We start from the raw sequence: 144179 nt of genomic DNA on the forward strand, positions 1-144179 counted from the left end.
GGAGGGGGAACCAAGGTATCAGCACTTTACTCAGAAGTTCTGGAGGAGTAGGACTGAAAGCTAGACAACCTACCTGCCTTGCCCTCTCCCTCAACCAACCAACATCAGTCCCTTAGTACTGAAGATGCAGTCTGTCCCCTCCTTAACTGTTTTGCCTTTGTTGAAAGCCATAATGGACTAACACAGTTTTAGTGATCTTGAGCTGTCCTGGGATTAGCTTGTCAATGACAGAAACTGCCCTGTCCCTGGTTCTAATTGAACAGTTTGCTGTGAACAGCTTCCCTTTTCTCCAGTACCCATGCTTGTCAGCCACATGGAGGTAAGTGAAGGATGCCTCAAGCAGGACTTAGGAGCAGAAATGTACTGTTTCAGCAGTGATTGCAGAAGCTGCTGAACAAAGTAAGAACACCTTCAGATTTCAAGTCTTTGTATTTGCCATCCTCTTGAAGGCACAAATAGTCTTTCAGAAACAAGACTGCAGGCACTATTGGTAAGATTTTCAATTAGGAATGTTCCCACAATTGATGATAGGGCTCCTTCCTCCCTGCTGGCTTTCTACAATGTTATTCCTACTTTTATCTTTCTACCCTACTCCCTCCAACCTTATCACTGCTCTTAAACTCTTAATCCCAATATGCCCAGGGATTCCTCAGAACATTATTCCCATTCATTTTGAGAGAGGAGTTTTCACTATTCTAAACCCTTGGCTTGGGTTTTTTCCATTACTACTTGAAGAGGATTTGGCATTAAGATTGCTGAAGGTACAGGGGCTTTCCTGGGATCCAGGATTCAGTGAAGAGGAGATGGATTGTCTATCAGGGAACATTTTCTATATCACTAAACTTTTCTAGCTAGAGGGATACTGCACATGTTTATGTTATTTATTCATTTGATGAATTTAGCTAGCTAATTAGCTATTATCACTGAAAGTAAGATGAATCTCTGTTCTTTCTCCCTTCATGCACAGCTAAGCAACAGAAGTAAATGTGTACACATGTGAGCTGCACTCATGTCACCTTCCACTTGCCCAATATTTACTTCTTCATGTTTACTTGGAAACTGAAGACCATATCAGGTGTGGTAAGTGTGGAGTAGACTTGGGAAAGAAAGAGAATGAGATCATTATTGGGACCCTGATTTAGGTAAAAACACATTGGATGGACTGGGTCTGTGCAAGCTAAAAACGGGGAAAAACATGGAAATGAGAATCACTTGTGAGTACTTAGGAATGGGATGGACTTTAGGGACTTCTGTGTGGGGATAGTATGCTGTGAGATATAGAAAAACCCCAAACTCGCACCCTCTATGCGCACTGAAGAAATCAAAGACACTGTATGATGACTCAGCTGTTTTCAGCTGTAGCTGAGTAGCTAAGATTACAGGCATGAGCCACTGGCACCTTAGCATACACACCCTATAATTCTTAAAGAATATTTTCATTGACATTAAAGTCTAATTTGACTGTATATTTTTTCTTTCATCATTTGAAAGATGTACAGGCATACCTCAAAGATATCAGAGATTTGGTTCCAGACTATGACCCTAAAAGAATATATTGCAGTAAGTTGAATCATACTTTTTGGAGTTTCCCAGTACAAATAAAAGTCATGTCACTAGGGTAGTGGTTTAATATAATTGTAGCCATTTGAGAGGCAAAGGGAGCAGGCATTTTACTTTGAGGACAGCAGGCATTGTTCTTTGAGGGCAGCCCAGGCAAAAAAGGTCTCAATATCCTATCCTAACCAATGGCTAGGCAAGGTGACATGCATCTGTCATTTCTGCTATTTGGGAAAACAAAAAAAATGAAAGGATCACAGGATGATAGGGTGGGAGGGGGTGAGCATGAGGATAACAGTGCAGGATTAGCGTAGAAAAATGGTGGGTGCTCACAGAGTGGCTCATGTGTTAGAGTACCTGTCTAGCAAGTACAAAGCCTTAAACTCAAACCCTAGTACAACAACAACAACAAAAGTTATTGTAAGGTTTTAGGCGAGGAAAGAACACACAGGAAGAGGTAAAGGTGAAGAAAGAAAAATTAGGGTACGCTGCTAGGAAAACTCCCTGTTCAGGATCAGAGAGATCACAGAGTCTGGTTGTAGCAGGGTTTATATGGCCGGGGTCAGCAGGAACTTTTAGCATGTAACTTGTTTTGCAAGTTTGAACAGTTTCGGACTAGTGTCCCCGAAGAATGATTGGGACAGGTGGTGTATAAGGAAGTGGCTTTTCTCGGCTGCCTCTGCCCTCCAGCGGCCTGTCCTTCTGGCATCTTTGCTAATAGGGAATTGAAAGTCATCTGGCTACTTCCTGCTGGACAGGGGCATTGTGAGGCTGTATGCCTGTTGTCTAGGATGCCGGAGGGGTAGTCAGCAGGCAGTGTATGGGTGGAGAAGAAGAAGCTGATTAACTGTCCCTCTGGTCATTTTCTTGGATGGGGCTCTGGATGAACCTCAAGAGGCATGGGGCAAATAAAAAGAAAAGACAAATTAAAATTAATAGGCCTACTTAGTAGTAACTACCCAGCAAGGGGGCTATGGAACCAATCCAGAATAGGTCCCCTGGACTGCTGATGTTTAAGCTCCTTCTTTAAGTTGTTTAGGATCTCAATGTTTTGTTTTACCAAACCTAACTCATTAATATAATAACATTGTTCCTGCAAGAATAGACAGGTTCCACTTTTTTGGTCATTTATCAGGTCCAAGGCTGGGCAGTTTTAGCAACCTGTGCAATGGAGGTAAGTTAATGCTGGGGTGAGGCTGGAGATACAGCAGTGGATTCTATGGTCACCTGGAGTTTATCTGAAAGTTCCTGAGCTGAGACTAGGCTGTGTCCTCGGGCCAAAGACACCTGTTATACTACTTGGGAAATAAAGACCAGGCCATTATCAAATTGAAGAGAAGAAGGGAGCCAAAAGGAGGAATAATTCTGAACATAAAAATAAGGTTACAACTCCTGCCATCTCTTTGGGAGTTGGAAAGGCCTCAACCCACCCCATGAGAGTATTTACCAGAACAAGAAGGTACTTCATCCTTTTTTTGTTGTTGTTGTTGGTCATGGGACTTGAACTCTGGGCTAGGGCACTGTCCCTCAGCTCTTTATCTCAAGGCCAGGGCTCTACCGCTTGAGCCACAGCACCACTTCTGGTTTTCTAGTGGTTTATTGGAGATAAGAGTCTCACGGACTTTCCTGCCCGGGCTGGCTTTGAACCTCAATCCTCAGATCTCAGCCTCCTGAGTAGCTAGGATTACAGGCGTGAGCCACCAGCACCCGGCTGGTACCTCATCCTTTTGTGGGTGGGCATATTGGGTAATATCAACCTGCCAGTCTTGGCCAAGCAAATAGCCCCACATTTGATGGGTTGTAAAGACTAGCCTAAGTCCCCCTTCAGGGATGGTGGTGGAGCATGTAATACATGCCTGAAATGCAGGCGCAACGATGGTGGAAAGCTGAGGGAGATAAAAGAGAGGCTTTAAAAATTGAAACAGTACCTTGGGACCAATATGAAGTGAGGCATAAACCTGCTGTGTGAGGGTTGTAGTATGGGCCGGTGACAAGGCCAGCTTATTTCCCACAAAGATCCATCCCTGTTCTCCATCCATGCCACCCTTCTCATAGAGAAGAGGGTTTTTTTTGGACAGGGAATACTGTGGGTCAAGTCTGGGACCTGTAAAAACAAAATGGGGACCAGAGCTGCTGATTGTTGAGTGACCTGGCATGCCACCACATTGGCCTTATTGTTAACTTGGGAAAGAAAGGACTCATCTCTCACGTCCCTTACAATGGACAATAGTCACAGCAGATGGGTGGGAAAGGGCCTGAATTAGTTTTAAAGTTAGGTGATCATTAACAATAGGATTCCGTTTTGTGGATAGGAACCCATTCTTTTAGATTGCCATGTGACAATGGGCAATGAGGAAGGCATACTTAGAGTCAGTATAAATGGTTACCTTTTTTCCTCTAGCTAGCTGGAGGGCCTGCGGAAGAGCCACCAATTCAGACTTTTGAAATGTTCCCTCAGGGAGGCACTGGGCCTCTATAGTCTCCCCTTGGCAGGACAATATCATAGGAGGCCTGTCTTTTTCCCTGTGAAACCACGCCCTTACTTTTAAGGCAATTAATAATGGGTAACAGACCCTGGTGGTGTTTTACCAAGAAACTGAGATCGAGCAGGGAAAGGGGAGGATAAGAACAGGCTGATGGTGTGTTGCCACCACAGGGGAAGAGGTGTCCCACACAATGGAATACACCAGATTAGGGGGGAAGTGGGAAGGAGGAGGAGGTGGGCAAGAGGAGGATGGAGGCTCATAGAGGGACAGAACTAATACTAGAGGGGCTTCCAGGACCATATTAGGAGGTCCCCAGGTCAAGCTGGCATGTGTAAAGTCTGCACAGGGACACTTCCCTACCTCTTGGCTAAGTTTCCACCCAGTATCTGTTACCTGGCTGACCTCGAAGCAGTCATCTTCCCCTCCTGCTAGGTCACAGCCTGGGCTACTTCCTTGTCACATGCCTCTGTCTGATCATAGGTGGTTCCCAGACCCTGAGGTCACATCCCGATCCAGTGTGGCCACACCTTTCCCCCACCTGGCCACACCTCTTCCTGTCCCTGGCCTAGATAAGTCCTGGCCCAGAGGTAGGTCGCCCCTTTTCAGCTATGCCTCTCCACCATGCATGGCCAGGGGTAGCAGTTCCAAAAATAAATTTCTCCTGCCTGAATAGCTCGTGGTATTCTCTTCATCGGCTACCTAATGAAACCCACCTATTTAATATATCATACAGCATGTAACTTAACAAGTAGGTCTACCTCATACAGGGAATAGGACAGGAAGGCATAACCAGAAAGAAATGGAACAATGGCCAGTCATGGATTAGGTGCTAGGAGGTAAGTTGGTGCTGGAGTGAGCCTAGAGATCATGGGATAGGAGCCAACTCACCTAGCCCTTCAGTGCACCAATCCTGACTCTGTATATCATAGCCAAGTTAATTTCATACAAGTTTTACTCATAAGCTCTATTTTTAAGACATACCATTTGCTACATACTTAAACTTTCTGAGGTTTGTCTTCTTTCCTTTTGGAACAAACATTTTCAAACCCATTCTTATAGGAAACCAATTTTTTTTTTCCAATTCCTTTCCCAAGACTTTTTTTTACTACCCTCTTTAGTTCCTTGAGCTTCTTTGTATCTATAGAGTTTAAAACTGCACATTTTTCCTTTGGCTTGTGGAACTGGGTTATCTCAGAACTGCACCACTTGGATGGATAAGTTTGCTAGATTTTAAGTCTAAGAGCAGGGCTGAGTCTCATTCCTCTTACTACCTCCATTGCATATATCAGGCACATAAGAGGGCCCGACGCTGGTGGCTGGGGAGGAAGTCTGTCAACTCCCATAAGTGAGACCTGGGAAGGAATTAAGGGGCCCAAGTAGGCAGGGAGGACTGAATAGATAGCCCCCGTATCATCCAAAAAGGAAATGGCCTTACCCACTACCTAGATCATTACCCTAGGCTCTATGAGGGTGATCCGGGTCAGTGAAGCAGGGCATCCTCAGTCTTCAGCAGCCAGGCCTAGGACCAAAGGCAGCAAGTCAGGGGAGGGAAGGACTGTACCTCAGTGGCTAGGCGCAGAGGGGCAGTCAGTCTTTCAGTGTCCCTTTTGATTGCACAGCGGACAAGGTTTCTGGGGAGAATGGGGTTTAGGGCATTTCCTTGCCCAGTGCCCCTCCTAGCTACAGGGCCCAGGTAGTTGGCACTTTTCTCCAGAACCACGCATTGAAGAGGGCCTTAGGGTAGCAACCAGGGCTTGGGCTTGATAGGCCACCTTTTGGCAAGAGCGGGCTTCCCTATTAGCCTTTTCCTATTCCTCATGGGCATGGAAACTTTGAAGGCTATATTTACCAGGTCATGGATAGGGGATTGAGGGCCATCCTCAGCCTTTATGAGTTTTTCTTTATGTCTGGTGCTGACTGAGAAATGAGAGGCCAAAAAAGCTTGCCCCAGCTGGAGAGGTGGGGTCCTTGCAGGTGTACTTAGTCAGGGCCTCAGTAAGTCTAGCTAGAAAGGCAGCAGGGTTCTCATCCCAAAGTTGAGTAATTACCCACAGTTTGTCAAAGTTAATAACCTTAAAGGAGGCCACCTGTATTCCAGCCAAAAGGCACTGAGTCACCTTATCTCTATACAATCAGCCATTGGGACTCTTAGCTGTGTCTGTCTGATATTGCCAATGAGGGGGTACACTCCTGGGCAAACTCCCTGGTCAGGATCAGAGAGGTCACGCAGTGTCTGGTTGTATCTGGGTTTACACGGGTGGGGTCAGCAGGAACTATTTTTTTGCAAGTTTGAACAGTTTCAGGCTAGTGTCTCTAAAGAACAATTAGGACAGGTGGTGTGTAATTGGGACAGGTGGTGTATAAGGAAGTGGCTTTTCTCTGCTGCCTCTGTCCTCCAGCAGCCTGTCAGTTATGTGTAGGGCTTGGAATGTAGTTTAATGGTAAAGCACTTGCCTGGCATATAGAATGTTTTGCTTGTACACACACACACACACACACACACACACACACACACACACACACAGGTGGTGCATATGCATACCTAGAATCTTAGCTACTCTGGGATTTGGAGGTAGAAAGCTTTTGAAGTCAATATCAGCCCACACAGGTAGTAAAACCCTATGTTGAAATAAAATACAAAATTAAGGACTGGGGATATGATTCAAGTGGTAGAATACTTGCTTAGCAAGTGCTAGACTCTATGTTCAACCCCTAGTACTGAAAAAAGTTATAATATTGTTGTTTATTAAGTATGCAATAGAATTATTTTGAAAGAATGCACATATCTTAACATTTATTGCTAAAAAATGTTAGTGATTGGGCTGGAAAGGTGGCTGAGTGGTAGAGTGCTTGCCTTGCATGCAGGAGGCCCTGGGTTCTATTCCTCAGCAACATATAAGCAGAAAAAAGGCTGGAAGTGGCGCTGTGGTTCAAGTGGTGGAGTGCTAGCCTTAAGCTGAAGAGCTCAGGGACAGTGCCCAGGCCCAGAGTTCAGGACATACAACTGGCAAAAAAAAAAAAAAAAAAAAAGTTTGTGATCATCAAAGCTTTGAAAACTCATTGTCTTTTTCTTGGTGACAAATCTTGCTCCCATGTAAGTGACTGTTGTCCCATCAGGGTGGTGATTTTTGAAGGCTGGAGTAGCTGTGACAATTTCTTTTCTTTTTTTTTTTTTTTTGTCGGTCGTGGGGCTTGAACTCTGGGCCTGGGCGCTGTCCCTCAGCTCTTCAGCTCAAGGCGAGCACTCTACCACTTGAGCTACAGCGCCACTTCCGGTTTTCTGGTGGTTTATTGGAGATAGGAGTCTCACGGTCTTTCCTGCCCGGGCTGGCTTTGAACCGCGATCCTCAGGTCTCAGCCTCCTGAGTAGCTAGGATTACAGGCGTGAGCCACCAGCGCCCGGCAGAACAATTTCTTAAAATAAGACAATAACAAGATTTGCAACATTGATTCAGGAAAGATTTCTCTGGTGCCTGTGATTGCTGTTTGATAGCATCTTACCCATGGGAGACCTTTCAGAATTGGAGTTATTCCCCTCAAATTGTGCCACCACTTTATCACTAATATTATTTGCTATTTTAAATCATTTGTTGGCATTTCAATGACATTCATAACACCTTCAACAGGAGTAGGCTCCATTTCAAATAACTTTCCTCATTCATGAGGAACAGCTCAGCTATTAAAGTTTTATCAAAAGATTACAGCAATTTAGTCACAACTTCACATATAATTCTCTTTGCCGATTTTTACCACATTTGCATTTTCTTCTATTGAATTCCTCGAAGTCATTCATGACTTTCAAATCAACTCATTCCATACATTTGGTTATGTTGATATTTTACCTCCTCACATGAATCATGACTTAAATTTTTTTTGTTATTAAGGGGTTGCAGTTACATAACTCAGGTAAGAGTACATTTCTTTATTTTCTTTTTTTTTGGTTGGTCGTGCGGCCTGAACTCAGGGCCTGGGCGTTGTCCCTCAGCTCTTCAGCTCAACGCTAGCACTCTACCACTTGAGCCACAGTCAGGCTTTTTCTGCTTATGTTGTGCTGAGGAATGGAACCCAGGGCCTCATGCATGCAAGGAAAGCACTCTACCACTCAGCCACCTTCCCAGCCCAAGAGTACATTTCTTTTTTGGTAGTGTCACCCCTTCCCTCCCTCTCTCCCAGTTTTTCTTTCTCATCCCATAATGACTGTTATTTTTCTGAAACAATGTCTCAGGGCACTGACCCTGTGCTGTTTATGGACTCAAGGCTAATGCTCTACCACTTGAGACACAGCTTCCAGGGGTGTGTGTGTGTAAGCGCGCACGAACGTGAGTGTGCGTGTGCGCGCTCATGTGTTGAGTTAGAAATAAAAGAACTCCTGGACTTTCCTGCCCAGATAGGCTTCCAACTGTGATCCTCTTATCTCAGTCTCCCGATTAGCTAGGGTTACCCAGGCGTCCTGCTCTCTAAATCTTCAGCTTGGCCAGGACTTGCTCAGTTTCACAGAGATTGACAGGGTCAAGAATTCATCCCTGGCCAGTGATTGGCTGAGCTGTCTAGGCTCCAGCCAATCCTGAAAGGGGCGGGCCGGTAAAGCATCAGGTTTCGGGGAGCCAAATTCTTTGGCGGTTCTGGTCAGTCGGTTACTGGCTCCTCTTCAGTCTTGGTTCCTGCTCTCCTCACGAAGTGTCCGATGGAGCTTTCTTATCAGACCTTGAAACTGACACACCAGGCTCGAGAAGCGGTAAGGAAAACAGACACAAACAACACCACCCACCAAACTATCCCTGGCGCCAGACACTCAAGTCTCAGAGTTGAGGACTGCCCAGGAGCGTGTCCCTCGTAACCATGACGACCCAGGCCCTGGCTTGAGTGGCTCAAGCACAATGGGAAGCTCAGCAGGTCAAGGCGGGGGCTGGGCTTGAGACTGCCACCTGGGGACAAACCCGAGAGGCAGGTTTGTTGAAAGGAACCAGGGACAGCAGAGTCCGTTGTTTTTTTTTGTTTTTTGTTTTAATAAGAATTGAATATTGAAGGGAGTTATTAGGCTGAATCTTGATTAGAGATTAGGGCTCAGTTAAAATGAGACAGCTCTTAAAGGCAGAAAAGCACTGACCTGCAGTTAGAACCCTGGATTCTGGTTATGAATGGCAACTACCCAGGTTAGACACTTGAGACGTCTAAAGTAAGGGAAGTAAGGAAAGGGACTGTAATCCGCTTCCCACGAAGATTACATGAACTTTAAAATACAGTCTGTGGTTTTCGTTTATACGTAGCGTCTTCTATAGGCTAGGAATATTTCCCACAACATGGAATAGGAATTGGAGGCACGTTTTATGCTGGACACTGAGGACACAAAAAGAGTGCTTTAGGGTGGGGGAGGATAAATAAAATTAAAAGTTAAAAAAAATCTATCTGGGGGCCTCCCCTTGGAAATTCTAATAGGATACTTTGGGAAAAAATATGTGCACAAAAATATATGCCTCAGCCCAGGCTGGTTTTGAACTTGGAGAGAGCTGGGATTACAGGAGTGTTATCAGGCCCAATTTATTTTAAAAAAACGCTTAACCGGTGATTACAGTGTATAGCAAAGGTTGTATCTCCTACTATGGGGAGAGTTGGAGGGGTTGGGGCTTGAACTCTGGGCCTGGGCACTGTCCAGCTCAAGGCTAGCACTCTACCACTTGAGCCAGAGTGCCACTATGGGCTTTTTCTGTGTATGTGGTGCTGAGGAATCTAAACAAGGGCCTAACAAACGCGAGGCAAGCACTGTACCACTGAGCCACCTTCCCAGCCCACTCCTACTATTTTGAGAAAAAAAAATAGTAACAAGATAACTCTTTTCTTTAGCTGCCAATTGCTGGTTATTTCCTCCAAGTTCTACAAAGGTTTGGCTATATGTACCATGGCTACTTCTGTAACTATGAATTGCACTTAAATTCATTCTAATCTGAGCCTGAATTACTTGCACTAGATTAAAAAAGGTTGCTTTAATATATTTTTTAATAAGACAGATGCTTGCTTGATCTTCATCAGGTATTCCTGAAACAAACTCTGGATAGGGTCTTGAAATTTGCATTGTGTAACACACACTTCAGGTTTAAAAAGCACAGCCCTAAATGATCACATATAATATTATAAATTCAATACAATCCATATGCCCAAAACACCTCCAGATAAACTGATTCAAATTTTTTGCTCAAACCCAGATCTATACCCCAGAAGATGAAATAGAATCCAATGAATTACCTAATTATTTGATGTATCTAGTGGAATGGCTTAAGTATCTGTGGCTGAAGTTGGCTAGTCCTTCACTTGTAGCCTCCTTTTCCAAAACCTACATTTTTTCCATCTTCCTCAGTGAAACCACCATGCACTCAATTGCTCAAATTGAGCAAGTCATCCTCCATAATAGCTCCTTCCTCTTGGTTCTCCTCTGTCGTTCACAGAAGATTATCATCAGCAGATCTTATTATAATCTACATTTCCATAGCCACCATCCTGGTCCTAAACCTCAGAATCTCTCATCTGAACACATTTTAATAGCCATTTAGATGTTCTCTATTGGTTTGGGGGTGCTTCTTAGTGTCCATTTTTCACTGAAAATATGATGATCATTCATTTATTTGCTTATTTATTAATCCTATCAGTATTGGATTTAAACTGAGGACCCTGTTCTTGCTAGGCAGATATGCTGCTCCTGAGCCACACCTCCAGCCTTTTCTTTCAATGTAGTTTTCAAAAAAAAATTATTTCTTTGTTTGCAAGTACCAGGACATAAACTCAGAGCCTTGCTCAATTGTGATTCTCTACATCTCCAGCCCAGCTTTTTACTGGCTAATTGGAGATGGAGTCTCATGGACTTTTTGCCCAAGCTAGCTTTAAACTTTGATCCTCCATGTCTCAGCTCCTATGGTAGTTAGAATTTACAGGTATGAGTCACAAATACCCAGATTGTACTTTGCCTTTAAGTTAACATATATTTGTAATAGCAGCGGAATTCATTGTATACTTTGAAGGAAATCACTCTTTCATGTGCTGGTTAATTTTAAGAAAGGGTCTCACTTCTTACCTATGTATGCTACTGGACTAAGATTCACCTAGTTTAGACTTATTCTGGTAGTTGGAATGAAAGATCAATCTCTTATCTGAAGAGGTATAATCTTCAAGGTTTTTCTGCTTGTATAGGCCTTTAACTACAATCCTCCAGTTCTCATTCTCCAAGATAGGGAGGATTACAGGTGGGACCACTGGTGCCTGGTAATTTTGTGGGTAAGGTTAAAATTCTGTCTATGTCTCTGCCTTCTCTCCACATCTCCCTACCCCTGTCATCCTCTTAATGGCTTTCAATTATACTTAGGATACACACCAAACTTTGACAGGACCTATAAAACACTCCAGTGGCATATCCTCTGCCTGTAGACATTTTTCATCACTTCCTCTTTGCCTTCCTTAGCCACATTCTTTGTGCTCTGACCTGTCAGTAACTCCATATGGTTTCTACCATACAATTTAGTATTTTTTTGTATGTGCCAATATTTGCACTTGAACTCCACTTCAAGTATTACATCTGTATTGGTGCTTGCTCTCCCCAATTTAGAATTTAATTGTTGCTATTTTACATTTTTATCTGTAGCCTGTAAATAAAAGTCAGCTGAATTTCCTATAACTTAGAAAACCAAACTTATTTTTTATTTTAGTCTCTAGATGGCGCTGAGAGCAATATTTAGATAAGTTCACTGCTGGATCTCTGGGTCAAGTGAAAGGAAAGGTGCTCATTAGGGTTCTAGACAAGGGGAAGAAAGTATGAGGTGATTCTTTAAGTTTTATATAAAGAGAACTGTCTTTAAGAAATTTTAGTCACTACAGTAGCTACTACAGTAGGATTTTTCAGAATATTTCTATTTGGTGGTTTTTTAAATTAGTTTTTCATCTGCCACATTATTCATACATTTATTTTCAATTGGACTGTTTGACACAGGATTTTGCTATGTAACTCAAGCTGAAAATGTGATACTGTGATTTCAACACCATTTTCTAATTAAGTATGGGTTAGAAAGGGCTTAAACTTGCAATTCCACTTGCTCATTCTCCTAAATACTGGGATTAGAAATGTACATCACCGTGGGAATCTACCTATCTATCTACTATTTATTTATTTATAACTCTGAGCCTTGTTGTGCTTGCTTAGCTGGCAGTTTAACACTGCAGTCACACCTCCAGCTTTGTTATTTTATATACATATATTGATTGATTGATTGATTGATTGATTGTTGGTCAAGGGATTTAAATTCTAGGCCTAGTTGCTTTTCCTGAGCTCTTCAGCTCAAGGCTAGTGCTCTACCACTTGAGCCACAACACCACTTCTGGTATTCTGCTGGTTAATTTTAGTTGGGTCTCATGAACTTTTCTGCCCAAGCTGGCTTTGAACCGAGATCCTCAGATGTCAGCCTACTGAGTAGCTGGGATTACAGGTATGAGTCCTGGGTCACTGGAAAGCTCTGTTATTTTAAAAAGAAAGTCTGGAGACTTGTTCTACCCTACTGGACTTAAGACTAACATCCTTCTTCTCTTAACCTCCTGATTCACTAAGATTACAGATGTGAGCCCATAGGTATGAGCACCTGGACTCAAATGGATTTTTTAAACAAAGAAATGCCAGATGTAGTGTGCGATTTTAATAGTTTGATGAAACTTCAAAAAAAAGGGGATGGGAATGTGGCTCAGTGGTAGAGTGCTTGCCTTGCATGCATGAGGCCCTGGGTTCCATTCCTCAGCAATAAGCAGAAAAAGCCAGAAGTGGCGCTGTGGCTCAAGTGGGTACAGTGCTAGCCTTGAGCTGAATCGCTGAGGGACAGCGCCCAGGTCCAGGTCCAGAAGTCAGGCTCCATGATTGCCAAAAAAAAAAAAAAAAAGAAAGGGAGACTCCTGCTTCTCAAGTATTACTCTTCAGAATCATGTTTTTAAATAAAAGAAAAAAAAGCAAAACAAAATTTAAAACTCACCCACATTTATGCTCTTCAAATTGAATCTTTCATTCTCAGATCTTTATGGAAGATGAGCATTTAGCTCTACCCATCATTAGCATATAAATCCCTGTTTTCCCAAGGCAGAAATTCTATCACAAGTTTTGTTACATCAGTTTTTAATATTTGCCAGTGCAACCCTGAAAATAGGGGTATTGTTCAGCCAAATTGCTCTCTTCAAATAATGACCATTATATATATTTTTCTCATACTTAATCTTTGGGACAGTATTCAATCATATGTTAACCAATTCATTAATCTTGGGCTTGGTTTCTAAGCATTTGACACCATTTAATTTGCCAACTTTCTCACAGGACTGTAAAACCCCTTCAATACGGTAAAGCTCATTACATAATTTCTAAAGTCATTCTTTGTATGTGTGACTTGCTTTCTGTAAGGCTTGCTGGAAAGTTCCTTGTCTTAGTCCTATGCCAAAAGTCATGTTTCCTGGGCTGGGAGTGTAGTTCAAGTGGATGAGTGTCCACCAAGCTTGCCCTCATTAATCACTTCAAGGCTTCTGCTGCTTCTCCTTCTTCTCTTTATTTTATTTTATTTTTTTAAAGAATTATTATTATTATTTTTTGCTTATGTGGTGCTGAGGAATCGAACCCAGGGCCTCTTGCATTGCAAGGCAAGCACTCTACCACTGAGCCACCCTCCCAGCCTCTATTTTATTTTATTTTTAAAGCTGGAATCTTCACAGAATACCTATTCTTCACCAGACATATTCCTCCTGACTAACTGATTTCAAACTAGGACAAGGGTCTTTTTTTCCCTGGAATTTAGATTTAAATTGATCACTAGCTTTTCCTGAATCTTGATTCTGCCAACTTTTTGGGTACAACTACATGGTATCTCCAGCTTGCTGACTGAAGTCAGCTATTTTAAAACTCATCAGCCATTATATTTGTGTGAGTTAAATGTTATAGTAAACCTCTACAAATATGTATTACATTAGATTTATATGTAATGTCTATATTGAACAAGCACATTTTAGTCATCATGCCTTAATATAATCACTACTTACTTAATAAGTACTTTGTACTTATTAGTTATTACAAATTATCTAGAGATGACTTTATGTGAGTAGATGTATGTATGTTACATGCAAATACTATGCCATTTAAATGATATTTGAAATGCATAATTTTTTATTGAAAAGAGCTATGGAAACCAAGTCATGACTCTGTGTGTGTGTCTGTGTCTATCTATGTCTGTATCTGTGTGTATTGCTAGTTCAGTCTCTAATGGCAATACAGGTTTGTATCTCAAAACTCTTGTGTAATTGGATGCAATTGATGCCTTTCAGGCAGTAAATATATGAATCAAGAATTTTGTTTTAAAGCTTTGTTTCTCTTGTTTGATCTGGGGATTAAAATCAATGAAGTTGTACTTGCTAGACAAGCATTTTGGAACTGAACTACATCCCAGACCAATTTCCCCATTTTCAATTTAGTGTTTAGGGCTGGAAGGTGGCTCAGTGGTAGAGTGCTTGCCTTGCATGTATAAGGCCCTGGGTTTGATTCCTCAGTACCACATAAGCAGAAAAAGCTGGATGTGGAACTGGGGCTCAAGTGGTAGAGTGCTAGCCTTGAGCTGAAGAGCTCAAGGCCCAGAGTTCAGGCTCAGGAACAAAAAAAAATAAAACAAAAAAAGAATAAATAAATAAACACAGTGTTTAATTAAAATTAGACTATGTCTAATCACACTTCTGTCACTTGTTTTCAACCGGATTGTAAGAATTCTCTAATCCTCTAAGGTCAAATAAGCTTTAGTGCACAATTGCTTATATTTCTATTTTTATTTTTTGCTGTTCTTGGGACTTGAACTCAGGTCCTGGGCACTATCCATAATCTTCTTTGTGCTCAAGGTTAGTCCTCTACCACTTGAGCCACAGTGTCACTCTGGCTTTTTCTAAGTAGTTTATTAGAGGTAAGAGTCTCACAAACTTTTCTGTCCTGGCTGGCTTCCAACTGTGATCCTCAGATCTCAGCCTGCTGTGTATCTAGGATTACAGGTGCTCAGTCACCAACATCCAGCCTCAAATTTTAATTTGATGAAAAATTTAAAACAAATATTGACATATTAATGCAAAAGAATGGTTTTTGGAAAGCTATAATCAAGCCGTGTTTTCCTATGTACCAAATATCACATGTACCATGTATCAATATGTACCAGTCACTTTTACTTATTCTACTTTAATCTGAACTTATTTGATAAGGCCCTCTCACATTAAGGAGGTAAGCTGCTTTTTCTCATGTACTTTTGAAAAGTTATTTCCTATTTTGTAGACTGGACATTATATTTTAAAAGATTTCTACTTCATGTATTTACTAATTGATGAGGTAGTAATTTATTTTTAATATGAACGGAGTTAAATGCCTTTGCTATTAATAATGGTGTGAGCCCCTAAACAAGAGATTAGGTGAAAATTTAATTACACCAGCATTTTTCTTCAAATAATGGAGGCTAATTAAATTTTAAATGTTCAAACATTTAAGCATCTATTGAAATACCAGTAGCTATAAACAATTCACAGTTCTGCAATACTAATTACAACAATCCTAAATCAACATAAAGCTAAGCTGAATTTCAAGTAACTTATGTTTTCATTATTTACCTATGTTCTTGCGCAAAGGAAATTAGCCACTTCACTAATGACCAGTGCCACAGCCTTGTTGGTATCTTTTAAAACCAGTAGCTAGCTGTTGAACAACATTCTTGTAAGTGGATCGCAAGAAAGGCTGATCAGACAACCTGGGACACATTGCTAATGTTACCTTAGTATTTGTGGGATTTTTAAATACTGGTAAAACAATATTTATTAGCTTTCTTTGCTAAGAGTAACATTTTTAGGCTTTACTTAATAGCAAAACCACATATCTCATCAGAGATAAATCTCGTGAATAGTTTTAAAAGTACCCTTCTCCTTGCAACTGGAGTTACTGGTCTCATACTTGCATTCTACTTGTAATAACTAGAAAACAGGACTAGATTAAAAATAATAACGAAAATAAAACCACTGGACTATTGATTTTGAACATGTGAAGGCTTTTAACTTGGAAGCAGTAGGCACAAGCTGGAAAAGAAGGGAAAATCCAAGAACACACTGGTTTTTGCTGAGAGAAAGAAACAGAGATTGGAGTTTGAGAAAACAAGTGCTTACAACTCTGAGTCCCAGAGACACAAAAGCTCTGCAAAGAAAGTGTTTCCTAATTCTTAATTTTTGTTTGAATAGCAAGTGGCACATATACAGAGTAAACAAGGAAGACCAGTAATTAAGTGATATGAACTGAACACCTACCCACACTCATATTTGAGCTCTGAAAAACAGATGTGGAGAATTCTCATGGAACATCAGAGAATAGAGAATCCCAGAGGACTCTAGAAAAAGGAAGCAAGGCTGTATCCACTCTACCCCTCACCACTCCAATAAAAAGCATACTTCATTTCAGTCAGACACTACTTATCTCAGACAGGTGAAAACCAGCTTGGATAGGATAAAACTGAAGTTTAAGTGTCTGACCTATCTGCAAAAGAAATCACAGGACAGGCACCCCTAGCTCACTCCTGTAACCTCAGTTGTTAAGGTAGCTAAGATTTGGAGAATCTTGGCTTGAAGCAAGAAAAGGCTGAGAAGTTCTTGAGGCTCCACATCCAAATACCCACAAAAATCCCAGCTGAACATGTGTCTCAAGGAGTAACACCATGCTAAGTTCAAACTTATTAGAGCAAAAACAAAAGCAATAACAAACCTCAGGAAAAAACTAAAAACAATCACGACATACTTATAAAATGTCATTTTCCTTTTCACTTACAAGTTGCAGAAAAGGTTTTCAATTCCAGAAATCAAGTAATCAATGCTTAACTGATCAATGTTCACTACTTCCATTATTCTCCCTCCTCTTTCTACATCCCATCTCTAATGTGGAGTTATCTAGTTGATTATTATATAATGATTTTATTTGCTCATCTTTTCTACCTGTGTTCATGTAATTCCTTCTTTCTCTCTACATGTTTCAGCATCCTGGTGATCATTTGCTAAATGATTCATTAGGTCCTTAAAAGAGTTACACCATAAGACTCCTCTACTAAGTATAAACAATACATTTTTTTAAAAAAATACACTTTAGGCATTCTCAGGGTCTGCTATTCAATTAAAAAATTGACGATTCCTTAGGAAATGGAAAAATGCATCAAAATCAGGAAGAATAACAGTGAACAGAAATGACAAAAATTAAATTAGTAAGACAAAGGCTTGAAAGAAAGTTAGTCGGCTATATGTAAGGATTTCAAGGAAACTATGACCTTCAGTAAGGAACACAAGATAGGGTAAAAAAGCAACAAGAACAACATCACAAATAACATAGAGCTTGAAAAATACAGTGCCATATTGGAAGAATTCATTTGATGGGCATAAAAGTCCAGCAGACACTGCCAAAGAACAGATACGTGTATTGAAGATACCTCAACTAAAGGAAAAAGTGTTCTGTGAACTGAAGGACCATATGAAGTACTTTCAACAAACAGAATTTCTATTCTATAGCGACATTATACAAGAAAAAATATACACAGAAATAAAAATCCAAATCCAAATGGTGTACCCTCTTATCCCAGTAACTGACAACCTTCCAAGTAGCAAATATACATTTTTGCTTTTTAAAGCAAGCTCTCATGGTATGTGTGGCTATGAGGTGGTGTGGGGTTAGAACTTAGCTTCTTACTCTCTGGCTCTAAGCACACACCCAGCAGCCAGCCTTTATATGCTGAACGGTCCCATAGAAAACCTGCTATGTAAAAACATGAACACTCAAAACAAAAGGGAAAGGGAAAACTCGGATGAGTATGGCACCAAAGGAAGAAAGTATAATACAATTGACAGATTGGAGAGAAGACTTTTTGGAAGTACATCAACTAATTATCAGAGGTAATAAAGAGATTGGGATATTAGTAACAGAAATATCTGATCACTGAAAATGTAAGCCTAATAACATACTAGGTTGTTAAGCCAAACAAAGGAAATAGGAAGGATTCTGTGTGAAAATTTGTTAAGATAAACAACCTAAAAATCCTACAAAAAGGGTGAGTGCGCTTGAGTAGGAAAGGGGGTTAAAATGGACTGGAAATTACCCACTAGGAAAAAGCTTCTGGATGTGTTTGGTTGACCCAAGTGGATGCTCTAGAGATTTAATGGTACAAATGAAGACTTGCTAGGGAGAGGGCGCTGCCAGGCTGGCCTTGAACATTGGAACCCCCGGTGTGTCTGCCTCCTGTAGGCTGGGCCCACAGGTGTGGGCGACCAACACTGATCTCCCACCCTTAGGGTTATGGTGTGTTCCTCTCCAGGCTTGTTCCTTCAAGTATCATAGGAAGCGGGTTGGGCAGAGAGTTCCTCAATGTCCTTCGTCACCTGATGTGGGTGGGAACTTCCCCAGAGGGATAAGTGTTTAGGGATTGGCTGATCATGTTTACATCAAGCCAACTGAAATCAGTGGCCATTTGGCTTCTCAAGGTGTAAGTTTGTGTGTGTGTGTATGTATGTGTATAAGATGTATACATATATACATATATTGTATGTATGCATATATATATATATATATATATATATATATATATATATATATATATATATATATATATGGGCAAGTGTCTTTTCCCAGCCTTTCCTTCCCCTTTCTTGGGGTTGTGGGTGGGCTGGCTCTCTTGGGAACCACTTTATTTGCTTGCTGTGTTTCAGAGACAGGGTGCCACAGGGGAGACCAGGTTTTTCTTAAGCTTTAGAACCTGGTGTCTCTGCCTCCTGTAGTCTGGTCCCACAGGTGTGGACCATCAATACTGCTCTTCCCTAGCCCCACCCTTAGGGTGTGTTCTCAGCAGGGATTCTGGCTTCCAGTAAGGTGGAAAGCAAGCTGTGCTGCTGGGAGGGAGTTCCCTCTGAGTGAGATTTGGACAGCCTACTTGACTTTGTTTCCTGTGTCTAGGTTGGATGCTCTGGCTCACCACCCCAACTACAGCATTCTAGGGAAAATAAAAGAGAACCTGAGGTTTGCAGGGCCAGTGCTGGTGCCTGTAGAACTTGTGCTTTGAGGACCTGTTGAGCTGGGCAGGGTGCCTCAAAACTACACATGCTATGTTGGAGCCTCTCCCTCTTGAAGTAAACAGTGTGGTGGCAAAATGTGTGTTTATCAAGCCCCTAAGAGTAGTGCCAGTGGACACCTGTGCTGGCAGAGGTGGCTTTCTGCTTCCACTTCCCTCTGCCCCTCCCTGAAGTGCTTCCTAGGACATCAAGTGTTGGTTTCCCAGCAGCCTGGCTGTGAACATCTTGGCTCCAGTGTGCCTCTCCAGCTGCTTAACCAGTGGAGCTCAGGTTGAGGGCCACCACGTGTGTACCTTTGCTTTCCCGAGAATCATCTCTCCCCTGTTAACCTTAAAATATCTTCACTATTTTTTTCTTTAATTTTTAAGACTTCTCTTAAAATTTGTAGTTGTTGTCACTATTGATTTGTAAATTTCTTTGTTTGGCTCTAGCTCGGTTGTCCTTGCTGAAGTTTCCTTCCTCAAGCATAGTGCTTTCCCATTTCAGCCAAAGCTCCACTTCCAGCAATGTTCTTTTCGAAGACAGGAGAGGAGGCGGGGCAGGGGGAAGAATTTTGGGAAGAGTAGTTCAGAGGAGATGACAGGATCCTGCACTTTCTAGCCCAATCTTGTTGGAACGTAGTCTTCAGATGCCAATCTCCGGAGTAGCTAGGATTGCAAACTTTAGCCGGAGGTCCTCCAGCTTTTCCTGTGTTTTTAAAACATTTGATTACTTTCCCCTATCCTGCAGCCCACTGAGTGTAGTCTGTGTTTTCATTTGGGTCTGACAAAGATACTTTTTTTTTTCTTGGTGGTGGGGCTTGAACTGTGGGCTTGGGCGCTGTTCCTGCGCTATTCAGCACAAGGCCAGCAATCTACCGCTTGAGCCACTTCCGGTTTCCTAATGGTTTATTGGAGAAGAGTCTCACGGACTTTCCCGTTGGGGCTGGCTTGGAACTGCGCTCCTCATAATCTCAGCCTCCGGAGTAGCTAGGATTACAGGCGGGAGCCACCAGCGCCCGGCTTCAGACACTTTTATGTTTGTGTGTGTCTATAGTCTGTGCCCTATACAGATGTTTCCAGTGTTTTGTAACTTATCCATTTGTATATTGGTATTTAAAATTAACTTCATAGATTTGATCATGCTTGCCGCATTTCCCTATCCGCACGCAGCCCGTCCGCACACTTGGTGCACTAATGGTGTGGGGGGGCCCGGGGTAGATGGTGCAGCCCCACACAGCTGTTGCTCATGTTTTGAAGAGAAACTCCCTCCCTCCCCGACAGTAGTAACACTTTTTCATGCATGTATCATTATAGACCCTACCCCAGGGGGCTACACGTTCCTTCCGCGGAGGAAGGAGTAGCCATGAGGTGTTAGGCTTGTCCCAGGGGTAGGGTCAGGTAAGAGTGGCCACACTGTGAGCCAGGCGCCCCGGCCGAGGCGCAGGAACGCCGGAGGCGCTGTCCTTCGGACACCCCGCCGCCGGTGTTCCGGGCGCCTGGAGCTCAGCGCCAGGGGAACCTGCCCTTGCCTTGGTTGTAATCGCGAATGGTCGTGGCCATGAGCGGGGCAGCTCTCTTGCCTGCTGCGGCCTTTCTGGCCTTTGTGGTGTCGTCCATGGGCATGAGGGTAGCCGCTGTGGTGCCGGAAGGGGCGCGGGCTGTAGTCTGGCCTTGGGGAGGAAACCTCCTGTGCCCTACACCGCCGCCACCGCCGGCGCCACGAGCACCCCCGAAACCAGCGGCGCCCCTTCCTCCTCCTCTACCGCCTGCTCCCCGGGCGGGGGCCGGCCGGAGCTCGGCTCCTTGGGCCGCGGCTGCGCCTGCCGTCAGGGCCCGGGAGCGCGCTCCGCCGCAAGGCCGCCTTTCCGGGGGCGGCTCCAGGAGCACCTGCACCCGTCGGCCTGGGCCCTTCTCGGCCTGCGCAGCCCGGATGGAGGCGCAAACTGCTCGCAGGCGCTGCTCTCGCCCTCGGCGAAGCCGCAGGTACAGCTCCCGCCAGGACTCGCCCTCGGCCGGCTTTTCCTCCTTGAAGTCCTTGCGGCAGCGGGCTCGCCACAGCTGGTCTGTGTCGCTGTGCGCCCCGGGCCGCTGGCCATCGTCCCGTGGGCCGGGCTGCGGAGCCGAGGTGTAAGTCCCGGGAACCGGTGCGAGGAGAACGCAGGGCGGCGTGGGCCCGGCTGGGGCGCTGGGGCGCGAGGGAGCCGAGTCCCCGCGCTTCCGGCCGCAGTACACCGGCATCTTCCGGGACACTCTGACACCAGGCAAGGCCGCCTCTTCCCCTGCCCCTTCCCCTGCCCCTTCCCCCTCTTCCTCTTCCTCTTCCCAGGGCGCCGAGGCTTCAGGCACAGGTGGCGAGAAGGACATCCATTCCAGGTCGGGCAGCCCAGCCGAGTGGGCCTGCCGCCCGGGGAAACTAGGGGTGTCGGCGCCGGGCCACAGCGTGGGCACCACGGCCGCTGGCGTGGAGTCGGCGCGGCTGGCTGGAAGGGCGGCTGGGGCCCGCGCCAGCCCTGCGGCCTGGTCTTCCTCGGCCTGGCTCACCCTCAGGGCTGCGCGGTGGACCGAATCCAGGGGTCTGCTGGGGCCTCTGGGGCCATCCCCTTTCGAGCCTCCTGCGGCCGGGGCAGGGGCACGAGTGCGGCCCTTGGCCTTCTTTCTCGTCGGCCGCAGCTGGCTCTGGTTGAGGGCATCCTCGAAAGACAGGGCAGGCGCCCGGAATTCACGCTGCGCCCGGGACTCGCTCTCGCGATCGCCCCGACCCAGCTTCGCGGCCCGCCTGTCCGGGTCGCCAGAGGTGCGAGGATGGACCTCAGCGGACGGCGGAACTGAGTCTCTCTTCTCCTTCATGGAGGATCGGCGCCCCTCTTTTGGTCTGGCTCTGCCCTGCCCCTGGGGTTCCCCCCGGGGGAGACCCTGCTGCGGGCGCCCCGGCGGGTCCCGGGCCTGCTGCGAGGCAGGAGGCCACCGGTTGCCAGGCTTCCCAGCGGCACCCGTGGGCTCGGGGTCCCGCGGGACTCCGGAGCTGTCCACGGACCAACCACGAAGCCCGCTGCTGCCCTCGGAGGACGCGGGGGCCAATCGGGGACGCTTCTCCCGCCCGCTGCCGGGAGAAGGGCTGGCAGACCGCTTGCCCCCATCCCGCACCTCACGCCTCTCCCCGGGCCGTGCGGGCTCTGGACCGGGGCTGGGGCCTCCCCTCCTGGGCACTGGCGCTTTTCCCCGGGAGCCCCAAACCGCACTTGACTCTTTCAACACGTGCTCCCGCTCCCATGCCGACTCCGACTGCCCAACAGCCTCCTTCCCGGGCTCCTGAGCGCCATCCTGCTCAGGGACCCGGCCCAAAAGCACTGGCAGAAACCCTGGGTGGCGGTCCAGGAGAGCCAAGGTCTTCCAGCGCTTGGCCAGCTCCCTGGCCAAACAGCCCACCAGCGGGTGCTTCCTAAAACCCTTCACTGTCGCTCTGACGCCCGTGGCGGCCAACATTTCTGCCGTAATGGGCAAAACAGAGAGCAGGCTCAAGGCTTTACAGAGTTCTTCCTGGTTGGTGCTGGAGGCCAGGCGCTCCTGGAGCTGCCTCACGGCTCCCCACACCGACTCGGCCTCTGCCTGCGCCCCGATGCCACCCCCGACCACGTCTACAGAGACGCGGGGCCCACTCACCTGGGTGCCCGGATCCACAGGGTCACTCACCTCGCTCTGAGAGAAAGGATCCACAGCTGACTCGTCCAACACGTCCTCCTGCCTCCCCTCCCCCTCCCCTCTGGCCTCCTCCTTCCCATCCTCCTCCTCCTTCCCCTCCCCATTTTCTTCCTCCTCCCTATCCTGCTCCTCCTTCTGTTGCCTAAGAGCATCCTTCCTGGGCTCTCGAGCTCCATCCTGCTCAAGAACGTGGTCTAGAGCTAAGGTCTTCCAGCGCTTGGCCAGCTCCTTGGCCAAACTCCGCACCTGCTGGTGCTTCCTCAAACTCTTCACTAATCGTCTGACACCGGTGGTGGCAAGGATTTCTGGCGTGATGGGCAAGTCTGAGAGAAGCCTCAAACAACTGCGAAGCTCCTCCCAGTCGGTGCTGGAGGCCAGGCGCTCCTGGAGCTGCCTCACGGCCCCCCACACCGACTCGGCCTCCGCCTGGGCGCCGACGCCACCCCCGACCACGTCTACAGAGACGCGGGGCCCACTCACCTGGGTGCCCAGATCCACAGGGTCACTCGCCTCACTCTGAGTGAACAGATCCACAGCTGACTTCAATATGTCCTCCTGCTCCCCTTCCTCCTCCCCCATCGCCTCCTCCATTGTCCCCTCCTCCCCATCCTCCTTTCCCTCCCCATACTCCTCCTCCTCCCCATCCTCCTCTTCCTTCCACTGCCTAAGAGCAGCCTTCCTGGGCTCTGGAGCTCCATCCTGCTCACGAACCTGGTCTAGAGCTAAGGTCTTCCAGCGCTTGGCCAGCTCCTTGGCCAAACTCCGCACCTGCTGGTGCTTCCTCAAACTCTTCACCAATCGTCTGACACCCGTGGTGGCAAGGATTTCTGGCGTGATGGGCAAGTCTGAGAGAAGCCTCAAACAACTGCGAAGCTCCTCCCAGTCGGTGCTGGAGGCCAGGCGCTCCTGGAGCTGCCTCACGGCTCCCCACACCGACTCGGCCTCCGCCTGGGCGCCGACGCCACCCCCGACCACGTCTACAGAGACGCGGGGCCCACTCACCTGGGTGCCCAGATCCACAGGGTCACTCACCTCGCTCTGACAGAAAAGATCCACGTCTGAGGTCCTCAACGTGTCCTCCTGCTCCCCCTCCCCCTGCCCAAGGTCATCCTTCCTGGGCTCTCCAGCGCCATCCTGCTCAGGGACCTGCCCCACAGCCTCTGCCTTGCGGCTCAGCAGAGCCAGGGACTTCCAGCGCTTGGCCAGCTCCTCGGCCAAACTGCCCACCTGCGGGTGCTTCCTAAATCCCTTCACTGTCCCTCTGACACCCGTGGCGGCCAGGATTTCTGGCGTGATGGGGAGCACCGAGAGCAGGCTCAAGGCTTTGCGGAGCTCGCCCGCGTCTGTGCGGGAGGCCAGGCGCTGCTGGAGCTGCCGCACGGCTCCGCACGCCCACTCGGTCGCCCCCATTCGTTTGCCACCCCCGTCCATGTCTCCTGAGATGCCCGGGACACTCACCTGGGCTCCTGGATGCCGTGGGTCACTCACCGTGCTCTGGGCACTCGTCTTCTGGTCGGTCGCTGCGAGGCACGCGGGTTTCCTCCTGCTCCTCTCGGCGGTGGCGTCCAGACTGACCCGGAAGGCCAGCCGTCTGCCTGATAAAGCCTCGGGCTGCCCCGCCTCTTCCCACAGCTCCTCCTCTCAGCCCCTCCCTGTCTCATGCCTGCCACGCCCTGGCATCCTCGCAGGGGGTCTCCCAAGATGCACCTCGCCCGACCTTCCACAAGTTCATGTGTATACATGTGCAATCATATATACACACACATACATGCACAAGCATATGTGTAATATATGTGTATATATACATGCATACATAGAGAGAGAGCTTTATAGGCATATCTGTACAGGCCAGTGTCTTTTCCCAGCCTTTCTTTGTGGGAGTGTGGGACTGCTGGCTTGCTGGGAACCATATTGCTTGATTGCTGGCTTTCAGGGACAGAATCCCAGGTTAGACTTGGCCTTTGGAACCTTTGCAGGTTGTGTAGAAAAGGTAAATTAAAAATTTCTACAAAATTAGAAAAGACAATAACAGGTGTTTTTTTTCCAATAATAATTTTGACTAACTTGAAAAGGTTCAGTTTTCATTATTAATGATGTGTGAACATTTTAGTACAAACAAAAGCGCTTTATATACTTTAGCAAGTGCCCATGTGATTGACTACCTAATAAAGGTAATAATAATTGTAGAATTCACTCCAAATTGAATTTGCAAGACAAATATACCTTCATATCACATGAGCAGATATAGGATTAGAAAATTATTCATACAAGAAGAGTATATTAGTCACCCACTTTTAATAACAATCTAAACAAATATCACCCTGTCTAAGACTTAGAACAGGTCATGTATCTTAACCTTCTTCCCCTTTCCCCCATGCATGGTTTCAGATGAAGTGTGCTAATCATTCTCCTTTGCTTTAGGGATTTACCTACTCTAAATGGATCTTCCCAAGTAATTACCTAACTCATAAAGTGCCTATTCACAGCCAGGGATGAAAGACACTGAGGAACTCTCTCCAATCTACCCAACCTACATTGCCAAGAAACTACAAAGAGAAAGCCCAGATCAGAACTCAGCCTAAATTGGGAGGGTAGGAGATCAAAGTTGATGGTCCACACCTGTGAGACCAGCCTACAAGAGGCAAACACACCGGGTTCCAAAGGCCAAGTCTAACCTGGGATTCTGTCCCTGAAAGCCAGCAATCAAGCAATATGGTTCCCAGCAAGCCAGCAGTCCCACACTCCCACAAAGAAAGGCTGGGAAAAGACACTGGCCTGTACAGATATGCCTATAAAGCTCTCTCTCTATGTATGCATGTATATATACACATATATTACACATATGCTTGTGCATGTATGTGTGTGTATATATGATTGCACATGTATACACATGAACTTGTGGAAGGTCGGGCGAGGTGCATCTTGGGAGACCCCCTGCGAGGATGCCAGGGCGTGGCAGGCATGAGACAGGGAGGGGCTGAGAGGAGGAGCTGTGGGAAGAGGCGGGGCAGCCCGAGGCTTTATCAGGCAGACGGCTGGCCTTCCGGGTCAGTCTGGACGCCACCGCCGAGAGGAGCAGGAGGAAACCCGCGTGCCTCGCAGCGACCGACCAGAAGACGAGTGCCCAGAGCACGGTGAGTGACCCACGGCATCCAGGAGCCCAGGTGAGTGTCCCGGGCATCTCAGGAGACATGGACGGGGGTGGCAAACGAATGGGGGCGACCGAGTGGGCGTGCGGAGCCGTGCGGCAGCTCCAGCAGCGCCTGGCCTCCCGCACAGACGCGGGCGAGCTCCGCAAAGCCTTGAGCCTGCTCTCGGTGCTCCCCATCACGCCAGAAATCCTGGCCGCCACGGGTGTCAGAGGGACAGTGAAGGGATTTAGGAAGCACCCGCAGGTGGGCAGTTTGGCCGAGGAGCTGGCCAAGCGCTGGAAGTCCCTGGCTCTGCTGAGCCGCAAGGCAGAGGCTGTGGGGCAGGTCCCTGAGCAGGATGGCGCTGGAGAGCCCAGGAAGGATGACCTTGGGCAGGGGGAGGGGGAGCAGGAGGACACGTTGAGGACCTCAGACGTGGATCTTTTCTGTCAGAGCGAGGTGAGTGACCCTGTGGATCTGGGCACCCAGGTGAGTGGGCCCCGCGTCTCTGTAGACGTGGTCGGGGGTGGCGTCGGCGCCCAGGCGGAGGCCGAGTCGGTGTGGGGAGCCGTGAGGCAGCTCCAGGAGCGCCTGGCCTCCAGCACCGACTGGGAGGAGCTTCGCAGTTGTTTGAGGCTTCTCTCAGACTTGCCCATCACGCCAGAAATCCTTGCCACCACGGGTGTCAGACGATTGGTGAAGAGTTTGAGGAAGCACCAGCAGGTGCGGAGTTTGGCCAAGGAGCTGGCCAAGCGCTGGAAGACCTTAGCTCTAGACCAGGTTCGTGAGCAGGATGGAGCTCCAGAGCCCAGGAAGGCTGCTCTTAGGCAGTGGAAGGAAGAGGAGGATGGGGAGGAGGAGGAGTATGGGGAGGGAAAGGAGGATGGGGAGGAGGGGACAATGGAGGAGGCGATGGGGGAGGAGGAAGGGGAGCAGGAGGACATATTGAAGTCAGCTGTGGATCTGTTCACTCAGAGTGAGGCGAGTGACCCTGTGGATCTGGGCACCCAGGTGAGTGGGCCCCGCGTCTCTGTAGACGTGGTCGGGGGTGGCGTCGGCGCCCAGGCGGAGGCCGAGTCGGTGTGGGGGGCCGTGAGGCAGCTCCAGGAGCGCCTGGCCTCCAGCACCGACTGGGAGGAGCTTCGCAGTTGTTTGAGGCTTCTCTCAGACTTGCCCATCACGCCAGAAATCCTTGCCACCACCGGTGTCAGACGATTAGTGAAGAGTTTGAGGAAGCACCAGCAGGTGCGGAGTTTGGCCAAGGAGCTGGCCAAGCGCTGGAAGACCTTAGCTCTAGACCACGTTCTTGAGCAGGATGGAGCTCGAGAGCCCAGGAAGGATGCTCTTAGGCAACAGAAGGAGGAGCAGGATAGGGAGGAGGAAGAAAATGGGGAGGGGAAGGAGGAGGAGGATGGGAAGGAGGAGGCCAGAGGGGAGGGGGAGGGGAGGCAGGAGGACGTGTTGGACGAGTCAGCTGTGGATCCTTTCTCTCAGAGCGAGGTGAGTGACCCTGTGGATCCGGGCACCCAGGTGAGTGGGCCCCGCGTCTCTGTAGACGTGGTCGGGGGTGGCATCGGGGCGCAGGCAGAGGCCGAGTCGGTGTGGGGAGCCGTGAGGCAGCTCCAGGAGCGCCTGGCCTCCAGCACCAACCAGGAAGAACTCTGTAAAGCCTTGAGCCTGCTCTCTGTTTTGCCCATTACGGCAGAAATGTTGGCCGCCACGGGCGTCAGAGCGACAGTGAAGGGTTTTAGGAAGCACCCGCTGGTGGGCTGTTTGGCCAGGGAGCTGGCCAAGCGCTGGAAGACCTTGGCTCTCCTGGACCGCCACCCAGGGTTTCTGCCAGTGCTTTTGGGCCGGGTCCCTGAGCAGGATGGCGCTCAGGAGCCCGGGAAGGAGGCTGTTGGGCAGTCGGAGTCGGCATGGGAGCGGGAGCACGTGTTGAAAGAGTCAAGTGCGGTTTGGGGCTCCCGGGGAAAAGCGCCAGTGCCCAGGAGGGGAGGCCCCAGCCCCGGTCCAGAGCCCGCACGGCCCGGGGAGAGGCGTGAGGTGCGGGATGGGGGCAAGCGGTCTGCCAGCCCTTCTCCCGGCAGCGGGCGGGAGAAGCGTCCCCGATTGGCCCCCGCGTCCTCCGAGGGCAGCAGCGGGCTTCGTGGTTGGTCCGTGGACAGCTCCGGAGTCCCGCGGGACCCCGAGCCCACGGGTGCCGCTGGGAAGCCTGGCAACCGGTGGCCTCCTGCCTCGCAGCAGGCCCGGGACCCGCCGGGGCGCCCGCAGCAGGGTCTCCCCCGGGGGGAACCCCAGGGGCAGGGCAGAGCCAGACCAAAAGAGGGGCGCCGATCCTCCATGAAGGAGAAGAGAGACTCAGTTCCGCCGTCCGCTGAGGTCCATCCTCGCACCTCTGGCGACCCGGACAGGCGGGCCGCGAAGCTGGGTCGGGGCGATCGCGAGAGCGAGTCCCGGGCGCAGCGTGAATTCCGGGCGCCTGCCCTGTCTTTCGAGGATGCCCTCAACCAGAGCCAGCTGCGGCCGACGAGAAAGAAGGCCAAGGGCCGCACTCGTGCCCCTGCCCCGGCCGCAGGAGGCTCGAAAGGGGATGGCCCCAGAGGCCCCAGCAGACCCCTGGATTCGGTCCACCGCGCAGCCCTGAGGGTGAGCCAGGCCGAGGAAGACCAGGCCGCAGGGCTGGCGCGGGCCCCAGCCGCCCTTCCAGCCAGCCGCGCCGACTCCACGCCAGCGGCCGTGGTGCCCACGCTGTGGCCCGGCGCCGACACCCCTAGTTTCCCCGGGCGGCAGGCCCACTCGGCTGGGCTGCCCGACCTGGAATGGATGTCCTTCTCGCCACCTGTGCCTGAAGCCTCGGCGCCCTGGGAAGAGGAAGAGGAAGAGGGGGAAGGGGCAGGGGAAGGGGCAGGGGAAGAGGCGGCCTTGCCTGGTGTCAGAGTGTCCCGGAAGATGCCGGTGTACTGCGGCCGGAAGCGCGGGGACTCGGCTCCCTCGCGCCCCAGCGCCCCAGCCGGGCCCACGCCGCCCTGCGTTCTCCTCGCACCGGTTCCCGGGACTTACACCTCGGCTCCGCAGCCCGGCCCACGGGACGATGGCCAGCGGCCCGGGGCGCACAGCGACACAGACCAGCTGTGGCGAGCCCGCTGCCGCAAGGACTTCAAGGAGGAAAAGCCGGCCGAGGGCGAGTCCTGGCGGGAGCTGTACCTGCGGCTTCGCCGAGGGCGAGAGCAGCGCCTGCGAGCAGTTTGCGCCTCCATCCGGGCTGCGCAGGCCGAGAAGGGCCCAGGCCGACGGGTGCAGGTGCTCCTGGAGCCGCCCCCGGAAAGGCGGCCTTGCGGCGGAGCGCGCTCCCGGGCCCTGACGGCAGGCGCAGCCGCGGCCCAAGGAGCCGAGCTCCGGCCGGCCCCCGCCCGGGGAGCAGGCGGTAGAGGAGGAGGAAGGGGCGCCGCTGGTTTCGGGGGTGCTCGTGGCGCCGGCGGTGGCGGCGGTGTAGGGCACAGGAGGTTTCCTCCCCAAGGCCAGACTACAGCCCGCGCCCCTTCCGGCACCACAGCGGCTACCCTCATGCCCATGGACGACACCACAAAGGCCAGAAAGGCCGCAGCAGGCAAGAGAGCTGCCCCGCTCATGGCCACGACCATTCGCGATTACAACCAAGGCAAGGGCAGGTTCCCCTGGCGCTGAGCTCCAGGCGCCCGGAACACCGGCGGCGGGGTGTCCGAAGGACAGCGCCTCCGGCGTTCCTGCGCCTCGGCCGGGGCGCCTGGCTCACAGTGTGGCCACTCTTACCTGACCCTACCCCTGGGACAAGCCTAACACCTCATGGCTACTCCTTCCTCCGCGGAAGGAACGTGTAGCCCCCTGGGGTAGGGTCTATAATGATACATGCATGAAAAAGTGTTACTACTGTCGGGGAGGGAGGGAGTTTCTCTTCAAAACATGAGCAACAGCTGTGTGGGGCTGCACCATCTACCCCGGGCCCCCCCACACCATTAGTGCACCAAGTGTGCGGACGGGCTGCGTGCGGATAGGGAAATGCGGCAAGCATGATCAAATCTATGAAGTTAATTTTAAATACCAATATACAAATGGATAAGTTACAAAACACTGGAAACATCTGTATAGGGCACAGACTATAGACACACACAAACATAAAAGTGTCTGAAGCCGGGCGCTGGTGGCTCCCGCCTGTAATCCTAGCTACTCCGGAGGCTGAGATTATGAGGAGCGCAGTTCCAAGCCAGCCCCAACGGGAAAGTCCGTGAGACTCTTCTCCAATAAACCATTAGGAAACCGGAAGTGGCTCAAGCGGTAGATTGCTGGCCTTGTGCTGAATAGCGCAGGAACAGCGCCCAAGCCCACAGTTCAAGCCCCACCACCAAGAAAAAAAAAAGTATCTTTGTCAGACCCAAATGAAAACACAGACTACACTCAGTGGGCTGCAGGATAGGGGAAAGTAATCAAATGTTTTAAAAACACAGGAAAAGCTGGAGGACCTCCGGCTAAAGTTTGCAATCCTAGCTACTCCGGAGATTGGCATCTGAAGACTACGTTCCAACAAGATTGGGCTAGAAAGTGCAGGATCCTGTCATCTCCTCTGAACTACTCTTCCCAAAATTCTTCCCCCTGCCCCGCCTCCTCTCCTGTCTTCGAAAAGAACATTGCTGGAAGTGGAGCTTTGGCTGAAATGGGAAAGCACTATGCTTGAGGAAGGAAACTTCAGCAAGGACAACCGAGCTAGAGCCAAACAAAGAAATTTACAAATCAATAGTGACAACAACTACAAATTTTAAGAGAAGTCTTAAAAATTAAAGAAAAAAATAGTGAAGATATTTTAAGGTTAACAGGGGAGAGATGATTCTCGGGAAAGCAAAGGTACACACGTGGTGGCCCTCAACCTGAGCTCCACTGGTTAAGCAGCTGGAGAGGCACACTGGAGCCAAGATGTTCACAGCCAGGCTGCTGGGAAACCAACACTTGATGTCCTAGGAAGCACTTCAGGGAGGGGCAGAGGGAAGTGGAAGCAGAAAGCCACCTCTGCCAGCACAGGTGTCCACTGGCACTACTCTTAGGGGCTTGATAAACACACATTTTGCCACCACACTGTTTACTTCAAGAGGGAGAGGCTCCAACATAGCATGTGTAGTTTTGAGGCACCCTGCCCAGCTCAACAGGTCCTCAAAGCACAAGTTCTACAGGCACCAGCACTGGCCCTGCAAACCTCAGGTTCTCTTTTATTTTCCCTAGAATGCTGTAGTTGGGGTGGTGAGCCAGAGCATCCAACCTAGACACAGGAAACAAAGTCAAGTAGGCTGTCCAAATCTCACTCAGAGGGAACTCCCTCCCAGCAGCACAGCTTGCTTTCCACCTTACTGGAAGCCAGAATCCCTGCTGAGAACACACCCTAAGGGTGGGGCTAGGGAAGAGCAGTATTGATGGTCCACACCTGTGGGACCAGACTACAGGAGGCAGAGACACCAGGTTCTAAAGCTTAAGAAAAACCTGGTCTCCCCTGTGGCACCCTGTCTCTGAAACACAGCAAGCAAATAAAGTGGTTCCCAAGAGAGCCAGCCCACCCACAACCCCAAGAAAGGGGAAGGAAAGGCTGGGAAAAGACACTTGCCCATATATATATATATATATATATATATGCATACATACAATATATGTATATATGTATACATCTTATACACATACATACACACACACACAAACTTACACCTTGAGAAGCCAAATGGCCACTGATTTCAGTTGGCTTGATGTAAACATGATCAGCCAATCCCTAAACACTTATCCCTCTGGGGAAGTTCCCACCCACATCAGGTGACGAAGGACATTGAGGAACTCTCTGCCCAACCCGCTTCCTATGATACTTGAAGGAACAAGCCTGGAGAGGAACACACCATAACCCTAAGGGTGGGAGATCAGTGTTGGTCGCCCACACCTGTGGGCCCAGCCTACAGGAGGCAGACACACCGGGGGTTCCAATGTTCAAGGCCAGCCTGGCAGCGCCCTCTCCCTAGCAAGTCTTCATTTGTACCATTAAATCTCTAGAGCATCCACTTGGGTCAACCAAACACATCCAGAAGCTTTTTCCTAGTGGGTAATTTCCAGTCCATTTTAACCCCCTTTCCTACTCAAGCGCACTCACCCTTTTTGTAGGATTTTTAGGTTGTTTATCTTAACAAATTTTCACACAGAATCCTTCCTATTTCCTTTGTTTGGCTTAACAACCTAGTATGTTATTAGGCTTACATTTTCAGTGATCAGATATTTCTGTTACTAATATCCCAATCTCTTTATTACCTCTGATAATTAGTTGATGTACTTCCAAAAAGTCTTCTCTCCAATCTGTCAATTGTATTATACTTTCTTCCTTTGGTGCCATACTCATCCGAGTTTTCCCTTTCCCTTTTGTTTTGAGTGTTCATGTTTTTACATAGCAGGTTTTCTATGGGACCGTTCAGCATATAAAGGCTGGCTGCTGGGTGTGTGCTTAGAGCCAGAGAGTAAGAAGCTAAGTTCTAACCCCACACCACCTCATAGCCACACATACCATGAGAGCTTGCTTTAAAAAGCAAAAATGTATATTTGCTACTTGGAAGGTTGTCAGTTACTGGGATAAGAGGGTACACCATTTGGATTTGGATTTTTATTTCTGTGTATATTTTTTCTTGTATAATGTCGCTATAGAATAGAAATTCTGTTTGTTGAAAGTACTTCATATGGTCCTTCAGTTCACAGAACACTTTTTCCTTTAGTTGAGGTATCTTCAATACACGTATCTGTTCTTTGGCAGTGTCTGCTGGACTTTTATGCCCATCAAATGAATTCTTCCAATATGGCACTGTATTTTTCAAGCTCTATGTTATTTGTGATGTTGTTCTTGTTGCTTTTTTACCCTATCTTGTGTTCCTTACTGAAGGTCATAGTTTCCTTGAAATCCTTACATATAGCCGACTAACTTTCTTTCAAGCCTTTGTCTTACTAATTTAATTTTTGTCATTTCTGTTCACTGTTATTCTTCCTGATTTTGATGCATTTTTCCATTTCCTAAGGAATCGTCAATTTTTTAATTGAATAGCAGACCCTGAGAATGCCTAAAGTGTATTTTTTTAAAAAAATGTATTGTTTATACTTAGTAGAGGAGTCTTATGGTGTAACTCTTTTAAGGACCTAATGAATCATTTAGCAAATGATCACCAGGATGCTGAAACATGTAGAGAGAAAGAAGGAATTACATGAACACAGGTAGAAAAGATGAGCAAATAAAATCATTATATAATAATCAACTAGATAACTCCACATTAGAGATGGGATGTAGAAAGAGGAGGGAGAATAATGGAAGTAGTGAACATTGATCAGTTAAGCATTGATTACTTGATTTCTGGAATTGAAAACCTTTTCTGCAACTTGTAAGTGAAAAGGAAAATGACATTTTATAAGTATGTCGTGATTGTTTTTAGTTTTTTCCTGAGGTTTGTTATTGCTTTTGTTTTTGCTCTAATAAGTTTGAACTTAGCATGGTGTTACTCCTTGAGACACATGTTCAGCTGGGATTTTTGTGGGTATTTGGATGTGGAGCCTCAAGAACTTCTCAGCCTTTTCTTGCTTCAAGCCAAGATTCTCCAAATCTTAGCTACCTTAACAACTGAGGTTACAGGAGTGAGCTAGGGGTGCCTGTCCTGTGATTTCTTTTGCAGATAGGTCAGACACTTAAACTTCAGTTTTATCCTATCCAAGCTGGTTTTCACCTGTCTGAGATAAGTAGTGTCTGACTGAAATGAAGTATGCTTTTTATTGGAGTGGTGAGGGGTAGAGTGGATACAGCCTTGCTTCCTTTTTCTAGAGTCCTCTGGGATTCTCTATTCTCTGATGTTCCATGAGAATTCTCCACATCTGTTTTTCAGAGCTCAAATATGAGTGTGGGTAGGTGTTCAGTTCATATCACTTAATTACTGGTCTTCCTTGTTTACTCTGTATATGTGCCACTTGCTATTCAAACAAAAATTAAGAATTAGGAAACACTTTCTTTGCAGAGCTTTTGTGTCTCTGGGACTCAGAGTTGTAAGCACTTGTTTTCTCAAACTCCAATCTCTGTTTCTTTCTCTCAGCAAAAACCAGTGTGTTCTTGGATTTTCCCTTCTTTTCCAGCTTGTGCCTACTGCTTCCAAGTTAAAAGCCTTCACATGTTCAAAATCAATAGTCCAGTGGTTTTATTTTCGTTATTATTTTTAATCTAGTCCTGTTTTCTAGTTATTACAAGTAGAATGCAAGTATGAGACCAGTAACTCCAGTTGCAAGGAGAAGGGTACTTTTAAAACTATTCACGAGATTTATCTCTGATGAGATATGTGGTTTTGCTATTAAGTAAAGCCTAAAAATGTTACTCTTAGCAAAGAAAGCTAATAAATATTGTTTTACCAGTATTTAAAAATCCCACAAATACTAAGGTAACATTAGCAATGTGTCCCAGGTTGTCTGATCAGCCTTTCTTGCGATCAACAGCAAGCTACTGGTTTTAAAAGGTACCAACAAGGCTGTGGCACTGGTCATTAGTGAAGTGGCTAATTTCCTTTGCGCAAGAACATAGGTAAATAATGAAAACATAAGTTACTTGAAATTCAGCTTAGCTTTATGTTGATTTAGGGTTGTTGTAATTAGTATTGCAGAACTGTGAATTGTTTATAGCTACTGGTATTTCAATAGATGCTTAAATGTTTGAACATTTAAAATTTAATTAGCCTCCATTATTTGAGGAAAAATACTGATGTAATTATATTTTCACCTAATCTCTTGTTTAGGGGCTCACACCATTATTAATAGCTAAGACATTTAACTCCATTCATATTAAAAATGAATTACTGACTCATTAATTAATAAATATGTGAAGTAGAAATCTTTTAAAATATAATGTCCAGGGGGACCAAGATGGCGATGGGGCTGTAGGGAAAAGCCACCCCTTTCCCCAACCAAAAAGAGAGTTAGAGTTCCAACGCTTAATATCCCCAATAGACCAACAACAACAAAAATACGAACACTCAGGGAAAAACAGGAGGTGGAAAATAACAAAAAAGAAAGAGAGGAAAAGAAGAATTTCAGAACAGAGAAGAGCGAAGACTCCTCCCCTAATTTTCACTGGCCGTGAGGCAGTGCACCAAGCCGCAGCCAGCTGGCCCGGCGGGGGCTGCTGGAGTCCCAGAGACACAGGGATCTGTCTGCAGATAACCCGCGCAGAAGCTGCCTGAAGTACTGGTGTCAGACCCGCTGATTGCAACAGCCCGGTGGGGGCTGCTGGGGTCCCAGAGACACAGGGTGGTCTGCAGATAACCTGCGCAGAAGTCGCCTGAGGTACTGGTGTCAGACCCGCCGATTGCGATAAATGGAGACACCCCCGAGCCTGGAACTTGGCTCCACGACGGGAGCCCCAGAGCTACACGGGACGCCCACAGAACACCAAAGGAAAAGACCTACAAGGAACTGGTGCTGATCCGGGGAGAGCAAACCCCAGGGCTCAGAACCTGTATGGAGGCCCAGCCCCCACCCCTCACCCACAGCGTGGACACTGTGGACCCGGCAGCTTCGACAGAGGCAGAGACCGAAGAGAATCACACAGAGCCACCACCGCCCAGCCCAGCCCGCAACCACCCCAACTGAACTCGGATTGCAACAGCAACTGACGACCTACACCACACAGAAACAACCAGCTCCAGGGTGAGTACCCCACAGGGGACACTGTATCCCTCAAGGGAGACCAGAGCTGGAGGGAATCCCTACACCCTGACCCAGACTACCTACCCCAAGACCCAGACCACAGGACCCACTAAAACTGGGAACTGTTCAAGAGCTCCACCAGCCCGTGGAGCACACTCCGCTGGCCAGGCTAGAGTAAGAGCGCCCCTGGAAGGAGCTTAAATGCCCAAGCCAGGAACAGCGCCCCTGGGTCAAGACAACCAACAGTAGAAGAAATTTGAACTGTGTACCCCAGGCTGCATAACCTAGGTGGTATACACAGCAGCACAGGCCCAACCAGCGTGCCCCAGGCAGGGGGCTGGGACCAGGCCTGGGGATCCGGTGCCTGAACAACACAACCAACTCCTCCCAACTGAAGTCAGAAGCTGAGCATATGCCTCAGCAGAGGGGAGAAAAATAGGGAACTGCACCCCCTTGAAAGCACGCCTGTGACAACAAAAGACCTGGAGGCTCAGGACAAGAGAAGCCCAAACCCCACCAAAACCCGACCCATATCCTCTAGGCTGGATATTGGACAACACAGGCCACCAGCACCTGATAGTAGGCAGGAGCTCAGGCTGGTAAGGTGGCTCAGCAGTAGAGTGCTAGTCTTGGGTGCATGAGGCCCTGGATCTGATTCCTCAGCATCACATAAGCAGAAAGGGTCAAAAGTGGTGCTGTGGCTCAAATGGTAGTGTGCCATCCTTGAGCTGAAGAGCTGAGGGACAGCACCCAAACCCAGAGTTCAAGCCCACAATCGGCCAAAAAAAAAAAACCACCCAAAACAAAACAACAACAACAAAAAAAACATCAGGAGCCCATAGCAGACTCTGGCATCTGGGAGAGTGCATCCAGAACATCCGATCTTGCCAAGAGCACCTGTAGGAGCAAACAGGAGCAGTCTTGGCTGCTCAATCCTTCCAAAAGTGGGAATTGCCAGCGATCTACAGCAGAGAGCCGAGAATCCTATGTAGGTCAGACCAGCAGCTGGAGGTAGGCCCCCAACAGAACCCAGATTAGGCACAGACTCTCTCTACCAATACAGAATCAGCAACCAAGCAAAGACAGACACACCAAAACAAAATTGCAGATTAGTCTCCAATAATCCCCAAACCCCCAAGCAAAAATCACAGAGAAAAATTACAAGGTTTATCAACACCCAGGATAGCAAGCTATCCTCAATAGCCAGCAGCCACGCAGGGGAGAGCCCCAGTGGGAGCAAAGCAGGAATGGAAGACAAAAGCTACATCCAAGGGATGCTGTAGGCAATGACTCAAGAAATAAAGCGAGAAATAGACCAGAAATTGAAAGAGCACAAGGATGAACTATCAAAAGAGATGCAGGATATCAAACAGGAGATGAATGCAAAAATGGAGGCAGCACAAACTTCAGTAAGAAGTGAGATAAATGCCAAAATAGAGGCAGTACATACCTCATTAAGAGGTGAGATCAGTACTTTGAGACCCAACATCGAATCCATAAAGGAGTCCATTTCCTCCATGCAAACCACAATAGAAGCCACGGTCAACAGAGTGAACGAAATGGAATGTAGAGTGTCAGATACAGAAGACAGAATACACCAACTGGACCAAAAAGTGACAGATATGGAAAAATCACTCAAATTAAGCCAAAGGGACATTCAAGAGAAAGCAGATAATGCCAAGAAATTTAACCTTCGTATAATTGGAGTGGATGAAGGTGAGGAATTTCAAAGCAAGGGAATGCAACACCTATTCAACAAGATAATCGGTGAAAATTTCCCCCAGCTCAAAAAAGAACATCGTACCTACATAACAGAAGCATATAGAACACCCAACAAGCAAGATCCCAGGAGAAACACTTCTAGACACATTATAGTAAAAATGATAGATCTGAATAATAAGGAAACAATCTTGCATGCAGCAAAAATGGAGAAGGAGCTATACTACAATGGGAAAAAAATTAGAATCACTGCAGATCTCTCCACACAAACACTGAACGCAAGAAAGGCCTGGGAAAGTACCATACAAGCCCCAAGAGCAATAACTGCCAACCCAGACTGATATACCCGGCAAAGCTAGCATTCACATTCGATGGAGAACTGAAAATTTTTAATAGCAAAGAAAAAATGAATACATAAATATTAAGCCAGCATTACAAAGAATACTAAGAGGGGGGACACAACCTGAAGAAAGCAACCAGGAACTGGGACCTGCACCCAGACAGGCATTAATCAAAGTCTAACTGAGCAAGCACAGGAGTAAAGGAAAGAAGAAAAACTGAGGAAAACAGGGAATGACAGGGACCACAATGCATCTCTCTATATTATCTCTTAATATTAATGGGCTTAATATTAATGGGCCAATCAAAAGAAAAAGAACTGCAGATTGGATCAGAAAACATGACCCATCCATCTGTTGCCTTCAGGAGACCCACCTCTCAGCCAAACATACAAACAAATTCAGAGTAAAGGGTTGGAAAAGGATCTACCAATCAAATGCCCCCAGTAAGAAAGCAGGTGTAGCTATTCTGATATCTGACAAAATAAACTTTTCATTAAAATCAGTACAGAAAGACAAGGAAGGACACTACATATTAATACAGGGAACAATGCAAGAGGAGGATATTACCATCATTATCTTATATTCCCCAAATATTGGTGCACCCAGATATGTTAAACAAATACTCTCAAACTTACAGAATAAAATAGATCCCAATACGATAATACTAGGAGACTTTAGCACACCACTCTCACCAAAGGACAGGTGTACCAACCAGAGGATTGGCAAAGAAGCTACCGAATTAAGTGAGGCCATACTTCAAGCGGAATTAACTGACATGTACCGAGTATTTCACACTAAAACAACACAGTACACATTCTTCTCAGCAGCTCATGGAACTTTCTCCAAAATAGACCATATCATAGTTCATGCAGGAACTTAAGCAAATACAAAGGGATCGACATAATCCCCTGTATCCTATCTGACCACAGTGGAATCAAGCTAGTTCTCAATAACAAAGCATACCGCAGAAATTTCTCTAATATATGGAAATTGAACAGCACACTTCTTAGTAATGCCTGGGTAATGGAAGAGATCAGAGAAGAAATAAAACATTTCCAACAACTCAATGAAAATGAAAACACCTCACAAAGAAACTTGTGGGACACAATAAAAGCAGTCCTGAGGGGCAAATTTATTGCCCTCAGTGCCCACATCAAGAGAATGGAGACAGATCAAGTAAATAGTCTCATGTTGCAATTAAAACAGATAGAAAAACAAGAAAAAATGGAACCTAGAGTTACTAAACGGAGCCAGATAACCAAATTAAGAGCAGAGATTAACCAATTAGAAAATCAGAAAATTATAGCCAAAATTAACCAACAAAAAGCTGGTTCTTTGAAAAAAATCAATAAAATTGATGGACTGTTGGCAAGATTAATTAAAAAAAGAAGAGAGGAAACCCATATTAACAGGATTAGGGATGCCACGGGAAAAATCACAACATGTACCCCGGACTACTTTCAAAAGTTATACTCTCTAATGGAAGAAAACCTGGCAGAAATGGATGCATTTTTAGAGAAATACAAGTTGCCCAAACTGAGCAAAGAAGAAGTAAACCAATTAAATAAGCCAATATCCTACAACGAGATACAGGAAGCTATCTAAAAGTCTTCCAACAGAAAAAAGCCCAGGACCAGATGGATTCACAGCAGAATTCTATAAGACCTTTAAAGAAGAACTAATACCCATACTCCTCAAGCTCTTCAGAGAAACAGAGAAGGAGGGAGCTATCCCAAACTCATTCTATGAAGCCAATATCACACTCATCCCCAAACAGGCAAAGACCGAACCAAAAAAGAGAATTACAGGCCAATTTCCTTGATGAACACAGATGCAAAAATCCTTAACAAGATTCTAGCTAACAGAATCCAGAAACACATAAAAAAAATCATACACTATGACCAGGTAGGCTTCATCCCAGAGATGCAGGGATGATTTAACATACGTAAGTCAATAAACGTAATCCAACACATCAACAGAGCCAAGGTCAAGAATCACATGATTATCGCCACAGATGCAGAAAAGGCCTTTGATAAAATTCAACATTCATTCATGCTAAAAGCTCTGGAGAAAATAGGAATAGAAGGAACATTTCTTAAAACAATAAAAGCCATTTATGACAGACTAATAGCCAATATTATACTTAATGGGGAAAAACTACAACCAATTCTCCTAAAATCAGGAACAAGGCAAGGATGTCCACTGTCTCCACTCCTCTTCAACATAGTCCTAGAACCCTTAGCCAGGGCAATAAGGCAAGAAAAAGACATTAAAGGGATCCACATAGGGAGAGAAGTTAAACTATCCCTTTTTGCAGATGACATGATACTATACCTTCAAGATCCCAAAAACTCCATCCCCAAACTCTTAGAAATCATAAATCACTTCGGCAAAATAAACCCACAAAAATCAGTTGCCTTCCTGTACACTGACAATGTACAAGAAGAGAGGGAAATAAAGGGAGCAACCCCATTCACAATAACCTCCCAAAAAATAAAATATTTAGGAATTAACCTAACCAAAGATGTAAAAGAACTATTTAATGAGAACTATAAAAAGTTAAAGAAAGAAATTGCAGAAGACACTAGGAAATGGAAAGACCTCCCATGCTCCTGGATAGGCCGACTTAATATAGTAAAGATGGTGATACTTCCAAAACTAATATACAAACAAATTCAATGCAATTCCTATTAAAATCCCAATGACGTACATCACTGAAATACAGAAAACAGTCCAAAAATTTATATGGAACAACAAAAGACCTAGAATAGCCAAAACAATTCTAGGGGATAAAGACAATATGGGAGGGCTATCCATGCCGAACTTCAAACTCTACTACAGAGCTATAATAACAAAGTCAGCATGGTACTGGCACAAAAACAGACCCGAAGACCAATGGAACAGAATAGAAGATCCAGATATAAATCCAAAGGCCTACAGCCAGCTGATATTCGACAAAGGAGCCAAAGACATACAATGGAAGAAACATAGCCTCTTCAATCTCTGGTGCTGGGAAAACTGGGCAGCCACATGCAGAAAACTAAAAGTGGACCCCAGCCTATCACCATGCACCAACATCAACTCAAAATGGATTAAAGACCTTAACATTAAACCTGAATCTCTGAAACTACTGCAGGACAGAGTAGGAGAGACACTTGAACTTATAGGCACAGGAAGGAACTTCCTGAACAGAGTCCCAGGGTCATAACAAATTGGAGAGAGACTCGACAAATGGGACTACCTTAAAATAAAAAGCTTCTGCACAGCTAAATCTATCGCAACCAAGCTAGAAAGACAACCAACTAATTGGGAAAAATATTTACCAGCAATATATCAGACAAGGGGTTAACATCCAGTATGTACAGGGAACTCAAGAAACTAATCCCTCCCAAATCTGACACACCAATTACTAAATGGGCAAGGGAACTAAAGAGGGACTTCTCAGATAAAGAAATAAAAATAGCAAAGAAATACATGAGGAAATGTTCATCATCCCTGGTGGTGAAGGAAATGCAAATAAAGACAACCCTGAGATACCACCTTACCCCAGTCAGAATATCCCACATCCACAAATCAGCCAACGACAAATGCTGAAGGGGATGTGGAGAAAGAGGAACCCTATTACACTGCTGGTGGGAATGTACACTTATACAACCACTTTGGAAAGCAGTCTGGAGGGTCCTTAGAAAGCTAAAGATTGACCTCCCTTACAACCCAGTTATACCACTTCTAGGCATCTACCCTGAACAACAGGAACCAATATACAAGGACACGTGCACCTCCATGTTTATTGCAGCACTGTTCGCAATAGCTAGGATATGGAAACAACCCAGATGTCCCACCACAGATGAATGGATCCAAAAATTGTGGTATCTATACACAATGGAATACTATGCAGCCATTAGAAATGACAAAATAATGGCATTTGCAGGGAAATGGATGGAGCTAGAAGAAATCATGTTGAGCGAGGTAAGCCAAGAGCAAAGAAACAAACGGTACATGGTCTCCCTGATAAGTGGATGCTAAATCCAAAATGTTAGGTGATATGACAAAATTAACAGGACTTAAGAAACAAAGAACTTCCACTCATCTGGTCAAACCACTACTAAATATCCCCATGCTGCTGTACACTGTTATATGTTACAGACCGTGATAGACACTTTGCTCCAGGAAAGTTAGAATGAACTTGTGACTTTAAGTGAGCATCATTATTCCACAATACTGTGAAATTTGGGAAATTATGTAATCACTTAATCACAATTAAAAAAAAAGAACCTCGGGGAAGGTAGGGAGGGAAGGGATAGTAGGAGGAAAACAATGGAGGGGGTAACAGTGCTCAATAGGAAGTGTACTCATTACCTTACTCATGTAACTGTAACCCTCTGTATAGTATCTTTACAATAAAAAAATTAAAAAAATAAAATATAATGTCCGGACTAGAACTAAAGGAATAATAACTTTTTCCAATTATGAGAAGCCGGTCACCAGTGGCTCAGACCTGTAATCCTAGCTACTTAGGAGGCTGAAATCTGAGGATCACAGGGTAGGAAAGTCTGTGAGACACTTGTCTCCAATAAACCACTAGAAGACCGGAAGTGGCGCTGTAGCTCAAGTGGTAGAGCGCTTGCCTTGAGCGGAAGAGCTGAGGGACAGCACTCAGGCGCAGAGTTCAAGCACCATGACTGACAAAAAAAAAAAAAAAAAAGTACATGAGAAAAAGCAGATTGCCTCCTTAATATGCTAGGGCCTCATCAAATAAGTTCAGATTAACGTAGAATAAATAAATGTGACTTGCTACATATTGATTCATGGTACATATGATATTTGGTACTTATGAGCACATGGCTTAATTATAGCTTTCCAAAAACCATTCTTTTGCATTAATGTCAATATTTATTTTAAAATTTTCATCAAAGTAAAATTTGAATCTGGGTGTTGGTGGCTGAATGCCTGTAATCCTAGATACACAGCAGGCTGAGATCTGAGGATCACAGTTGGAAGCCAGCCAGGACAGAAAAGTTGTTGAGACTCTTACCTCTAATAAACTACTCAGAAAAAGCCAGAGTGATACTGTGGCTCAAGTGGTAGGGGGTATCCTTGAGTACAAAGAGGATTATGGACAGTGCCCAGGATCTGAGTTCAAGTTCCAGAAACATCAAAAAATAAAAATATAAGCAGTTGTGTATCAAAGCTTATTTGGCCTTAGAGGATTAGAGAATTCTTACAGACAGATTGAAAAAAGTGACAGAAGTGTGATTAGGTATAGTCTTATTTTAATTAAACACTGAATTTATTATTTATTTATTCTTTTTTTTGTTTGTTTTTGTTTTTTGTTTCTGAGTCTGGGCCTGGGTACTGTCCCTGAGCTCTTCATCTGTTTTTTTTTTCTGTTTTGTGGTGCTGAGGAATCAAACCCAGGGTCTCATGCATGCAAGGCAAGCACTCTACCACTAAGCCACCTTCCCAGCCCTAAACACTAAATTGAAAATGCGGAAAATGTTCTGGGATATAGTTCAGTGGCAAAGTGCTTGCCTAACAAGTGCAACTTCATTGTTTTTTTTTTTTTTTTTTTGGTCCACTTGTGGGGCCTGAACTCTGGGCCTGGGCACTGTCCCTCAGCTCTTCAGCTCAAGGCTAGCGCTCTACCACTTGAGCAACAGCGCCACTTCCGGCTTTTTCTTTTTTTTCTTTTTGCTTATGTGGTGCTGAGAAATCGAACCCAGGGCCTTAGGCATGCAAGGCAAGCGCTCTACCACTGAGCCACCTTCCCAGCCCAACTTCATTGGTTTTTAATCCCCAGACCAAACAAGAGAAAAATGGGTGTAAAACAAAATTTTGGATTCATATATTTACTACCTGAAAGGCATCAATTGCATCCAATTACACAAGAGTTTTAAGATACAAACCTGTATTAGTATTGCCATTAGAGACTGAACTAATAATACACACAGATACAGACATAGATAGACACAGACACATGCACACACACTCGCACACACAAAGTCATGCCTTGGTATCCATAGCCCTTTCAGATAAAAAATTATGCATTTCAAACATCATTTAAATGGCATAGTATTTGCATGTAACATACATACATCCATTCACATAAAGTCATCTCTAGATAATTTGTAATAACTAATAAATACATTCAAAATGCAATGTAAATAGTGATTATATTAAGGCAAGATGACTAAAATGTGCTTGTTCAATATAGACATTACATATAAATCTAATGTAATACATATTTGTAGAGGTTTACTATAACATTTGGCTCACACAAATATAATGGCTGATGAGTTTCAAAATAGCTGACTTCAGTCAGCAAGCTGGAGATACCATGTAGTTGTACCCAAAAAGTTGGCAGAATCAAGATTCAGGAAAAGCTAGTGATTCCATTTAAATCTAAATTCCAGGAAAAAAAAATGACCCATGAACCAGTTTGAAATCAGTCTGGAGGAATACTGTCTGGTCTATTCAGTCTTAAAAAAAATGAAATAGGTCTGGGAAGGTGGCTCAGTGGTAGAGCACTTGCCTTGCATGCCTGAGGCCCTGGGTTTGATTCCTCAGCACCACATTAGCAAAAAGAAAAAAGCCAGAAGTGGCGCTGTGGCTCTAGTGGTAGAGCGCTAGCCTTGAGCTGAAGAGCTGAGGAACAGCGCCCAGGCCCAGCATTCAGGCTCCACGACCAGACCCCCCAAAAATAAATAAATAAAAATAAAATAAAATAAAGAGAAGAAGGAGAAGCAGCAGCAGCCTTCAACTGATTAATGAGAGTGAGGTGATTGAACGGTCTTTCATTTGAACTATACTTCCAGTCCAGGAAACATGAGTTTTGGCATGGGACAGAGTCAAGGAACTTTCCAGGAGGCTTTACAGTATAGAAAGCCCAGAGAGCAACCAGAGCCCATGGTAAAGGATGTGAGAGATCTAGAAATCAAGTCACACAAAGAATGACCTTAGAAATTATGTAATTAGCTTCACCATATTGAAAGGGTTTTACAGTCCTGTGAGAAAGTTGGCAAATTAAATGGTGTCAAGTGCTTAGAAACCAAGCCCAAGATTAATGAATTGGTTAACATATGATTGAATACTGTCCAAAAGATTAAATATGAGAAAAATATATATAATGGTCATATGCTGTTTGGCTTAACAATACCCCAATTTTCAGGGTTGCACTCGTAAATGTTAAAAACTGATGTAACAAAACTTGTGATAGAATTTCTGCCTTGGGAAAACAGGGATTTATATGCTAATGATGGGGGAGATAGGTAGAGCTAAATGCTCATCTCCCATAAAGATCTGAGAATGAAAGATTCAATCTGAATGAACCCTTAGATGTGTATTTTAATGTTTTTTTCTTTCATGCATGTGTTTCTAACACATTTATAAGATTATCTCTTTGTTGCTTTGTATGTCCCTCCCCCACAGTATAACCCCTGCTTTCACTATATTTGATGTCAGTATAACTTGCGGAGGAGATGGGGAAAAAAACCAGTTGTTTAAGGATACAGGTGGACCTGTTGCAACAATGAGAAGTACAAGTTGTCATGTCATGTCCAAAACAAGCTTTACAACGTTGGTGCTGGGGGGGGGGGGCGCGGGGGGGGGGGGAAGGGGGGGAAGGAGAAGGATTGGGATTAGGGGGGGAGGAGGGAGGCTGGGAAGGGATGTGAAGGGTAAACAAAGGAGGAGGCTGCAATGCTTGGTAAGAAATGTACACATTATCCTGCCCATGTAACTGTAACTCCTCTGTACAGTATGTTCACAAATAAAATTAAATTAAATTAAAAAAAAATTAAAAAAAAAAAAGAAAGATTCAATCTGAAGAGCATAAACGTGGGTAAGTTTTAAATTTTGTTTTGCTTTTTTTTCTTTTATTTAAAAACATGATTCTGAAGAGTTATACTTGAGAAGCAGGAATCTCACTTTTTTTTAAAGTTTCATGAAACTATTAAAATCCCAAATTACATCTGCCATTTTTTTGTTTGAAAAATTCAATTGAGTCCAGGTGCTCATACCTATGGGCTCACACCTGTAATGTTAGTGACTCAGGAGACTAAGAGCAAAAGGATGTCATGTTTGAGGAAACTGAGGCAGAAAAATTATTCAGACTTTATTTTTAAAATAACAGAGATGGAGGTAAAATAACAGAGCTGGACGTGTGACTCAAGTGTTAAAAGTGGCAGCTTGGGGGCTGAGAAGGTGGCTCAGTGGTAGAGCGCTTGCCTTGCATGCATGAGGCCCTGGGTTCCATTCCTCAGCACCACATAAGCAGAAAAAAAAAAAAGCTGGAAGTGGTGCTATGGCTCAAGTGGTAGAGCACTAGCCTTGAGCTGAAGAGCTGAGGGACAGCGCCCAGGTCCAGAGTTCAGACCCCCAAAAAAGTGCCATCTTAGCAAGCACAACAAGGCTCCAAGTTATAAATAAATAAATAAATGATAGGGTAGACAGCTAGCCATTGTGATGCACGCTTGTAAGTCCAGTATTCAGGAGACTGAGGAAGGATGAAAGTTTGAGGACAACTTTGGTTGTCCTAATCTAAAACCAGACTAAATTAGAATATGAGGTCTGAAACCACAGTACCAAGTTTTCAGCGCTGGGCTTGCGATACATAGCAAAATCCTGTGTCAAACAACAAACACACAAAATCAAATGGAAAATTAATGTATAAATAATGTGAAATAGGAAAAATAAAATAAAACCAAAAGGAAATATACTGAAAAATCCTAATACAGCAGCCATTGTAGTGACCAAAATTTCTTTAAGACAGTTCTTGCCAGGCCACCTCCTGCGGAGTCTGCGTGAGCGATCCCGTTAGACAAAGAGCTTCAAGGAAGCATGCCTGCAGGAAGGGGGTGTTGGTTCAAGGCTTCCCATACACTTGGCTGCACCTTTATAGCCTCTACCTTTATTTTTACTATATTCTTCTTTGCTGTGCATTCATTGCTTTTATTCTCGTTTTGGCTATTTTTCTATTGATCTGAGAACAGAGCATGTTGTATCTTTCCAGTCCAATAGAGACGGCTTCTCTAAATAATAAAGACTAGGACCAAAGATTACATGTGGGCAATGCCCCAATCAATCTATCATCTGATGTGACGCTGCCTCCAAAAACTCCTACAACTTCACAAGCAGTTTTGTGGCTCACGTATAGTAAATACAGAAACTTAAAATTTTCAGATATGTTACAACAAGCAGAATTAATGAATTAAACTAAGCTAGAAAGAGTTATCCCAGAAGCTCAGACAGTTCTAGAAAAAGGGACACCTGGTAATAAAAGGAAAAGAAAGATTCCCCCAACAGTTATGATTAAGTTTAGTCCAGCTTATGTTAATAGGGAATAGATGGTGGTTTCCCACAAAATTTAAAGTTAGTAACATCATATTTCCTGAACCGATCCATGAACCATTGCCTTGTACAGGAGCTTATAAAGATGAAAATAGATGGATTAATGTAAAAGAAAAAAAGGGTATTTTGGAACTCATTAGATTTTATACAAAGATTAGGTAGATCTAGATCATTATGGTGTTTATTATTTAAACAACAATAAGATGGTTTAAAACAACAATTAGAAGTTTATGTGAACAAATATTGGGATTAAAATCATAGGAAACGGAGAATGCCTGACTTAACCTGAAAGTGGTTTTTAGGATGGTTTCAAAGGGACTTGAAAATATATGGAAAAAATAAAAAGAGTACAATATAAGTACAGTCCTGTCTTAAGTTTAATTATTAAACATAAAAAGGCTGAATAGATGACGCATTCTATTAAACAATATGCTAGACTTGTTTCGCACCACTTAGTTTAAATAGTTGGTGGGATAGTCATTAATTTTCATATAATTCATCAATGCTTTGCTTTTCTTAAAAATTGTTTACACGCTTAAATAAACAAAGAATCTATGTCACAATCGCACACTGTATAAAAATGTTTATTCTCCTCAATAAAGATACACTCAGATGCAACTCTTTTGAGTCTGTGTCTGTTTGTCACTTTGCCGACTCCTTGCCCACCTATCCCGAGATCCCTGTCCCGTCGGTCCCAGTGCTCTGGCCGAGCTGGTCCGTCGCAAGTTCTCTTTACATAAAACTCACAGAATCATCTTTTACATTTTTCCCCTTGTCTAGGATGCTAAGGAGCAACTTTCCTTTGGCTTGACCCAGAGATTGAGCAATAGTGAGTTTATCTAACTATTGCTCTCAGCGCCATCTAGAGACTAAAATAACAAATAAGACTGGGTTTCTAAATTACAGAACATTCAGCTGACTCTTACAAACAGGCTACAGATAACGCTGTAAAAAAGCAAAAATTAAATATTAAATTGACTGGGCTCTGGTGGCTAATGCCTGCAATGCTAGCTATTTAAAAAGCTGAGATATGAGGATCACAGTCAAAGTTAGCCTGGGCAGAAAAATCTGAGACTCCACCCTATCTAGTCAGAAGTGGAGGTGTTGCTCAAGTGATAGAGCATTAGCCTTGAGTGATAAAATCAAATTAGTGCAAGCCTCAATACTGACATAATACTTGAACTAGAGTTCAAGTCCCAATTCTTGTACAAAAAACAAAACACTAAATTGTATGGTACAAACCATATAGAGTTTACAGACAGGTCAAAGCACAGAGAAAGTGGCCAAGGAAAGCAAAGAAGAAAGTGATGAGAAAAAAAAGATTCATAAAGTAGGATCTCACACACACAGGCACCATACACATACAAACAGACCAACACACACAGACAGTAAAAAATATATGGAGTAGCTAACTAATATACAGATTATTACATTGAAATGCACTTTTACTGGGAAAATTACATACTACCGAGCAAAAGTCATTATAAAAAAATGTATATCGGTCACATGAAGTGTAGGAATGAGAAAAATAAGCAATTTTAAAATTTCATTTTATTTTTGAGATAAGGTCTTGGACTATCCTACCCCTCCTTCCCAGATTCTGGGTTTATAGGTATATACCACCATGACCAGCAACAAATATATTTTTAAAGATTCATATATATTTAGTAGACCCATAAAGGAAAAGAGAATGATTAGCACAGTTTGTATGAAAGGATACTTGGGGAGCAGGAGGTGACTTGAAGATATAGAAGTTTCTCTGTGTCTTAGCCAGGGTGGTATTTCTTTAGATTATTATTAAAAGTTCAGCCTGGCACTAGTGGCTCATGCCTGTAAACCTAGATACTTCAGGAGGCTGAAATCTGAAGATCACGGTTCAAAGCCAGCCAGGGCAGAAAATTCTGTGAGTCTTTTCTCCAATGAACCACCAGAAGACTGGAAGTGGTCCTGTGGCTCAAGTGGTAGAGAGCTAGCCTTGAACTGATGAGCTGAGGGACAGCACCCAGGCTCTGAATTCAGGCCTCAAGACTGACCAAAAAAAAAAAAAAAAAAGAGTGCCTTATACACTCTTCTGTATGAATTACACATTTCTAAATATGTTAAAAACTCTGATTGAGATTACTATGATTCTCTTTCTGATTCTTCCTGATAACTTGTTTCTGAGTTTCCTTTATGAGCAAAGCCTGATTAAAGAGTCCATACAGTCTTAATCTAAAATAATTGAAATAGAAAATGTTGTTACTTTGTTATCGTATCTTAGTAAACAAATATGCTCTTGTTAACCTACTTAAAGAACAAATATTAAATAAAACTTATTATGACTTTAATCAATAAGATAACAGTGTACGAAAAACAAGCTAATTAACTGAACATGTCCAGTAATTGAAAAAAAGAACAGGATGCTCTGACAAAGAAAAACTTGCAATAAGAACAGATTCTTAGAAACTGTTTATGAAGGACAAGAAAGTTTCTGAGAAAATAAACTTGAAAAAGAGAAAAGAAATAGAAGAAAAGATCGATCTGGAATATGCTCTCTCTTGTTAGTAAGAATTCCGAAAAAAAATAAGCTGTGGGGAATGATTTTCTTCAGATAAATTTTCCAAGAATGGAAATGTGGAGGATGGAGAATGAATATAAGTTCAGAGCACCAGAGTTAAAAATGTGATCCTAAGGCATTCCTTGGAAATGTTGACTCTGATAATATAGTTTTAAGTTTGGGTTTCATGGTTCTCAGTATTTAGTGAGCTGCAATATGACTCTTGAGTACAAAATGCAGTACTTGTACAAATAGCTTAAAATTTCAACAGTTTTACAACCAATCACAAGCAGCCAACTGGTCAACCCATGTTCATAGAAGGCAGATGCAAACTGGAGTAGATGGTGCTGCCTCTGTACCTCACTTATATTTTCTGTTCACTATTTTTTAGTTCATAAACATAAACCTGTGATATGGTACAGCCTGACTTTTCAAACCAATTTTGATTATGATTGCTGATCAATAAATAAAGTCAGGGGCTGGGAAGGTGGCTCAGTGGTAGAGCGCTTGCCTTGCATGCATGAGGCCCTGGGTTCGATTCCCAGCACCACATAAGCAAAAAGAAAAAAAGCCGGAAGTGGCGCTGTGGCTCAAGTGGTAGAGCGCTAGCCTTGAGCTGAAGAGCTGAGGGACAGCACCCAGGCCCAGAGTTCAGGCCCTACGACCGGACCCAAAAATAAATAAATAAATAAATAAAGTCATTAAGATCTGTAAGACTAGACGTGTTTTGTTTTGTTTTTAACAGAAGAAAAACCACATTACATGCAAATAATTAAGAGTAAGAATTGTAGTTTTATGACCTTTCTGACTGTATAAAGTAGACTAAATATACTTACAGGAATGTAAATTCTTCACAACAACCTCCATTTCATCTTTCCTCAAAAGGATATGTGCTGGTAAAGCAAAGGAGATATTATACAAATGCAATACTAAGTTTCTAAGAGTTCTAACAAAGGAAACTTTCAAAGGTAATCTCCAGTATGAGCACCTATTAGGCTTGAGAATCAGGAATCTAGAGCCGAAGACAGGAGTGGAGCCCTGGGGGAACAGAATGTAATCAACACATATATTTGATATGTGTGATGTGTTTGATAGTGATACATTTGATAGTGGAGAAAGTGATATGACATATGTTGGTGTTTGAAAATTACCAGTAGATATGTTAAAAACTCACAATAATAATGAGATAATCATTTGTCCACGATAAAACAGCGTATGAAAATGGAAAAATAATCATGCTAATTTTAGACTCAGTAGGGAACAATATTTACATGATCCTAATAATATAATCACTGAATATTGATCTAACCGTAAGGGGAGGGCAGCGTGAGAAGGGAATTATAAGGGTTCGTTCTCACTCATCTCTCCTAGAAATGAATAGCTAGTGCTTGTCTTGCGTCATAAAGCTTTAACAGAATATTTAGAAGCATGAAATTAATTATAAGAAGAAACAGCTAAAATAATTAAAGATGATTTTCTGGAAAGTCAGATCAAAAGTTGAGGTATTATGTTCCTTTTAGCCTTAAATGCAAGGAAATTCATATAAAATGTAATATAATTTATGTCCCATATGGTGTAAAATATTTTAGGATACCTTCTTCCCTTTGGCTCTGCACTGGGGATGAAACCTAAGCCTTGCTCATACTCAGCAAGCATTCTAACACTGAGCTACATCCCAAACCAAAGGAAGGGAATTTTACCACATGCTACAAACAGATGAATCGTGAAGACATTATACTAAGCGAAATGCACCAAACATAAAAGACAAATGTTGTATGAGTTCAGACCCTAGTGCCAATGCAAAAATAAATAGATAGATGGACAAATAAACAAATAAGGACCATATAATATATTATCATATATATGACAATATATGATAATATATTCATAATTTATATATCATTACCCATGCTAGTCTCAGTGACTAGGCTGAGACCTTGTACAGTCTTTTCTGTTGGTATTCTTTTTTTTTTTTTTTGGTCCGGTTGTGGGGCCTGAACTCTGGGCCTGGGCACTGTCCCTCAGCTCTTCAGCTCAAGGCTAGCACTCTACCACTTGGGCCACGCGGCTTTTTTTCTTTTTGCTTATGTGGTGCTGAGGAATCGAACCCTGGGCCTCAGGCATGCAAGGCAAACGCTCTGCCACTGAGCCACCTTTCAGCCCCATATAGTCTTTTCTGAATGGTTTAAAGGGACTCATCTCTGCATTGTGCATGACTGGGTTGGACCTTGAGTGAATCAAAGGTAAGATAAAGCCAGTACTGATTTCTGATGCACGACTTTATTTGATCACTTTTCTTAACCTTGTCCCAATATCAGAAGTATGTCTATTTGTTTCTTGGTGGTTATAAGCAATGAAAGGCCAATTAGTTTCATAGTAAGAAAGTCAACTAGGACAGTGCAATCCTAACTCAAATAACTGTTTCCTTAAGTTTATAATTGGAATGGTAGCTTAAAGAAGAAAAAAGACAATAGAAAACAACTTTGTATAAATTCTTGGAGACCTCGAACTGCTTTCCAGCCTTAAGTCATGCCACTTTGGTGTTGACAGGTTGCATTTGCTTTCAAATCTTTATTCCTATAAAGCAGTGTTGTATCTTGCTGTGGGTTCAGTTAAATGTTCTTCTTTATTCACAGTACGAAATCAGGACAGAAGCTCGGAGAAAAAATCTGCTCATTTTGATTTTGCATTATTTAACACAAGAAGGGTAAGTTATATTACAAATATTTACTGATGTCTGTTTTCTTTTTGTGACTCTATACTTTTCTAGACAGGCCTTCAAAAACAATGAACAGACAATTTACAGGAAGATGACCATAAAGAATAGCAAGAACCCATACACCATGTAATTCCCCAGTTCCATTATTATTATTATTCATAATAGCAATAATAGTTCTGGGGAAAAAATCAGGGCTTTGATCATGCCAACCAAACTCTCTTCCATATCTGTATACGTCTTCGCCTCTGTAATTAACATGTTGCATTGATATGGTATATTTGCTGCAATTCATGAGCCAATATGAACACCTTATTAGTAACCCAAGTACACAGATATATTAGGTTTATTCTGTGTTAAGTATTTTTCACTCATGCATTTGAAAACTTTATTGACAGTGCTAATCAGTACATGCAATACTTTTCTATTCCCTTGAGGGTTTTTTTTGTTGTTGTTGGTGGTGGTGGTGGTGGTCGTGGTGCTTGAATTCTGGGCCTGGGCATTGTCTCTCAGCTCTTCAGCTCAAGGCAAGTGCTCTACCACAGTGCCACTTCCAGTTTTCTGGTGGTTTATTAGAGATAAGAGTTTCACAGATTTTCCTGCCCATGCTGGGTTTGAACTATGATCCTCAGATCTCAGCCTCCTGAGTAGCTAGGATTGTAGGCATGAGCCACAGGAGCCCAACCTTCCCTTGAGATTTGAGAGTAGTAGAGATGTGAGATTTCCTAGAGCCCCACTACTGATATAGCCACAAATATAACTTCCTTAAAAGTTTTTCTTTCTGTTTTTGATTGAGGATCACTTTAGGAAATCAATACACGTGTGGGCCATGAGTTTTTTTGGGGGGTGGTGCAGGGAGAATATGATGATCCTTTAACTTTTTCCCATGGATTAAGAATGTTGTAAATTCTTGAATTGCAAACAGTGACCTTTCTCATAATGACTTCTCTAAAATGAGGGCAATACCCCTAACACCAAAGCATTTCCCACTCTACTCACTTTGAAGTACAAGATATATTTTTTTAAATCAGAAACTCCTCTGCTTTCATGTTATGGATTTAAGTTTTATGGGGAGAAATGGTTTCATCCTATCAGCCTCTCTGGTGGTGAGCAGTAAGCAGTCCCTACATACACACACACAAGAGTGTGATCAGGTGGACTTGATAAGCAGTAGAGTAAACCTAGACAAACAGAACCTGTTATTTCAGGACTCCTTAACTCATCTATTTTCCTTTGGGCAATGAAGATAGCTCTACTAACCTCACAGAATTCAGGATGCTGCAGCACGATTTGACCAAGGACGTAGTTTTTCTTAGACTGTCTTTAGAAACTAATTTCCCTAGAACTTTTGAGAACAGTTGGCACTATAACACTTCACAGACTGGTTGACTTATATAAAACCTGGGCTTATAGGCCCAAAGAAACATAGGTCCCCCAAATACTAGTTATTTGCAATAACTAGTATATGTCTAAGACAAGCAGAAAAGGTCAAAAGCTATGTACATATGACCATATAAGATGATGTTAAGTGAAATGAACCCCAAGATAGGGACACAAGTGTTTTCTTTCTTGCTATTGTTTTTTAACGTATTTATAATGTACTATGTGATTTTTTTTTATTTCTTTAGTATGTTCTTCCCCCACGGTATAACCCCTGTTTTCACTATATTTGATTCTGGTGCCCTGCATCTTGTATATACATTTTCCTAATTAGGGGAGGGGAAGGGAAAAAACAAAATATTAGGGATACAGGTTGACCCATTGTAACAATGAGATATACAAGACAACTTCAGGTGTGGGGGGGGAGGGAGGAGTTGGGGAGGTGGGGAAGGAAGAGATAGTAGGGGAAAAACAAGTGAGAGGGTAAAAATATTCGATAGGAAATGTACTCATTACCTCATATACTGTAACCCCTCTGTAATATATATATATATATATATATATATATATATATATCTCCTGGGCTTACCATGCTAGCTCCAGCACTGTAGGCATAGTGTTAACAGATGTTCAGTAAGTATTACCTGAATAGCTACTGAGGAACTTCCTGCAATGAATAGAAATTAAGACAAAGCCATTCACACAGAGAATCCTTAATTTTTATTACAATTTATTTTGTGTTCCAGAAATTGTGCTGGAAAAAAACTTTGAAAACAAAGGAACCCCTTTCCCCCACTTCCACCTCCCAAAATCACATAGCTAACCCTGTTCTTTAGTTATTATGGCCAGAATTTACTACTTCAAAGCATGCATTTATCCATATTCGCCACTAGATGGCCCAATGGCCCCTTGTATCTTAAATCAATGAAAATTCTAGTTGATCATTTTCCTAGCCTTATGAGAAGGGTTTGAGTGGATTGCCAAGAGAGAAAAGTCAGCTATAGGTATTTTTAATGTCAGTTTTGGAATAAATGAAATTTTCTGATAATTAGACGAAGTGGACAGATTATTGTGGATTTAGATGTCCAGTCAAGGAAAGAAGCTTTGTAGTATTAATGTAAACATGATTTTAAAGATGTATAGAACATAGGTAGACAGATGTGCTGGGAAGAGGTACAGAGGAAGAAGGGGCAAGGCATAACTTTAGTAATTAAGTAAACAGACTAGAGTTTGAAAGAGTGATGAAGAATTTGTGGAAGGTCATTAAGTGCTGGTTTTTTTAGTCCTACAGATCTATCCTCTTGGGTCTGAGTGCTGTTAATAACCTCCTTCCTACATCTTGTTCATTCTTGCTCAATGTTCTTCTTTAAGGTCTGTCCTATTAACTCTGTTGGCTAAGTGGCTCCATGACAGATTACATTCATACTCAAATAATCTAACAGGGACATGCAGAAACAGCTGTGTTTCCTGATCAATTCTCTTAGAAAACATGGGGCTTATACTGTTAAAGTCAGACTATCCATGATCATGGATGCAATCTTCAGAATGCAACGTGACATCAGTAGAATCAATCTCCAGTGCAAGTTCCTGTCTTCTTTATTGAATTACAAGGACACATGTGTAAGCAAATGTGTGTTGTCATTTTTTTAATAACTTGAAAGATAGAAGAAATATTCACATTCATACAATTTCTGAGTGGGAGTATGTATTTCTTGTTGTTGTTGTTTTAGGGCTTGAACTCAGGGTCTAGGCACTGTACCTGAGCTCTTTACTCAATGCTAATGCTCTACCACTTTCAGTCACAGAGCCACTTCCATTTTTCTGGTGGTGAATTGGAGATAAGAGTCTCACAGGGGCTGGGAAGGTGGCTCAGTGGTAGAGCGCTTGCCTTGCATGCAGGAGGCCCTGGGTTCGATTCCTCAGCACCACATAAGCAAAAAGAAAAAAGCCGGAAGTGGTGCTGTGGCTCAAGTGGTAGAGCACTAGCCTTGAGGTGAAGAGCTGAGGGAGAGCACCCAGGCCCAGAGTTCAGACCCCACAACTAGACCCCCCCCCCAAAAAAGTCTCACAGACTTTCCTTCCCTGACTGTCTTTGAACCCCAATCCTCAGATCTCAGCCTCCTGAGTAGCCAGGATTACAGGTGTGAGCCATCAGCACCTGGCACTTTCTTTTGATTTATCTGTATATTCTAGGGTTTTTAAAAAATGAATATTGCTTCATATCTAACACAAGTTATACAGATATAGTCGGGTGTGGTGTCCTATGCCTGTAATCTCAGTATTCCCAAAGCAAGGCAAGAGAATCAGCACATTAAAACATAGTCAATTCCTGTCTGAAATTTGTTTTAAAAAAAGGACACAGACGTAGTTCAATAGTAGAGCATTTATATAGCATATATGAAGCCTTACTTTCAATCCCCAGCACTGCAGAACAAAAACAGACGTGAACAGGTAGTGCTTTAGGAGTGTAATCCTAGTTACTCAGGAGGCTGAGATCTAGGGATTGAGGTTGGATGCCCAACCAGGTAGAAAAGTCTGAAACTCAAAAACAACAATAAAGAAAAGTCTGAAACTCTTCTCTCCAATAAACGACTCAGAAAAAGCCAGAAAAGGTGCTGTGGCTCAAGTGATAGAGTGCTAGCCTAGAGCTCAAAGAGTCTCAGGGACAGTGTCCAGGCTATCCTGAAGAGAAAAAAAAATAGGTTATTTGTGGCTTTGTAACATGGGAAATAAGCCACAGCATAGAAGTTGGGTGAGCAGCTTCTCATACTGATTGTTAATTCTTTGAAATTAGCTTAGGAACACACTTCAAGGCCATTGGAAGTAATCATGGTACTTATTTAAATACAATTCAGTTTTCCAAATGACCTAAGTCTAGTACAGAGAAGAGGGTTGATTTTAAAAAAGCAAGTTTTCCCCTACCTTCCCAGATTTGAACCAGATAGAAAGAACTATGGCCTGCCACAGAATTATTTTTCAAATTTATTATTACTGTTGTTGTTATTAAGCAGTTATACAAAGGGGCTACAATTCTATAAGCCAGGTTATGAGTACAATGCTTCTTGATCAATGTCACTTATTTTATCCCACATGGAACATTTTTTACATAATGTGCGCTGAGTATAAAGACTACATTTGCTCACCCTCCCTCCCTCCATTCCTATGCTTTCCCCTTGCTCAACCCCCAAATGTATTTCTACTTCCTAGTATTCATTTTGATAAACAATACTTTAGTTATTCAGAGAATTACAACTTTGGATTCCCGTAGCCACGTATATCCTTGTTTAGACAGCTTGTATACAAATGAGCCCTGTGTACATTGTGTACATTGAGCCCTGTAGACATTATCATGCATAGCTCTATTTTACATCTAGTTTCCACATATGAGCAACAATATGTGCCATTTGTCTCTTGAGCCTGGCTTACTTCACCTAACATGATTTTTTTCAGGCTCCATACATTTTCCAGCAACTGATATAATTTTATTCTTTCTAATGGATGAGTAAAATTCCATTGTGTACATGTGCTATATGTACTACATTGTAGGGCATCTGGGCTGTTTCCATAACTTGGTATTGTGAAGAGTGCAGCAGTGAACATGGATTTGCAAGTAACTTCACTCTGTCCTTACTTGTAATGCTCCAGATAGATGCCCAAGATTGCCACCAGAATTCTTAATTCTTAATCTGGAGTCTTTGCAAGATCCCTGGAAACCTTAGGTTAATGTGTGCATATTTGTACCTGTGTAATTGGTTTTTTAAAAAGAAACTAAAACTAAAGACCTGGGGAGTCTTTTCATCTTTAGATTTTGAAGACAGCCCTTGCTTGCAGCACTAAATCTGCCTACATGGACAGCCTTACTATTGAGCAAAGTAAAAGATGTTTATGAAGATGCTGGTGACAGGGTTTGGAAATGTAGATAAGGACAGGGTGCTCACCTGCCATGTACAGACCCTGGGTTCCATTGCGATAACAACAGCAACAAACAAATATAACCCAAAAAGATGACAATGCTGCTTCCATAGGGAAACACCTTCTGTGTAATGTGTATCTCAACCACTGCCAGGGATATGACTACACTTAAGTAGTTATCTTATACCGAATTTCCTCAATACTGTTCATCAACAAATTCTTCCAATTTTCTTTAATATTCATGACACATTCTTTGGAATTGCTCTCAGGATGCTAATCTTTGCTTGCACTTTTGGGATAAATGTGGGTTTTAACAATTGTAATAGGTTATCTAAAATGAATACTATTAATATATGTGACCAAAGTTAGCTACCTATGTGCCTCAAAATGAACAAAGGTATTCCAAAAGGCATTTTTCTCAGTTGTTTTTGTTTGACTTAAATGCAGTTCCAAAATTGTTTTTGAATAAGTAGTATGCAGAGGCAACTTCTTTGAAAGACAGCATTTAGATATATTTAACCATATACAAGCTGGGTATGGAGGAATCCACCTGTAATACTACCACTCCTCACGCTGAGACAGGATGATTGTAAGGTGGAGGTGAGCCTGGTCCACAGAGGGAAACCCTGTCTCTTACTCCCTCTCCCCAAAGAGACCTACCAAAACCACAATACTACAATAACAATAAAACAAAGAAACCTTAGAAAAACCACATCTGTTTGGTTTCTTACTCTAGAAAAACCTCAGATACTTTTTTTAAAATCTAATCTCTATTTAATATAGGTTTACTCTTGGTATGGAGACTTTGGGGATTTATAATCCCTGTTTGCTTGTATTCTTTATGCCAAGGCTTACTTTTTTTCTTCTTCTTCTGTAAAACAGATATATTGATGCAGCAAATGCTTTGGAGCAAGAAACTAAATTGGCTTTACGACGCTTTGAAGTTTGTGACAACATTGATCTTGAAACTATTTTGATGGAATATGAGAGCTATTATTTTGTAAAATTCCAAAAGTACCCCAAAATTGTTAAAAAGGCATCAGAAACAGGTACATGGCTTTTTTTTTTTTTAAGTAGTAAGACTTTATTATCTTGTTAAGAATGGTGTTTCTGGCTGGGAATAGTAGTGCATGCCTGTAACCCCAGCACATAGGACATGGAGGCAGAAGAATCATGAATTCAAGATAAGCCTGGACTACAGAGCAAGAATTTGTCTTGGGGAAAAAAAGTAAAACAGAAGAAGTGGTGTTCCATCCTCATCTTATCTCCCAAGTATATGTTACCCCTACCCTGCATTGTAAGAGGAGACTAGAAAGTTCCTGTAGCCTCTCTTAGTCCCCACAGGCAACTTAAACATGATCATCTGGATTTTGACATCCTTTGGTGCTTATTTGAGAAATTTGTTTCAGGAAAAAAGGCAAAAGCCCAGTGTATGTAAGGTACTCTGTAGAAGATTGGCATCAATTTCCGTAGAGATGGAAAGGACTGTTGAAAGAGAATAAATGACAGAAGACTTTGTCTTGTTAGAAAGACCTATTATCTGTCTTGAAATAACATGAAAATGAGCATTGGTAAAGCTAATAGCTCATGTATAGATAATGAAATGCTTTTGAAAGCCATCAATCGTGATCATGATCAATATAATGCAAAGACCTGGTATAGGGTAGCAGTCGAGGGGGCTGGCTGCAGGGAAGATCTAAAACCAAGGCCCTAGGTTTTGTAGTAACATTGACTTAGAAGTTTGTAAGTAGGGGAAGTAATTATAAACCGAGGCAGATCATTGTCCTGTTTGCAAGGAACTTGTTAAGCCACAGACTTTAACATTTCATGTAGGGAACCGGGAAACTAAGAGAAACATTAATTAAAAATAGCTAGGGCTGAATGGTAGAGCTGGAAGGAGTCTGGGAGGGATTTTTCTCTGAGCTTCCTTCCAATGCAGGTTTCAGTATTTGCCTTCCTTGTCCAGTTGTTAGATCAGGGTCTCAAGATAACATTGACTCCCCCATGGGAATTACTGATAGGCTGTGATTTCTAGATGGCTTGTTCTCAGGTACTTTGGTATCTATTGTCTCCTGTCATATCCTGTCTTAATTTTAGGGCCGATTGGTAGACTTAATAGACAGACTACAGCAATCTGTCTAGGGTCCTTAACACCCAAGCAAGGTGGTGTCAAGCTCATGAAAACACAATGAAATATTAGCTAAAAAAACCCTATTGCATTAGATTTGCTACCAGGTGAGTGGTCTCCAACACATTTACTGTCTTGTGGCCTACAAGGTCTTCCTCTGAAGGGAGAGGGCTGGAAGCCCAGCCTCACCCCCTTCTCTCGTCACTTCATACTCTAGATCAGAATTGGTACACATTTTAAGAAATTTTTAAAAGCAGAAATAGATCTAAAAAATTACATTCTCTTCCTTAAGATTAATACTCTCCTCCCCCTCCCCCTGTGTTTGTTTTGCCATAGCAGAGAATAATTTGCCACCAAAAACTGGAGGAAAAAACAGAAGGTAAAGTGAATGATAACTCCTCTGATCAATGAGTTTATGGGATTTCTTTCTAGAAGAATTTCCAGTACACCTTCATGACTGTCTACTAGCAATACCAGTCTGTATTGTGGACTTGGTGGGCATTCTGTGGAGTTCCCTCATGCTACAGCTCTCCAGAACTTAGGTCCATATCTATCAGTTCCCCTGGGTTACTACTAATGATTACATCCCGTTACACTATGTCTTTGTAGGGCAGGGGGCATGAAAAGTATAGATATCATGGGTTAGAAGACCCAGGACTAATTTCTGGCTCTGCTTTTCTGCTTTTCTCTGTTCCTGGTACATCGTGAGGCCCTAGCACATATTGAGAACTGAAGAAACATTGCTTCTTTTAAAATAACATCTTTAATTTCTTTGTGTACTCTTGGATCTTTCAATTCCTAATTTGTCTGAAAATAGTAACCTGGGAAGATTCTCCTTAGTGTGAGTCTGCATGAACCTGCATTCTCCTTGCCATTCCCTCCTTTTGTTTGTTTGTTTGTTTGTTTTTGGTCTGTTGTGGGGCTTGAACTCTGGGCTTGGGTTCCGACCCTGCGCTCTTCAGCTCAAGGTGAGTGCACTACCGCTCAAGCCACAGCGCCACTTCTGGTTTTCTAGAGGTTTATGGGAGATAAGAGTCTCCCGGACTTTCCTGCCCAGGCTGGCTTTGAACTGTGATCCTCAGATCTCAGCCTCCTGAGTAGCCAGGATTACAGGCATGAGCCACCAGCCCCTGGCTCCCTCCTTTTTATATGTGCATTTTGTATGCCACTTCTGAGTCTCTCATTTAAAAATAGCCAGGGCTGAGCCTTCGTTCAGAAAATTTCTGGGAATCTAGTGGGAGCCCTTTCTTTTCTTAACCATTCTCTGCTGAAGATCCCCCCACTTTAGCTTCAGTGTTCTTCCTATTCCTCCTCACTCCCAACATATCCCTCTCACAACGTCATGCACATGCTGTCCTGTTCAGATATATTCATGAGTTCCAGAGAGCTGCTGCTCAGGGTGCTGCGGGCTTGGAGGCAGCAGGCCTTGTGGAGCTTTTCTATTATAATAAGGCCTAAGCCTTCGAAGCAGCTAAAAGGGGTTTTCCATAGAGGTTACATAACTTTCAGGTATTCTAAGATTTTTGAAGATCTTAGAATATGATTGAGAAAAGAAAACTTAAGATTTAGATCACAGACAACTTATCAAGCTTCAAGAGATGTTCATCTGCCCCACTAAGTTACCTGCGCTGTTGAATCAAATTCACTGTCTACAGTATGAACAGAAAGGAGCCAAGGTGCCTCACAGGTCTATTTGGCATTTTTCATACAATGTGTGTGGAGCCTACGCAGCGTCAGCATGATGCTTGTATTGTCCTCAGCCTACAGCTACCATTGCTTTCCTCTGTTCTTTAGAAGATTTTGATTGTTTTGACGAAAGTGTTATTCCTTTATTTATAGTTTTCATAAAACTAGACAGACTGGCAATAAATGAAAATGACTTGTGAATAGGAAAAATGAAGAACTTTTAAGAGACCAGCTGTGGAATGCACCAAGATTCTGATGATTTTCCAGGCACATGTCTATGCCTGAAACTTGGTATTTTTACCTTGCAGAGATTCTTTGAGTGAGTGTGGTGTGGTTGGAGGCTAATTTCCTTTAGGGAGAGAGTATGGTGGCATGTGTGACCATTCAAGGATTTCTTAGCTCCTTTCTGAGTAGGTACTTTTACATGGCCAGCATAAAGACTGGACAGGAAACGTTTAGTCAAGAAGGATTATCCAGAAAGCAATGAATGATATTTCAGTGTACCATTTTATTCTTAAAGATAGTTGCTGAATGAGAGGTTGTGTCTTGAGACTGGCTAGTAGCAGAATCAAATGTCTTTTTCAAATTTTGCCCTTGCTGATGACTGAGGGGAGAAGAATGATCTAATCTGATGGATAACAGAAGCAGAGACCTGAAAGGTCTTGATGATTTGAAGGATGAACCCTAGGCAACAAGATGGAATTGAAAGGAATAAAGTTTAGGCTCTAACAAAAAATTCTCAGCAAATAAGTGCCCATTACAGAATTAGAAATAGAGAAATCCACATTAACTGGTGGCAACTGTCCCTGAGCCAACAGCATTCAAGTGGGGTGGCATTGCTAATGTGGTCTCAAGATTCCTCATTGGAAAAACTTTGCACAAAAAGCAGAAGTTCATTTCATTATGGTCTGAAGACGGTGGACAAAAGGAAGGTGACGATGATGAGAAGAAATCTGGGAGCAAGTTCATTTTAGGATTGGCTGGATGTTTAGCTTGAACAGAGGTGGTCCTTAGACCAATGTGGAAGCCATCTTCACACGCTTATGGGGTATTGTGCCCTCTCTAAAGAATTTCCCAGGGCACATATCAAGAATCGTGGCTAAAGTTAAAGCAGAGGAAATTTAGTTCCATTTCCAGACAAATTTTACAATTGTTAGCATTGTTGTCTTTTCATATTAAAGCAAACATCATGAGTCTTTTATACCCAATAAGAAATTGAAGTCGTGAGGTAGAGATATCATATGAAACATTTCCCTCTTATAACTCATATGTAGTCAAACATATGTACTCTTATAACCACCGCAGCTATGGTCCACCATCATGCTCCCTTTGCCTCTTTTTAATTAATGTCCCTTATCTTCACCAATGAAGCCACTATTCTGACTTGCAGTTCCATCACCTTGTTTTGCCTTAAGTGGACAGTATTTTGCAAATATGAGTTATCTGTAACCACAGATATGGGGTGGGTGAGTGTTGCTTTCCTCACACAAGCCCCTTCTGATGTTTCCTGCATACAGAATTCCAAGAGGTATTTTATGTAGGCAAGGAGTGATATCCACTATGTTGAATTAAAGCCAAATACAAATCCCTAAAGTATCTAGTACTTCACAATATGAAGACTCCCCCTCCCTCTTTTCCTAGTCTGATGCGCTTGAGGAAGGTAGGAAGTAGCTGTGGAAAAATTCTTATAAAGCAATGTGTTCTTTAGAACTAAAGCCATCTGCCAAAGGGCTGAAGCTATACGGAATAAAGAAGAAATAAAGAGGGAGAATTGGGGTCTTGTAGGGGGAGGGAGATGGGCCCACTAGCCCAGTTTTGGAGGAACCCAATGTGTAGTCAAAGATAGAATGGACAAGACAGGAAGATGGCACAGATGGAAGGGTTTTACTGTCGTTCCTCTGCTCATCTTTCAAGGTATTTCTTTAACTGTGCTATAGTAGTTGTTTGTTTACCTCAACCTAAGTGGTTAGAATAATGATCTCCAAACTTGTTCTTCTACTCCATAGGGTAATGAGTGACACTTGTCAAAATCTCCCCAAGATCAATCAGCAGAGGCCAAGATCCAAAACTACAACAGGGAAGACAGGGGACTCCAAATCCCTGAATAAGGAGAATCCTGAACAGGTCAGAATGACTTTGCTTAATGTTGGCGATAACACTTGGCTGAGAAATAGACCCAAGAAAAAGGTAATATTTATCTGTTGACGTTCTCTTTTTTTAAATTGTCTATTTAATTGAATTGTAGAATTCTCTGAAAGCTGTAGAAAATTTTGAATATGCTGGAGAAATCACTACATTTCCCAGCCTTTCCCAGGGTCTGAGTGGGGTAATGTCCTCAGAAGGCATGGCCCACTACTGCAGAGTTCAGTACTCCCCGCTGAGGTTACTTCAGGTGTCATGTCTTCCTGAGTTCCTCAGCATAGCTTAGGGGCAGTCTGAGGTATGCCTGGGCTTAAGGGTCTTCTGTGTTTTTGTGATCCTTGCTCAACATCTCCACACTAGAGCGTCCAGAGGAGGAGAGAGCAGCAAGGGGATGGAGACCACTAGCTGTATAGAATCTTTAAAAAAAATCTAGAACAAAGCATCCCATATTGTGAGGAAGAAAAACCACCAGAAATTGAGACAAAAATGAAAAGAAAGAACTAATGTCAAACATTCCTGGTGAGTTAGGGAGAATCCTGAAATTCAGTTGGCCAAAAAGAACTCACCATTGAGGAGAGTTTGTGGTTGTGGCCATTGGGTCTGATTTTGGTGCGAAGATGATGAAGTAAAGCAGGAAAATCCTGGCTGGCTGACTGTTACATTTCCAGATCTTCCCAGCTTTAGCCACAAACAACCATGGCCTGAGTAGAAAAGGTAAGCTAGTGTAGATGTGCTGAACCCAGCTAATTCCTCTACTGCAAAGGCCACAGAGACTGTGGCCTTGGGTCTTCTCAGCCTTTCAGGGGCAGTTTCTTCCTCATGACACAGAGAGATTGTTAGTTCAGGTTGTTGGGTCTTAACAAAAGTGGCCAGTTCACACATGGGTTCCTCATTTGCAGAATTGAGACTCACCGTTTTAGTTTGTATCTGGGCCATGAAGTTAAAGAAGGCATCTCTCCTTTGCTTCTCAGTCGACTTCTTTCTATCCTTTGTCCAGGAGGTTGGCAATACTCATATAGAGAATGCAGACTTTGGCTTAAACATCTCAAGAATCCATACTGGCAGTGGAGAGGAAAATGTCCACCCACGAAGAGTAAGTGGAACTCAGAATAATAATATGGAAAGGGGAAATTCTGGTTATTTTTTGTTAAAAATGAAAAAATTTAAAGATAAGTTACTTTTGTTAAACAGGGAAGTTAAAATATAACAAAAATTAGCTGTCTGGTATAGTAACAAGAACATTGAATAAGGAGCAGAAAGGAATTCTGATCTGTGATCTTTCTGGGAAAAAATAGTCTGGAGTGACTCAACCATCTCCAGGGAACTCATGCCTCTTGTTGTCAATTAAAGTGTTTGAAAGAGATAGCTCTGATTTCTTTTAGGTTAAAAAAAAATCTATGATTGGCTAGGGATAGATATTAGTGGTAGCACCTACCTAGGACTAGAACAAATTCTGTGATTTCACATAATAAGCATTGGTATCTTGCTTTATTCAGTGAGTTGTGGTCGATGCTCAGTTGATTGGTGCTGTCACCCTTCTTGAAGGCATCGATCCAGACTGAAGTATAATTTCATGTGAGCCATGAAAAAAGCCCTCAGTTGACATAGTACTAATCCTGACTTTGGTGGGTATTTCTACCCTGTTCATAACGAACTTTATGACTGGATTTGTAGTTTTTCAAAGAGAACAAGCCTAGGTGGAGTGGATATAGTGTCCTTTGGAAATGGAAAGCACCACATTCCTTTTCAGGCATGTCTTTCTTTAATAGTCTTCTCTTTTCTGAAATTATGTTTTCAAACTGTGGCCTTAGCTCCGTTCTTCAGGAAAAGCACTCTGTGTATATGTGTTTGGAAGAGTGCTGGAGCATCTCTCTGGAAACTATAGGGAACTACCTGACTGGCCTGCACCACTGGTTAGGGGCTTAGTGAACTGGTACCTGGTGACATGTGTGTCCCATGAAGAAATGGTTCCTTGTTAGCCTTCAAAACTTTTGAAATGGTTCCCATTACCTTTCTGCATAGTAGTTTTGTTACTTCAGTTTCTTTTCTTTTTTTTCTTTCCTTCTTTCTTTCTTTCCTTCTCTCTTTCTTTCCTTCTTTCTTTCTTTCCTTCTCTCTTTCTTTCCTTCTCTCTTTCTTTCCTTCTTTCTTTCTTTCCTTCTTTCCTTCTCTCTTTCTTTCCTTCTCTCTTTCTTTCCTTCTTTCCTTCTTTCTTTTTTGGTGTTGTTAAATGTAGGACTTAAACTTGGGGCCTGGATGTTGTCCCTGAGCTCTTTTGTTAAAGGTTAGCGCTCTACTGCTTTGAGTCACAGAACCACTTCCAGTTTTCTGGTGGTTAATTGGAGATAAGAGTCTCACAGACTTTCCTGCCCTAGCTGGCTTTGAACTACGATCCTCAGATCTCAAACTCCTGAGTAGTTAGGATTACAGATGTGAGCCACAGGTGCTCAACTTCGGTTTCATTTGTGAATGCCTCACACTGATACAACTTCACATTATGGATTGACTCACCAGGTTGGGACTATTTAATTTAGAACTAACCTTTGAAGTGGTCTTATAATTTCTCTTTCCAGAAGAAATGGCCTTAAGGTAAAATGTAGATGAATTCCCCCCTAGAATTTCAAAGAGTAACAGTACAAGGGCAGAACTAATGAGGGGCTGTCAGAGGCTGATTCCCAAAATGGGTCTTTCATTGCCATATTAGGAACGCTAGCTTTGGGATTTTCAGTTCTTTCCTATAAATCCTATATGTATGTTGTTTTATATGGAGTCAGGAGTCAGCCTGCCTTGGTTTACATTCTGGTACAGATACTTCCCTGCTGTGTAACTTTGGGAACTTTGTCAGCTCTCTAAGTCCCTCTCCTCTCATCTGTCAAATGGACATAATCCTAGCACCCACTTTAAAAGATCTTGTTAAGACATGGCTTACCGCTATCAGACACTTGACAGGTATTGAGTACTATTATTGTAAATGATTTTGCCTCCTTGCCTTTTCCTTCCTGCATTTAGGGGAGACAAAGTGGCGTTGGAAGGATACAGATTTGGGAACTAAGTATCTGGATTTGACTCCTGTCTTGAAACACTTGTTATTAAACCACTTGGTTGTTCTGGCCTTATTTCCACAGACATGGAACTACCATATCTGCTCTACACACACAGAGGTTGTGAAATCAGCATTTCTTGTACCCTTATTTTCTTTCTGGCACTCTACTGAGCAGTGACTCACGTATAGTCAGTCACCAGAGCCTATGTTGACTTCAGAATCCAGTTCCTCCTGTTCATGTAGTGTTTTAAAGGGATGAAACCAGCCAGGGAAAGTAGTATATAGGGAAGCACAAAAACTGAAAAATGTGTATATACTTTTATTCAAACTAAATCCATCCTAAGCAATTACTTAGGATTTTATTTAGTGTCTTAACTTGACGACATCACCTTGTTCAATATTAGTTCAGATTCTTTTTAAAGCTTAGCTTGAAGTGTGTCCTATATATGAAGATATTTAAATGTGGCTTGATTTAATGAGGTCAAACTATAAGAACAGTCTTCTCACATGTATTAATAGCTTAAATAATCATTACTCCCTTTCAGGGCCAAATCACTGACTTCCGAGGGCTGCTCACAGATGCTATCAAAGGAGCAACCAGTGAACTTAACTTGAACACTTTGGATTGTAACCCAGACTCCTCTGTAAGTGGCTCATAGTACAGCTCATCCTCCAAACTGCCCGAAGCCAGATAAACTTCAGAAGTCTCATTTTGAGTACAGCAAAACCTAGAGGTCAAATCTAAGTTCATAGCTATCTTTTATCATTTGTTTCTTCCTAAATTATGAAGCTATAATCTTGTCATGTGAGCCTCTCTGTTCCTCTCCCTAGGAACGCTTGCTGAAACCTCTGAGTGCATTTATTGGCATGAACAGTGAGATGCGAGAATTGGCAGCAGTGGTGAGCCGGGTAGGATCTGCTGCTTGATTCACAAATTTACAGAGGAGGTTGGGGCTCCTGGAGCATTGCGGGCTGCTTCTTTTATTAATAACAATAAATATGATCATTTATTTATAAAGTGCCCCCACTTGCAAAGGCACTCATATTGTTTAGAGGCACAATAATGCATGATAAATAAATTATAGAATCATAAAATTACAATATAAAAAGCCCACCATCTCACGATAGAGGCCAAGAAAACTGAAAGTGAAAAAGACTCAGAAAGGAAAAGACAGGTGAATTAGTGATCACAGCAGGGCCAAAAGTGAAGGAAAGAAACCTCTTAAGAGAAGGAAACCACATTACTCTTTTGTTTAAATAATTACAGCCTAGAAATACAGAAGTCGGGTGTTTACTGATCTCATAATTGGAAATTTCCATAAAAAAACAACAAAATTTGTAGAAAAGATTTTAGCATTTAGACTACAGATTTTTTCAAGCTTAAAGGCAATGAAGCCTACTGTCTTCATGAAATAGGCATTGAAATCAGTTGACCTGAATTTCTTCTCTTTCAAGTTGTGTGGTCTTGGGGACGCTTCCTGGGATTAGAGCAGATTCTGAGTTATAGGACACTTTCTAATTTTAGTGATCTCATTTAATTGGAGACTAAAATGGAGGCAAGCTCAGAGATAGGCTTAAAATGATCCAAAAGTAATGCACAGCAGCAGCAGTAACTAAGCATTCCTCTGGTTCTCTGTGCAGCCCACCAGTTTACGCTGCATTTCCAAAATGTGTCAGAAATGTGTCAGGCCTGTGCTGGGGGCTGCGGAACACAAGGGGAACTGATCAGACTCAGTCCTTGCCTGTAGAAGTTTCTGGTTGTGGGGCAAGTACACTCTGAGAGCTTGAAGGAGGGGCATTTTTTTCATCAAAGGGGGGAGTTTAGGAGGGAAAAAGATACACAGGAAAAAGCTATGTGAAGAGACAGTAGAGTGAGGTTGGGAGTCATTTTGGTGAGGGGCGGGGTGAATGGGACATGGGGCTGGAGAGAAAGTCAGGGCTTCTGAGGAAGGGTCCTGTGAACTGTACCCAGGGCTGGGAACTGGCCTGTTGAGATGAGGAGCCTTGGGACAGTGTCCCTCCAGGCGATGGCATCATCAAGGTTCCTGGTAAGAACAGCGAGGAGGCTGGATGGCAAAGCAATGGAGAGTATGGCCAGTTCTGAGGTTTCCACTGGTGTGGGAGGGATGAGAGCTAGAACCAGGCTGTAATTCCTGGGATGCATAGGACAGGAACAAAATATGGTTTATGCCTAAGTCTCTTAACCATTTTTGCAAAATGCTGACATGACTGAAGAAGCTAGAAGTGGCTAGAAAAGATTAATCGCATGTGGAAACCTTCCCCCGCTACTATGGGACGGTCACGCATCCCCTGAAAACTCCTACCACCTCATGGGGCTCTGCCAAGTTCTGACTGATAACTTTGGAATTATATACGGGGGGGGGGGGGGGGGGGGGGGGGGGGACTTTGGGCTGGGGAAATTACTGCCTTGCTGAACTCTGGATCACTTCTAGAAGACAAGAAATGCTCTTATGTATGGATGTCTTATATATCAAGGAAGTTTAAAGCCTCATTGTGGAGCTGGGAGTGTGGCTTGGTGATAGAGTGCTTGCCTTGCATGCATGAAGCCCTGGGTTCAATTCCTCAGTACCACATAAGCAGAAAAAGCTGAAGTGGCTCTGTGGCTTAAGTGGTAGAGTGTTAGCTTTGAACAAAAGAAGTTCAGGGACAGTGCCTAGGCCCTGAGTTAAAGCCCCAGGACTGGCAAAAAAAAAAAAAAAAGTGTCTCATTGTGTTGGAAATTTCCCTAAGAAAAGGCCACAATAAGGGCTATGGATTCTCCTACATTTTGGCAAGATTGGAGCTAGGTGTGGAGATTCATAGCTGTAATCCCAGGATTCAGGAAGTTGAAAGGAGATATGAAGACTGTGAGTTTGAGACCAGTTTGGGCCAGCTTAGCCTGCAAGATGAGACAGTCTCAAAAAAAAAAAAAAAAAAAGGCAGGACTGGTTCCTTTCTGTCATCTCATCCAAGAATGGATTGTACATGTCATGCAGGATCCAAACCATTTTTATTTCTATAAATAGTTTCTCTCATAAAATGGAGAAAGGGTGGAGTGACTTGGGTGAAGGGGAGACAATACCATGAAAGCTCATTGATATTTTTCAAATGTACTTTTGCATTTTTGAAACACATATATGTATTACCTGTTAAAACTAAACTGAAGTGGTAGTTCTCATCTTCAATCCCAACTGCTCAAAGGATTGTAGTTCATAGGCAGACCAAGCAAATAGCTAGTGAAAGCCCATCAATTAATTTACACTTTCTAAACTTCAGTAAGCCAGGTGTGGTGGTGCATGCCTATCATCCCAGACACACAGGAGAAATGGGTAGAAGGATTAAGGTCACACCCTCAGTCAAAAACTTGAGACTCTATCTGAAAAATAACTAAAAGTTAGGGGCATGGCTCCATTAGAAGAATGCTTGAGTTCAAAATCCCCATATTGTAAAAAGAAAAAAAAGTAAATAACCAAAAAAAAAAAAAATTCCAGGTTTGTTGTGTAGTCACTCAGGAAGACTTTGGAAAAGTATTTTTTGTTTTTGTTTTTAATGTAATGCTCTAGACAATGTTTTCCCAAAATAGCACCTACAGAGAAAAAGGCCCCCAAGTGACTTTGTTGAGGCATCTAGTGAAATTGAAGTTTGGAAACTGTAAATTAGTTATCAGTAAAAGCTACCCTAATTGATTGCTCTAAATGGTTGCTACAGGGCTCTCCAATGAGAGGGGAAGCTGCACTTTCACTGGATGGTCTGCTTCCTTGAATTTTGCAGAAGCAATTACTCCTGCAGGAAGTAGAGACTGAGCTCTAGGGAAAAAAAGAAACTCAGAGGAGCTTTATCTCTTTTATACAACAAATTACAAAAGTATTTGCCAAATCAAAGAACAAGAGGCAAGCCAGGTGCTGATAAAACAAACACAAAACCAACTAAAACCAAAACACCTGTGTGTTGTAGTAAAAACAATTGTAACATATAATCTGTCGCCCCTTTGGTTACAGCGATGCATCAGCATGGTTTGCTATTGACTGAGAACAGGTATCCATTGTTAAGAGATTTTTTTCCCCCCATCCTAAAAGTGCTATGTTATATCATTTGTATCTCTTCAGGAGAAACCAGTGAATGTTTCCATGACAAATCCTTTTGGTGAATGGACTCAAAATTACAATGTACACACACACACACACACACACACACACACACACACACACACACACACACACACACACACACACACACACACACACACACACACACACACACACACACGAAAAGTATTTCTCCTAGAACTTTATATCCCAGTGAGAGTCAAGTATTCTGCTGCTCACATGTTTATTACAGCTGTGGAGGAAAACATTACTTTTAACAAGATGCTCAAATGTATATTGCAGGACATTTATCTCCATAATCCAAACATAAAGTGGGATGACATTATTGGACTGGATGCAGCCAAGCGGCTAGTCAAAGAAGCTGTTGTATATCCTATAAGGGTAAGCATGGGAAGCCCCTTCGGGGTTATTTCTGTTCATTATCTGTCACAGGACAAGCTGTATGTCACATGCTTATCAGGAAGGGAAATGCAGGATGGTGTTTGGTTCTCAAGTTAGCTTTTATTTTTTGCATGTGTCACATTTTGCTGATTCTGGAGCATCAAGCCCGGTTTATTCCAGACTATTTTAAATTATGTTTCATATGGATTCAACACAGGTGTCTACTTAAAGGAATTACTTAACATCTAAGTCTCTGCTTTATATATAATTGGTCAGCTACCTCACATGGGTTTGGAGAAACTTCTCTAAAAGTTTACTTGCTATTGGAGAACTATTTATCATAGGAAAAGGACTCAGTTTGTATCTGTGGATCTTCCCCACACACCCACCTTCCTGGTATCCCAGTAGTTTCTAGGGCTTTGCCTCATCTGGTTGTGAAAACTAGACAGCCCCATTCAGAGCTGTGGCCAGCAGGGCAAACATTCTGTGATCATTACTTGTTGCTGACATGGGATTCTGCATGGCTCATGAAGCAAGTAGACCAGTAGAAAAACAGGACTCTCCAAATAGAGTAACAAGAAAGTCAGCTTATCGTGTAGTTTTGCTGTATCACCAACCACACCACAACATAGGGCCTTAAAACAAACAATCATTTATCCATTTGTATTTCTGTGGATAGGCAGCCTGGACTGGCTCCAGCTGGGCTGGCTCACATCTTTTCCAGGTGAGGTATTTGGTGTTGTCAGTCTGACTGAATCACCTATCTGAGACATTAACAGGAGTGGTGGAAAGGTTGGAGAGCTGGAAACGGGATCAATGGAACATCTGAGTCCTCTCTCCATGGCCTCTTCTATCCTAGGAAGCAAATCTGGTTCTTTCACAGTGGCTTCCTAGGAGAAGGCACAAAAGGGCAAGTCCTCATTCATGAACATTTTTTTAATGTTTCTTCTATTTGCTAGTCTTATATTTTCAAGTCTTTTAAAAAAAAATTGCCAATGTCTCATTGGCTGGCATCACAAGACCAGTCCCAGATCCAAGTGGTGGAGAAACAGACTCTTCCTCTTGATGGAAAGAGCTACAAATGGTTGGTAGCCATTTCCTATAACTCAGTCAGGAGTGAATATTCACTGTATTGACTTACACATAGCACCAAACTCATGAAACCGAATTGTTAAATGCTTTTATTCTAAGAAGACAAAAAAAAATCAATAAATTTGATTAGTCATTCTCCTGCTCTTTTTTCTTCTGTTAAGATATGGGGTAAGAAATGTATTGGTGTTCTCACAATAAAAATAAATAAAAATACGAGCTTTACAATGTTGGTGCGGGGGGGGGGGGGAAGGATTGGGACTGGGGGGGGAGGGGGGAGGCTGGGAAGGGATGTGAAGGATAAACAAAGGAGGAGGCTGCAAATGCTTGGTAAGAAATGTACGCATTATCCTGCCCATGTAATTGTAACCCCTCTGTACAGTATGTTCACAAATAAAATAAAATAAGTTAAAAAAATAAAAATAAAAAAGAAATGTATTGGTGTTCAAAATTAATAGAAATTTACTAAATAGAATCATAAGACAAAGTTTTCCCAAAGTTTAGAATATTTCGTTGAAACTCTCTAGATATGTGTGAGATTTGATATTAACATTAACAAATCACTAGGAGCTAGTTGTAACTTTACTATTATTTTTCCTTCTCTTCATTCTCTATCAATCCTGCCCTCCTTCTAGGTATTTTGACCTTGAACTTTTGGAGAGACTCAAATATTTTTCTGGAGTCAATGTCTTCTGACGCACTTGCCACTAAATGTCCTTTACTTCTAAAAGAAGCTTAATGTTGCTCTTGCAGGCATATGGCTTTATTTGTTGGTTCTGGAATTTATCATAACATTAATTTATGTTTTACAACCTTCAAAAGATTGCCAAATACTGTACATATAGATAGAACTCTAGGGAAAATGACACCATACATGTAAGCTACTGTTATGGAGAGGAAAAATAGCTACATATACTTTTCCTTTAAAATGTTCCTCTTTTAAGAAAATTTAAGTCAGATATTAACAAGTCAGACATTTCTTATCAGGTGTGAAAATAAAATGGGAACAAATAAGATATATCCAAAATGCAGACCTTAAAAAGGAAGAGAAGAATCACAACCCTAGGCTGTATTTTGCTCTGGTTGCCTGTGCCAAGGGTATACCCTCAACCTCACCTTGTTCTTTGTTCCAAAGTATCCACAGCTATTCACAGGAATTCTTTCTCCCTGGAAAGGACTACTGCTTTACGGACCTCCAGGTAAATGTGTCTTTTGATTTGTGTCTTGTATGTGCGCAGAGTGTGAGTTGTCCACTTCGGTCCTCACTTCAGGACTGAGGGAAATGAGAGCTGAGTGACCACTTTCTCATTCCCACGTGACCCTAACTTCTATCTGTAAGTAAGGGAGTGGAATTTAAGCTCTTGTTTATATTGATCCTCTGTCACTAGGTACAGGGAAGACTTTATTGGCCAAAGCTGTGGCCACTGAATGCAAAACAACCTTCTTTAACATTTCTGCATCTACCATTGTCAGCAAATGGAGAGGAGATTCAGAAAAACTTGTTCGGGTAAGGATTCTTAATTTTGGTTTTTTAGTTGGTTTTTTAGTTTGAACTCAGAACCTTGAGCTTGCTAGGCAGGCATTTGACTACTTGATCCACTTCCCCAGGCCATTTTTGTTTTAGCTGTTTTTTCAAATAAGGTATGGTGCATTTGCTCAGGGGCCAGCCTGATCAACTGTCCTTCAAATCTGAGGAGGCCGAGGCTACGATTACAGGCATGAACCTCACACCCAGCCCTTAAGTTTGGTTGTTTAAAATAATGTTTAAGTAATTTAAAGCAATGTTTTGGCATAATATAATGGTACAAAATGACATTGGACCTTGTTTCAAGGTGAAATAGGGCTATATTTGTCAGATTTTATCCAGAATCTTGATTATCAAAAGCCTGGGTGATTTGTTGGCTATTATATATTGGTATTAGTCATGTCCTCATTAGAAAAGCATCATCTTTTTTGGAACTTCTCCATCAACTTTTTTTGGTCGGTCATGGGGCTTGAACTCTGGGCCTGGTCGCTGTCCCTCAGCTCTTCAGCTCAAGGTAAGCGCTCTACTGCTTGCTCCACAGCGCCAGCTTTGAACCTCAATCCTCAGATCTCAGCCTCCTGAGTGGCTAGGATTACAGGTGTGAGCCACCAGTGCCCGGCTCCATCAACCCTTCTTTTGATTCATACAACTCAGGAATGAAAGCTGGAAAAAGTTGTCTGTTTTCTCTAGTCAAGCAGTAAGCATGTGTAGCATATCCAGCTAACATTTATTGAGAAGCTGCTACTATATTCCAGGTCCTGGCATACTGGCCACGGAGGGATAAAGAGACTTGAAATTTAATTATTCTTTTGGTACTCTGAAATTTTCCCTTCATAGTCATTCATATCTTAAAGGATTTGTTCCTTTCTTGAAAGCTGTTTCTATCTTTAAAATATCTTATTTCTAGTCAACAATATATTTTATATTAAAATTTTTTTACTGTATCTTTTAGTTATTTTAAGAAAATACTTGTGGGGCTGGGAAGGTGGCTCAGTGGTAGAGCGCTTGCCTTGCATGCCTGAGGCCCTGGGTTCAATTCCTCAGCACCACATAAGCAAAAAGAAAAAAGCCGGAAGTGGTGCTGTGGCTCAAGTGGTAGAGCGCTAGCCTTGAGCTGAAGAGCTGAGGGACAGCACCCAGGCCCAGAGTTCAGGCCCCACGACTGGACCAAAAAAAAAATAAATAAAAAAAGAAAAAAACAAGAAAATACTTGTGTATGATGTATGATTTAACATAAATCAGTCCTTCCCAGAAATCCTGATGAACTATTGTGTTCTGTAAAAATGATTGATAAGGAATCAGTACTGAGTGAATATAAAATGCTACATTAAAAAAAAAAGAAATTATCCTATTATTCTGCAATTTTGTTTCCTTGGAAAATGCATTTCCAAACCATTTTTGGCCTCTAAGGAAGTCAAGGAATATTTTTAGAGGGTTAATAAATTAAATCAATTATTATTATATATTACTTTGATACAGAGACACACATATAAAATTTGCGGTGTTGAGGATCAAACTCAGAGCCTTGCATATACTAAGCAAATGTTCTAACACCAAAATGACATCAGCTACCATACCAGCTTTATATACATATATATATATATCTATATATATATATAAAATTTAAAATTGTTTCAAGTTTATAATTTTTATAAATTCTTATCATTTCTTCAAGACTGTAGTATGAAAACTATCCATTGACATCTCCTACTTCTTTGGTATGTTGAGCATAACTCAGAGTTAGGTCCGAAGATGAGGTTAGAATTTAGTTACACCATGGGGGCTGGGAAGGTGGCTCAGTGGTAGAGCACTTGCCTTGCGTGCATGAGGCCCTGGGTTCGATTCCTCAGAATCACTTAAGAAAAAAGAAAAAAGCTGGAAATGGCACTGTGGCTCAAGTGGTAGAGCGCTAACCTTAGCTACCTTAGCTGAAGGGCTGAGGGACAGTGCCCAGGCCTAGAGTTCAGGCCCCACGACCAGACACCCCCCCCATAAAAAGAATTTAGTTACTCCTATATTTGTAATTTCCTGGGATTCTGGCTAGCCCAATTTCAATTAACTAAAATTCAGCCATTTTTTGGGGGGGGTGCATTTCATTTCTTTGTATTGAATAATACAAAATCTTTAAAAGACATACCCAGAATTAGTTTAGGTTCATCCTCTGCTATGAATAGTGGTATTTAGAACTATGAGCTCAAGACATTACAAAGTATCCAAAGAAAGAAACATCATATTTTTTGACCATGAGGGAACCATCTTCTTAGCTTTGGGAAAATATTATCTGGACCTTGGTACATCCCTACTGGAAAATACTGGTCATGCTGCCAAGCATGTGAAGCTTTCAGAGAAAGAAAGCCCTTTAGTCCCTTCCCCTAAATCAGAGTACTTTTGCCTATCATTTGTTTCTTTTTGTATTCCAATTAAGGAGATATTTATAGGGAACCTTTGGGTTACTCCTCCCCACTCCCAGCCCCCATAATGTTCTTTCCTTTTAGGAGTTGCAGTATTGAATAGCTTAGTGATCTCTTTAGTAAATGCACACACTGGTTGATGCTCACATCTTTCAACTCCCCTACCTCCAACCCTATCATTTAATTTCCTTCAAGTACCTCTGAATATTTTAGACTAATTCCAGAAGCACTTACCCAGATTTCTATTTATTCTATGGGAGTGGAAAGAGCAATGTGGGCAATGTGGAGACTTAGGCCCTTGGTGTGGTTCTTCCAACTGGTCTCCTGCACCTTAAAAATGTATGTTGTTCTGATATTCTTCATTAGGTAGATGGCTGCTGTTGTAATCACCCTTAATTTCAGGGATATTTGGGCTTTCATTTTGTAACAAAGAAGGAAAGTAAACTTGTTCATAGTTAAGTGGTCTCCATTACACCTAAAAGACATTTGTGGTGAGTGTCCCAGCCTTGCCTTTGTTTTCTCAGTACATTAGACTCTCTCTCCAATGAACAGGACTCTGTGAAAGGGAAATGCCGACACATGACCCTGGATGTACCAAACTCTGAGCAGAGAACAGGGAAGTTGAGGAATTTCCCACTCAGTGATTGAACCTGAGGGGGAAACTCAGCTGCTATTCCTGAGAAATCATGCTCTAGCTGTTAACTAGCCCCTGGCTCTTGTATTTGTTCTGTGATGCTTTGCTAGTGCTAAGTGGCATGCAGAATAAATCCCCCCATGGCTATTAAAGAATTTCTATTCATTTCTACACCTCTACTGCTTTCTCTGATCAACCAGTGAAGAATTGTACATGGTGTTCAAGAGAGCCATTTTAGATGTTTGCTTTTTTTAAGTTTAGATTTTTCTATTCTTCTCCTTACCACCCCATCTCTTTTTCTCTTTTTAGAGCGCCTTATTTTGTTTTTGTATGTCTGTTCTTTTGCTGGTTGTTTTCTTTTTGTCTTTTGAGTTTTTTCTGGTTGCTTTCTTGTTCTTGTTCAGTCTACACATTTTTTTCCTGGAGTAAAACATCTTCATTCAATCAAGAATTGTCTTCAAGAACCCTACCAATAGCAGGGTTGAAATGAGGACCCCATGGGATAATTTGCAAAGCAGAAAGGGACAACATTTTCAGCCTTGGTGTATCCATAAGTAGAAAAGTACAGTCCTAAGCCTTCCTTGAATGAGAGAATAAGCCTCTCACTGTCTCCAAAGAATAAGGAGAGACATCATCACATGATTTTGCGAATTCTAATGCTTTCTATGGCTGAACAGAAGATGCCATTGACAGGATGGTTCTAGGGTTAACGAGCCAACTGGCAGCCTGGGAGCTGGGTTTTATCTTCTGCTCTCCCATTTATGATTAGTAACCTTGAATTAACCACCTACTCTCTCTGGCTCTAATTTTATCAAGTGATAAATGGAAATAATTGGACCATCCAACCCCCTGGGGTGGTAGTAGGGAGAAATAATGGTAATGATTATAAAGTTACTGTGAAATAACAGACGGTAGAATGAATGCTTATTATTACAATCATTCTAAGCTTTTAATCTCTGTGAGTATCTGAGGGCTTTAAGTATATGGTGACGAGATTAAATATGTGAATTTAAACATGTCTTTGCTTTTCTCCACGTAGGTGCTATTTGAACTTGCCCACTATCACGCCCCCTCCACAATTTTCCTGGATGAGTTGGAGTCAGTGATGAGTCAGAGAGGCATGGCTCCTGGGTAACAGACTCGTGTGTGTGTGTGTGTGTGTGTGTGTGTGTGTGTGTGTTGGTCATCATTTCTCCCCTTTTGTAAGTGTGTTTGATGGTCGGAAGCCCATCGACATTTACCAGCAGAATGAGCCTATTAATAAGCCCACAAATTTTCTGTAGACACATGGAAAGGTCTTTAAATTAGATCCTGTTAACTGAATAGCTGATTTAAGTAGTTTTTAGAACCGGAGGAAATGTTATTCTCCCTTCCCCCCATCCTTACAGAATGGGTTTCAGGCCTGAAGATCACCCAGCCCCAGGATCCCAGCCCTGCTGGCTCAAAATAGCCGCTGCCCGTGACAGCCTCCTCTGGAGCCAGAGGGCCGCCAGCGGGGCCTGGGGAGTACCACCACGCCAGGGGGATGAGCCAAGTCTCCGTTCCACTCCCTACACGAGGTCCTGGACAGTGTGTGAGGCCAGGAAAGCCCCCACTTCTCTGGCATCAGGTTATGGCCCAGCATGTGGGATCTTAAATAAGTCACATACGTTATTTCTAAAGATTAAGTGTCGGCTCATGTCCCCAGGGGGAAGGGATTTTTCTCAGACCGTTAGAGGCTTGTTTAGGCTTTCAAAATGCCAGGTAAGTTTTTCTTTTTGTCTGCTTCATTTTAAGACCAATTTCTCTTTTGATCATAAGTATGTTTTCCTTTGAGACTTGAAAAAATTAAATTTGGTACCTTCAGCTTTAAAAAAAAAAGATCTGGGAGAAATCTCAATACAGCTCCATTTATTAAAGACCTTTAATGGTCTATAGCAAGACAGAACTAATAGTGATAAAATAAAGCAAATAATTTGCTTGTTAGAAGTACAACTAGAATATAATTTATGAAATCATACTAATTGGAAACCATTTTCCCAGCAGGGATAAACAATCCTGAGGATTCAGCCAGATAGGATAGGATTTCTGTAGTTGATTCCAATGGCTTTGATGTGGCTTGTAAGTCCCTGGCTGCAGCCCTCCACCTCTGTACCAACCCTGATGGCGGAGGCAGCCAGGGTATCTGACCACCATTTCCCCTGTAATGACAGACCCTGTTGTCCTGCCTGAAGCTAGTGACCTGTGCACTGGCTTTCCCCTTTGCTAGCCTCTGATGAGGCCTCCCACAGCCTTTATTGGGCTTTTAGGGGAGCTCTCCATCTACCATCCTTGAGTATATTACACATTATACCTCCATTCTCAGTTTTCTTATCTGGAGTTTGAAGACTCCAGGGTAAGAAATAAGAGAAAGTGTGGTAAAAATCTTCTTGGATCTTCTGGGTTTAAAGAATTGTAGTTACAACAAAATGCTAAATTGACATTTAACTGTACTGTGAGAGAGTCCCCTCTCAGGAAATGATAGTTGGGTTCTACAAAGCTATATACATGAGCATGCCCAATTTGAAAATCAAATATATAAAATTGCCCAAACTCTGAAATGTTTGAGTACTGATGAGACACCACAAATGGAATATTACACACCATGAAAAGTTATTTAAAAAATTATATAAATCACTTTTATGTATATAAAATGTATGTGAATATAAATTAATTTCATGGTTGGACTGGAGTCTCATCCCCAACTATATATTAGCAAATAGTCCAAGGTTCAACAATTCTGAAATAAGAAAATCTTCAGGCCCCAAGCATTTGAGATTAAGAATACTCAATCTGAACCTAATTTGGGTTACTACCACGTATGTGCATGAATGAGATGTTGAGTGTCTTGTCCAAGAAACACATTTTTATTTAAATAAATCTATTCAAGTGAAGGAGAAGGAGAGTCCATGTGGCTTCTATCTAAACCATTTGTGCTCTCCAAGTCCAAATAGTTTGCTCCTTGTTGGTAGTAGTGTCTTAGGTAGGGCTTGGAGGAAAATTTGCACAGAAAATTACCTCTAGTCAATTATGCAAAGAAAGCAGAGTCCATGTCATTGTCTTGTCATCTCATTAGAAGAGAGTAAAGCAGATATATATATATATATAGTCATATATCTCTTTTAAAAATTAATTATATATCATGTGTGCTGCACCAATGGAAGGGATTATTCTGAATTAATGCCTTTTTTTTTTGTTTTTTGTTTTTGCCAGTCCTGGGGCTTGAACTCAGGGCCTGGGCACTGTCTCTGAATCGCTAAGTGTTCAAAGCTAGCACTCTACCACTTGAGCCACAGCTCCACTTCGGCCTTTTCTAAGTAGTTTATTGGAGATAAGAGTCTCGTAGACTTGCCTGCCTGGGCTAGCTTCAAACTCAGATCTCAGCCTCCTGAGTAGCTAGGATTATAGTCGTGAGCCTATAATCTATTATAATGATCTATTATCTATTGTAAGCTTGAGCCTATAATCCTAATCCTAATGCTAGCTAAATAATTCTTTTTTTTTTTTGGGTCCGGTCGTGAGGCCTGAACTCTGGGCCTGTGCGCTGTCCCTCAGCTCTTCAGCTCAAGGCTAGCGCTCTACCACTTGAACCACAGCACCACTTCCAGCTTTTTTTCTTTTTGCTTATGTGGTGCTGGGGAATCGAACCCAGGGCCTCAGGCATGCAAGGCAAGCGCTCTACCACTGAGCCATCTTCCCAGCCCATAGCTAAATAATTCTGCAAATGGTTAGCTGGGCTACGCTTTTTTTTTTTTTTTTTGGGGGGGGGGGTCTGGTCGTGGGGCCTGAACTCTGGGCCTGGGCGCTGTCCCTCAGCTCTTCAGCTCAAGGCTAGCGCTCTACCACTTGAGCCACAGCGCCACTTCTGGCTTTTTTCTTTTTGCTTATGTGGTGCTGAGGAATGGAACCCAGGGCCTCAGGCATGCAAGGCAAGCGCTCTACCACTGAGCCACCTTCCCAGCCCACTGGGTTACGTTTTTATCTACTGGTGATACCTCAGTTATTTTCCCACTCACTGAAAATCTTTTGTTTGCTTTTGAGCATCATTATTTTATTTGCTTACTTCCTTTCTGTTACAATGCCAAGTTGTATATTTTCTCTAGCTCTAGTAAGAATGGCCCTCTTTACCAACAAAACGGAGCCTGTTCTAGACTCATTGAGTCTTGTCTTCTTGTTTCTCTCTAGGGGAGAACACGAAGGAAGCCTTCGAATGAAGACAGAGCTACTGGTGCAGATGGATGGTCTGGCACGCTCGGAAGATCTTGTGTTTGTCTTAGCTGCTTCTAACTTGCCATGGTAAGAGATCAAAAGAGTACATGTTGAATACATTTTCATGAGCCACTAAGTACCGATAAAGATTTTATAGGAAGTGCTTTATGCAAAGCATAGTTGTCTGGTTCCAGTCCTGGAAGATTAATTTGAATGCTTACTGTTTATGTCCTCAATTCTTGCTGTCAGTACCATGAAAGATTCTACCGTAATAGAACACAGGTCAGGTCTGCTTTATTTTAAATATTGCCAGTATTTAAAATGAGCACTTTGAGTTTAAAGCTGAATTACCTATGGTTAGTCTCTGTACCCACTGGCTCTGCATGCACAGACTCAGCCAAGTGCAGATAGAAAAGGGGAGGATAAAGCCTTGTGTTGGTACTGAGCATGTATAGACCTTTTTCTTTCCATCACTAAGAAGAGAAGATAAAGTAGAACAATATTCACCTAGCACTTACTCCAGAGATGGAGGAGGCAATGTGCAGGTTATATGTAAGTGCTATGCTGTTTTACACAAGGGACTTAAGCAATCTCAAACTTTGGTATCCATGGGGTAAGGGGTCATGAAACCAGTGGCCCTTGGCTATCAACAGGTGACTATATTATCTTCAAAGTAAGTGGGACTTTCACACAGAACTATAAAATGTTTCCAGTCTCCCAAGTCCCAAACAATATTCCAGAAATGAGATGCTTAGATTTATATTAGTTCTACAATTAAACTTTTTTTAAAGTTAGGAAGAAAGTCTTTTTTTAATGCTGTACAATAAATAGAAATCTAAATAATTTCTAATTAAAAAATATAATCTACTCCCTGAGTGTTTCATTCAAACTGTATTCCAGAGTGGTTTAAAAAGAATTCTAAAAGTAAATTGGGAAATAAGAGATGCTGACTAGGGAAAACTCTACTATCTATTTGGAAAATATATTTTAAAATAATTACAATCCCTTTGTAGTTCTGAGAATATTTTCTCATATAGTATTTTTTAGAGCCAAAGGTGAGGCAGGAGGCAGGTAATGGGAACAGTGTTTCTCCTATTTCCAGAGAGGGATCAGGTCAAGAGGGGTCAATCTACCCAACGTCAACAGCAATCTTACTACAGAGCAGGAACTTGAGACTCTCTCTCATACCTTTTATTTCCACCTCCCCCCCCCCCCGCATATTTTTGCACCTCAGAGAGCAAAAGAGAAAATTATTTTTTAGTATATGCTCTCTGCAGTCCCAAACAAGACATCACTAAGATATCAGGACATCCATTTAAAATCTGTTGTTTAAATATGTAAATGCTTTAAGATGGCATATTTAGAAAAGCTTTTTCTAGTATATTGAGTTAATCAACATTTTTAAATTTGAAGATTATGTTAAATGTTTCCATTTTAACAATGTGTATACAAGTATGCTCTGAAAGCCCAGCTTACTGATTGGGATAGGGTCTTGATACAAAATTTTTGCTTGAGTTGGCCTCAAACTTCAATCTTACCTCTCTAGTAATTAGGATTAGAGGTATGAATCACCATGCCCAGCTTAAAGATTTGCCTAAACTTACATCTATGAGTAGAATTAAAGTCGTCTGGTAACTGTTGAATCATTTGAAGGGCTTCCCAACTGTTTTCTAAAGTGGCTGTACCATTTTACATTCCCACTAGCAACAAATGAGGATTCGGGTTCTCCATGTCCTTCCAAACACTTGTTATTATCTGTGTTTTTGATTACAGAATAGTCATCCAAGTAGATGAGAAGTGGTATCTGTGGTTTTGATTTGCATTATTTCTGTAATGACTAATGATACACTAAGCATTTTTTCATGTACTTATTGGCCAACTTCATATTGTCTTTGGAGAAATGTTTTGTTTGTTGGCTTTTCAAATTTTTGTACATGTAAGAAAATTCTTTGTCATTTCAAATTCTTTTGTACCTATAGGAATTTCTTTTTACTTCCAAGTTAAATATTTAAGAATACACCCTAGATACAAGTCCTCTAGTAGATACATGACTTGCAAATATTGTCTTCCACTCTGCAGCCACTGATTACTTCTATATGTCAACCTAAGCAATGTTTAGGTTCTCCGAAGACGGATAACTTCAGGAACGGTAGAGTACTGCCATGGTAGCATGTGTGTCCTCCTGAACACTGTATATTCAAGGAGGTTGAGGCAAGGTGCAATGATGAGGGTTACATGAGATTTACCCTCTCCCACCAATGCGTGGGGTTTAAACTCTGGGCTTGGGTGCTGTCCCTGAGCTTCTTTGTGCTCAAAGCTAGTGCTCTACCACTTGAGCCACAGCGCTACTTCCAGGTTTTTCTGAGTTTATTGGAGATGAGAGTCTCACACACTTTCCTACCCAGGCTGGCTCTGAACTGCAATCCTCATCTCTCAGCCTCCTGAGTAGCTAGGATTACAGGCATGAGCCACCAGTGCCCAGATCACATGAAATAATTTGATACACATAATGTTGGCCATAAGAGATATTTTAAGGATAAATAAAAAGGCTGACACCAGTACAAGGTTCAACAGACAGCTGCTATTCAGACATCCTTGCAGAAGTATTCCTTGTCTACCATATTAGTGCAGATCTGTGCATTGCCACAATATTGCTGTAGTAGAAATAATTGCCTACCCAGATTCATTCTGCCCCTCTAATCTAGTAATAGAATAATACTGTTGGTGTTCTGTTTCTTAGTTGTCCTTGCTGTAAGATGTACTTGCTTCCTATTTACACTAGATGCTCCAGGTTCAATTTTTATATTCTGTTCCTGATCTGCAATCAGTCATTCATTCCTAGAATCCCATTTTTCTCTAGGAAATTATATTTCAGATGATGATGTCATAGAATTAGGGGTGATCTTTGCTACCTGGCCAGCATTGGTTCTTGGCCTTGTCATTGGATTTTTAAGAACTGCTTTCAAAAAGAGACAGAAATGGGCTTTATAGCTCAATGGTAGAATACCTGCTTAGTGTACTCAAAGTACTGAGTCTAATTCCCAATGCTGCACAAAATTAATTAATAAATAAAGAGGCCAATAATGAACTCATTCTAGTATTTTCCATTTAAAATGATAAGGTTTCATGTAAATTATTTGACTTTGTAAGTATATCTTTCTCTAATTAAAAAATTCTTTATTCCTAACAGCATTAATATAATTAATATTCACTTTGGACATATATCTAATACTTGCATGTATAATTGAGTTCCTTATTATTAATTTTAAATGCTCTCATTAGAAAAATGGCCTCAACCTGGCCTATGATAGAAGAGTTAATGCAAGATTCCTCAACTTCAGCCCCACTGACAATTGATACCATTCTGTCACAGCACTGTCCTGTGAATTATGGGATGTTTGACCTCTACCTAACGGGATGCCAGTAGCATCACCAAACCCCAGTTCCTAGATTATGATAACCAAACTGTCTCTTCAGACTGCTAGATACCCTGAGTGTTTAAATCAGTCCCGACTGGTAATCATTGAATAAAAAGAAGTACATGATTTAGAAACAAGCTGCCATGTTTCACAGCTAAACTTTTAAGTTTTTTTTTTATTTAAAAAGATACTCTAGCTGGATACTGGTAGCTCACACCTGTAATCCTAGCTACTCAGGAGGCTGAGATCTGAGGATCTCGGTTCAAAGCCAGCCTGGACAGAAAAGTCTGTGAGACACTTATCTATAATAAACTACTTTGGAAAAGCTGGAGGTGGCACTGTGCCTCAAGTGGTAGAGTGCTAGCCTTGACCGCCAAAAGGCTCCAGGACAGCACTCAAGCCCTGAGTTCAAGCCTCAGCATTGGCAAAAAAAAAGGAAAAAAATACTATAAAACAACTGAACTTGCTCTTCTTCTACAGAAGGTGGCACATTCTATAAATCATTCTGTATCTTAATTTTTTTCTCTTAACAAAGTGTCAAAATGTCCAGGAGATTTTTTTCCATATAAGTAAACACGTTCTTCCGGGCTCCTTGTGATAGCTACATAGTAGTGTTCCATGTTGTGCATATGATAATTTATCCCATCAGTCACCCAATGATGGGCATCTGGGTTATTCCTGCACTTCTGTTATTAAGAATAAAGCTGTAGGGCTGGGAAGGTGGCTCAGTGGTAGAGCACTTGCCTTGCATGCGTGAGGCCCTGGGTTCGATTCCTCAGCACCACATTAGCAAAAAGAAAAAAGCCGGAAGTGGCACTGTGGCTCAAGTAGTAGAGCGCGAGCCTTGAGCTGAAGAGCTGAGGGACAGCGCCCAGGTCCAGAGTTCAGGCCCCACAACTGGACCCAAAAAAAAAAAAAAAGAATAAAGCTGTAGTGAGTAGCAGTGTGCTTATATTTCTTTGGGTACTTGCCAGAGTATCTTTGGGGCAGGTTCTTGCACATAGCATTGCTGAGTCAGAAGATTAATTTGTCTGGACTTGAGGGTGAAAACTGCCAAATATCTTTCAATAGACCATGTATCATTTTGCATTCTGAGTAGTGTCCTGCTTTCATTACTTAACATTAGAGTAAGAACATTTCCATTATCATTAAATAATTCTTGAAAATTAAATTTTGTAATGGATACCCAAAATTCCCACAGCAATTGTACCACAGTTTAATTCCTCCTATTGATCATATAAGACACTTCCAACCTTCATTAGAAATAACACTGAAATGAACTTCCTTACATACAAACCTTAAGATAAAGTCCCAGCTATTAAGACATCTAACTGGAGATTTAATCACTGAATGAAAAGGTTGAGATTTTTTTTTGAAAAGTGTCTTGAGACACACTGGTACAAATCCTATAAGAAAAGAATATTCTCTAAGGAATGAATATTCTTTATCAGGAAGATTGAGACAAATATTTTCATGGCTTCAGCAGCTTAGGCGAAGGAAGATAACTATGTGACTCAAGCAGTTTGTCCTTCTGGAAGAAATCATTAGATCAAAACAACTTTGCAAAGACTCAGATCTTGAATCTCAATGTCTTTATAGTTAGCTGTATCTGTTGTATACAACATCTTTCAGATGCTGGGCTGTTATATACTGCTTTTTACTTATAATTTTCCCTAGATGTATCCAGTGTGTCTCCAAAGTGACAAGTTGTTGTCTCCAACAACGAGATGGCTTTTGCTTATTCAGCACTTCTATTCCAAAAATAAGATAACCTTTCTTGGTTTAGAGCAGCACAGAAAGGGCAAGAATATAGCTCCTTTGTGCCATCTGACACGTAAATAAGCAACGATAGTTTAGCAAATGCTGCATCTTTAACATTACCACTTAAAGAAACAGGTGTAAGAAATATAGTGAGTACAATTGGGGCTAATTTGACTCACCTTCGTTGTTGAGCATTCACAAGCTCAGGCACAGGAGTTCAGAAGGAATAAATTGCTGAAGGGACCAGTAAGAAAAATTTTGCCTTTCAATGTCTATTTAACTCCGTGATAATCTATTCTAATGAAGTGTGAAGATTGTGTGAAAAACAAGAACTTGTTGCCTCCAAAAGAGCTAGGAATCTTTAAAAAGAAAAAAGAAGCTTAGAAATCAAATACCTTGTGTCACCAAGTATGGACTAAAAAACAAAACAAAACAAGGACAACTTTCTTCTAATGTTAGAATGAAGCATAAGAGCCAAGAGATTGGTTGCACTAGGGGTGAGATTATCTTGATGGGTTGTTGAAATGGTGGTGATATGCGCTATGGCTCCTTTGTACCATTTCCTCCTGACTGCTGCTTCCTTTCCAGCTACATTTGAAATACCTCAAAGCAATTACCACCCTGACTGCTTTTCTGTCACTGGTGTAAACGGACTTCTTCCAGTGCGGACTTCCTCCGCATTAGTATTGAAGAACTGAGATACTGTTTTTATAAAGATGTAGCCTTGTGATTGAAGAGCACCCTAGACATAACCCTGGTTCTTCCCATAGTAACCACAACCCTTCCTGGGCACTGGGGAGAAGTTGTGGTCTCTGAGGTGCTTGTGCCTTGACACAAGATCAACCCTTTTCAAATACGGCCTGCCATAGGTGGGTAAGCATTAAACAATATATTTCAGAAGGGATTTGACTGGTGTTCCCCATAGTAGGTGCAGTGTACAGAGCTCAGCTACATTAAATCAGGGGGTGAGTTGCCTAGGGATGGAGGAAAACACCTACAGACAGTATACAAGATACGATTTATTAAAACTTATTGACAGGGGAGATTGACTGACTAGCAAGGATGCAAACAAAAGAGACAAAATTATGTGTTGGCCTGGACTAATCAGATAGGTGATAGTCTAGACTGGAAACCTGTTGAAAGTTTCGGCAGTGTCTGCTTTCACAGTGCTGCTAATGTCCAGTGGTGGCTGGCTAGACCAAGAATACCTCCCTGTTACAACCTTCCTCTACCACACACACGGAGAGGGGGAGTCATTGGCTAGATTGCTTTTTTCTTATATGATCATCATTCTGTCCTAGCTGATTTAGGAGATGGGAAGTCAGGAAGTGAGCTCTCTTTGAAGTCACACTAATTTACTCTTATTCCTATCCTGTGTAAAAGGACATCAGTGACTCTCCAGATCGCTTTTATCCCAACATTCCCACCTCAGCCCGTTCACCTTTATCCTTTTGACTTGAGAATGGAAAGGCTCATTTCAGAGACATGGCAATTGATACCAACTCTTTTTTTCTTAGGGATTGTAGAGCAGGACTTTTTAATGGCCCTATAGAGCCACTGTCTGAGGATGTAATTCAAATGGTAGAGTATATCTCTAGCAAGTACAAGGGCTAGGAGGTGTAAGAAATAGTTTAGAGGTTGGGATGTCACGTAGGACACTAACTCAAAAGGAACTTTGCTTCTGCAGAAGGGTGTGCTATTAGCCAAAGATCTGGCAGGCAAGCACACTGAGAGGCAGGCGGCTCCCTTCTTATCCCTAGTGCAGCAGGCCCTGCCCCTCTGCTCAGATTGACTGAGCTCAGGCTCACAATCTGCAAAAGGATGTGGCTAATTCACAGGAAGAAATGAAAAGGTAAGGAGATTCTAACAGGATGCCAAAGTGCTCAGGAAAGAGATGTTTGTAGCTAAAATGTAATTACCAAGGGCCAAGACATCTAGCCAAGGCAAGAACTTTTCAGAAAAAAACAATGATCTCAAACTTAACGGAAAGGAAGCAAACTACCTTGATAGAAAAGAGGCATTTCTCACAGAGGGAAATGGGATTATGGTGAATTTGAGGCTAACTAGGGCAAGGTCAGCAAAACTCTAATTTTGGAAACAAAAGACATTTGAAAGGATCTGTGTGTGGCCTAAGAGGCAAAGCACTGGCCTAGCATGCTCAAGTTCCTAGGTTCTGTCCTTTGCATGGAGGTGTGTGTGTGTGTGTGTGTGTGTGTGTGTGCGCTCGCGCGCGTGTGTGTGTGTGTGCGCATGCACGCACGCGTGCTGGGGTGTCTTTGTGCATGTGATTCTCCAAAAATAAGATTGGATAAAACAATTTTTCCCACACTTAATATGACCCTATAATCCTCTGCAAACCTATTAAATCTCTACCACACATAGAATTCCACTGTGGTCCGGGGGTGGTAGGGTGCTGGTGGGATATCATCATTTCACTTTTCTTTTTCTGGAGAGTTTTTAATATGTTCCTTCTATGACTCAATTCCTAGCTTGACATCGTGAACACAAAGGGTGTGTGTGTGTGTGTGTGTGTGTTGTGTGTGTGTATGTGTGTGTGTGTGTGTGTGTGTGTGTGTGTGTGTGTGTGTTCTGATGTTATCTGGACTAGAACAGATAGTATTAAGAAGGTTTTCTGTCCTACAGATTTCTTTCCAGTTCTCTGGTTAGGTTGAGTATGCTTTTCTTGGGTCATCCTGACTGTATACATTAGTAGCTCCAAGTTACAGCTGTCTCCAATGCTCATCAGGATAGAGGGAAATAAAACGAAAACCCAAGTCCATGCAGCTGTTCTTTATTACTTAGAACTAATAATGACTGGGGCTGGGAAGGTGGCTCAGTGATAGAGTGCTTGCTTCGCATACATGAGGCCCTGGGTTTGATTCCTCAGCACCACATAAGCAGAAAAAACTGGAAGTGGCCGCTGTGGCTCAAGTGGTAGAGCACTAGCCTTGAGCAGAAGAGCTGAGGGACAGCACCCAGGCCCAGAGTTCAGGCCCCACAACTGAAAAAGAAAAAAAAAAGAAATAATGACTATAAAATACTTTCAAAAAGTAGATTTATTTCATAACTAATTCCAGGACTTTTAAGTACAGAATAAGGTCATTTTGCACGAAACAGTCACCCTGCACCTAAGTCTATCCATCCATCTATCTGAGTAGGATTTCTTGAGTAGCTACTGAATATTCTGTTTGATGAAGGGAGGAAGAATCCAAGACTCGGCTCATGACCCTGGGCCTCTGGAAGGTAGTCACTGGTGGGCCAATGCATAAAAGCACAGCTGCCTTTGAGCCGGGTTACTACCAGCATCAGGACAACGGTACTCACAATAAGCAGAGCTAAGTTGTATAGGGAAGAGAGGCCATTTTAATACTAGATAGTAAAATGAAATAACAGCCTTTATTTTTATAGGCTTTTGCTCTGAATCTGTTAAAAAAAAAAGATTTCACTTTTAGTGAACAAAGTGGGAGTTTCACATAAAGAACCTGACCCAAGTCAGAGCAAAGATGGCAAAAAGAAGACTTAGGGCTGACAGGGAGAGCAGTTGGCTCAAGTAGAAGGTGCTTCCTGTGTGAGTCAAAATAACCCTCAATGCTTTCTTAAAAATTCTGTGTATGGCGGGTGCTGGTGGCTCACGCCTGTAATCCTAGCTACTCAGGAGGCTGAGATCTGAGGATTGCGGTTCAAAGCCAGCCCGAGCAGGAGAGATTGTGAGACTCCTATCTCCAATAAACCACCAGGAAACCAGAAGTGGCACTGTAGCTCAAGTGGTAGAGTGCTCGCCTTGAGCTGAAGAGCTGAAGGACAGCGCCCAGGCCCAGGGTTCAAGCCCCAGGGCTGACCAAAAAAAAAAAATTCTGTGTATGTGGTACAGAGGAATCCAACCCAGGGCTTCATGCATGCTAGGCAAGCACTCTACCACTAAGCCACATACCCAGCCCCTCCTCTCAACGCTTGTGTTACCTCTTCCCACCACCCCGCCCCCATTATCTACAAAGAAGTGTACAATGCCTCAGTCTATTTATCAGGGATTGTCATGTTAGAGTTGGACAGCTAGGACTTTGCTTGTAAACCCAAAGCTTGCTTCTTCCTTTCCATGCTGAAGTAGTAACATATTGTCACTACTGAAGGAACAAATTTGACCTATTTCTTCTGTTACTATATTCTTTAAAGTGTGGGAATGATTTCTATTCCAGGAAGCACACAGTTCAGCAGGGGATGCTGGCCAAAAAGCTGAGGAAAGGCACCTGCAGGTCTGGTGCAGGTGCTTGGCCATCAGGCGCCAAGCCTTGTGAGCCGTGTAAGCCTGCATGGGTTCAGGCAAGCTGCGTCTTCTACTGAGCAGTGGCAGAGCTGCTAGCAGGCCTGAACCGGCTCTGAGGTCTCTGAGCCTTCACTGTGATTCACAGGACAGCTCATGTCTCACCCTTGCTGGTTGTTTGTCCCTCTGACTTCCTCCTTCTGAAGAGAGTTGTGAGAACAGAACTACCAGTGTAAAAATAAAAGTGTGGGAGCAAGGGGTTGCCACAAGTTACACTTTTTTAATATAAACATATTGGCATAAAGAATGATTTCTGGGCACATTCCATTTGTCCTTTGTTTCCTCCCTTGTTTGATTTTATTATTATTGATGTCATTAAAAGTGCATTCATCAGGCCTGGCTGTCAGAGAGTTGCACTTATTTTGTGCCCACAAGCAGTTTTGAGGTATATCTCTTGCTTTAGGGCATTAATTGATCAATACAGACATCTATAGTGAAGAATTGTCTCCCCCCCATGACTCTATTATTCTAAAGTATTCTTGTCTTCCTATAAAGAAGTCATTGAATGGAGTAAAGACAAGAAGTGTAGGGGCTGTCCAAATTGTCACTGACGACTTCAGATGCTCTGTCTGGCAGCTTTGCGCCCTGGCTGAGGTATCTTCCAGTTCCTTTTGAGGGCTGAGCAGCTTGTCTTCAGCTGTGTGCTGAGGAGGCGCTGGCCTAGCCCCTCTCTCACCACCTGGAGACGTTCTTCTCCTTCTGCATCTGGCTCTCTTATGCTTGTAGACCCTTGGTTTTTTTTTTCTTCTCCTTTGGAGAGAGGCCTCTGGTGTTTTCCTGATAAAGTTTGGGTAGGAAATTTTGTTTAGGCTTTCTTTGTTGAAAATGTCCTTGTTCTTCCCTCCAACTTGATTGATAGTTTGATCAAATTATAGATTTTTCTTTTTTGTCGGTGGTGGGGCTTGAATTCTGGGCCTGGGCGCTGTCCCTCAGCTCTTCAGCTCAAGGTTAGCGCTCTACCACTTCAGCCACAGCGCCACTTCCAGCTTTTCCTTTTTTTTCTGCTTATGTGGTGCTGAGGAATCGAGCCCAGGGCCTCATGCATGCAAGGCAAGCGCTCTACCACTAAGCCAACTTCTCAGCCTAGATTTCTTTATTGTAAATTATTTTTCCTCGGAATTTTAAAGGCATGGCTTCATTTTCTTTTTGTGTATCATGTTATTGTTTAGGGGTTCTGTTTGTTTGAATTTGTTTTGTAAGTTTTTTTTTTTTTAATATAGGATGTTGTCCTGTAGCCAAGGTTTCCTGGAACCCTCATCCTCTTGCTTCGGTCTCCTTAGTGCTGGAATTATAGGCATACGGGGGCAGGCCAGGCTTGTATGCAGAATAATTGGTACTTACCATAAGGTGTTTCCTTTATGATGGAGAGCCCCATAGTAACCAGATGTTCTCTGTAGTAGAAAGCTGTATCTCAATGGTTAGAAGACAGAAGGTGGAAGGTGGAAGACATATGGACACTGTGTGATGTAATGTGGAAACACATTACCTAAGAAACTTACTTGCCAAAAATGTTTAACCTGAATCTAACTAAGCTTTTAGAACTAATTTCCATCTTAGAGGATAGTTGATAGAGGGACATGAGTAAAACATCATGAGTTCATCCAGATATTGTACAACTGGTCTCTTAGTTATGGCTCCTGCTTATAATCCTAGCTACTCAGGCGACTGAGATCAGCAGATCAGAGTTCAAAGCCAGATCAGAGACAAAAGTCCATGAGATTCCATTTCCTATTAAACAGCCAAAAGGTAGGCTGGAGATGTGGCTCAAGTGGTAGAGCACCGGCCATGAGCAAGCATGATGAGCAACAATGAGGTCCTGAGTTCAAACAACAGTACTGGCACACACACACACACACACACACACACACACACACACACACCACACAGATGTGTGCACGCACGTGGAAGGGATTAGTTTAGATCTAAGATAAATTTAAGAGACATGACCATATGCAAACAATTTTACATGTTGTTGGAATGATTGGGAAAATCCCACTAGGAGATACATTAGACATTTCATGAGTCAGTAGCAGTTTCTTGGATACAGTATCAGGTATTCTGTAACTCTGTAAAAACTGTATCAGATGCTCCCCTTTCTGTGAAATGCATACTAAAGAATTTAGGGCTGGGGTTTCATTATATAGTCTACATTGAAAGAACTTAGGAAGGAGTAATCCCAGCTATGCAATAGATGTAGGTAAGATCATGGTTTGAGAACAACACAGAGAAAAATGTTGAGTTTATCTCAAAAAACCAAGCCAGGCTTGGTGCCAGTGGCACACATCTATAATCTAATCTATTCAAGAGTCTGAGATCTGAGGATGAAGCTTTGAAGTCCATGAGACTCTTATTTCTAATTAAACACCAAAAAGCTGGGAGTGGAGCAGTGGCTCAACTGTTATGGCACAAGCCTTGAACAAAAAAATCTCAGGGTCAGTGCCCAGGCCCTGAATTCAATCCTTGTACCAGCATACACATACACATACACATGCTTACACAACTTAGACAGAAAGATAAAGCTGGGCATCAATGGCTCATGCTTGTAATCATAGCTACTCAGAAGGTTGAAATCCAGAGGATCATGGTTTCAATGCCAGCTGTGGACAGAAGAGCCCACTAGATTCCATCTCTGGTAGACTGGAGGTATGGGCCAAGTGGTAGAGCACCAGTTGTGCAAGCATGAGGCCCTGAGTTGAAACACCGATCATGTCAAAAAAAAAAAAAAGATATATTAAACAAATGGGGTGAAATGTTAACTGTGTCTGAGCCAATGTGGTTAGGTCTATGGGAAGCCATATTTTATTCTGTTTGTTTGACATTTTCATATTAAGATGTTTGTGAAAATAGGTTGCAGCTGTGAAATTGCATGACCTTGGCCAACAGAAGCACAGATGAGTGTCTCAAAGGCTCATACTGGCACTGGGTACCCAGGAAGGAATGTATCAGTGCTTAGCTTTCTAGAGCAGCAGGGTGAGGTAGTCATTCATTCCAGAGGATGAGAGTTTCAGAAAAGTTAATGTGCCTTATAGAATGCCTAAGTGATGGTCAGATATAATTTAATTACTGGCAAGATGAGAGTCAGTAATACATGTTACAGCTGCAACAAGCATGCACATGCTTAGTTGTTCTTAGTTGGATTCCTCCACCACCTGCTCTCAACTAAAATCATGTCCTATATATGAGAAGTGTTGAAGGGCCTTTCCTTCCTCTCTCTTTCCTTCACTTCCTTCCTCTCACTTTCTCTTTGCTACTTACATCAATTCTTTCTTTAACCATCATGGAGTAATTATCTTGTCCACTCAAATAGTAACAGTTGAAATGCAGACTTGCTTCTAAATTGTTCTTAAAATGCAGTTGTTTAAGCTCTGTGTTGTTGCTCTCTCTCCACTTCCGGGTTCTTTTGTGGTTTCAGGGAGCTGGACTGTGCCATGTTACGGCGCCTAGAGAAGAGGATTCTGGTTGATCTCCCTAACCAGGAAGCCAGGAAGGCCATGATCCACCACTGGCTTCCCCCTGTGAGCAATAGCCAGGCCTTAGAGCTGCGGACAGAGCTGAAGTATGATGTCCTGAGCAAGGTGGGCTGACCTGGAGGGAGTCATATGTGGGCCACTGTCCAACACCTGTCTGTCTAACATGGTCATGTAAGGAGCTCCTTCCTCAACACTAGAAGATATCCCAAGATGGCCCCGCCATGCAGTGGTAGAATGAACTCCTGGTTACTCGAAAGCCTTCCAACAGGAACAACATGAGCTGGCTTAGATTCAGAGAACCTGTGGGCCTGACTGTTTGTTAGCTGTGAGAGCTCATGGATAACACTCACTGAGCTTCATCTTCTCTAATTGTAAAATGAAATAAGCCAACAGAAAAGCTTGAGGTTCATGTTTGTTTACCTTCATTATTACCTGTATGTAGTTCCAGGGTAGTGGACATGTTACCATGTTATCTGCTTAGGGTGAACACATGAAGCTGAGGTTCCCCAGGGTCTCAAAAGAGCAGGAATGATTTTTATTTACAAACCAAATTGTCAGGCCCCAAGGGCTCAGCTGGTAATACTAGCTACTCTGGAGGCTGACATCTATGAATCATGGTTCAAAGCCAAGCAAGCTTCAAGTTCCTAAGACTCTTATCTCTCCAATTAGCAACCAAAACGCCTGAAGTAGAGCTCTGCTCAAGTGGTAGACCGCCAAGCCTTGAAGGAAAAGCTATAGGATAGCACCTAGGCCCTGTGTTAAGCCCTAGTATGCACAAAAACAAAAACAAAACCAAGTATATGCCATTTTTTTTTTCTGATTTGGGTGCAAGGACTCTACCAAGTCTAACTTGAGTGATCCAGTCTCCACTGGCATCTTCCATGTTTGGAAGGCATGTGGACCACTGTCCAGCTATCTCGGGCAATCATGCTTTTTAGCAGCACCTGTCCCTCCAGCATTTCTTTTTTTTTTGGTCGGTCGTGGGGCTTGAACTCTGGGCCTGGGCGCTGTCCCTCAGCTCTTCAGCTCAAGGCGAGCGCTCTACCACTTGAGCTACAGCGCCACTTCCGGTTTCCTGGTGGTTTATTGGAGATAGGAGTCTCACGGTCTCTCCTGCCCGGGCTGGCTTTGAACCGCGATCCTCAGATCTCAGCCTCCTGAGTAGCTAGGATTACAGGCGTGAGCCACCAGCGCCCGGCTTCCAGCATTTCTTAACTGGGAACCTTTGTACACTGTCTGGGAGTGACGGTTACAGAACCTAAGCCAGGGGTGCTACCTATAAAGGCCATGATCATTCCATCTGCTGACCAAAGGCCGGGCTTGTGGCTCTTTCAGGAGACAGAGGGCTACTCCGGCTCTGACATTAAGTTGGTCTGCAGGGAAGCAGCCATGAGGCCTGTGCGGAAGATCTTCAATGCACTTGAAAATTACGAGTCAGGTACGTTTGGTGTTTGTGTTTTAAATCCAAGTCTCACCAGCAGATGGAGCCAGATGCCCGGTTTTGGCAGCCTTTACACTTGCAAGGAGCTCTCTGGTCACATCTGGTGCACTCAGCCCCTATCCAACCATGTTGTTTTGGATCCACATTGTCCACAGTTGAACTCTTCAGGACTCTGGCTTTTATTTTCCCAGTTGGGCTGGATCCAGTTGAGGCACTATATTAAGTAATACTTCAATGATGATACATTTAAGTCACTTTGTGTAGGGGCAGTCTGGGCTTCCGGGGCTAACTCTGTTGCACATTAATTTCTTCTATAGACTTCTTTTGTCTTGCCTTTGTGCTACATTAACCATTAAGAATGCTGCATTATACATTGTCTTGAAACAAATTCAATTAGCCTTTCAAGATCAATGATCACCAGGAGGTTGATTTGTGCTGTTGTTTTTACCCAGAAAACAGAAATTTTCCTGGGATCCAGTTGGATACAGTGACCACAGAGGACTTTTTGGATGTGCTGGCTCACACCAAGCCCTCAGCAAAGAATCTAACTGAGAGATACTCAGCCTGGCAAAAAGAGTTTGAGTCCGTTTGAAACCACACTTATCCTGACCTGACCAGTGGTATTTGCTTAAGTTGGAGAAGAACATTGTGATTGGAATGGAAAAGATTGTTTTTCATCCCTGGATTAATTTTGACAACTGTTATTTGGTAAATAGACATTTTTATTAATGTTTCACCATGGATATCAGCAACGTAGAGAAGATTTCAGCTCCATGTGTATGTGCTCACGAGGCCAAGCAACAGACTTGTCTCACAATTAAGACTCCATAAAATTTTGACAATTTCCTGTAGTATTCCTTGTTTGTGAGCTTTCTGCAATTTGAAGTAAAAGACTTTCTAAGTATCTACTGTTTTTTCTCCTTGCAACATATTCTCAAATCTGTTATTCTTTAAATGGCCAATCATATCAGATAAACATTCTCCTTTTGAGGGGTTTGAGTTGCTATTAATATCCTTTTTTATGTTGAAGTATGAGCCTTCGGATTTGTTCAGGGCTTTTATGTTGATAAAGCTTGAAGTACCAACCTTATACTTGAGATCATGGGTGCTCTGTGGAGGAGGGGACCAGATAGCTACTGCAGATAAGCAGTTGTACTTACTCTCTGTTTTCAGCTCTGCATCTTACCCTGGCCCACTACCATTCCCATTGTCTCTAAGGCCTTAAACCTCCATGATGTCATTTCTCCAGAGAATAGAAGCCCTCTGTTTTCCTGACTTGCCTCAGGGGTGGCCATCTGGCTGCTGGCTGGGGAGGATTTCTGGGAATCAATCTACAACTAGTCTTTTAGCCAACTTTTAATCAATTCCTTTTCAACCTCACCTCCCACCTTATTCCTCACAACCTGGGGCCTCTGGGTCTTTCAGGTTCCACAAGGTAGATTGTTGGTGAATTATTTTTGTGCCAACTTCAGTTATCGACGCTCTACATGCTTTTCAGTTGGACATTATATGACAGGGTCTTATTATGTAGCCCAGGCTAGTCTGTGATTCAGGATCTTCCTGTCTCAGCCTCCTGAGTGGTGGGACTGTAGGTGTGCACTACCATGCCCAGCTGCCACCTACTCTCCATCTTCCAGATTACCATTCTTGTCACTTCTGCTTCCACTAACATTTTTTGTTGATTATTCATGTGAATTTATAACTTCTTTATTCAGCTTTTATTTTAATGAGGTGTTGACGAAGAGACCAAATAACACATACTAGGATTATCTACTATAGTCTCTATTGATATTTTTAGGTAGATTAAAAGCTTTTTCAAATTTATATGGTTAACTTAACCCAACATGTGGTATTTTCTTCTAAAGGTCACAACCCAAACATCTTTACAAATAAGGATCTTGATCCCAAGGAGTAACTGGGTGTAGGACCAGGCAGAGGTGGGAAGGAGTTGAGGGGGCTAGAGACTCAGCTGTGACTCAGCCCCAGGTATATGTGGAAACTTGGACCTTGATTTTTCTAGAAAACTCAGTAGTTCATTTGTAGTCAAACTTCCTATTTCTGGTTCTCAAGGGTTAATTACCTGTCTGTGCAAATCAGATGTTTTGCTCCCAGATGCTATTTAGATCACCAAGAAGCCATATCTGCTGGACCCTACTTACTTCAAGTATGTCCAATCTCATTTCTATTGTTCATTGCTTACTGGTCTCTCCCATTGCATTTGATGGTTGTATGCATGAGTGTATAATATTGCCTGTTCACATTCCTCCAGTGTAAGCGCCATGACTGAGGTACTTTTATTTTCACTGTTATTCAGTGAATGAACATTTTCAAAAATATTCCCAAGCTGAAGGCTTCATTCGTGGTGACTATTGTCGCCAAGTACTTAGTATAGTGCACATGGTCTTATCCCTAAGAGGATGTATACACTGCCTTGAATGTTTCTGTCATTTGTATGTTCAGAAAGATTTTTATTTGCTTCTGTTTCCCAGCTAGAAGATTATGTGTCACAGGAGTCAGAGCTACATCTTCACTGTCTTCCTTGTTTTAGCCACAGTAAGCATTTGATAAATTCAGTTTTCTCAGGCCTATCAACCAATGAAGCAGTTTAGATCTATATGACATAAAGGACTAGAAAAAGGTATTCAAAAGTGCTTGAGATGTGCAGTTTATGCTATGATAAATGATTTCTAGTGCTCTGGTTCCTCATTATTGCCCCTTAAAGATCACAACGTACTCTCAGATACTACGACTTGATGGCTGGGATCATAAAAAAAATCAGCAAGGGTCTTGTGCATTTATGCTGGAAAAGGCCTTTGTGACTCAGGCCAAATAATTGTGTTAATGCAAATGGCCCTACACAAATGATTGCTAATATGAAAAGGGATTACTACCAGAGGCAGTGTTTTATTAATTAATGCAGATTAATTAATAGATTAATGCAGTTTTAATAGTTATTTATCATAGGTACAGAAGGACTTTAGTTTCTTCCTACAATGATCCAAGACCAAACGAACACAAAAAAATGGGGATATGTTTTTAACTTCCCTGTCCAATAAGTTTTCAAATGTGGATTTAAAGGTGAAGCAGCAACACAATCATTCCAAGGAGATTTCTGACATCATGTTACAGGAGAGTGTGGTGGAACCATCATTTAAAGTGGAGTACTCCCCCACTCCCTTTTCTTGTCTTGCAGATGGAAGGCTACTGGCAGGTAGGGCTACAGCCAGACTGTAGCTAACACTGAAGGTGCAAATGAAGTCAGTGGGGGCACCATCATGGCTCTGCTGGATCAGCTCCTCCACACTGGGCAGGCTCCAGCTCACAGCAGTGCTCCATAGTCATCTGCTCGCCATGGCAACTTCTCACAACCTTTCTAATGCCAAGGTGTGTCAGTCCCCTTTCTGGTCCAGACAGGATCATAGTAAAACTGAGGTAAACACTGTCCTTTAGGTCAGTACCTTAGGATAACCCTTTAATTATGGACTAGCTGAAGAAGGAAGTCCTTTAGATATTTGCTAATTTCTTCCATGAGATCCAAGGTAGACTGACTAGCTAAGACTGGTATTTACTGAAGTGTTTATAGCAACTTATATCTAAAACAAGATTTTTTAAAAAGGTTGATTTGATTGTGACCTTGGGGCCTCAAGCCACACACTTCCAGCCCTTTATGCTTTAGAGTACCAGATGCATTATTTCCACACTTTAATGGCTTCTTCTTTAGATATCTTTAAGGCAACACTGAATCAATTTTTTTCCTTCCTACCCACCCCTATACCTTTCAGCATTAAATTCCTATAATATTTACATTAGGTTTTTGGGCTCAATCACCATCTGAGGGCTTGTGTTGCAGCATATATATATATATATATATATATATACATATATATATATACATATATATATATAAAATGACTCAGTCCTATTAGTGGGGGAAAATGCATAAAGGCCACCTGCCTAGGAAGGAGGCAATACTTTCCCACAGGTAGGGAAGACATCAGAGGGGACATGGGAGTTGAACCTTCTGATGTGAGATAAGGTCTGAGTACTCTTTCACTCTTCAGCTGGAAAGTCCCTGAGCTTCAGCTCAGGTTTTTATACCTCTTCTTACATGCTTGTTTCCCACACACTTATGGGCTGACATGGCAATTAGCAGGAAGCAACTATTGAACATACAATTCCTGGGCAAGGAATCACTGAACTAGGCACCCAAATTGCAGACCAAAGCTAAATGTGGCCTACTCACCAAGCATCAGGCAGTGCTTCTTCCCTTTCCCCTACATGCAGCTTCATCCTGACAAGGTCTTAAGGCAGTACAGGATCTTCCAATCTTTAGGAAGGTGTTCTCCAACAACACAGTCTGTTCTAGGATTTCTAGTCTAAGGACTTCTATATGTTTTGTGTATCTAAGGCTCCCATGTGATCAGAGTCCAGGAGACCTGCTCTTGTCCCCAGTCAGAGGGTGCCATGCCACTAGGAGTTCTGTTCTCAGCCACTCTCCTACCTGGGGGTAGAGGTCATGCTACATCTGTCTTTCGCACTCTACGATAGGCAAGTACTATGCTGGGACATTTTCAAAATCAAGACTGCCACATACTTAGCTTTTCTCACCAAACCACCACTTATTTAGCTATGTTCCCTCCCTATCCAAGACCCAGCTGATCTCTAAACAAGCATCAAAACCCTAAGCTCATTAACATGTGTGTGCTTCAATAAGGTGAACTCTACAATGATGTACAATTACACTCTAATAATTCAATGCCCAAGAGCCCTGTAAAACAATTGCCGAGGCGCAGGATTATCACAGTATGCAAATGCACTAGGAAAATCATTACCTACTCAGTCCCCTTCATTTGGGCGGGTGCAACGTCAGAATAATCCATGCTGCAAGACGAGATTTCATTTTACAGCTGTAGTAACCAAGTACATAAAAGCCTGAATCTGTCCCAATAGTTTCTAAGAGATTTTTCCCATAGTGTCAGAGGCAAAAATAATGAAATCTTGCAAATGTACAGTTAATAGGACCCTGGGGGACTCTAACTTCAAAAATGCATGGTCTATAAGACATTAAAGGCTTGATTTTAGTTTCTGCACTGTTCCTGTTAATAACAATGTCTAATTAAAACATCTGTAAAATACTGATAGTTTTAATTTTACATAAAATTTCCAAAACAACTGTTACGCAGTATAATAGGTATCCGCAATGAATAGGTTATTAATGGAAATATTATTTTAAATTAAAATCGGTTTCTAAATTTAAATTAGTCATCTCTGGCTAATGAAGAGAAAGGAAGTCACCCGTGCTGGGAATACAACTGAAAGCCTCATTTTCAACATCTGTTAAAGCCACTTCACTAGATCACTTGTGCTGAAGGACACTTCATTTTGTTGCCTGTGTCTGGTGCTCCATTTGCACTTCTGCTCAGTTTCACAATTGAACTCAGTATTAAAACAAGAGCCTAACACATCTCTCAATATAGCATTTTATGACCTAAAATGCACATTCAACCTTATTCAGACCAATAACCCCTCTCAGTTTCCATGGGGTGACAGCGGGAGCTTCTCCCTCCCTGCCTTTGGAACCTGATGAATATTTGAAAAGGAATGGCACAAATTCTCAGCTTGCCCTTTCTTTGCGTCTCTTCTTATTTTACAATCTATAACAAAAGGGATTAGCAAGGCTTAGTGCGGTATGCAACTCAATACCTTTCTTTCTAATCAATGTATAAAATATAAGAGGGTTAAAACTAGATCAGCACTGGGCGATCTATGTGTATGGATGCTGAAATAAGGAATCCTTTCTAGACAAGAAGCTGGGTTTCCAGGTGCTTCACATTCACTTGATGGTTCAGAGTAAATGTTGCAGAATGTGGTCCACAGCCTGAGGGAAGCTCTCACAAGTCAGGTAGGGAGGTGGATTAATTTTTTCTTCATCTGCTGTTCTGTATTTCCCTGAAAGGAAGGTAAAGCCAATGAACAAAGACTATAGCTAGAAAGCCAAGTTGATCACAGCTAGAAGCACCTGACTGCCACAGGACCACCCTTACAACTGCAGCAAACTAGCAGGTTTGCTTGTGAAACCTGAGGCTTCAGGACACAAGGAACCAACTGCAAGGGATGTCCCATCAGCATTTCTCCATGTTCCCTGGTCTTTCACAATGGACAGTTATAGGAACCAGGTCAAGTTAAGTTTCCTTCAAATCACAGCTGATAAAATAAACCCCCTCTCCCTTATGGACAAGAATGGTGATTAAATCAATGGAATAAATGGAAGCCTTGACTTACGGAGGGGTGGGGGGGGGGGGGACAAACAGAGACCTCCATAGCTCCTGTGCTGCTGCCCAATGCAACCTTGGGAGCTGTGATCTCTGTTGGGGGTGGGAAGGGGAGGGTGACGGATGCCAGCTCTAGGCTGGAGGCCAGACAGGACAGGCAGCATACCAGGTGCCAAGTGTCAGGCACACTGCCTCACTCTACTGACTTTGGGACTCTAGGAAGCCTGTTGTTACTGAGCCTGGCACTCAGTTGGACACCCCAGTCCACAGGACTCCTAGCACTCTATAATCCTGTCTTTACAAGATTCCCAGTAATTTGTAACTATGGATGTGTTTTATGTATGTCTCACAGCTCTGAAAGCAGAGCTTCCTGCTCTCTTACATGTTCTAATGTACTCCCAGCACCTGGCATTATGACCAGCACATAACAAGTACTCCCTGAACTTTTATTTATTTTTTTTGGGTGGGGTCCGGTCGTGGGGCCTGAACTCTGGGCCTGGGCGCTGTCCCTCAGCTCTTCAGCTCAAGGCTAGTGTTCTACCACTTGAGCCACAGCGCCACTTCCGGCTTTTTTTTTGCTAATGTGGTACTGAGGAATCGAACCCAGGGCCTAAGGCATGCAAGGCAAGCGCTCTACCACTTAGCCACCCTCCCAGCCCCCTCCCTGAACTTTAAAAAATTAAATTTTATCTTTAGAGAATGAATGGAAGGAAAAGAGGCAAAGGAGAGGACAGGAGGAGGGAAGGGAAGAAAGAAATGCAGAGCAGTGCTCCAGCTCTGGTCCAGGGGAAGGCAACTTGTCCCATAGCCCTAGTGCTACTATAAACTTGCCTCACCCTTTGTTTCCTCATCCCTATTTCTGTGATCTTTTACTTATTCTCCTGCTTTCTTCAGTATTCTCTGGCTAAATCGAGCTCCCCCAGCAACAGATTCATTGTGTTCCACAACTCTTTAGGATGCTTTGCTCAGCAAACATAAAACCCTCCTTCTACACGTTGGCATTGTGCTAGAGGATGTTTCCTCTCTTGTCCTGCTGACTCTGAGTTCTTACAGTGAAGGAACTGGCACCGAATGCACAGTTACTGAGGCATACCTCACTCACCCTGACACACTCAAGACACTTGTCCAGACCATGGTCCACAGTGCAACTTCCACTAGCTTTGTTTTGTTTTTCCCTCAAGCTTAAATCTCATGAGTGTAAACCTCTTGGCAAGGTTTCAACATGATCTCATGTATATATTAAAGACTAACTACTGCTTACACTATCTACTTCCTGGATCCAGTGGTCTGTAAAGCAACCTGTGCTTCTGCATGAAAGAATGGTAAGCAGTGGGAGGCCAGGCACTTCTGTAAGACAAAGAGCAATCCTTTTTTTTTTTTTTTTTCTAGCTGGCTTTCACATGCTAAACAAATTCTGGTTAGGATAAACCAGAAGTTTTTAAGAGCAAATAACCAATCAATTATATACTGAACATCTACCATGTGCTGCCCACTGAGAAACAAACATGCTGATGATTACCCACAAAAGGTATATAGTACTGAGTACGAATTAAAATATTTAGAATACAGTTTGAACATGGGCAAGCAGAGCACTGTCCACCACACTGGGTTAAAATATAAACAATATAAATGGGTCTGCTTTCATGAGAGGAACTCAGCTGCCTTACTAATTACACGTGTTAGTTGTGACACTGTTATGCTGCAGGTTTCACTTAGACTTACTCAAAGTCTCTGATTTAGGCTGGTTGTAACCTCCTGCTAGTTATTAGAAAGCAGAGCCAATGGAGACCAGCAGGGGAGACAAACCATTCCTGACACCGCACAGGTCCAGCTTGGATGGTGGGTACACATATTTAGTTGTGTGAGCTAAAGAAAGGAAATGTCCATAGGCACAATACTCAAAAGCAAAAATAATTATTCGGGATTCTTCTCAATGATTAGAAGATAAAGTTGCAAAGGACAGGAAATTGAAAACAAAGAACAGGGGAGGCTGGTGAGCAAGGCTCATTTTCTTGACTTCTATCCTGTGTCCTCTTTCTGCTTATATCACAGGACAGTAATAATGTTCCTGGGTAGGTTGTGATCATTTTGATGAAGAAATCTGAAAAAAAAAATTACTGTTTTCATTCTGGAGTAACTGTCTGCAAGGCTCCAACGGTTTAGGCCTTGTCAAATGTTTCTTACTCAACTGTAGCTCTTTACATTTTCCTGTCCTTCCTTTTAAACTCAACGCAGTTTGTATGCGATCACATTTGCTTGGCCACATGCCACAGCTACTTTCTCTAAAAGATTCCCTATGGTAACTCTTCTTTGACTTTGTTTTGATTGCACCAGAATCTCACACACTAGTCTGCACAGAGCTGGACCAACATGTAGGACAATAAACCAGTACACTGCAGTCAGAATGCTGACTCCTCTTCAAGAAAAGGGGTCTTTTCCTTTTCCCATCAAGGATGGCTATCTCTGGGCAAGCTCTAGAATACTTCTATCTCTGGTCTTTCAAGCTTTGTATAGAATAGGCATTCTCTCTTTATCTTTCCTATAATCCTAATCTCATGCTTCATGGTGGAAAGAAAAACCAATGTGCTTCTGCCACTTTGGCAAAAGCTGTTGTTTGTGCAAGTGTGAACTCTACCATTCAGTTTTTGAAAAGGCATAAAGATACGTACCAGTTTTAACCAAGATGCCCAACATTCCGGCATTCTGGGCCCCACCAACGTCATCCCTGCAATCCTGAAAAAGCACAAAAAGGTGCTTAGTCCAGGGTTTCCAGTCCATTTACCAACAAACCCTACCAATGATTGGCTAGGCTGTGAGGGTCTCTTGGAAACTCTTAAAACAGAAGCGTGTATACTAGCCCAAGGAATCTTAGTAACGGAACTGAAAGCAGTGATGAGTCTTTATGCTTTGCCACCTATATATTCCCTTTCTCTTACAACAGACTATGCAAAATGGACTTCTATGCATTCGGTGGCTTGTACAATTAATAATCCAGCTGAAGACAATGGAGGAGCTAAATTCAGAAGATAGCTTTTCAGTGCCATGTCATATATTATTCTTACTTTCCATCTAGTTGGACACACCAGATAAGATCAAGTCAAATCAATATACTTAAACAGACAGTCTGATGCTCACTTCCCACTTGGAAATCACAAACCACTCTGCAAAGGGAGCTCTTCTGTCTACTTCTTAATCAAGATAGGGATAAGAGCTGGGCACTGGGCACTCAAGTATAATCCTCACTCACAAGTGACTCAGGAGGCTGAGACCTGTAGGATCTCAACCAAGCCCAGGCTAAAAGCTGGGCTGAAGGCATGGCTCAACTGGGAATGCTACCCCTAAACAAGCCCAGAAATTGTGAAGTCCTCCATTCAAGTAATAATATTGGTGTGTACATACACACAAGAGATAAGGATAAAGACATTTGTTTGAGCTGGGTGTTGTGGCATGTTGCATATATTCAGCACTCAAAAGGCTGAGGAGGATGAATTGAACCTTAGAGTTGAAGGCCAGCCTGGGCAGCATGGTGATATCCATTTCAAAAAGCAGCAGCAAACTCAGGAAGCTGAGATCTGAGGATTGCGGTTAAAAGCCAGCCAGAGCAGAAAAGTCCTTGTGAGACTCTTATCTCCAATAAACTATTCAAAAAAGCTGTGGCTCAAAGGGTAGAGCACTAGCCTTGAGCATAAAGAGGCTTCAGGACAGCATCTAGGCCTTGAGTTCAAGCCCCAGGATAGGCAAAAAAAAAAGTTTTTAGTAGATGATTTATATCATGAAATACATTTATACAAGAGTATATGATGTTACTCATACATAAAACTGAAACCATTATCTTACCCATGTAATTGTAACTCCTCTGTACAGTATTTTTATAATAATAATTAAAAAAATAAAAAGAATGTGAAAACTGAAAAAAAGCAGCAGCAAAATAAATACTTAAGTTCCTAAAACAAAATCTTCCAAATGAACAAAGTCAAACAAAATCAACAGATACTTGATTGTTTTTGACAATGAATTCAAGTAAAAATTCTAGTCACATCCATAAGCCAGAGTCACTCACATCATGCCTGAAGAAATTTTTTTTGCCTTTTATTGTTTAATATTGTTCAATAACAAGTCTTGAAAATGAATATCTAAATGTCAAAATCATCCATCAAGGTCTAACTTTAAACTTTTTCTGTTTGCCCTGTTGAAGAAATGCGACTGGAGATATAGAGGAAGTAGGAAAGTGGGACACAGTGAACAAAGGAGAGAGAACAGGCACGCTCTTGGATAACAAAGAGACTTGAATATAGCTGCTGCATGACCCTCTCTCCTCCCATCCTGTCCCACTCGAGAGTCTCCTGGAGTCTTCTGTCCCAGAGAACCACCTCTTCACTTGCAAGAACTGCCAAGAGGAAAAGGTGTGACAGGAAGCTATGAGCTCAACAATTTTGGGTAAATACTTAAAAAATAGATAACATTAGGAAGACTGACACATTGCCACTATCACTGTAAGTTAAGAAAGTCAGGCGGGAGTCCAGAGCCCGACCTCTACTTCCAGCTATGCTACTAGTTAATTGTGGGGCCAGGTAGGACATTTGCTTCTAAGATTCAGTTTCCTAGTCTGTACAATGAAGAGGCTTGGATTAAATAATTCTGAAGGCTGTTTCCACACTGACTTGATATTTAAAAACTGGTGGCCATGGCCACCAACTTACCAGGAGGCATGTGACTCTTACTTATCTTCCCCATTACAGCACATTTTTAAAACGTTTGCTTGCTTCAGCAGGGCAATCTGACAAAGTACTCACCACACAGGCCTTCCATGCATTTCAGTCTCAGCCATGAAATGCATAGCCCTGCTACTCAAGGGGCTAAGCTCAAAATCTTTTAGCTGTGTATGATATCCTGTTTGGGAAACTTTTTCAAAACTAATGCTAAGAATAATGTCAGACTCCTTAGGTACAGGTTATTCTCCATATTTATAATAAAAAATTAAGTCTGTATTTGAGTTTTCTTCAAACATATACAACATTTAATTGGCTTACAATATTAAGTTGTCTTTGAATTATATATGTGCCATCAAATTACGGAGAACTGTCAGAACAATCAAAACTTCAGCTCTTTAGACGAATACCATTGAATATCTAGAGGAACGTTTATTATTGGTAGCCACTGACTACTACCGTTATCATAAGCAACAAAAAGTGCTTCCCTAAACAGGGCTTTGAAGCTGGCTCCCTGGAACAAACTCAGGACATCTCCTGGACTTTTCTACTTACATCTCCTATCATGACGGCCTCCTCTGGTGCATAGCCAGTGTCTCGCAATGCTTCGAGAAAGAATGTCTTCTCTGGTTTGCCCACTACTATGGCTTTGGTGTCAGTGGCATATTCTAGAGCAGTCACAAAGGGCCCTGGCCCCAGGGCTAAGCCATCTTTCCTCTTGTAATACCTGGCTTTGTGAATCGCTATTAAAGGTGCCCCATCTAGAAGTAACCTAGAGACATGAAAAAAGAAGAAAGGGGGGGGGAAGGGGGAGGGAGGTGAAGCGAAGGGACTAGTTAAAAATAGGCTTTTATAACTAAAAAAGAAAGTCAGACTTACCAAGTGGTTTTATTCACATTCACAGAAACAAATAGTTTCTTATTAACTTTTAATGACTTGCTGTCTTTTAATGAATTCACTTAGAACTGTTGGGAATTACACTCAGATACATAATAGAAAGGTGATAAGATTATTAAATTTGGGATTGCTTCAACCTTTTACCTTTAGTGGTTTCAGACACTCCAAATCGCCAGGGAAAGAGAATTAAGAAAACTACAGCTAAATAAGGCACTCAAGGGAAGAAGCTTAACTTAATGAGACGAGTTGTTCCCACCTTCCCTAATGGCAAGCAGGAGGCTCCAGAGCTCTGACAATACCACATGGTTGTTGCTGTAGTGACTTATGAGTGAACTCCTGAAATACCCTAAATACTCCAAAATTTAAGTTTCTTTTTACTTCAGAAATTTAACTGAGAATTTAACAGAGCTTCTGCTTATAACTTAACCTGTACAAACTTTCTGACTGCTTCTGGTTGATGCCAAATCAAGACTGCTTACAAGGATTGCCTACAAAGGAATCCCCCTACAAGACAACAAACAAGAGGTGCAGAGAGTTTTCAGTTAGATAATGAAACACTACATATAGCTGAGCATCGTAAGGCAAAAATGTAATGTATCTCCTCCTTAAATCCACCACTTACTTCAACCCTGCAGCCTCAATCCCACCGAAGTAGTCACACACTAATTATTCTCTCATGCAATAGAAGATATGATCTGTTTCTTAAGCTGCTTTTAACCAATGTAATAAATGATCTCACTAGCTTAATTTACTCTAGTCATCTCCTTAGTTAAAATATTTAGTATGTCCATGGAGGAAGAATTCATCACATCTTCGCCTATACAATTATGAGTAATTAAGCACTCAACTATGAAACTGCTAAATTATTCTTGTCAGTGGGCATGGAAATAACTTCCTGTGGGAGATGCAGAATTCAGACATTTATGATTAAATATTAAGTAAAACCCAATACTGGACTACTACAGGAGCTTACTGTTAGTTACTACAAATTGCTCATAGCACAATACAAATCCTTCAGATTTACTCACAAATATTAATACAAACTAATTATTGAAAGCAGATCTTGGAATTCAGCATCAGAAAACTTGCAAAGCTCATCTGCTGTCCTTAAAAGAACCGTCATTAATAGAAACAAGACATCAAAGGGTGATTCACCTATTCTCCTCTTCCACTCTATCCCAATCCCATTTATTTGTTTCTCTACCACAGAACTAAAATTCTTTATGCAACAGACCTCAAAATTGCTTTCCATTTACATAGCTAAACTAAAAACTCATTTGATCTAGCTTTATTAATATTTTATTATATCTTAACTGGGGATGAGACTTATCAGCTTGATTGATGTGTCTACTTAATTCCTATGTTTTATTTTAGTGCCTTCCCTGGAAAGGCTGAACCTGCAGTTCCACTACATTTCTCTAAGTGGGAACTAGTTTTGCACCAGGCTGGAGCAGACGGGCATCTCACAAAAATGACTCCTACACCAACCATTCTTCTCTGCATGTCATATCTTCACTAAGTCTTGGAAGACCAGAAGAATATTTATGATGGCCTGAAAAGAAAATGTTTTCTAGGTCACAAATTTAAAGGTCTTTCACAGTTAAATACTTTAAATATATATTTAAATATAGGTATAAATATAAGTGTATATATGTAAATACACTTACATAGATAAATATATAGCATATATTTATATGTTATAACTGTAAATAAAACGGAGCCAGGTTTGGTGGTGCTTGTCTGTAATCCCAGTGCTTGGGAAGCTGAGAATGGAGGATAGAGAATTTAAAGACAGCTTGAACTCTATTATAACTCTGTCTCACTAAGAAACTTTTTGTAAAAAAATAGACATTTAGGGGCTGGGAAGGTGGCTCAGTGGTAGAGTGCTTGCTTTGCATGCACAAGGCCCTGGGTTAGATTCCTCAGTACCACATAAGCAGAAAAAGCCGGAAGTGGCACCATGGCTCAAGTGGTAGAATATTAGCCTTGAGCTGAAGAGCTCAGGGACAGAGCCCAGGCCCAGAGTTCAGGCCCCATGACTGACAGCAAAAAAAAAAAAGACATGTAAATACTTGGAATGATTTTATATCTACTCTATCGGTAACAAAGGTTTGGTTATTTCCATTATCAGAAACAATACATTAGCAGGAAATCTAAAAATATTCTTATGCCTACTGAGGTGTAAAAAGAAAGTGAAAAAGGTAAATCCTGATACCAAAATCTCTGCCTATAAACTCTAGGTAGGTAAAAACAAACAAACAAAACAAACAAAAAACTCTCAGTAGAGCAGCAAGAAAAACGCTAAGGCATAATTTAGATTCAGAGCAAAAGGTTCCATTTCATTGTATACAAAAAAGTTCATCAAGATCCTATCCCAACAGAATAAAAGTGAGTGTGATGACGCTCATCTGTCATCTCAGCTACAGTAAGAAGCACAAATAGAAGTCGCATAGTCCAGGAGAGCTCAGGGAAAAAGTGAGACCCTATCCCAAAAATAACCACAGCAAAAGAGGATGGAGGTGTGGATCAGATGGGAGAGTGCCTGACTAGCAAGCACAAAGCTCTGAGTTCAAATTCCAATATCACTACCAGAAAAATATTCTACAAATAAATCATTAGAATGATCAAGTAAATGTGAGAAGTTTGCTGAATCAAAGCCTAATATACAAGAAGTCAATGAAATTTCTATTGTTAGCAATAGCAGTTAAAAATAAAATTTAACAAAATACTATTTACATTAGCATCAAGCAACATGAAAAGCTAGGATTAACCAAAAATTCTGAAACACACAACCTAGAGACTACAAAACACTGATGTTTAAAAAAATCTTAAATAAATGGAGAAATTTCATTTTCATAGACTGGAAGACACATTATAATCCAAATGCAAATTCTACCCAAAGACATAGATTTAAGAAAGTACCAACCAAATGTAGAACAGGCCTTTTACATGAATATTTAAAAATTCTGATTCCAAGCCAGGTGCCAGTGGCTCACGACGGTAATCCTAGCTACTCAGGAGGATAAGATCTGAGGATCGCAATTCAAAGCCAGACTGGCAGGAAAGTCCATGAGACTTTTATCTCCATTAAACCACTAGAAAACTGGAAGTGGCGCTGTAGCTCAAGCAGTAGTGTGCTTGCCTTGAACTGAAGAGCTCAGGAATAGCGCCCAAGCCAAGAGTTCAAACCCTATGACCTACAAAAAAAATTTTTTTGATTTCAAAATTTATATGAAACTCAGTGAATAGCTAGGATAACCTTAAAGAAAAATAAAGTTGCTCTAAAACAAAGCCACAAATGTATAGTCACTTGATTTGTGTCAAAAACACAACTCTTAATTCAGAGGAAGATTAATATATATTTGTAATAAATATTTCTGGAACAAGGAATACTAATAGAAAAAAAAAGAACTCTTAGCTGGTTAGAGTCCTCTCTGGAAAACAAAGAATTAGTAATAATTCAAGTAGATCCTATAGCTAATTGTTAAAGGTAAACCAACCAATAAGGCTTATGGAAGAAAATATAGTATCTTCCCTTGGGAGACAAAGATGTCTTGAATGAAACAGAAGAAAATACTGACAAATTAGACTCTATCAAAATCAAGAACTTCAGGTTCTTATACATGAATAGAGTGAAAAGACAAGCCACAGGCAGGTAGAACATCTACAGTACATAGACAGAACCAAAGACTTGCCCACAAAACACATAAAAAACCTAAAAATCATAGAAAATAACAACCCAAGCAGAAAAGTTAAAAGATTTTCATAAGTACATCACAAAAGTAAATGTCCAATGGTCAATAAGAATGAAAATTTTGAACTCTTATTTGTGCTAGCCAGGAACATATGACTTAATACAGTCACTTTAGAAAACTGGATGGTAATGTTTAAAAAGCTAAACAATTACCTTTTGTCTAACAATTTTTAGATATATACCCAAGAGAACTGAATGTATATATGCTCCAAAGATGAAGGATGTTTACCGTTTACTTATTCATATCAGCAAAACTGGAAATAAACACCCATTAACAGCAGAATTGTGTAAAATTTATAAATAAAGTACTACACAATGATATAAAATAAAATACATAAAACATAAAACGAAGTATTGCCACATATACAACTTGGATAAATCTCAAAACCATAAACAGATGTGACAATTATAGGATCTCATTCGTATAAAGATCAATACTGGCAATACTAACAGAAGTCAGAGCAGTTGTTCTTTACTATGAGTATAATGGGGGTTCCAAAATATTCACTGTGCTTGTTATACCTTAATTTAGAAAAGCTGCTAACAGATTTATTTTTGTGGCTTACTTCCCTGAAACTTATTTCAAGTAGCAAGAGTTGCCTCAATCATAAAAGAAAATCCTAAAATTACAAAATAATGGCTGCAACTTAAATATTCAACTCAGTTGTATATTCTGACTTTCAAATTTGTGCATGTTTCTTTATCTGCCTATACAAATGGAAATTATGAAAATTACTCATGTCAAAAGTTTTTTGTATTTTTATTTTCTGGACTTTAAGAAGATTAAAATAATAGTCAGAAATGGGAAAAGCCCATAGAAACATTTGTAATTTGACCTTGTTGCTACAGTTATGAAATTCCTGGTGCCCTGGGCTCTATAAAAACATTTCAGAAGTTACTATACAAATTCATTAATAACAGAGGCCCTCATTTTCAACTCTTTTCTCCCTTTCTCTTCTTTCTTTACTAAAAAACTATACTGGAGTAATAAACGTGATTTTTTCTTAACAATGACATGTCCTCAAGCAAGCAATATAAAAGTCAACAGAAACCATTGTGATAAGAATCTCTTCCCCACCACTAAAAAAAAAAAAAAAGCAGCCAAAATCTGTCCATCTCTGAAATATACTGGAGGACGCTCAGACCCTATAACATGGACCCGCAGACCCTATAACATTAGGAAGGATGGTCATTAACAAAGCTTCAAAGCATTATTCTTACTGAGGCTTCCTCTATGTGTTTAAACGTGAAAGTTGTAGTATCTTTGATCTTTAGATATAACAGCATTCTACTAAGCTCCTCTAGCAGTTGCTCTTAATTTAGGAGAAAATAAAGAAACAAAAATCGAAACACAATCTTCAAACTTTTCTAAGTTAAAGAGCTCCATACTAAAACTCCTTTGAGTTGATGAGTGTTCTTTTTTGAGGGGAGAGGTAAGGGGAAAACCAGTTCTGGGGCTGAAACTCAGGGTGTGGGGTGCTATATACCTGAACTTTTTCTCAAGGCTAGCACTCTACCACTTGAACCACAGCTCCACTTCTGGCTTTTTTTTGCTGGTTTACTGGAGATAAAGAGTCTCATGGATTTTTCTGCCTGGATTGGCTTTGAACCATGATCCTCAAATCTCAGCCTCCTGAGTAGCTAGGATTACAGGCGTGAGCCACTGGCACCCGGCTACAACTATGCTTCTAAAAAAAAGAAAAGTAAGGAAAAGACATTAATATTGCTCACAATCATAGTCTCAGAAATTTAACTTCAAAGCCTGAAAATAGCCAACAACAGGAACTCAAGGTAAAACAATCTATTGTTTGTTAAAATGGAACATGATATAATGCTTAAATGTAATTCAGAATATTTAAGAATAGAAAAAAAGAATAAAGAAATATAATTTATTGTTAGATTTTTTTTTTCTGTTTTAAAATGTTGGTGGTACTGAGGTTTGAACTCAAGAGCTTTGTGCTTGCTGGGTAGGCACTATCTCTCTTGAACTACCCACTCAAGAGCTTTGTGCTTGCTGGGTAGGCACTATCTCTCTTGAACTACCCCTCTGGCCCTATTGTTAAATTTAAAAAAGTAAACTACCACACATTATACATAGGATTTAAATGTTCATTTTTATACATGTAAATGCATAGAATCAAAGTGCTAAACAAAGCATTAACTATGATTCTCTTTAGGTGGAAGAATTTAGGTAATTCTTAGTTAATTCTTTTTGAGCATTTAAAGCTTAGCACAAGGCATATTATTTGTGATTAGAAATGTTTTACTCTTGTTAATAGTAAGTTCAGGTTAGATTATTCTGTGGTCTGTTACCTACATAATCTTCCTCCTAATACTGATCATTAAATTTAATTATTATGTACCCATTACTTAAATGCTTAAATTTTGTATTTCTATCGCCGATCAAAATTTTAAAAAACAACAACAACCAACAACTAAATAAGCTAGAAATACTGCTGTGAAAATAAAGTAACTAAATCTATGGGTATTTATATTGATGAATCATACTTTTATCTAAGGAGGAAAGAAAATATGAGTGTAAGTGATAAAAACATGCAAAAATAGTATTATATATTGTTTAGGAAACCTATGTATATGTACTACAAATACAGAGATTAAAAAAGGGAAAACTAAATTCACAATTCAAATACCTATGGAGCCTACTGGTTGACAGGTATATATGAGAATAGGTGAATATGAGAATTCCTTATTTTTTTCCCTATTTTTAGTTCAATATAAAAGGAAAAAAGCTAGCAATGATGTTAGGTTTGCATGTCTTAAATAATCCAATCACAAACTATACTCATATTCATTCTTCATAACTGGTTCATATTCTTTTCCCAAATTAATTTATTAAAATCATTGTCAATTTCATTTGGGTATGAAAGACATAAGTAGATGTGTTATACATTTTAGGGGGCCACTTCATTAAAAACAGTATGTAACAGACAGTGTAGTATGAAGGATGTATCGTACTTGATGCAACATGCCCCTAATACTGGCATGCACGGAGCTATGCAATGGTCTTTAACATCCAACATTTATTCTCATTAGTAATTTAATCGGTGGTTCATTTGAGATGTCTATATTTGCCATATACAATCCAGACAGCTGCAGTCACTAGATGGAAGGCACAGTCTCTGTGGAAACATCAATATGCAAACAAGGGCAAGACCTAAAATCCTTGTTAACTCTCCATCCAGCTGTTAACTGCATTTGTGAAATTGGAGTTGACTTATAAGTGCACTGTAATGCTTTAAAATGTCAGGGTTAAAAGAATCAATGTGGTTAGGAAAGTGTACTAATTAGACAGCATCTGAGCAATTACAAGTCAGTATTATGTCAACATAGATTTTTATTACTGTGAGTCTACTACTCATCTAAGAGACCTCTAATTTCCTATTAAACATGTCCTTCCCAAGTAACTAGCTAAAAATCAATGAATACTTTCTCTTTGAATTCTATGGCTCAAATAATAAAGAAAAGATAGTAACAGTAAATTCAGAAGTAAAAATACTAGTTCAAATGAAAAATGACTTTGGGAAAATGGCACTGTGGCTCAAGTGGTAAAGAGCTCTCCTTGAGCTAAAGAGCTAAGGGATAGCGCCCAGATCCAGAGTACAAGCCCCATGATCAACCAAAAAAAGAAAAGAAAAAAAAAAAAGAAAAATGACTTTGGTATACTTGTAGCCATACTCAGAGAGCAAACAGGATAATCTCCATAAGAAACGAAAGCAGGGTAATTGAAGTAGGTGAAAATAAGAAAGTTTAGTATCGTATACTCCAAACAACATTTTCAAGCAATGTGGCATAGCAGTGGATGTCCAGGCAATAACCAAGGGAAATGAATTTTAAACAAAAGTGAGTATCACAGTGACTCACAGCCACAAATGAAAGTCCATTAAGTAGTTGTGGTTTCCATTAACCAAGGATCTAAACTAACCACACATGCAATGAAGGTGTCTGTCCACCTTAATCTGGCCACACAGATTTTCTGTGAAGACAGCCATTTTCAAGATAGACAACAAACAATGTGGCCATGTGTATGAACATGATATTGTTTTTAAAGATTCCTGCAAATAGTCTAATTCTAGGACATATATATATATATATATGTGTGTATATATATATATATATATATACACATATATATATATATATCAAGAAATAAATTCTACATAAAGTAGTTTAGATTGATTCTTACTAATTATTGTATGGATGAGAAAAATGGTTTGTATAGCTACTAAATACCAAAAAAAACTAAAAAATTACTAAATATTAAAATTAGCTAATACTAAACATTTACTAAATACTAAAAATGTTCTCCACTCTCTCTTCTTCATCCCCTAAACAGTATTATCTAGCATGCTGTAGGGACATTACTGAAATCTCCTGTCATTATTCTGGTATAAAATACTATGATCAGCCGGGCGCTGGTGGCTCACACCTGTAATCCTAGCTACTCAGGAGGCTGAGATCTGAGGATCAAAGCCAGCCCGGGCAGGAGAGACCCGTGAGACTCCTATCTCCAATAAACCACCAGAAAACTGGAAGTAGCACTGTAGCTCAAGTGGTAGAGCGCTCGCCTTGAGCTGAAGAGCTGAAGGACAGCGCCCAGGCCCAGAGTTCAAGCCCCACGACCGACCAAAAAAAAAAAAAAATACTATGATCATTCACAGAATGATTTATTTGAAAGTGTGGTCAAATATGCAACTCTTTCTACAGCATGCTTCTAAGTGGAGGATGGTACACATTTATTGTTGTTAGTAGATTAGCCTGGATGTTACTTCATTTAGAGATCAGCATTGTCAATGGAGAACCACAGGAGGAATAATAAAAGATATTACCGCTACCTTTATTTCTCTTTGTCAGTCCTTTTCTGATAGCTGTAACACTAGCAATTTTATTATGAATTTCTGCTCCAAAGTATTGATTCTAAGAACCAGAAAAACCCCAATGTTCATCACATTTTAATATACCAATCATTAAAAAAAAATCGAAGTCAAGGTAGTAAACAATATTACTTGATGACAATCTTAAAAGTGATTTTGAAGATTTCTTTTCTTATATATAACCTACATACCCAGAAAGTAAAATAACAAGTTAGGTGACAAAAAATAAGTAGCTAGATTTACCGGAATGCTTGATTCAAAATTTGATAATGAAAATGTTCTGGTGCCAGGCCTATGACCACAGCATTAGGATCACTTGTTTGTATTCCTGAAAATAAAACAAATGCAATTGCTTAAATTTTTTAAAAGGCAATAAAAGGCAATGTCACATTTTATAACAAAGTGATCTTAATCAAATACACATTTTTGTTATAGCCATAATCAAAAGTTTGAGAGATTTTCTTTCTCAGTGCACTTTGGAAATATAAGAACAGAGGGTTAGGGGAGAAGGTCTGCTAATTTTCCATATTCTGTGTAGATATTCTTACAGTTACTCAATATCTAGAAAATGGGAATTGAAAATTGTAAATTGATGGTTGTCAAACAAGTAATTTCTAACTTTGAAATGCTTTACTGATTATAATGAACAAGGACAGCCATGAGTTCCCTATGAACTATCAGATCAATAGCAACTGATAAGGGGCTGAGATTCTACAAGGCAAGAGAAATTAGACTTTTTATTTGACAAAGCTGAAGTTGACACACTAACAATAAACATGGACAACACTGCAAGTTGTACAGTTTTAAGACCTATAATCTGATAACGGTACTTCAGATATGAGAACCAAATAAGCACATTCCCCATCACAATTGTGAAGTCTGATTAAAAGTTGTGTGGATTCTCTACATGTCAATTACTGTACTTCTATCTTATTAACTACAGATGTCCAAGTTTTTTAAAATTCTTTCTTACTAGTTGCCATGAGAATTGGGTAATTGGTTTAAGTTTGTTGAAATAACAAGCTAAAACTGTTGGCTATTGAAAATTTTTAGTGTTCTTTTCATTATATGTATGTAACAATAGAAGAAAAATATTCAATATTAACAAAGATATTTCCATTCCCTCAAAAAATCCATCTTTTTGGGTCTTTTCATATATATTGCAAGTATAGTTCTAGACTGAATGACAAAAATTTCTCCTAGATTAAGGATTCTGCTCCATTTTATATGGAAACTACAAGAATCTGAATATCATACAAGTAAAGTCAATAAGAGAAAAATCAAATTAAAAAATTGTTTTTTAGTTCTTTAGCTCCCTTAGAAGCAACACTATCTTGATTAAACATGTGTTTACAGTCATGATTTTTTTTGTTGCCTGGTTACTGCATGCCATTATCATAAAAAAAAAAAAAACTCACTAGCCCCTATAGCATGCTCAGAGCAATGCTCAGCCTCACACAATAAACGTATGTTTTCTAGACTTCCTTGCAGCTAAGGCATAAGACTTAAGATCTGTCGATCAGAAACCTTCAGGGATCTGAACTGGGGCAATAACACAAAATAAAGAAGTAGGAAGAATGGACCCTGAGCAAGTGACTACCGATTCTGTTAGATTCTAAGACTGAAGTGCCTATGACACCAACAGGCCCAGCTAGAGGTCAGTGCTGAGCTGAGACAGGAACTGCATAAGATTAGTTCTGTGCAGTATTTTCACAATTAAAAAAAAAAAAAAAAGTTCTATGGGTGACAATGCACATTGTGTCTGGCTGCACAGCCCTTTTGACTAACCCTCCAGTTTTCCAGTCACTCAAATAACCCTTTTTAGGAAAATTTCCAAAGTTGTATAAAAGTAGAAAGACCAGTTTTATGAGCCTCAATACACCTAACATCCATTTTTCATAACCATCAATATTTTGCAAATGTGTAAGACTCTGTATACTTCATATTTTCAATTACTCTAATTTATGAGGATTACTTCTTATCAGGAGACAAAACTTTTTTTTTTTTTTTTTTTTGTGGTTAGGGGGGCTGAACTCTGGGCCTGGGGCGCTGTCCCTCAGCTCTTCAGCTCAAGGCTAGTGCCCTACCACTTGAGCCACAGCACCACTTTCGGCTTTTTCTGCTTATGTGGTGCTGAGGAATCGAATCCAGGGCCTCAGGCATGAAAGGCAAGCACTCTACAACTGAGCCAACTCCCCAGCTCAAGACAAAACTTTGCATTGTTACTTGCTTTTCAGCTACAAATCACTCCATTTTGTGGATATATCATAGTTTAGTCAGTCTACTGAGTGAACATTTGGGTTGTTTCTAATCTTTTCGTCATTACAAATTAATGAATACCCTTGTTTATATAGCATTGTGTAGCTTTGTAACTACATCTCAGAAATAGATTCCTACAAATGCTACTTTATATATAATTGTTAGCTACTACCACATCCTTTATTATAGAAACTGTATAGTCCCCTAAGCACTTAGATCCTTATTAAACACTTTTAGTTTAATTCAGCAAGTTAGTTTGTTTCTTACACATAATTATGACTGATATACTGTTGTTTCCTATTAGCGTAAGCTAATAGGAAAATTATAGTTTATATAGTAAAGTTATAATTTATATATTTATGTTCATTTTTGTGTCATTTCACTTGGAATATCATTTATCAAAAAAAGGAATTGTGGCAAAGCTCAATAAAATTATGACACTATCCCACAGTTGCTTTTTTCCAAAGAAAAAATAATTTTATTTTCTCTTTATTCTTATTTTCTCTTCATTGCAAAATATATTTACATTCTTTGTAAATCTTCACACTATCCAGATGACATCTATTTTGAAGGTGGTCTAGTTTTATCTCATTTAATCAAGTTAAAGAATAGCTTCTAGATTGAGTGTTATAATACTCAAAATAATTCTCCATTGAGTTTTATTCAAACTCATGGCTCATGGCGGATTATGAAACTAATTTGGAGGGTTCTATATAGCATCAAATATCAAACAAGCAGGCAAACCAAAGAGAAAAATAGAACATATTTCCTATAGTAGGGTAAGTACTATTTAAGCTATAACACACATACATATATGTAGTGGGTTATTATGTTTCCCTTACTGTGTATGGTTAGTCAAAACAGATCTAAGAAACACCAATTCAGATTCAAACTGTTAGTACTGTACACCATTTCAATAATAACAAAGGAAAATCAGATTAGACACTTTTGTTTCCTTTTTTTGTTTTGTTTTTTGAGACAGAGTCTCACTATGTAGCTGAGGCTGGCCTATAACTCACTATGTAGTCCAGACTGGCCTCAAACTTGTAATTCTCCTGCCTCTATCTCCTTAATTACAGGGATATACCACCAAACTCAGTAGAATACACTCCTCTTATGAATGAGTTATATGAAGATGTGAAGGGCTTATTTTTAAAACTTTCCAAAATTCTCCTACCTTTAAAATCAGGTAGGGCTCGATCATCAACCAGCAGCATGGGTCTGACTTGTTTCTGCTCCACTAAACTTCTTGCTGCAGTCAGGGAAGTGAATATTTCATCTTCAGAGATATCAAACTCCAATTTTTTCAACCTTTCTAATAGATCTTGCTTGCTCTCTTTGGTAGTATTGGTCACAAACCTAACCATTACAGAAGAACCACGCAATCTGGAAAAGTAAAATTCAGAAGTCACTGACAGCTTTTACAATCCTAGATCATGAAACCTCCGAATTTGGTAAACCTGTGCCAAATGTTAGTAGACAAATAAATATATATAAAAATATGTACATGATGACTATGTATGTATTTGTGTATGTAATGTATGTGTATGTATTTTTGAAAGAGGATTTCACTCTGCAGGTGATGATTCTTGGGATCTATTGTCTCAGCTTCCTGAGTGCTGGGAGTACAGGCATGACAACCACTTGAGATAAAATGTGGTTAACAATTATTTTCTGATACAATACTCATCTCTTAAAACTGAGAAAATTGAGGAGTTACAGTAAAGTGATATGCCAGTTTAAGCATATGCATCTTTGCTAGCAGTGAGATTAAGATGAGATTTTTCTGTCCTGGGACAGTAACTAATCACTGTACTAAGGGAATAGAAGATGTCCCTGAATTTTATTAGAGAACATAGTAATGAGTTATTACATTCATAAACACAAAGTAATTGGGTACCTCAAAGAAACATTTCATTTTTATAGATCAAAATGGGTTTTCCAGTCAGATACAGTGGTACACAACTACAACTCCTCCTCTCAAAAAGCTAAGGCAGGTAGATCATGAGATCAAGGCCAATCTGGGTTATATAAAGGGAATGTGTTTAAAAAATTAAAAGGGGAGATGGGATGTTTCCCCTTGAACTACATACATGATTGGTTTGACTCTAGGATCTGGTTTTGAAATCTAACAACATAATATCACAGAAAGAATTAAAAATAGCTTATCCTTCTTTAAAAATAAACTTTTCATTGGCCTACAGTGCTGTAATCCAAAACAGAAAAATAATTTTATTTTTTAATTTTGAATAGCCTGCCTTTTATTTTATGCCTGTGCCAAAAGGCCATTAGGCACAAAAACATGAACCATAATTTAAAACAAACAAGCAAACAAAACAGAAGAGATTTTTAAGTAGTCACCCAAAAACATTAAATAAATTTATATGATTAAATAACTCACTGTAATCATGATTACTTCTATAACATCTGTGTAGTAACTTCTCCGCAAAACACATTTGCAGAGAATTTGGTCATTTGTCTTGCAAAAGAAATTGATTGCTTCAACATAGTATTATCCTAAAAATAAGAATGAAATAACCATATAATTTTAAATGAGTTTTTAAAAAAACTTTTTATTTTACTAGTCCCTCAACTTCCTGTAGTCTATTTGTTTCCATAGAAACCAAACTGTCAGTATCAGTACAGTTTCTCTGGGAGGAAAACCTGCCAAGGCCTGTAACAGAACAATGTATAAGCTCCTAACCCTTAAAAGGTAAGCTCACTTTACAGTTTCATACAGATGTCACTGTCCAATAGAAATAAAGATCTTTCCATCCAAATCAGAGAGCTCATTTTTAAAGCTGTAAAAGTTCTGTCCATAGAAGCAGTTGGCATTAATCCTTACTCTTAGAAAGCCTAAGAGGCACACCATGTCAAGGTGTGAAATTCTAACTAGGTATCTCATTTTCTTTTGCCTTTAAGCAACATGCTGTCTACTATTTCTTCACACACAAAATGAACATCAGAACCGACAGCTTTCAACTGATACTAACATATACGTTGTTTACTTATGACATCTGGGAAATCCATCGAGGCACAGTGAGAAGTGAACAAAAGTTTGTTTACACTATTTACACCAGAAAAGGGTCTTGAGACTACCTTGTCCTGGGCTAGATACCCAGAACCAAAACAGCCTCAATCACCAAATATCCAAACCTCCCATAGGCAGCCCCAACCTTTATTAGACTTATGACCTCCGGAGTGTAGACAATCCATCGAGGCATAGTGAAAGGCGAACACTATTTACAACAGAACTCTTTCTGGTAGTCCTGAGACTACCTTGTCCTGGGCTAGATACCCAGAACCAAGAGCAGCTTCGACTACCAAACCTCCAATCCTCCAATAGGCAGCCCTGACCCGCCGACCTTTATTAGTTGGTCTGAATACCACCAAAGTAGTCGGTTTGTAAACCTCCAAACCTCAGACCTCCAAAGCTCCAAAGCTCCAAAGGGGAAGGCTTTTCCCTTTCTGCTCCACTGCAGGCCTCTCCACTCTCCACGGGCCTGCCCTGCTCTGCTCCAGGAGGCCTCTCCACAGGCCTCTCCTAGAGGAAGGCCCTAAATGGCCCCCAGAGGAGGCCCCGGATGACCCGAGGAGGCCCTAACTAGCCTCTCAAGGAGGCCCCGAATGACCTCTGGAGGAGACCCCAAATGGCTTCCTTGGGAAGTCCCGAATGGCCTCTCAAGGCTTGCCCTGTCCTGCACAGGCCTGCCCTGCCCGGCTCCAGCCGACTTTCCCCTCCTGCCTTTCTCCCTCCATTTCTCCTCCTCTCCTTCCTCTGCACTCAGTTTTTTTCCTAAAGGTTTTTCCCCTAACGGTTTTCCAAATGCCATTCATGCTCCTCCCCCAGCTGCCCACTGTCCAATCACTTCCTGACAGCTCACCATGTGGGGCTCAATGCCCCACCCCTCCAGTAGCATGCTCCGCCCCTTTCAGCGGCATGCCCACCCCATTTCGGCGGCGTGGCAGCCCCTCCAGCAGCATGCCCTGTGAGGCCGTGACTTCAGCCTCTCAAAGCCTGGCTCTGTCTGGCAGCCAGGTCTATGGAGCAGCAAGGCTCGCCTCTTGATGCCCCGCCCCCTCCAGCAGGCCGGGCCATGGGGCCACGATGACTATTGGGCGTTGCTGCTTATCAGGGCCCCACAGGTTATTACGATTTCTATTTTTTGGTGTTCTAAAGGAAAAAGTAAGCATACTAAGAGAGGGTGGGATCTGCATTAATTTTTTCCCCTTACACCTGCCACTGTGATACTTGTCACAGTGACAGTGTTTTCCCATTTAATGAATGACACAGTCAACATTTTAAGGTCAGAAAAGAATAAGCACCAGGTGTTAAGAATTGCTGATTTTTAAAACCTCACTAATTTTTGTTGGAATGAAGATGTTTAATGTCAATTATTCTGTTGATTATTGTTTTTCAGGACACCCAAGGCAAACACATACAGTTCCCTTTAACACACTTTTCCTCAGTTTGTACCTAGACTTGTGTTTGTGTTTAGTATAATTGTACACTAGAAATAAGATAGTACCTAATCTTTGGAATCATTAAATTTAGTTGATAGAAATAATTCTACAATTTCAATTTGTTTAGTCAAATTTTATTTATTTACGTATTTATTTATTTAGCATTTTGAGGCAGAGTCTTGCTGAATAGCCTAGGTTGGCCTCAAACTCACAATTCCCACTGCCACCTCCTCAGTCAAACTTTATTTTCAGCAGATGCATATTCAAAGTCAGATTTTAGGTAACGTAGGAAGAGGCCAAACTCTGCCTGTTTGTGTTTTGTTTGGATTCCAGGATTCATTCCAGATCTTCCAATGTTATTTACTCCTAATTTTAGTCAGCATTCTCATTCCAAAATTACAATACTTAAAGTGCATGCATGAACATTTGCATGAATATGCTCGAGTACATACACATGCACACACACACACACCATGCCTGCACATACACATAGAACAAAAAGAACAAAAGGCCAAATCTAATAAACGCTTGGAGAACAATATTTGGAGGATATACGGGAACCAAAGCAGTTCCTGTATATATCGGTAAGCTGGTGAGATGCCATCTAAAGGCCATCCATTTAGCTAATGATCTGCCTTGGTGAAATGGCACTTACAAACATATTTGTCAGCTGAACCTGGAGGATAGCTTGCCTTTTAAGAGCTTCCTGTGCGCCTGGCACAGCTGCATCTTCAATGTGAAGTGTGCCATTGAGATCCACCAAAACAGCTTTTAATGCACGGCGTGCTGCCATCCTTCATTCCCTAGGAGAGCAAATAAAATTAAAAATACAGTTTAGGAAACAATGGACAATTAAGAACTAGTAAGTCTTCAAAAATATCATTTAAATCCAGAAAAAGATACTGCTTAAGTATTAAACTTCTTCTCTCAGAAAAAAAAAATGTTGAACTTTCTTCTTTGGTGATGTGAGATACTGGGAGCTCTTTGTCCATATGCCATCCAGGACATGGCAGTGGAGCTGGATGATTAGAATGCTTTTATTGTATGTAACCAAGGATGAAGAAGACTTGTTAATATGAAGTATTCATCCACCTAGGCTTTGGAGCAGATTATTCTCATTTTAAAATAAATTATTTGCCAAGATTGTTTAAGAATCCTGAAAGTAAATAGTAACATCTCTTTTAGCATTTCCCTTCCTATACTTTTTTAAGCCCTAGATGACATATGAACAAGGAGCTCCCAGTATCTCACATCACCAAAGAAGAAATTTCAAGTTCCTTACTAATTTTAAAGTACAAGGATGTTTTCCTTAATTTATACTGTGCAGTTTTCCTTTTCTACATTTTTTGTTCAAATGATTTCTACTGTGAATTATAACATATAGAGAGCTTAAATATGGTTTAAATATAATCAGTAAGGAAGTGGGTGAGGATGGTGCTTGATTTACAGATTTTTTAAAACAATCTATTAATTAAATGATTTTCTTTCTAGTTAGTTATTTTTCTAAGAAAAATACCATACCAAAAAAATAAAAAACATCTAACTACTTCATTTATCCATCATTCAGCTCCAGAAATGATAGATACATTTGAAGCCCTGTGTGTATCTTCTCTCATCCACTTCTCTTTCTCTACTTTCCCACAAAAGCTGCCCTCTTGAGTTTTATATATTTATCCCAAACCTTTTACCAATGGTGTTCTGTGAACATGAGCAACTTGCTTCATTATTCAACATTATCTGAAATATGTCTTTATGTTAACACAGGTAGCTATTCATTTTCACCCCTGAATAAATACCTCATAATTTTTCATAATCATGAACATCAAAATCGTTTTAAATATTTTTGTTATACCACAGTGCTTCTATGAACAACCCAATACATCTCCAAACAGACACATATGGGTCTTACTGAGTTCTGAAGGTATATGCTTGCCCTTACCATTAGAGGAGATTGTCGAGTTGCTTTGTGCATTATGTATGTGTTCAGCCTTAGTGTAACAGTAAAGATGAAAAAGCAATGTCCTGGGCTGGGAAGGTGGCTCAGTGGTAGAGCGCTTGCCTTGCATGCATGAGGCCCTGGCTTCTATTCCTCAGCACCACATAAGCAAAAAGAAAAAAAACAGAAGTGGCACTGTGGCTCAAGTTGTAGAGTGCTAGCCTTGAGCTGAAGAGCTGAGGGACAGCGCCCAGGCCCAGAGTTCAGGCTCCACGGCCAGACCCAAAAAAAGAAAAAGCAATGTCCTTTATAAGTGAAGGCATAGGGCTAAATCTCAACTAGAAAAAACTAGGAGAGGGCTGGGAAGGTGGCTCAGTGGTAGAGCGCTTGCCTTGCATGCATGAGGCCCTGAGTTCGATTCCTCACACCACATAAGCAAAAAGAAAAAAGCCGGAAGTGGCGCTGTGGCTCAAGTGGTAGAGCGCTAGCTTTGAGCTGAAGAGCTGAGGGACAGCACCCAGGCCCAGAGTTCAGGCCCCACAACCGGACTCCCCTCCCAAAACAAAACAATAACAAAAAAACCTAGGAGATGCAGGCAGACAATTACCATGATTTGTGGGGGGGCGGGGTAGGGAGGTTATGGCATCTTTGGGAAGGATGGCAGGTGGGAAGAAGACCTTTCTCTCCTACCTAGCTTCCTGAGATACAACTGAGAGCTCAGAATTGGTAGTCAGCAGGGTTAGGGGTTGGTTTTGATTCTGCTTCATGTTTATGGTTTGATGTTGGCAAGTTTATCCTTTTTGATCCTGTTTCTCTTCAGTACACAGTGTGAGGAAGCAAGATGGTGCCATGATTTCTATCTATTGCCTTCAGTCAGGAGATATGAGCTGGAAGAATCAATGTATGGCATTATCCCCCTCAAAGCTTTGATTTTTCTCCTCTTCACCTGGGCTTGCTAAATCCACTGCTTCTACCTCCCAGAGCAGTCTGAAAAATTCTGGATTGCCCAATGTTATCCTTTGAAATACTGTTCTCCCTTAGATGTAGTTTTGCCAGGAGGTGAGAGGCGGCAAAGATTGCAGCTAAATATCTTTGCAGCTTCTGACTTTTAACCCCTTTGGCTCCTCCTATTTCTGCTAAGCATCTTTCTCAGATCCTGCTCCCACCCCAAATCAGACAAATTCACACATAAAGAAAACCAGAGTGAGCCTCTGAACTGAAGCAAACTTCTGGTGAGCTCTGGTTACTGATTAGTATCATAACATACAAACACATACAAAAAAAATTCCAAGTACATTAAATAACCACACAGTTGAGATAAAACTGTACAACTTTTTAGAAAGAGGACTATGTTTAGGACCGGAGGATGAAACAGTTTTAGAAATGGTTTGTAAAACAAGATATAAAAAGCAGAAATCATAAAAAGGCAGATATTCAACTGTATTTTAAAAGTACCACAGAGGGAATGAAAATATATACAAGAATTTATGTTTAACAGATGAGAAAGGACAGGAATGTAGGAAATAGAAATGATAAATATTAAGAAAAAGACAAGGCTAGGTGCAGCAGCTAACATCATGAGTCTGGATTCAGAGGTTATCAATTAGACAAGAGTCCCAGGGAAATGTTAGTGGGTCCAGTCTCAACTAGATGCTGGTATGTTCCTAGCTGCATGCATAGGATGATGCATGCAAGAGGATTCAGGACTCAGGATGGCTCAGAAGGGGAGGTGATAGAGTGTAGGAGACCACAACTATGATGTAAGAATCCCACTGAAAAAGAATTGAAGCACAAAAAGGCCAAAGGCATGATTCAAGTGGTAAAACGCTTGCCTAGCAAGCTCAAGAACCTGAGTTCAAACTCCAGAACTTCTGAAAAGAAGAACCTCCCAATATACAAGTAGCATGAAACCTCAACTCATGCTTCACAAAAAGAACAAACCTGAATAGCAGATAAATAAAGATGCTAAAAACTCACTGGGAAAAAACATAAAACAAAAAAGATCATTGCACCAATTCAACAGATTGGCAGAATTTAAGTCTGAAAATGCCAAGGGTGGCCAACAGGCATTCTTGTATACTATTAGTGAGAAAACACCAGTACAAGCATTTCAGAAATTAGTTGGGCAACATTTACCCTAACAATTCTACTCTTGGGCATTGTATCCTTGAGAGCTTCTTTTACATTGTACCAAGAGATAAGAACACAAATGTTCACAGCAGCATTGTTTATAATGCCAAAAACTGGAAAACATACAAATGCTTATCAACAAAGGATGAGTAAACAAACTATAGTATATCCACTCACAGACTACCTTGGAAATTAATGAAGTACATTTAAATATGTCACTATAAGACTACTCTCAAAAACCTACTTCAGGGTCAACAGAAGTCAGGAATAAGTACATATATTTATGGTTTGTATATGTTCATAATAATAATCAAATTTAGTAATGGGTGCATAGGTGTTAAAACTGTGAAGAGAATGGTTATCAAAGAGTAAGGATACTGATTCCCTACAGGGGATAGAGAACAGGCATAGATGAGGAAAATTCAGGGAGCTTCTGAGGTCTGGCAATGTTTTACTTCTTGACCTAACTAGTGAATATGTAGATATTCTTTATTGTAATTATTAGAAACTTACCTGCATGTTATATACTCTTGTGTAGAAGACAATAAAATTCATCCTATTATATTCAGTCATAGTTCATTTAATATAGTTAAGCAACTAAATTAGTCCTATTATATTCTCAGCAATTAAAACTCCCACCCCCAAAGCTTTGTGAGTTTTAAGAAAGAATCTTTCATAATGTATCTACTGGGAAAAAAATAGCAAAAGAGTGCAGGACAAAAAATAAAAAGAGCTTTAATCAAAATTCAACTGCAAAATCCTCCTTTTCGTAATGGTCCTCACGTCATTCTATTCTGAATCTTCATTGTGACCTTGAAATTTCAAGAAGGGGGAACAGCTTGTGTGTCAAAAGACTAAACTGTCTAGGGTGTTAGTCTGAATGGAAAAGAAAGATTCTTTAAAATACACTGCACTACAAAAATAAACAGACGAGCAAAATGAAGACAAAGCATTCTCACATAAAGAGGAACAAAGATGTTTCTTTTTAAAAAATCCAACTTTGATGAGACAAGCTAAAGTCCAATAAAATTATGTTAACTCTGAGGGTAATTAAAAGGATACAATAGAAACAAGACTGGGGAAAAAAGAACTATATATATATATATAAAAGTCCAATTAATGCAGTGATAGTTTTAATCCGTATTAAATGATAAGCTTCCAAAACGCTTAAAAAGTTAGTATTACTTGAGGTTGCAAGGTCAAACAAAACCCAGGCTGACCGGGGAGTGCGGACGGAACGCTGGCGTCCAAGGACAGCTCAGGGCCAGGTTTCCTGGAGGGACCACCACGCAGTCGCTACCCACCTGGGGAGACCTCAGACCAGAACAGCCACCTTACGCACACGTGCGGGAAGCCAAGCGGAGGCTTCTTTGCGCACGCGCAGTAGCGGCCACAGCCGGGGCGGCGTCCTCTCAGAGCCTGCGCACGGGTTGGCGCAGACTCCGAGGGAGGGCGGTGGCCTAGGGACGCCGCCGATCTTCCCGGGCCCTCCTACAAGAAGTGCCCTTCGGGAAGACAAGCGGTTAACACCCCGCTTCCTTCTATATCATCAATTTACTCTGCTGCGTGGCTCCTCACCCCCGTTTCCCTCACGCTGTCCTCAAAAAACGCCAGTCCCGCGCGCCGTCCAGAGTCCCGCCGCGGGCCTCGAGCGCGTCCGGTCACTGCTCGAAAAAGGTCCGGTGGCTGAGCCTGGGCGCCCCGGAAGTCCCGCCCCTCTAAGAGTGCTTCCGCTCAGGTTAGGTATTGGGGCTGCTCCGCCGGGCACGGGTCGGCCGCCCGCGTCCTTCGGTCCTTCGGCAGTCCGAACGCGCCCAGGCGGAACCTCTCCCTTTTTTGGTGCTTCGGGCCGAATGAGGACCAAGGGTGGTAGAATAACTTGGTTGGCGTGCCTCCACGTCTCTTACGCTTTCCCGAGAGCTCGTTCGAGGGTGCTCTAACAGCTGCTCTCCGAAGTTCTGCCTGTCCCCTTTAAGCACCGCCTCGGACACGGACATCCCATGCTCCCCGCACCAGCTTTTCCAGACCCTGGCGTCTCACCCTACCAGCGCCTAGGGAGGTGCTGCACACTACAGCCTGCTCCCAACAAGTTTCATGAGTGCACACACATGTAAATTCAAGGACTGCATATGCCTCCAAAGCACAGATCACAATGCCTGTGCTTACAGTAAGATACGAGTTAAAAATACTTTCAGCCATGTTGACCATTTAAGAGGTTTTGTGGGTGTGCCTTGACAGGCTTAAGGATGGCAGAGGCTGAACATTGGACCTTTGGTCTCATGTTTTAGATATTGCAGTATTAGAGTTCTACATTAAAATTACTTCAGAAATCTAGTTCTGCTGTTCAAAATCAAAGTTGGAAAACCACTATTTGACAAGGGTTTGTATCGAGTATGTAGAGTAAGCCACAATCTTTCATACCAATTAAGAGACAGACAGGCGTTCAGAACACTTAAGACCACACTCATGATATCCGGAGTCTAGAATGACCACAAATTATTAATCCTGAGAGAATATGGAGGAAGATGTGTCAGGCAATCAGGCACTTGTTATTGTCTACTAAAGTGAGATATTATAGTTTCTGAATCACAACTGGTTTAGGGAGATGACCAATGCATTAAAGCTTAAAAGATTTCCTGTCATACACATTAAAACTAGAATTGTGGAAGTCGCTTCTAGAGATTAAGAAATCTGAAGGTCAATGTCCACTTTCCTTAGAATTGTTTTCAATGGAACATGGACTTTTTCTTGCTGTGACTGCTCCTCATAGATGAACATCAACAAATATTCTAACACTAAGTTAACCTGTAGGTACACATGTAATTTCTTACATTAAAAAGGAATCAAAGGGGGCTGGGAAGGTGGCTCAGTGGTAGAGTGCTTGCCCTGCATGCATGAGGCCCTGGGTTCGATTCCTCAGCACCACATAAGCAGAAAAAGCCAGAAGTGGAGCTGTGGCTCAAGTGGTAGAGCGCTAGCCTTGAGCTGAAGAGCTGAGGAACAGCACCCAGGCCCAGAGTTCCGGCCCCATGACTGGCAAAAAAAAAAAAAAAAAAAGGCATCAAAGGCATCAAAGTATTTTCTCTTTTTAAAAACTTTGTATGACTTATAGCATATAGGGAAATGAGAATGCCCCCAATTAACTGATTTATTTTTAACTAGTTGAGAAGCACAAATTTGGATATTTCAACTGATAGGCCTAAAGTACATTGTCTCTTTAACAGGCTTGGTACAGTAGCCCAGTGATTAAGACTTTCAGGTATACTTTGTTAGTTTCATTGCAAGCCCACAATCCAAAGATTATCCATTTCTAATTCATGTACCACCAACAGGTATTCTATACTTATGCTACGGTGTTCTAAGTAATTTAAATCACAGAATAAAACTTACTCACAAAATGTTGGCACTTCAGTGATTCAATGAAGAAAAAATGGATTGTGAATGTTTGCTTTCACAAATTTCTACTTGTCAGTTTTACAACATTGTACATACTTGAGATGACTAATTTTAATTGGCATTTTTATGCTAAGATAAAAAAAAGTAAGTGCTTGACTTGGAAATTTCAACTTTATTTACAAAAGTTCTCCTATAAACAAAGATGCCATTTTACTCCTTTAAAATATTATAACTGATCACTGTCATGAAAACCATTTACATATTTTCAATCTTTCTACATAAAAGTGAATTACGGGATGAGCAAACAACATCACAGGGTAGTCTAAGGCATAAAAACAAAACAAAATTTAAAAACAACCTGTCTAGCATGAATGCTAGAAAGTACAGAAAATTGAGAATCACATCCATTAATGTACTGCTACGCCAAGAAGTGGAAATAATCTTAGGTGGCAGAAGTTCACAATAAACAGTCTTCTTACACATATAGTTTATGACGTTAGGATTGTTCATACAGGCTATTTGTGATTTTTAAGTCATCACTGTAAAAAGGGCACAGACTTTACTACATAAGTTTTTCTACCCATGAAAAAGAATTATCGTTATCATTATGATCTAATCATTTAGGCCAATTTAAAATAAATGTATGAAAAGAACAATGAAAGAAAACACGTTTGACTTAGAAATTGGAATTCTCCCTGAAATCAGAGAGCACTGCCCCTTATAGTATCAATACATTTGAGTTCTTCATAACAGAGACAATATACAGCTTAAGTATTTAACCAAAGAGTATGAAATAAAATGGTCCAAATTACTTATCATTTATATGTAACTTAAATCCTTTATATTTATCATTTATATGTAACTTAAATCCTTTAAGTTTCATCTAGCAGATAGTCACTTTCATATCATAACTAAAGGAATTTAAAAACTTTGGAAAACACTTTATCCCTGAGCAGTGATAGAGGAAGTGACAGCCTTGTACCCTTTAACAATCTTTACCACAGCATGAATTATTAACAGTCAGCAGTCAAATGTATTCTACTCCTGCAGCACTATGGTTTCCGAAGATCTGATCTTTTGTAATGAAACTAGTGTAACATTTTTTTAAAAATCAGATAAATAGAACCTCTGGTTTTATTGTCAACTTTATAGTTTTTTGTTTTTTTTTTTGTCAAGTGCAAGATCAGCCTGCTAAGAAATGTTCTAGCAATGACTGATGTAATAACTTCTGTTGGCATCTTGTCTTCTGAGTCTTCATTTCTCCAACTGATGTTCAGCCAAATAATAAAAGCAATACAATAGTAACTGAGTTTACTATTATCAATGGCACTGAAAAGAAAAAAGAAAATTTGTTAATATGAGGAAAAGGGAAGGGAAAAAACCCTAAATGGTAACTAGCATTCAATAAGATGGAAATATCTAACAATCTAACAAACAATATGCAATCATAATAATGTTTAAGTGTTTCTTACATGGAAACATTAAAAATTGGACTATCATAAAAATCAAATCTTATTTTTAAAAGGGGCTGTAAATCTTGGAATTAAGGATAAACTGTACACTAGATCAAGAAGAAATATCTTTGATGGTGCCTTTCAACTCTGGGAACAGAGTGGACCTAGGCAAATCAGTATGTCTGCACATCTGAGATTACAAATACAGTGCAAAAAAGGTCTATAGCTTACTCACTAAACTTAATTTATGAACACTGAATCCAAAGTTGTCAATAACATAGTTAAAACAGAAAAAGAAGACCTAATTACATTGTTTAAGTATAAGGTATCTGAATTCTTGATCTGTTTGAAAATATTTTTCCAATGGAATGACAGATATAAGATCTTTATTTTTTCTTTGAAAACATTCCACTATCTGAAAGGAACAGTTTCTAACTTTGCTACTGAAAACAATTAAAACTTTTGAGTGCTCCACAACTTTTTCTTCTTACCTCTCATCACAGTTCTTACAGATCGAATAAGGTTCATTAGCTGAGATTTAATTCCTGGCTCCTCTCCAAATCCACCAATTCCCTGGTCTGTTCCCCAGCCAACTGTATAATATAAAGATGATTAGATGTGTTAAAAATTTATCATGAACTCGTCTTGCTCTCTCAAGTAATTTTTAAAAAGAGAAGTTTAAGCCCTTATTAAAGTTATAAGCTATAAAAATCATTACCTTAAATAAAGTTAATAAAATATTGAATTATTTTAGTTTTTATGAACAGCAATATTAACCTTTCACTGAATTTATACCTTGAGTTTATAAAATAATCTACAGTCCAAATAGTCCATGGCATATTATTTCACTGAAGATGACTGTTATTACACCAACTGGGTTGCTATTCCCTCCTTTTTCAAAACAGCAAACAAGGATTTCTCACATCCAAGCTGAAAACTAAAGAATAGTGTCAAGCTGAATAATTGTTGGCTCAGTTAAGAATTTACAAAATCCAACATAAAACCATTGTAGCTAAGAATCACTACATTTTACATGGTCAAAGCTTAGTTAGGTTGTCATAGCATGTTTTAGTCTGCTAGCAGGACATGACTTTTTCCCATTTTCTTTCATTGTCCCTCCTCATTTCCAACTGTGATGAGAGGACTGTAGCCCACTATACTTGTTAAGTCTCCTTAAGTGAATCTTTTACCTTCTTCTGTGTTATTTTCCAATGATAAACCATTATCTATCTTTATATTCAATTCCTTTTTAATACAATATACAGTCTTCTTAATACTTTCATGCCCTTATTTTTGCAGTTTGTCCTCTTGTCCTCATTTTAAGTCCATTTCACCATCTCATATGATTACATAGCTTAATTCCTGACATGCTAACTCCTAAACTTGACAGAGAGAAATGTCTTTATGTCATACATCAAAGAACCAAGAACTAGGATACATGATTTCACTTTGCTTAATTAGTTTTTATAGATTTTTATTTATTTATTTTTTGTCAGTCATGAGGCCTGAACTTTGGGCCTGGAGACTGTCCCTGAGCTCTTCAGCTCAAGGCTAGCACTACACCACTTGAGCCACTTCTGACATTTTCTGCTCATGTGGTGCTGAGGAATCGTACCCAGGGCCTCATACATGCAAGGCAAGCACTCTACCACTAAGTCACCTTCCCAGCCCCTTAATCAGTTTTTATGTAGTTGAAATAAAGGTTAAAATGGGGTGGTTGCTTTTTGTCACTGACATATGTTGAGGTATACAACCAAACATTAAAGTTCAAAACAGAGCTGGTAGCCTTGAGCAAAAAGAAGCTCAGGGACAGTGCCCAGGTCCTGAGTTCAAGCTCCAGGACTGGCAAAACTAATAAAAAAATAAATAAATAAAAATAAACTTGGTGAATATAAATGGGTAAATATTTATAAACTTTTCATGTAACTTAAGGTTTTAAAGATAAGTAAGTTAAAATGCTGAAATAGCAATTGTTAAATAAAATTCAAGTACTCTTGGCTTCTTAAAAACAAAAAACAACAGCAACAACAACAACAAGAAGCAAACAGAGCTGGTATTTTTCTCCTGCTTCCTCTTCAAGTTTTAGCTCAGGTTCTGTTTATAGCCCTTTCAGTTCACAAGATTTCACTATTTTTTGAGCTTTCAGGGCACATTACCTCACAGTAGTTACTACCACAGCCATAAGTGCTTCCATAGGTGCTTTTATAATCTTGCTATTCCAACCCTTTAACGTTTTCCCTTAAAGAGTTAAAAAAAACAAAATTTGGTGATCATTCCCATTGTCTACCCAAAGTCCTTAAACTAATATTATGTAATGAGCCAATGGGTTCTGAAACCAGTTCCCTATGGGAACAAGGGACATTGTTTCTCTATTATCCATTATGGGATACATGTTAAATACATTTCATCTAGGTTTGACTTCAGTTTCAGAACTTATCCTAATTGCTTTCCTCATATCATAATTAACTTTTCTCCTTGCTCCTCAAATAATCCATTGACATAGTGAATCTTACCATCTTGATTTGTTGTTTTCATATTTTCCCCATTAGATTATGAATTCTTAGAAGATAGGAACTACAATTTAGGGATCTTTCTTCATCCTTCCCACAGCACATGACCCACAGTTCCATTTCAGCCATTTGGTAGTTTTTTGGAGATAAAAGAGACACAAATTTTCCAGTCTCGGCTGGGTTTGAACTTCAATCCTCAGATCTCAGCCTCCTGAGTAGCTAGGATTTCAGGCATGAGTCACAGGTGACTGACTGGCTATATGCACCTATTTTTTAATTAGAAATTGCATTTCTCAGCAATTATTTTTGCTTTTAAATCTGTACCCAAAGTAGATTTACATTTTTTTATTGTGAGAGGAATGACTTCAAAAAAAAATATTCTGACATTAAACTTCCATTCAACAAAAAAGGATCAAACTCTGTAGCAGAATTACTTTAAGAAAAAAAATTAGCATTAAAGTACTAATACATATGGTAAATTCTTGGGTAATTATAATCCAGTTTCTATTCTTTTGCCACTAGAATGAATAAACAAAACAATTTAGAGTGGAGGGCAAATAATTTATCTATATATTTCACAGAAATATACAAATGTGACAAGTAAAAGACCAGGTGCTAAAGATTACTTTTTACTATAACAAATAATTTCCCCTTAACTGCTATGTAGGGAGTCTCAGTTGTTTTTCTCAAGAACCTAGCCAAAGCTTTATGAAGTTGTTTTTTAAAAAAGGAAGATTTAATTTTGTGGCTGTCATGTTCACAACTCTAAGGCCTAGCAAATGGTAAGGCCAGCTAGGTGGAGTCATTGTCATAATCTCAGGAACGAACTCTCACAGAAAAAGTTTACTGATCGCTGTATCAAACATATTCTGCTACTCAGACTTCAAAAAACTTACATACAAAATGGCAATCCATCTATGCTGAGTCAATAATTCTCAGCTAGACACCTTCTTCAAAAAAAGTATTAAATGTTACTGAATTTGTATATAAATGCAATGCTGGGGCTGGGAAGGTGGCTCAGTGGTAGAGTGCTTGCCTTGCATGCACGAGGCCCTGGGTTCAATTCCTCAGCACCACATAAACAGAAAAAGTGGAAGTGGCACCGTGACTCAAGTTGTAGAGTGCTAGCCTTGAGCTGAAGAGCCCAGAGTTCAGGCCCCACAACCAACAAAAAAAATAAAAATAAAAATAAATGCACACACACACACACACACACACACACACACACAATCAAGTATTGAAAACTGATTTCAATGCTGGGTGCCAGGCTGGCAGGTTTGAGGCCAGCCTGGGAAGGAAAATTTGTGAGACTCTTTAATAAATTACAAAAAAAGCTGGAAGCAGAGATGTGACTCAAGTGAGTGCTAGCCTTGAGCACAACAGCTCAGGGACAGCACTGGGTCCTGAAATTAAGCTCTAGGACCAGCAAGGAAAAAAACCCAAACATTCCATTACATAAAATCAACATGATTTCTGAGTAATTTGTTTTTATCTTTCCACATAAAAGATAAAAATTGTTAAACAATATATAGGCCTTATCTGCTTCTTGCTCTGAGTAATATATTTATGTTCAAGCCATAGTACTGCTAAGAAAAAAATTCATTCATTAAAATAAGGTATGCTGAATTAAAAGATAGTTAGTTTAAGATTATTTTAATTCTACATAATTCCCAGACTCACATAGTAATTCCCATTTAATCTACGAAAAAATTCAACAAATGATATTTAGAAGTATATAATTAAAGAGACACTTACATGTTCATGTGGAAACATTCCCAAACTGTCATGCTAGAGCTATGTCTGTCTCTTACAAAATGCTGTGTTCTTTATATATTTATGCAATGCTGACTAAGACTGATCCCTTCAATATTCTCCCTCTACTATTTAAGTTCAAACAATACTTACTATTCTAAGCTCTAAAATTATAGCAATCATTTAAACCTTGAGTCAAGTAAGAGCTTGTGATTTTTTTAAACTGTTTACTATGTAGTAAACTATGTGACCATAGATCCTTCATATGCTGAAACTCTAATACCCAAGAGAATGGTATCTACAGATAAAGAGTCTTCAGAAGATAATTCAGGCTAAATCAGTCACATGATATGTAGCATTGTAGGAGAAAGATCTCTGCCATGTAAAGGCCAACTGTAAGGCAGGAAGAAGGCCCTACCAGAACTGGACTGTGCTGGTATCTAGATCTTGGACTTCCATCCTCCAGAACTAAGGAAATAAATTTCTATTGCTTAGGCAATCCAGGCTATAATACTTTGTTATGGCAGCCAGAGTACTGTTCCTATTTATTTCATATTATGTCATTGTATCACAGCTTCATAGTGGATTCAATAAGTATGTGTCTAATTGATACTAAGTACCCAAAGAAAAACTTGAATAAGAACAATGCTATGAGTATGAAAATTCACTATTTCCCCTCTCACATTAATGTGTAGAACCCAGAAGAAACAACACATTCTCTATTCTACTCAATACTAGCTCAAGTGTTTGCATAAATAAGCCCTCAAATCAGGAATCGTGTGAATATAATAATGGCGGAATTATTATTTTTTTTTTTTGGGTCCGGTCGTGGGGACTGAACTCTGGGCCTGGGTGCTGTCCCTTAGCTCTTCAGCTCAAGGCTAGCGCTCTACCACTTGAGCCACAGTGCCACTTCCGGCTTTTTTCTTTTTGCTTATGTAGTGCTGAGGAATCGAACCCAGGGCCTCATGCACGCAAGGCAAGCGTTCTACCACTGAGCCACCTTCCCAGCCCAATAATGGCGGAATTATTTAGTTATTTAGAAAGCACTTACTGACTTTCAGAACTAGAAAGATAGAGAATCTTTCTCAATCTACCAGAGGATGGAGAAAAGAAACTACAGTGGTTGTTATGGCAATGAAGATGGTCCAAAATGGCTTGTGGAAGATGGAAATGCCAGCAGTAGGCTTAAAGGATGTGCCAAGGTCTTAGCCAGTTGTAGAAAAATGGTCGATCTCTGAAGGCAATGATGAAGGAAATGGTATGAGAAAAGGCTCAGCCCTGAGCTATAGCACCAAGGTGAGACTGTCACAGGGGGTCAGTTCTGGGGAAGGGAAAGAAGAAGAAAGAGGCTATGGATATTGAGGAAGTGGAGAACTGCAGAAGAATAGGCTCACTTTGCCTGGAAGGTATAAAGAGAATAAACCCAGAAACACAGTGACCAGTAAGGAGGCAATAAGAGCTAAGGAGTATTTTAGGTTATTTCCATTGGTTTTGGATCACTTAACAGTTTATCCACTTAGATAAATGGTTATAGTGTTTTCCTTTAGTTTTAGGATCATATTCAAAATACACCCTCCACAACTCAAAGTGGATCAAAGACCTGAAACCTCAAAATTATTGCAAGAGGGACTAGGAGTAACACTAGAACTTATAGGCATAGGCAGAAACTTTTTAAAAAGAGTCCCAGAGGCACAGAAGAAGACTTGACAAATCGGATTATATCAAAAAGTTTCTGCACAGCAAAGGACATAGTTAAACTAGAAAGACAGCCAACAAACTGGGAGAAGATACTTAACAGCAATACATCTGACAAAAGCCTAATATCCAAAATACACAAGAAGCTCAAGAAACTAACCCCTCCGAAAGCTAATAAACCAACCACTTATATGGGCAAAGGAGTTAAGGACTTCTCAGAAGAGGCAAAGAAACATGAGGAAATGCTCAAAATCTCTGGCCATAAAGGAAATGCAAATCAAAACAGCTCTGAGATACCATCTCACCCCAGTTAGATTGGCCAAAATAAAGAATTTGAACAACTGGAATGGGAATGTGGTTTAGTGGTAGAATGATTGCCTAGCATGCATGAAGCCCTGGGTTCGATTCCTCAGTACCACTAAGCAGAAAAAACTGGAAGTGGTACTGTGGCTCAAGTGGTAGAGAGCTAGCCTTGAGCAAAAACAGCTCAGGGACAGTGCCTAGGCCCTGAGTTTAAGCCCCAGGACTGGCGAAAAAAAAAAAAAAATGTGAACAAATGCTGGCAGAGATGTGGGGAAAAGGGAACCTTATTGCACTGTTGGTGTGTATATAAAATAATACAACCTCTCTGGACAGAAATCTGGAAGTTCCTCAAAAAATTTAACATACACCTTCCCATACCACCCTTGGTTATGATATCCACAAGACAGGATACTGTAAAGACACTTGTACATCTATGTTCACTGCTGCACTATTCATAATAGCCAAGTTATAGAAACAGGTCAGATGCCCTACAATGGACTAGTGGATCAAAAAAATGTGGCACACATGGGCTGGGAAGGTGGCTCAATGGTAGAGCGCTTGACTTGCATGCCTGAGGCCCTGGGTTCGATTCCTCAGCACCACATAAGCAAAAAGAAAAAAAGCCGAAAGTGGTGCTGTGGCTCAAGTGGTGGAGCGCTAGCCTTGAGCTGAAGAGCAGAAGGACAGTGCCCAGACCCACAGTTCAGGCCCCATGACCGGACCACCCCCCCAAAAATGTGGCAAACAATGAAATTTTACACAGCCATTAGAAAGAATATGTCATTTGCAGGGAAATGGATGGACCTAGCATAAATCATGTTAAGCTAAGCTCAGAGACACTAACAGGGCATACTTTCCTCTTATTTGTGGAACCTAGACCTAAAATACACCAGGACATGATAAATTATGCAGACTCTAGGCACTCACTGAGACCAAAGGCAGATACTCTTAGGGGAGAAACCCAAAAGCACAATCCCTCCATCACTGATCAAAATGATATTTAGTGAAATGAATACCAGGAAATGTAAAAAATGTGTTTTTTTTTCTTTTTGTCTTATGTATCTGTCGGGAATGGGCAGCAGGGAGCAAAGAAATGCAGGTACAAGGTGTAAAAAAATGTAGCAGTGGTACTCAGAAGACATGATATTGAAAATGAATTATACAACTTGTGGGCTGGGGTGGAACAAAAAAAAAACTAAGAGAGAGCAAAGAAGGGGTAACAAAAAGAAATGTACTCATTTACCTGACTTAGGAAACAGTAACTCCTCTGTACATCACCTTTGTATTAACAATAAAAATTCAAAAACACACCCTCCAATAAAACATTTCTATGCTACTTCTGGGCTGAAATAGATAAGTGGAAGACAAAGTTCTGGAGGGCAAAGTGTATGTATTATCATTTCTGGGCCAGTCCAGCATTTTGTGGCAGTTTCCATATAGGAGCCAAATCTCAATCACCTAAAAACATTTGGAAAATGAACACTTTTGAACTTTACTCCTAGAAAGTTGAATGTGGATCTGGACTACTGTTTAGGCATTCTATTTTTTTTAAAAACATCACTAATAACAGTAGAATTTTTAATACCGTTTTGAAAATCAACAAATCGTAAGTATAAGAATCAATTTCAGGTTTCTGAATTCTACTTCATTTGTCTATATATTGTTTTGATTACAGTGACTTTGTAGCAGGCATTAAATTAAAACACACACACACACACACACACACACACAAAACATAAAACACCTGAATCCTCCAACTTGTTCTTCTCTTTTAAGATAGTTTGGGCTGGGTTAGGTGTGTGGTTCAAATGGCAGCGTCTGCCTAGCAACCTAATTATAAAAGTCAATTTCTTAAAAAAAAAAAAAAAACTATCTTGGAATTTTGGTACAAATTGTATTAAATCTGTAAATCATTATTATCAAGTGTTGTAATCTGTGCACATAAGAGGTACTTTAAAAGTCCCTGATCTTTAATTTCTTTTGAAAATTCCTTGCAGTTTTCCTAAAAAGACTTGTTCTTTTGTCAAATTTTTACCTGTGTTTTTTATTTTTGATACTATTTTTAACTACCTTTTATAATTGTTTATGTATAGAAAGACAATTTGTTCTTATATATTTTCTTGCAGCTCATAACCTTGTTCATCAGCCTCATATCTGATAGTTTTTTTTTTTTTTTTTCTTAGGGGGGGTGGTCCGGTCATAGGGTCTGAACTCTGGGCCTGGGCACTGTCCCTCAGCTCTTCAGCTCAAGGCTAGTGCTCTACCACTTGGGCCAAAGTGCCACTTCTGGCTTTTTTCTTTTTGCTTATGTGGTGCTGAGGACTCGAACCCAGTGCCTCATGCATGCAAGGCAAGCGCTCTACCACTGAGCCACCTTCCCAGCCCCCATATCTGATCATTTCTGAGGGTATAATTCAACCAGTAACAAGAGCACTCTTAATTTCAGTGTAGTGTAGTGGTAAAGGGATAGACTTGGTCAGAATACTTTGTGCTACCACTTTCTATCTGGTGAGCTTTACAGAAATTACTCTTTGTGCTTCAGGTTCCATCAAACAGGAACAACAACAGTAATTATCTTTTAGAGTTGCTGTGGGGTTACACAGTGTATATGTAAAGCACTTGATACAGATACAACACATAATGACTACCATATAAATACTACTGTTATTTCTTACAATCACCCATCTCCATTTGCCCTATTTGGAACAGTTCTTCCTACAACCATTCCTCTCCTTTCTGTTCTCCATACAGCAGCTGGAAGGATCTCAAAAACACAAATATAGTTACACATGTCCTTGCTTATGACTGTATTCACGTGCCTGAGAATTTTCTAGACTGCTTACAATCTTCTCAACCTTATAACTTCTCCCAACCCTTCGACTTTACCTAGTTAATAATTTCTCACTTATCAGATTTCAGGTTGGGACACATTTCCTCCAAGAAGCTTCTGCAAAGTCAAAGATAGCATCACCCAGCACTATAGCTAATATTTAGCATACTTTTTAATTCAGACTAATTTTATGACAAGGGCAAGGTAACTGCTGTAACATCAGCTCCTACAAGGGTTTGGCACATAACTGGTGCTCAATAAATTCCTTTTTAGGTAATAAATGAATCGACCTTGCCTGTGTTTGAATTTCAAGGAATACAGCCAGAAATAGCCTGCGCAAACTGGCACGCATACATTTGCGTTTTCATCTTTGATTCCTGGAGTCTAGCACGGTCCTTGGGACAACAATCTATGCTGAGTCAATCACTAGGTGGCTGGATGTCCTAACAACTTTCCCAACCCTTTCTTTTTCCCTCTTTAACCCAACAGCCCAGGGAAACCCCTATATTGAGGCCCATCAACCCATTCCCCTAACACTACTCAAGCGTGAACCACGCCCCCGCCCCCCCCCAACCCAACTCGGAACTCAAAACTCCAGATCCTAACTTTTCCATCAATGAAATCCGCAACCGGACGACGCTACCAAGTCACTGACGGCAGCCTGCCTCGGGCGGGGCGGGGCGGGGCACGCCTGGGGACGCCCCACCCCGGCCACCCTCGGGCGCACGCGGTGGGGCGTCTGCTCGCGGCTGTGGACTCAAACCTAGCCCCGAGGAAGTGGTTTAACTGGAGCCCCCCCCCCCACACACACACACCAGGCCGTTCCGCTCACCCCGAGCCACCCCCGTCCGCGTTCCCCCGGATCGCCCCCACCCCCGTCCGCGTTCCCCCGGATCGCCCCCCCCCACCCCCGGCCCGCGCACGCGCGCGGCCCCGCCGGGGTCCGACCCACCCCCACCCCGCCACGACTCCACCGCCAGCTCCAGCCCGGCCCCACTCACTGTTTTTAAGAAAGCGCTCCTCATGCAGCACCGCAATGGCGTTGACGCACAGCAGGGCGGCCTGCAGCAACGAGTACAGAGTAAAGGCCATGGTTGCGGGAAGCCGGCCGGAGGCCCAACCGACTGCGCTCTCCTACCGCCGCAGTGGACGTGGCGCCGCCACAGCCGCGGCGCTTTCCGACGGGAGCCGGCGTGGCCCAAAACGCAGGCTTCTCCGAGGAGCCCCGCCCACCGGACTAAGACCCGCCCTGCGCTTGCGCCAGCAAGGCGGGTCCGCCCTGCTGTCTAGATTGAGGCTGTCTCTTGCTGTCGCCCTGGCTCTTGAACAAAGGGATGTGGCTGATCTCAGTTGACGCGCCAGATTTCAAAGACTTAGAAGGCAAGAAAGGATGTAAGATACCTTAAAATTTTTTAAACGTTGAGTACATACATATTGGAATAATGTTTTGAATGAAATGAGAGGCAATAAGATACTCAACACGTTTTCCATCCGTTTTTACTTCGTTTACTGTGGATCTGAAGCTACTGAAATTTCATAAGAAGTTTGCATGCTTCTATGAAAAGTGCTGCCCGAGATACTCTTGAGAACTGTATGAGGTGTCAACATTTCAACATTGCCACTTTACCCCCTACGTAAACTGTATTTTGACAGTTTTGTTTGTTTGTTTGGGCTAATACCAAAGTTTGAACTCAGGTCCTGGTGCTTGCTGGTCTTGCTTATGGTGCTCTGTCACTTGAACCACAACGACAGCCCAGCTTTTAGCAGTTATTTTGGAGGTAGACTCTCAGACTTTTATCAAACTGGCAATTCTGCAGATCTCAGCCCCTCCCTACCCCCCCCACCCCCGCCCGTGGCTAGGATGATAGGCATGAGCCACTGATGTCATGCCAGTTTTCAAAAAATTAAAAATAAAATGACATATCTTAAAATTTTTCTGTGGAAAATCTTCTTTCCTTTACTAAATTCTAGCCAGGATATTCTGAACTGTCTTTTGGAGTAGGCTTCTATCTTAGCCTATTAGAAATTAGATTTTCAAAACAAATTATTTCATTTATCCCTTCTCTCTCACCATAGAAAACTTAAATAAACATTAAAAAAAAGTTTCTAGCAGTTCCAGGTTTCATTGGTACAATGGCCCTAGCCCACCTCAAAGTGCTTGCCTAAGAAAGCTCAAAACTGTCAATAACATCTGTTGTTCATTCTAGTCAACACCTAAGAAGTGGCTCTGCCCACTCCTCTTACAGCATTTAATGGAGAGGGCTTATGGTTGTGAATCCTTCCTCCAACTCGTGGAGATACTCTATGACTCAGGAGCTCCTTCTCTGGGACCTGAAAGCCATCCTTTAAAATGCAGTTATCAGAAAATACAGGAACTCTGTCTCCAAATCCTAATTTCCTTCATAATCACATTTACACTAATACATTCTTTGTAATTTTCACTTCCCTGACTCTAATGACCCCTATTTTTCCCCCTTCCCCTTTACCTGCTTAGGGCCCCTAGTCACCTCTGAACTCATTCCAGTTGGATTCAATTTACATGAGTCTAACTTCCCTGTTTTATTAGTATCTTACTGATTAAAATCTATAGTATTTGTAATAAATGGCTTTATCTTTGTCTAGCATCAGTATGCAATTCTCAGATATACTATGTTACATATTGACATGTAGTTTGAGAACAAGTAGGCAAAGCCATCCCTTCCTGGGCTTGTCCAAATCTGCTACCATAGAAAAGAGAGTATGGACCACAAAGGATTTTGGATACCTGTGTGTTGCTACTAGTGCAAGAGAGACTGGAGAAAATCTTAATTTCACAAGAAGAAATTAAACTTATATAAGCCAACTAATTAGTACCCAGGGGCTAAGAGATGTGTTATTTCCCACAATGTATTTTAAACACTATCTCCAAAAGCTAGCTTTAAGTGTGTCAGATAGAGAAAGGCAAAGATCAAATAAATGCAACTAAAGAATCAACAGGATAAACAGGATATTGTCAAATTCTCTAGTTCATCAAAGCCCATAGACTCTAGATAGGTAATGTCTTAATTTGTTCATGCTGCTGTAACAAACTACTATGGGCTAGGTAGCTTATAAAAATAAGAAATTTGTTTCTTACAATCCTATAGGCTGGAAGTCTGAGATCAGAGTGTTACCTTTAAGAAAAGGCCTCTTTCACAGGTACCAATGGCCAATTTCCCTTTTTATCCTCATGTGGTCAAAAAAGATGAAGCAGGCTCTCTTGGAACTCTTATTGGACAGTAACCTTGCATGAGTTCTCAATCTCATGACCTGACCTAATTCTAATTATATCTCAAAGATTGCATCTTGTAATACCATAACATTTGGGGTTTCAACATATGAATTTTTGTAAACACACAAGCATTTAGTCCCTAACAGTGAAGGAAAAGTTATTCCTGAACACAGAGAATGGCCACTCTAGGATTTCTGCACTGTGTTGGAGGAAGGGAAAGGCACCTGGGGGAACTTGTTTGGAAGCTTGTTTTGT

At 41.5% G+C, this 144179-nt stretch overlaps 3 protein-coding genes and 1 non-coding gene across 6 annotated transcripts; 2 read left to right on the forward strand and 2 right to left on the reverse strand.

Moving 5' to 3' along the window:
• The first annotated feature begins 44570 nt into the window (after positions 1–44570).
• On the forward strand, positions 44571–96322 carry Katnal2 (katanin catalytic subunit A1 like 2). Its single transcript, XM_042675003.1, has 16 exons — positions 44571–44654; positions 52266–52336; positions 58520–58686; positions 60102–60144; positions 63458–63575; positions 64591–64686; positions 67182–67280; positions 67468–67545; positions 71025–71123; positions 73348–73411; positions 73601–73719; positions 77822–77913; positions 80986–81096; positions 93920–94082; positions 95313–95415; positions 95871–96322. Exons 1-16 carry the CDS (start codon positions 44571–44573, stop codon positions 96008–96010), a joined length of 1647 nt encoding a protein of 548 aa, XP_042530937.1. The 3' UTR covers positions 96011–96322.
• Positions 50116–50179, forward strand: Trnaa-ugc. The gene has a single exon. It is a non-coding gene; the product is annotated as a tRNA-Ala (tRNA).
• A 3783-nt stretch (positions 96323–100105) lies between the features above and the next one.
• On the reverse strand, positions 100106–128420 carry Hdhd2 (haloacid dehalogenase like hydrolase domain containing 2). Of its 3 annotated transcripts, none has more exons than XM_042674977.1 (7): positions 128310–128420; positions 123358–123468; positions 119379–119587; positions 116186–116270; positions 106955–107171; positions 104360–104423; positions 100106–101367 (listed from the first exon to the last, which is right to left on the reverse strand). In XM_042674977.1, the coding sequence occupies exons 2-7, from the start codon at positions 123456–123458 to the stop codon at positions 101264–101266; spliced, it is 780 nt and encodes a 259-aa protein (XP_042530911.1). In that variant the 5' UTR covers positions 123459–123468; positions 128310–128420; the 3' UTR covers positions 100106–101263. The 3 variants fall into 3 exon arrangements, with proteins under 3 accessions (XP_042530911.1, XP_042530912.1, XP_042530913.1); XM_042674978.1 differs by lacking the exon at positions 128310–128420 and adding an exon at positions 128036–128291; XM_042674979.1 differs by lacking the exon at positions 128310–128420 and adding an exon at positions 125292–125459.
• A 1859-nt stretch (positions 128421–130279) lies between these two features.
• Positions 130280–141875, reverse strand: Ier3ip1 (immediate early response 3 interacting protein 1). The gene is made up of 3 exons (XM_042674980.1): positions 141676–141875; positions 132073–132174; positions 130280–131456 (listed from the first exon to the last, which is right to left on the reverse strand). The coding sequence occupies exons 1-3, from the start codon at positions 141764–141766 to the stop codon at positions 131401–131403; spliced, it is 249 nt and encodes an 82-aa protein (XP_042530914.1). The 5' UTR covers positions 141767–141875; the 3' UTR covers positions 130280–131400.
• Positions 141876–144179: the final 2304 nt, after the last annotated feature.

Source organism: Dipodomys spectabilis, unplaced genomic scaffold (assembly GCF_019054845.1).
Source record: "Dipodomys spectabilis isolate Male_0828 unplaced genomic scaffold, ASM1905484v1 ptg000024l, whole genome shotgun sequence".
NCBI classification, from domain to species: domain Eukaryota; kingdom Metazoa; phylum Chordata; class Mammalia; order Rodentia; family Heteromyidae; genus Dipodomys; species Dipodomys spectabilis.

Coding starts and splice junctions, on each gene's coding strand:
- Katnal2 (XM_042675003.1), top strand. CDS start 44,571: ATGAGTTTTGGCATGGGACAGAGTCAAGGAACTTTCCAGGAGGCTTTA. Junction 71,124..73,347: donor CTGTTGTATATCCTATAAGG/GTAAGCATGGGA, acceptor TTTGTTCCAAAG/TATCCACAGCTATTCACAGG. Junction 73,720..77,821: donor ATTCAGAAAAACTTGTTCGG/GTAAGGATTCTT, acceptor TTCTCCACGTAG/GTGCTATTTGAACTTGCCCA.
- Hdhd2 (XM_042674977.1), bottom strand. CDS start 123,458: ATGGCAGCACGCCGTGCATTAAAAGCTGTTTTGGTGGATCTCAATGGC. Junction 119,588..123,357: donor GCACAGGAAGCTCTTAAAAG/GCAAGCTATCCT, acceptor TTACTTTTCCAG/ATTGCGTGGTTCTTCTGTAA. Junction 101,368..104,359: donor GGGCATCTTGGTTAAAACTG/GTACGTATCTTT, acceptor CCTTCCTTTCAG/GGAAATACAGAACAGCAGAT.
- Ier3ip1 (XM_042674980.1), bottom strand. CDS start 141,766: ATGGCCTTTACTCTGTACTCGTTGCTGCAGGCCGCCCTGCTGTGCGTC. Junction 132,175..141,675: donor GGAGCGCTTTCTTAAAAACA/GTGAGTGGGGCC, acceptor TATATTATACAG/TTGGCTGGGGAACAGACCAG. Junction 131,457..132,072: donor TGTAAGAACTGTGATGAGAG/GTAAGAAGAAAA, acceptor TTTTCTTTTCAG/TGCCATTGATAATAGTAAAC.